Here is a 121,478-nt window from a genome sequence, read left to right as displayed (position 1 = left end):
GGATCCATGAGCTGTGACTTGGAGAACAAGCACACTTCCCACAAGGGAAGATGCAGAGATGATACTCACGGTGCAGAAAACAATCTCATTTGTCTACAAGGATGTGGGGAGACAGAAACGGAAAGCACACAGGTCCGGACATGCGGTGCCTTGAGCAACTATCCACTGGGTGTGGAAAACTCACTGAAGACCCTCACCAGGGTGAGAGTCCTGATCAAGTTAGTCTCTAGACACTCAGCCTGGCAGTTGCCTGATGGGGGGACCAAAAGGGACAGAAACCAGGGGTAGAGAACTAGAGCTTTAGTTCCGATGGGAGTAATGAAGGCCTGATGGAAGGCAGCACCATGGGGACAGAAAAGGAAACAGGTGTGTACAGGGTTATGGAGGGGATCAAACAGAGCCCGGATTTCACTGAATGGGAGGAGATAAGCAGAGAGAAGGACATCAAAATGACTTTGGAAAACTAGAAACCGTAAGACAGAAATGTGTTTTTCAACTAGCAGAAATGATTTTAAGGTGGAATGACAGAAGATGACAGTGGCATTCATAGGCGTATGGACACGAGGAGGAAGAAGAGAGCTGGGGGATGCTTCTCCTTTGTGAAGGTTAACAGGTCATGGAGTTGCCCAGAACACAGTCAAAAATACTTAGGAGAGAGATAAGGATGGAGAGAGAGATATGGGAGTCACCCACACAGGGGTACCAGTGGGGACTGTGGGACACAGCAAAGCATTCTGTAGGGAGGACTAACCTAATGAAGACCTACATTTAAAGAACAGAAGAAACAGGGGCACGTGGGTGGCTCAGTCGGTTAAGTATCTGACTCGGTTTTGGCTCAGGTCATGATCTCATGATTTCGTGAGTTTGAGCCCCACATCAGGCTCTGTGCTGACAGTGCAGAGCCTGCTTGGGATTCTCCCTCTCCTTCTCTCTGCCCCTCTCTCGGATGCTGTCTCTGTCTCTCTCAAAATCAACTTTAAAAAGTTTTTTAAAAAAGAACAGAAGAAACAGAAACAATGGGGGAAAGTAAAAAGAGTAAGTATTTACTGAGTCCTAACCAGATGCTTGTGCTGAGATGCACATACTGTTATCTGTGAAGTATTTTTCCCATTTTATGGATGAGAAAACAGAGTCTCAGGTTAATCCACCAAACAACCCAGATGCCCAGATCAAAAACATGAGAGTCATTCCCTTCAAGTCCATTTCCTTCACCTCTCGTTAATTCCACCTCTGAATCTTCCTTGGCTCTATTCCCTTCTTCAAACTTTACTTTGGGCCTTCAATTCTTCCCAGCTTAGGCAGTAACCTCCTATCTCCAGATCTTCCCACTCATGATCTCACTCACCACCAATCCATCTCCTCTCCTACCACCATCCACTTCTCACCAAGCCTTCAGAAGCTTACAAGGCCCTTGGAAAGATGGCCCCGCTTATCTCTCTCTAGGATCACCTTGAGCCCCTCTGCAAGCACCCCACACTCAAGCCTCACAGACCTACCTGTGGCTCACAGAATCCAGCTACCATTCCATATCTGCACACATTCCCTCTCTCCCAAGACTATCTCCAATTGTTCAAGAGTAATTTAGGCAACATATCCTCAAGTTGATCTTTCCAAGGGCCTGTTTTCTGTGCTTCTCATTGCCCTGGCCATACCCCCATCATAGCACTTATCATACTACAATATTTCATCCATCTGACTGTCTCTCTCACTGTTTTATTAATATATTAACAGCAGTTTGGGAGCAGGGATTTTCTTCTATACACTGGTGTCTAACACTCAACATTTCTTGGTAGAATTAATAAGACAATCAATTCAAACCCAAATCTGATTTTGAGGTCCACATTCCTTTCACCAGACCATAATTTCAGAGAGGAGACAGAGAAATAAGATAGTGTTGGATGAAATGGGGCACCTGGGTGGCTCAGTCGGTTAAGCATCCAACTTTGGCTCAGGTCATGATCTCATGGCTTATGAGCTTGAGCCCCACATCTGGCTTTGTGCTGACAGCTCAGAGCCTGGAGCCTGCTTCAGATTCTGTGTCTCCCTCTCTCCCTGCCTCTCCCCAACTCATGCTCTGTCTCTCTCTCTCTCAAAAATAAATAACCACTAAAATTAAAAAAAAAAAAAAAAGATAGTGTAGGATCACAAAAAGGCAAGAGGTCATCTATGAAAAACCCACAGGGGTTCTTGGGTGTCTCAGTTGGTTAAGTATCCAACTCTTGATTTCAGCTCAAGTCATGATCTCAGTTTGTGAGATTGAGCCCTGTGTGGGGCTCCACGCTCTAACCAGGGAAATCAGGTAAGGAAAAGAAATACCAGTCATCCATATTGGAAAGGAAGAAATAAAACTATTTCTATCCCCAGATGATGTGATCTTACATACAAAAAATATCCTAAGGAATTCAGAAAATACTTATTAGAACATAAAACAAGTTCAGCTAGGTTATAGGACACAAGACCAATATATAAAAACCAGCTATATCTCTATATACTAGCAATGAACAATATGAAGTACAATTAAGCAAATAATCCCATTTGCAATAGCATCAACGAGAAAAAACACTTAGGAATAAATGTAACAAAAGAAGTACAAGACTTGTACGCTGAAATCTATGGAACATCATTGAATGAAAGTAAAGAAGGCCTAAAATTGGAAAGATAGCCATATCAAAGACTAGAAGATTTAATACTGTTAAGATGGCAATATCCCCCAAATTGATATACAGAGTCAACATAATCCCCTTCCAAATCCAGCTGCCTGTTTTGTTTTGTGGTTTTGGGTTTTTTGTTTTTTTGTGTTTTGTTTGTTTTGTGGTTTTTGTTTTTGGTTTTTTTTGCAGAAATTGACAAACTATAAAATTCATGTGGAAATACAAGGGACCCAGAATCACCAAACCAATTTTGACAAAGGAGAACAAAATCAGAAGACCCACATTCCCTGTTTTCAAAAGTTATTACAAAGCTTCAATAATCAAGACTGTTTGGTATTGACATAAGGACAGACATACAGATCATTCAGATGTTTTAGGTCAATGGAACAGAATTGAGAGTCCAGGAAAAAACCTGACGTTAATCATCAGTGGGTCTTTGACAAGGGTGTCAAGACAATTCAATGGCGAAAGAATAGTCTTTTCAGTAAACGAAGCTGGGACAACTGGATGTCCACACGCAAAAGAAGTAACTTGGACTCCTAGCTCACACCATATACAAAAATTGACTTCAAATGGATTATACAACTAAAAGTAAGAGCTAAAACAATAAAACTCTGAAAAGAAACCTTAGGACTAAATCTTCATGACCTTGGCTTAGGCAAAGATATCATACATATGACACCAAAATCAAAAGCAACAAAAGAAAAACTAAGGTGACTTCATCAAAATAAAAACAATTTGTGTTTCAAAGGACACCAGCAAGTGAAAAGATAATTCACAGATTACAAGAAAAAGATTTTCAGATCATATATCTGGTAAGGGACTCGTATCCAGAATATATAAAGAATTCCTACAACTCAACAATAAAAAGACAAATAACCTAATTTTTATATGGGCAAAGGAAACATTTTTCCAGGAAGATATGCAAATGGCCAATAAACACATGAAAACTTACTCAACAGTGTTAGTTATTAGAGAACTGCCCATCAAAACCACAAGACGACACTACTTCAAATCTATGAAGATTACTAAAAGTTTAAATAGGTTGACAGAGGCGCCTGGGTCGTTCAGTTGGTTAACCATCAGACTCTTGATCTCGGCTCAGGTCATGGTCTCACAGTTCATGAGTTCCAGCCCCATGTCAGACTCCACACTGATAGATGGAGCCTGCTTGGGATTCTCTCTCTCCCTCTCTCTGCACCTCCCCTACTTGTGCTCTCTCTCCCTATCTCAAAATAATACACTTTTTTAAATAATAAAAATCAAAAAAAATAAAGTTGCAATTTATAAAAATAAGTACATAAAAATTTTAAAAATCAAAAGTCAGACAATAACAAGTGTCAGGGAAGATGTGGAGAAACTGGAACTTTCACAGACTGCCGGTGGGATTATAAAACGGCATAGCCACTTCGGAAAACAGTTTGGCAGTTCTAAATGTTAAATATAGTCACCATGTGACCCGACAATTCCACACCTAGGAATACACCTGAGAGACCTGAAAACATTCATCCACACAAAACTTGTATGCAAATCTCATAGCCTCATTTTTCACAAGAGCCAACACGGGTAGAGCCCAATGACCATCAGCTGAAGAATCAACAAAATGCAGTGGATGTGCACAGTCCAGTTTAAAAAAATGCAGTGAAGAACTGACACATGAAACAACAAAAATGAGTCTTTGTCTCAATTTTACCTGCAGGATTTTAATTTATGGAGGTTACAGAGTGATGACACAGAAAAGTTAATGCCATTGAAAGAAGATGTTTATTACTTACCATTCTTGAGCGGAGGGCGCACCATATCATGCAAGACCACATAGGGAAGCTCCAGTGTGGGTCTGGGGACAGGAGGAGTAGGAGAAAACAGGAGCCAGAGCTTTTATTGCGTTTTCTGCAGGAAAGGCAAGGCAGGACAGGGTAAATCATTTAGGACTGGCTTGTCTGAATAATTCTGATAGGCTTTGGGAAATAGGGGCTGTCCCTAGCTATCTGGTACCTGGCTCTGGGGTGATTTAGGGCAAAGGAAATAATGGCTTGGTGTGTAAGTGGTTGATAAAGTAGATGGTTGGTTCAGGCTGTGGGTTCTGGCCTGGTTCATTTGCATATGAAAAGTGTGCTCCCGGGTGAGCCCTTTGCTCTCTCTGGGAGAAGCAGTCTCTGCCCGGTCATAGAGACCACAAACATCAGAGCATCAAGAAGACAGAAAATAAAGGGTGCTTGGGTGGCTCAGTTGGTTAAGTGTCCAATTCTTGATTTGGGGTCAGGTCATGATCCCGTGGTTTGTAGGATTGAGCCCCATATTGAACTTGACGCTGTGCGTGGAGCCTGCTTGAAAGTCAGCCTCTCCCTCCCTCCCTCCCTCTCTCTTTCTCTCTCTCTCTCTCTCTCCTAAAAAAAAAAAAAAAAAAAAAAAAAAAAAAAAAAATTCCTTAAGGCTGTGATCCTGGCTGGGGGGGTTGCAGGGTGCTGTTGGCACTGACAATGTGTGAAGATTATGGCACAGTCAGGGACTCATGGTCTAGGAAAAGAGCTACTTAATGATGAAGAATCATGGTTGCTCTAAAATGTTCCAAGCAGCCTATCATACAAAGACCACGGGGAAGGCTATATGGTAGTAGGTTTTTACCGACTGGGTGGGGAAAACAAGCTGTATTAAATTGGGCTGCGCACAGGACATCCCAGTGAGCTCCAGGCAATTTAAGATTAAAAACTGAGTAACAAAATGGGGCTAGACATAAATACTTGGTAGTCAACTGTAGGTTTTAGAGAAATATGAAAAAGTAAGCTTTCTCTAGGAAGTGAAAATGGAACATTTGCTAGGTTCTACCTTCCACTCGCCAGGCACTGCATTAGGGGATTTTTCTAAATGATTAGAAGGTAATTCTGACTTTCCAGAGTTCTGTAGACTGACAAAGACAAGGCTGAAAAACAGAATATGAACAAGAGCCTCCGGACCACAGAAGATGAAACAGTTTTGTCCAGAGAGTTTTCTTGAGATCGAGGATTAGGAGAAAGAGGTGAAATCCAATCGGAGAGAGAAGCGGAGCTCAAAGAAAAGGAGACGGCCAATGGCTTCAAAAGTAAAGGACGGCACTGCCAGATTCAATCAGAAACCAATAGCTGGGGGAATAGTTCCGATACAAATCTAAGATTGGAAGCCCAAAAAGCTAAGAGAGAGAGATGGAAGTTGTCCTCAAATATACCAAGAGAATAAAAGACTTCGGAAGGAAGAAATGTTGCTTTGGAGGGAAGAAATAATCAAGAAAGGAGAACGAGTTTCCTAACAATTCCAGCTATCCAACAATGGAACGGCCTCGCCAGGGAGGGCGCACTCTGCTGCTGGAAGAGAACATTCCCGAGTGCAGGTCCCTAACAGCTGTTTGGAGATAACAACTCGAAGCTGTCGCACTGGGGAGGAGACGGAATGTGCTTTAGGTCTTACCTCCATAATTCAAAGCTGCCCAGGTCAGAGAGGGAACAGCTGTTGGGGGGAAGAAGAGGGAGAGAGAAGTTTGCATGGGGAGTCCATCCATTTGGATTTGGATTTGACTCACTACTCATGGTAGAAGGGATGGTTATGGCAGGGTGTGGAGTGCATGGTTGAGAATCTCAACTGACAGGCCTGCAGAGTTTAAAGACTGGAAACGAGAGGTGGAGGGAAGCTATTCAAAGGCACAGGGATTTACAGTGAAGCTAAGGTATCACGTCCTCTGGGAGACAGAACAGTCCAAGGAGAGAAACTCCAGAGAATCTCCATCTTTCTGTCAAACAGGCTGGGTGGCCATCAGCGGGGGTAGGAGGCTGTGGGCAGGGGCAGGTGGTAGAACGGGAACTCAAAATAACTAGCCGGGAGGGTTTGAAAACACATAAAAAGTAATAATGAAATAAAAATCATATGGCACCTTCTGGGGTTGAAAATTATAGTCGGCAGGGTCTCTGGGACTTTGTCTCCCCCTGCTGAGTCAAGAGGAATGAGCGGCCTGAGATGGGGAAAAGAACTTGACCGTGAAAGGCTGGCTTCTTTTGGTGTGGGCAGAGGGAGGAAAACATAAATGTTGATATGAAAATCTCCCTGTAGATCAGAACCACCACAGTCCCGTAGCACTAAATGAGCTGGGAAGACATGACATGGCTGTGCGAGAACCAAATGGGAGACGGATGTGGGAAGGGGGACCGCTCTGGGTCATTCCTGTGTGCCACCCTTGTGAGTCTTTTCTCGACAAGATTCTTGGGGCGCCTGGGTGTCTCAGCCTGTTGAGCGTGTGACTTCAGCTCAGCTCATGATCTTGTGGTCTGTGAGTTCGAGCCCTGTGTTGGGCTCTGTGCTGAGAGCTGCCTGGAGCCTGCTTCAGATTCTGTGTCTCCTCCTCTATCTGCCCCTCCCCTGCTCATGCTCGCTCTCGCTCTCTCTCAAAAATAAACAACATTGGGGCGCCTGGGTGGCTCAGTCGGTTAAGCGTCCGACTTCAGCTCAGGTCACGATCTCACGTTCCGTGAGTTCGAGCCCCACATCAGGCTCTGGGCTGATGGCTCAGAGCCTGGAGCCTGCTTCCGGTTCTGTGTCTCCCTCTCTCTCTGCCCCTCCCCCGTTCATGCTCTGTCTCTGTCTCAAAATAAATAAACGTTAAAAAAATGTTTTTTAAATAAAATAAAATAAAATAAACGTTAAAAAAAATAAACATTAAAAAAAAAATTTTTTTAAGATTCTTAACTAACCCGTCCCTTTGTCCAGAGGCTGTTTCAGTAGCCTAAGTGATTGCAGGGGTGAGAGGTGTAAGGGTGGGGTGGGGTAGCTTGGGTCTTGATTTAACTTAATTAGGAACCTTTCTTTCCATCTTGACACGGGCTTATTTCTCAAAAGTTCTGCTAAACGACAAATCTGGGTGACAATGCCACACTTACGTTCCCTCCAAGAACTTGTTTATAGAATCACCTTTTACATGGGGGCACCTGGGTGGCTCTGCCCGACCCTTGATTTCAACTCAGGTCATGATCTCAGGGTTGTGGGTTTGAGCCCCGCACCGGGCTCTACACTGACAGCGCGGAGCCTGCTGGAGATGCCCTTCCTCTCTCTCTCTCCAAAAAAAAAAAAAAAAGAAAAATCATCTTTTTCATGAACACAACTGGTGGTGCAATGATGAAACCTATTTCACGACTACAGGGGCCTCTGGGGCAGGGTCTCTGCAGACTCTTCTTTCCTGACGGCTGCTTCACGCCCGCCCCAGCCCCACCCTCCTGGCTCATTATTTTATAACCCCATTAACATATTCGTCCCCTGAAACAAAGGCAACTCATGTATGCTATTCATTAGGTGGTAATTTTAATGGAAACCAACTGCATTACTGTTGGGTTTCTGAAACTTTTCTATGGTGAGGCTAGGAAAATAAACGAAATGCTAAATAAATAAGAGACTGCACACACACACACGCAGAAACTCGGACTACGGTTGCCTGATGTCCCTCTTTAGAGCGTGATGATAACTATTAAACAAGGTGAAGGCCTTTGAAGTCCTTAGATGAAAGGTTTCACGTAAATACGATTATCCCATTAAAAGCCACAGCATTCTGGTCAAACGGGGCAGCCTGTTTGTCAGCACCTTACTGTGACAGAGGGGATTCAAAACAGTGTCAAATGATTTTGCTACTTCTTGAATTTCTGGAGGGGCAAAAAAGACAAAAGACAAAAAGTTACTTCTTTAACAGGAGGGCAATAGCAGGCACTAGAAAGCGGACTACTGGCATCTTAGGGGCCAGCGCCTTGTTCTAGGTTAATTAAGCATTCATTAGAAAGAAAGGTAAGAAGCAGGGATCTTGGTCAAGAGGCAAGAGGCAGACCTGGCTAAGGTGAGTGTGTGAAACCCGTGCACCCAGCGGCCCGGGAAGAGGGAAGAAATTACAACGCAAGAGTCTGTCAGGGTGCAGAACACCCCTGAGCCTCAGAGAAAAGGGCTGAGGAAAAGAGGGAAGAGGTGTTTTTTAGGAAGGGAAACATGGGGCAGAAGGCACCTGCAGAGGGAAGCCGTGGGCTGGAGCAAGGATGACAGCCCGAGGGGTCTGGGCGCAGTGCCGCGCAGCAGGTGTAGGGCCGGAGGCAGCCGTGATGCAAGGGTTGCTCACGCCCCGGGACCCTGGTCCTCGGAAAAGATGGGAGCAGTTACACGATGTAAACACCTTGTAGCCTAGGATAAGATTCACTGGGAGGGGGCTGCATGGCATAATGGGAAGGGCACCAGAGTTAAGTCAAAAGGCCTGGGTTTTTATTTAGTTCTGTTTCTGTCACTTACTGACTACGTGACCCTGGGCAAACCCCTGAATGTCTCCGAGCCTCAGCTCTCGATCTAAGGAACAGAACCACACGTCCTGCCTGCCTCACAACAATGCAGTGGGCATAAAAGGGCGTAGTGAATAATGGGCAGGCACTTTTTAAAGATGTACAGGCATAGGAACTATTATGTCAGGATGATGGGAAGACCACACCCCTGGATGCTCAGGTACGGAATTTTTCAATTATTAGACTCAAGATATATAGGGGTGCCTGGGTGGCTCAGTTGGTTAAGCATCAGACTTCAGCTCAGGTCATGATCTCGCACTTTGTGGGTTCAAGCTCCACATCGGGCTCTGTGCTGACAGCTTGGAGCTTGGAGCCTGCAGACACAGCCTGCCTGTGTCTCCCTCTCTCTCTGCCCTTCCCCCACCCATGCTCTGTCTCTCTCTCTCAAAAAAAAATAAACATTAAGAAAAAGATATATGTACATATGTACATGTGTGTATGGTTATATGCAACATGTATACTTATAACATACATGTTGTTCCCTATAATAACCTATGACACACACATATATAACCACGAACCTATGTTCACATATGTAAACATCATTATCTCATAGTCTGATTTATTCAGATCCATGCTGAAACAGACTTGGTCACCAGAAATGATCAGGGCACTTAAGGAAAAGCAAAAGGAAGGTGATCCGGAATCTAAAAGTGCAAGAGGCCACATGGGAAGGTAAACGGGCTTCCTTGATTAAATGGCTGCTGCATCCCTGGACATGAAGCTGACTCTTTGATGCTCACGATTTAATTGAGGAAATGACAACCAGAAACAACCAGAGAACAAAATTGAGCAGTAAAATCAATCAGCCTGGGGCAGACTCTGTGGCCTATGAACAACAGCTCTGGGAGTCTGAAGAAGAAAAAGAGCACTCGGAGTGGGGTTGTCAGGAAAGGCTCCTCGGAGGCAGGGCACCAGGGGCCGAGCGGGAGGAACAGCACTGGAACAGCAGTGTAAGGAGCAGGACAGTCCAGGCCAAACCACACAGCAGGAACAGAGACAGCAGCTCGAACAGCATGAGATCTGCGCTGCAGCAAGAAGTTCACTGTGCCTGTTGCCTCGGCCCTGACAGGTCTCCCAAAGAGCCTGAGGAGAGGATAACGTGCCGTGCGCCAGCCGGCCTCAGCACCTGGCCGCCTCCTGCAAGAGGTGGACTGTTTCTAAGGCAAAGGGAAGGGCCATTTGCAGGGTCAGGGACCACACTCCGCTCTGCCCACCCTCCACTCTCTCATCTTCCTTCCACCTTTTCCAACACGATCACCATTTACTTAGCACCAACCATTAGGCGTTGGAGAAAAAGAGCAACAATCTCATTGGGGAGTTAGATGTCAAAATAGCTAAGAGAGAAACAGCTAAGCACCAAGTAAGTACTTCTGCTATTCCTAGACAGGGAAAGGGCGACGGTGGATGCTAGGGAGGCTGGCTGAGAAAGGCTGCTGGGACTAGCTGCTGCTGGCCAAGCCTTGAAGGAAAGTTCAGGTTCACAAGGTGGAGAGTTAAAAAGGGGTATTACAGACAAGAGGGTATGAACAACAACAGAAACGCTCATAACACGGCTGAACTATACGCTTAAAATGGTTAAGATAGTAAATGTTAGGTTATGCGTATTTTTTTTTAATTTTTTTTTTACATTTATTTTTGAGAAACAGAGTGAGACAAAGCATGAGCGGGGGAGGGGCAGAGAGAGTAGGAGACACAGAATCTGAAGCAGGCTCCAGGCTCTGAGCAAGCGGTCAGCACAGAGCCTGATGCGGGGCTCGAACCCACGAACTGTGAGATCATGACCTGAGCCGAAGTCGGATGCTCAACCGACTGAGCCACTGAGCTCAACCGACTGAGGCGCCCCAGGTTATGCGTATTTTAATCACAGTTTTTTAAAAACTTAAAACAATTAAAAACAGGTGATTCCTAAAAAAAAAAAAAAAAAGACAATAAGGTATGAAAACACACTGCCATTTGTAGCAAGGGATAAAGCCAACCATCTGACTTTGTAGAAGATTCACATAGAGTGGCAAAGGGAGATTCGGTAAAGAAACAGCTAGAAACTGGACTGTGGAAAACTTCATGCCAGATGGCACTTGATTCTCTACACGAAGGTTTCTAACTTTGTGGTCCAAGGATGGGCTTCAAGTTTTGGCCCATGAACACCCTGTAACAAATCTTCAATGTTCATTCATATGTGCGTTTTGATCTAGACAGAGGGTAATGGCTTTCAGATTCTCAAAAGGGTTTACGACTTAGAAACCTTGGAGTGCGTGGGTGAGTCCGTCAGTTAAGCATCTGACTCGATTTCGGCTCAGGTCAGGATCTCAGAGTTTGTGAGTTCAAGCCCCGCATTGGGCTCTGCACTGACAGCACGGAAGCAGCTTGGGATTCTCTCTCCCACTCTCCCTGCCCTCCCCTGCTTAAGTTCTCTCTCACACACAGTAAATAAATAAACCTTTAACAAGAAAAAAAGGAAACCTTGAAAACCATTCACATAGGCAATTGGCAGAGCGGTGTGGTTGGGACGGGACAGGGAGTTGAAGTTACAGAAGTTGAGTGCATTTCCCTGGAGACTTGCTCTTAACTATACGCCAGATAGTATGCAACAAACCGATGCCACACCCATCTTTAGTGGTTTCTTATTCACTAAGTGCTTAACAGAGCTCTTGGTAGGTAAGAACAGCTCATCAGGGAAAGTTGCTGACACTTATAGAAAAGAAACTAACAGACACTAAACAGAGAAGAGAACCCAGTAAAGGGGATAGGAGGTCAGATGATTCAATACATTAAAATGCTACAGAAGCCAGAGAAAAAATGGCCAGGGGAAGATGAAGTGATTACCAATGTCAAGTACAAGAGAGGAAATAAGAAAGATAAGAAATGAGGAAAAGAGATCTCCATATTTAATGATCTTCAGATGTACGGTGTCTGTAGGTGATGAAATAAGAGGCTGGAGGGTAAGGATATGGTGTCTAAACTGGGGCATTTGGGGACAGCTGGGTGGCTCAGTCGGTTAAGCGTCCAACTTTGGCTCAGGTCATGATCTCACGGTTCATGAGCTTGAGCCCCTCATCGGGCTCTGTGCTGACAGCTCAGAGCCTGGAGCCTGCTTGGGATTCTGTGTCTCCCTCTCTCTCTGTCCCTTCCCCGCTTGCTCTGTCTGTCTCTCTCTGTCAAAAATAAATAAATGTTAAAAAAAAAAAATTAAACTGGGGCACTTGTAGAGAAGGGAGGTACTGTTGATAATTATATCAGAACAACAAGAATCAGAACAACAACAACAACAGCCAGAAAGGCAGCAGATAACCATCCATTAACTCAAAGGGTTTGACTGTGAAAAGAAAAATAGGATAGGAATCAGTAGAACTAGTAGGGATAAGAAAAGGCTTTATCAGTTATTTATCTAGGAGGCAGAGAGGACTTCTGGAGGTTTTTGTTTTGTTTTCTTTAGAGTGAGAGACAGAGAGGGAGCGGGGGACAGGGGCAGTGGGAGACAGAATCTTCAACAGGCTCCATGTTCAGCGGGGAGCCCCACGTGCGGCTCTATCCCACAACCCTGGGATCATGACCTGAGCCAAAACCAAGAGCCGGATGTTCAACTGACTGAGCCCCAGGCATCCCTGGGGCTTCTGGAGGTTTTTAAGGAGAAAGGAAGGAGGAAGCAGATGAGAGCACACTGCAGCCTCCATCCCAGAGTTCATGATGCACACAGAGGGCAGGCACTCAGGCATTTCCTGCATGAACATTTATTGAGCAACTCTGGTCTTCCAGGAAGCAGGAAGGAACAGAATGAGCAGGAGCGGGGAGGAGACTTTCTTCCTTTGAAACTACACAGGAGAGAAGAAAACACAGTATGACTAGGAAGGGCAGGCCAGAATAACCTTCCTCAACCTCGTGAGCATCCGAGACGTAGCTGCCAGAGAAGCCGTCATTTCCAAATGAGCTTTCCCTATGGTCAAGGGAAAGGAAATTAATAAGAAAGTGAAGCTAGCAGTTCGTTAAAGCTGATTCCTATGTAGATGGCCAGAACTAGAATACGGAAATCTATCTATCATGCAATATATCCTTTCGTTCAGAGCCGAGCACTTACCTATTTATAATTTCATTATACGTACAGCTTGGGGGCTACAGCTACAGAGAGGTCAGGGGAACACTCACCCAGCTGAGTTTCAACAGGGTAAGAAAATAATGTTGGTGTCAGGATACAAAGATGCTACCATACTGATAATGCGGACAGAGAGGAAACTCACAGCCAAATGTCAGAAGGAGGTTAAATCATAAAAATGGCATCCGTCTACGGACAACTCTTAAATTACAATCAGGCAACTCATCCAAACTTAGTATAATCTCACACAAAGGGGAAGGGAAAGTGTCCACAGAACGTAACAGAAATGGGGCCATTTCTGGGGCTAGCTGAACACTCTGGCAACACCGTAGGGTCAGTAAATGGTCAACAGCAGGAAATCATAAGGCACGAATCACGTTCTAGAACAAGAAACTCAGAGTATATATTTAAATAACCAGATGGACAGATATTTACTACAAAAGTCAGTTTATTTTCCCTTCCTGTGTTTCATATTGTCCCTTTTTTTGTCAGTAATGAGCAATTAACTGATTGGAAATCTGCTTGATTAAATAACATTAACAAGTCCATAAACACATCACACTTTACAGTATAAAGTAAGAAGCTGAAAAATATTCCCTATCCCAATGTGAATTAGGCAGCCCTCAAAATTGCACATTTTCCCCCTAGTTTGTGTCCATAATTTAAAATATATATATATATATACAGAATGACTTTAGCATATCGGTAATTAGTATAGAATTCACAGCCTTGAAGACATACACACTACAAACTTCTAAAGAATAGATGCCTAGTCCTCAGGCCCTAGTAACCCATTAATATGATTCAAGGTCACATACCTAACACTTACTAGGATTTTTCCTCTAATTCTAGTCTTCTGCTGAGGTAACTCAAGGAACCCGGTCGTGAGAGAGATCAATTCTCTGAAAACAGGGCTAAGGAGATTAGCTTCCTAGTGGATCCTAACGTTCCCAGACAGCAAATCTGGGGTGGAGTACTTCAGTTGTGAGCTACACCTTGGAATGTTCACAACAACGGATGATGTACCTTATGGTCCTTGAAAGGAAGACTGAATACTTCCAGGAATCGAAGTAAATTTTGAATGAAGACAGAAGAGAATGAGCTGACAATAATTTGAAGATATTTCTGCATCCAGAGCTGAATAACTTTAGATCAGATACAGAGTGACCGAGCCAGTCACCATGTAGTGTGATTTTCCCACCACAGTTTAACAAAGGGATTCTTTGTCCAAGGCAGCCTTACGCTTGATCCAGCTTGAGCACTCGACCAGGATTTGATGCTTCAAAGATGAGCCGCTCTCTGCAAACTCATTATCAAAGCAAAATCCAATGATCCTTTCCTATTCATGGAGCCCGTGACTGATACGAACCATGTGCAACTGTCTCATGGTCACTCAACTTTCCGGGCTGGAGAATCCAGTCCAGGTCCAATACAGTACTTAAGGTGAAAAGGATAAATCTCAACAGGCCAAGTAAAGACGCTGGCAGATTCATAGGCCACTCAGTACGTTTATGGAACGACAGCAATAAAATCATCCACGATAATTTGTGTAGTGCAGAAAAACAGCCCAGCCTTCACCAATCGTCAGCGTCACAAGGTGAAAGAGGCTTGCCGATCTGAGGTTTCGTTGGAGCTCTTAAGACAACGCCCAAATAGGGTGAATTAAAAGAGAGAAGAGTCCTGATGCGTCTCCCAGTGTTCTTTTCTCCTGCAGGCACCACTCACTCACTCAGTGAGTGAGCCTGTCGTCTTTGCATAAGATGGCGTATTTCCCTCACTATTAATGGTGAGATAAATAGAATCGTACAACTTGTCTGTGAAGAGAAAAAAGCATTAAATATGCAGTGACAATGTAACGAATTCTGTTAGAGCACCATGTTTTGAACGTAATAACGAATTTGGACAATTACATTCATTATGACTGCGTGCAAAGATAGCTTGATCTTTAATGAATTAAAAAAATGATTCCAAAAATCACAGTTAATATATTTTTTTAAATTTAATGTTACACAGTCTCCAGAAAAAGAACTAATGTACACAAATTAAATGATTTGCCATAGGCAGAGCAAAAAATTGATACTAGAGCTCACTTTCTTTTTTTTTTTTATTTTTATTTTTTTAACGTTTATTTATTTTTGAGACAGAGAGAGACAGAGCATGAACGGGGGAGGGGCTGAGAGAGAGGAGACACGGAATCTGAAACAGGCTCCAGGCTCTGAGCCATCAGCCCAGAGCCTGACGCGGGGCTCGAACTCACGGACCGCGAGATCATGGCCTGGCTGAAGTCGGACGCCCAACCGACTGAGCCACCCAGGCGCCCCTAATTTTTTTTAAGTAAGTAAGTAATCTCTGAACCCAATGTGGGGCTTGAACTCATGACCCCAAGATCAAGAGTCGCATGATCTACTGACAGAGCCAGCCAGGCACCCCTGGAGCTCACTTTAAAACGTGTTTCTTATAATGGATCCAGTTTTCTTTCTAGTACAATTTCTTGTGTGATCACACGGCAGGTTCATAAGGAGATATCTGCCTCTATTTAGCACAGATGTCAGAAGTGGAACACAGGGACACACAGTCCAGTCTTCAGAAGCTAGAAGGCAGTTAGGCAGGAGAAGCATCCTTTGTGACAGCAGAGTACGCAGCCTTGAGGCAGCTCCAGAGAACTCCAGGCTCCTCGGACGAGGCTGGAGGGCCGTGCCTGGACCTGGGGCGATTGAGGTTGTCTCCAATCAGGATGCACTAGATGTAGGAGTGGGATATTAAATGCATCCCCTCCTGGATGAAGCTGTCACCAGACTCTCTCAGGGAGACCTGTCTCGAGCACCATCTCACCAATAATGTAAGAGGTCAGGTCACATGCTTATTCAACAGACAGCAACATTTTAAAACGGTAAGGCCTTATTCTGAATTGGCTATTTCCCAGAAAGTACCCAATTCCAGCCAAGAATGTTCAAGGCACGACAAATATTTTCTCAAGAGATTCTCATCGTTTTAGAACCGACACACCACGGTATTAATTACAGCAATGCTTCGTTTTGAGCCTGATGTTGCTTGGGGTACACTGTAATTTCCTTCAGAATTCCAAATTATATTTAGCAGATAGAGAGTACCCGGAAAGAATACACCGGTTAACAGTTGGTGATACTTTCAATAAGTCTCTCACCATTTTTTTTTTTTTGGAATTATACATGACAATACTCATTAGGCTTAGATCAAGGGCAAACTAAAGACACATTCCCACCTTGAAAGAATGTATCTCATAGACTCATAAAATGTTACTTTTCACCACAGGGTCATTAAAACCCATCAGCAATTTTGCCAGTTTAAGAAGAGATTTAAGTAAATGCTTTGAACTAAATTAGTAAGAAAAACTACAAGTTAAAAAAAAAAAAAAAAAAAGGCACACGCTCACTTACCATGAGAATGAAAAAGTAGAACACCCACATCCATCCCAGGTTGTCCTGGATCAAAGACACTAAATACTACAAGGGAGAAAAAGAAATTACGACATAATCCTTTACAAATTAATCACACGAAGTAGCTGAAAGGTGGATTAAACACAGCTCTTCCAGAAAGGGAGTTAGGATTTGTAGAATGGTTTTCAGTTTCCAAAGCTTTCACGTGTGTGTTCCTACTTAAAGATACCTGGCCTTCATCTTGTAAGCTGGCAGAGTCCAAATACAAAAACTGCAGAGCAGATGACAGGACTTCAGGTTTAGTTGTATTCACTTTGCTACTAAGAGAGGAAAATTAACATCCTCAAGCCATTTCCGTTTAATCATTCTGTCTCCCAGTGAAAGGTACTGTAACTGAAGCTTTCAAAAACAGTTGGTCTTCCAAGCGTACTGTTCATTTTCGATTGTGTTATTGAAGCAGAGGATTTCTGTACAGTTTTAACATTCTACAGCATGTTCTTTGACTTTGACTTTGTTTCAATTGCCGAAAAGGATCCATTCGCGTTTAACCCACCTTCTTTTTCAATTCTGATAAAATGTATGTAACATAAAGTTAGCCATTTTACCCATCATTAAGTGTATGATTCAAAGGCATTGAGTACATTCACAATGTTGGACAACCATCACCACTATCTATTCCCAAAAATTTTCATCGCCCGAAACAGAAAGTCTGCACCCATTAAGCAGTAACTCCCCACCACCCCTTCTCCCCAGTCCCTGGTAACCTCTAATCTACTTTCTATCTCTAAGAATTTGCCTGTCCTAGATATTTCATGTTAGGTGGAATCACACAATATTTGTCCTTTTGTGTCTGGCTTATTCCACTGAGCATACCGTCTTCAAGGTTGCAGCATGTGTCAGAACACCATCCCCTTTTATGGCTGAATAATATTCTCTGGTGTGGACACACCACATTTTATTTATCTAGTCATCAGCTGATCAACATTTGGATTGTTTCCACCTTTTGGCTATTATGAATAATGCTGCAATGAACACTGGTATACAAACGTGTGAGTCCTGTTTTCAGTTCTTTAAGGTATATTCCTAGGAGCGGAACGCTGAGTCACATGGTAATTCCATGTTTCACTATTTGAGGGACCACTAAAGCATCTTCCAGAATGGCTGCACCATTCTACATTCCCACCAGCGATGTCAAAGAGTCCCAGCTTCTCCACATCCTCATAGGTACTTGTTATTTTCTGTTGTTGTTGTCCTTGTTTTAAATTACAGCCATCCTAAAAGGTGTGAAGTGGCATCTCACTGTGTTTTTTATTTGCATTTCCCTAATAACGAAGGATCTTGAGAATCTTCACAAGTGTTTATTGGCCATTTGTACACATTTGTCATAAAGATTTGTCACTATGATTTCTTTTTTTTTTTTAATTTTTTTTAACCTTTATTTTTTTTGAGACAGAGAGAGAGAGAGAGCATGAATGGGGGAGGGTCAGAGAGAGGGAGGCACAGAATCCGAAGCAGGCTCCAGGCTCTGAGCTGTCGGCACAGAGCCTGATGCGGGGCTCGAACTCACAGACCGTGAGATCATGACCTGAGCCGAAGTCGGACGCTCAACCGACTGAGCCACCCAGGCGCCCTATGATTTCTTCTTGAAGAGTTTTTTATTTATTTTAATGTTTGGGAGAGAGAGCTCGTGCACGCACATGCACACGTAAGCAAGGGAGGGGCAGAGAGAGGGAGAGGGAGAGAGAGAGAATACCAAACAGGCTCCATGCTGTCAGCGCAGAACCCACAGCAGGGCTTGATCCACAAACCATGAGATCATAACCTGAGCTGAAATCAAGAGTCAGACCTCAATCAACTGAGTCACCCAGGCACCCCTCTTCTAAGAGTTTTCATGGTTTTAGCTCTTAAAGTTAGGTATTTAATCCATTTTGCATTAATTTTTTGTCTATGCTATAAGGCAAGGGTCCAACTTCATCCTTCTGTGTGTGTGAATATCCAGTTTTCCCAGCACCATTTGGTGAAGAAACCATTCTTTCCCCATTGAATGGTCTTGGTGCCCTTGTCAAAAATCAACCGACCACAGGTGTGAGTTTCACACATGTTCTTCCATCACACACTACCAGAGAAATTCGTAAGCAAACAAATTTAAAAGCCAAACAAGTGAGGGGCGCCTGGGTGGCTCCGTTAAGCATCCGACTTCGGCTCAGGTCACGATCTCACTGCCTGTGAGTTCAAGCCCTGCATCGGCCTCTGTGCTGACAGCTCAGAGCCTGAAGCGTGCTTCAGATTCTATGTCTCCCTCTCTCCCTGCCCCTCCCTGACTTGCACTCTGTGTCTCTCTCTCTCTCACTCTCAAAAACAAACAAACATTAAAAAGCAAAACAAGTGAGTGATTTACCCTAGATTATGAAACTATGAGATCTGGTCGCTCATTAAAGAGCTCAGAGCAGTGCCCCCGTGTCTTTCTGTTACTTTATCTTTCTTTTAAATAGTTTTATTGACGTATAACTTATATAACATAAAGTTCACCCATGCAGCTCAATGGTTTTGAGTATACTTACAGAATTGTGCAACCATTACCATAATCTAATTATAAGCCATTTCTATCACCACCACCACCCCGCCCTCCCCCCCACAAAGAGACCTCGTACCTATCAGGAGTCACTCCTCAGGCCCACCTGCTCCCAGGCAACCACTACTCTCTTTCGCCCATTTTGCATATCTCACATGAATGAAATCATTTACAGTATGTGGTCTTTTGTCACTGGCTTCTTTCACTTAGCATAATATTTTTTAGGTCCATCTACGTAACATCTATCCTCTTTTAAGTGCCAGATACCCTCTTAAAAATACTACTCCATCATAATGAATACACCACATTTTGTTCATCCATTCTTCAGCTGGTGAACATTTGAGTTTTTTCTAATTTTTAGCTGTTAGGAAAAATCCAGCTATGAACATACGTGTACACGGGTTCATGTGGACACGTGTGCTCATTTTTCTTGGGTAGACACCACGATTTAACCTTACTGACCCCTACTGTGTGTTGTAAACACACTAAGCATTGGAGGAAAGGAACAGTTCCTGTTTGCAAGGAATGCAGTCTGGCACAGACAGATAAACCAGGAAGCGGGATGCCCCATGACAAGCACTGTTAGAGGTGAGCACCAAGTGCTATGGAAACTGAGAGGGCAATTTTCTTGTGAAGTCAAGGAAAGGTGGGGAAAGAAAGCTGTTCAGGGTAAGAGAGCTGGGACAAAGCTCATCAAGTTTCTGATATTAAGTCACAGAGTTTGGGATTTCATGCCCCGAGCAATGGGAAATTACTCAAAAATCAACATGGAAGAGGAATGAATAAAGCTAACAATGATTCACTCCTGACCCACTTCCCTGACCACCAAAGTAAACCCAACGCTAACCCACATACACAGTTAGGGATCCAAATACTGGCAAGTGAGGCACCCTACACAAAAATAAGCTCCTTGAAATGCTCATTATAACATGCCTACTTGATTAATGCAGAAAACATCAGTGAGAATGAGAACCTGAAATACAGTAGTGTCAGAAAAGGATGTCCAATACAACCACCCCTGATCGCTTACATGAACACGAAGACCTCTGAACTGGTAGCCAACAGCATTCTTTGGTTTCTATTCCAGAGCACAATCAAGTAAGCAAATTTCTCCTACTTTTTCTTGGATTTTTCTTCCTCTTCAGTCTCATCATCAAATATGCTAATAAGCACATCAATCACATCGATCAGTCGTTCTACAACAACTCAACAGATGCTGGAAGGTCTACTGTGTGCCAGGCACTGTTCTATGTACTGGGGCTACAGCAGAACACAATGCAAAATGCTGCCCTCGTGATGCTTACAACATGGTGGGGGAGTCAGACATTCACAAATAAATATACAAGATACGGCTGACTAGTGATAAGCATCAAGATGGCTTATCTTCCTCAATTCTTGCTCTCTCATTAACCACCAGCAATCTGGCATCGGTGATCTAGCCCCACAGAGCAAGCCAAACAGCAATATTCAGGTCCGATAATGACCTGTCAAAACTAAGAGCGTTTTCGATTCCATTCTCCTTCTCTGGGCTCTCTATACCTATGACCTTACTGACTAACACCTCCCCTTTCCTACACGTCACCCTGCTGACTTCCTGTTTCTTCGACCACTGGGCAGCCTCTGAGATTTTGTCTATATTTTCCTTCCCCATTAAACATCTCATTCACTTCCAAAGTTTCAACTATTTTATCTATGCAGATGATTCTCTGATCCTTATTTTCGCAAAAGCAGCACTCAATGTGCTGGAAAAGTATAACCTAAGAGAGGCATGACTCACAACTGTCCCAGAGAAAAGGTTGAATTTAAGCAAAACAAGATCGATTTGAGTTGTTCTGACTACTTATTGTAGGCCAATCTTAGCCTAGACGATCTCAAGTTTAGAGTGCATCACAATCACCAGGAAGGCTTTTTGAAACGCAGATCTCTATGTTCTAAATCAGCAAGCCTGTGGTAAGCTTAGCGTTCTGTACTTTAATAAATCACCTAGATGATCCTGACCCAAGACTTTAATGAACCGCCCTTTGAGACACAGCCATTGGAAACAGAGAAAATGACTCAGAGCAGCTGCCAGAGTCCACGGCGATTTCTGGTAGGGATCCACGTGAAGAACGTGTGTGTCTGGTAGGAGAGAGGAGGTAGGGTGTGCATGCCAGGTGGGGGATAACGAGAAGCATGTGTCTCAGGGCCCCGCAGACTGCCAAGTCCAGGCTAGGAAGAAAGGAGTAGCAAACTGGGACTGAGAGCTGTCTTATGAGGTGTCAGCTAATTTCCAGACAGGAAGAATCTGGATATTAAAGTGGGAAGAAGAAACTAAAAAACGTAGAAAGACCTTCCATATCAGGTCACATCAGCTGACCTCAGAGGAGATTAGCAACGTAAGGCTTTACGGGAAAGTGTCCTGTAGAGCACTAGAGTGCCACCTACTGCGGCCCGGTGGGCAGATGTAAACTCTTGGACCATTGACAGACTACTCGCCACTCAGTTTCACCCCCTCTCCTGTTCTCTCACCTGGCCCACCGCTGCTCCAATGCTTCCGGTTCCATCAACAATTCCTGTGACGGTCGCCAAAGCCTCACTGCTCCCTTGGATCAGCTCTTGGTGACCCAGGTCCGCAGAAATAGCAGAGCTAATCATATTAGAAGGTCCACCAATAAAAAATCCTGAAGTCATAAACGAAACAGGTTCTCATTAACACACTATTCTTAACACCACTAGAAATCTACTGGACAAGATAAGCTCTTATCCAAACATGTTTTTTAATGTTTGTTTATTTTTGAGAGAGAGAGAGACAGAGTGTAAGCAGGGAAGGGGCAGAAAGAGAGGGAGACACAGAAGCAGGCTCCAGGCTCTGAGCTGTGAGCACAGAGCCTGACGTGGGGCTCGAACTCACGAGCCGTGAGATTATGACCTCACGGTCATATGGAGATTATGAGCCAAAGTCGGATGCTTAACCCACTGAGCCACCCAGGCACTCCTCAACATTTTAATCAATATGCTGAAGAGAAACAGTGAAGGGGGGGGGGGGGGGGGGAGAAGAAACCAGTAAAAATGAACACTCTCCCAGAGAGTGACATCTTCAAACTAGTTGGCATCTGCTTTTCTGAAAGTCCTACTTGAATTATGTGATACGGCAGTGTATTTTCATAAAAGCCAAAGATACAGAAAATACACTAAACATACAGCCTTTCTAATGTTGCAAAGGCTGCGTTCATTAGTAACTAATTACACTCGCTTGTCGACTTCTACGGTAGAGTTGTATCAACTGAGCATTTGACTATCCAAATTCAACCACACGTACTGAAAATAAGAGCGAAGAGAAGCAGCTCCACAAGCGGCGCAGATGGTTCTTCTCAGCCACCGCCCCCCGCAAGGCTGTCTGAGGACTGAGCAGAGGCTGGCCCGTGTGAATCTGTTCGCACGGCTGGAATGAGCTCCATGTGCCTCACGTATCATGAGCAGCTCACTCTCCTGAGTATGATCTAAAGTTTAAAAGTCATTTTTCCATACCATGGCCCTGATTACACTCAACTGTTTCATCTGCTGCTCCAGTGGAGAAACACTGGCCAATTCCAACACTGAAAGCTGGTGAACTGGTTTCTAACGTGCCATCTTCCTAAGTCGCTTCTAGAAGTAACAGGGGAAGCTGAGGCCAATCAAAAAATACTAGAGGGGCACCTGGGTGGCTCCATCGGTTCAGCGTCCAACTTCGGCTCAGATCATGATCTCGCGGTCCTCAAGTTCGAGCCCCGCGTCGGGCTCTGTGCTGACAGCTCAGAGCCTGGAGCCTGCTTCAGATTCTGTCTCCCTCTCTCTGCCCCTCCCCCACTCGTGCTCTCTCTCTCTCTCTCTCTCTCTCTCAATCTCTCTCTGTCAAAAATAAATACACTTAGGGGCGCCTGGGTGGTTCAGTCGGTTGGGCATCCGGCTTTGGCTCAGGTCATGATCTCACGGTCTGTGGGTTCGAGCCCCACGTCGGGCTCTGTGCTGACAGCTCGGAGCCTGGAGCCTGCTTCAGATTCTGTGTCTCCCTCTCTCTCTCTGCCCTACCCCTACTCATGCTCTGTCTCTTTCTGTCTCAAAAATCAAAATAAACATTAAAATTTTTTAAAAATAATAATAAAATAAATAAATAAATAAACTTAAAAAAAATAAAGTAAAAAAAAGTACTAGAAAATCTCTGTCAAAAGGGACTGCTTCTCTAACAACAGGACTGAAGAGGTCACATAAGAGCAGAGAAACAGAATCTGAAGTAGACAGTTTTCCTTTTACCATGTGAGTTCTCCATAACGAAGGGTTAGCATTACTCAAACTGAAAGAGCACAGTTTCCCTCTCTTCTTTTTATTTACAGAGGAGTAGTAATAGTATTACGAAACGGAGCCACGCAACATACCTGTAACCGCCATCAGAAGTGCGTTAATGGACTTATCGTTTGGAGAACCTATGAGGAGGGACACAGAAACAGCGTGCTGATTTTAAGAACGGATTACACGGGCCCGCACCGAACAGCACACAAAGATCTGGATCTCGGTGACCTCACAGATCACTCCCAGAGACAACAAAGGGCTACAAGTCTTTCACCGCCTGCCCCAACTTTTATTTGTAATGTCTGCCACTTGCTGGTGCTCGAGCTAATGAGACTTCTAAAAGCTAAGGAAAAACTCTACTCCCTTCTCAGCAGCATCTTAAGGGACATATACCAAACCTACTAATTACCATCTCTCCTCTTTTGAAACCCTTTCCCTTTTATTGTTTTATTGCCTCTAATGCTGGCCCTCTGGAGCCTACCCTCAAACAAAGCATATACACTCCCAAGCAAGCTTTTAAACAAACCAACAAAGCAGAAGAGATGCCAGTTTCCTCCCCAACACAAATAAAACTACGTGATGATACTTTTACCAGGCATTTACAGGACCATACAAAGGTCTCGGATCAGCCTTTGTAGCCGGTCTCAAGGATCTTCCTGGCGTTGATCGCCGACTCATGGCGAAGGCCTGAGTCCGAAGAGATCAGAAAAATAATTGAATTGCAAGGGAATACTCACGGCTGTATCCAACGAGGGACCCAACTGCCAGAAGCAGGCTCAGAGCTAAAACCGGGGCTCTCTTCTGTAACACGTCAGAGACGAAACCTTGCAAAGTTCCACCTGTGAAGCACAAGGAGCCCATCACAATCAAAATCGTTTATCATGTAGCTCAGTTACCTGAAACTCATTCATCATGTACCCTCTACCTGCTATAGGATCCTGAGACTGGTCCACCCAAAAAGAGGGCTGACTCTCCTAAAAAGCTTCCACCAGAGCTTCCTTTTAGGAAGAATGCCTGACTGTCAATTGCCGTGATGGATGACAGGGACAGGACACCATGAATCAGACAGCAAAATAAGGAAAAATCATCAAAACCACCCACTGTCTCTTGCTGTTCTCCCTTTTCAAACCAGCTGTGAAGGCTTTTCCTAATTCTTCTGCTTTTTATTTAAAAGATACAGGGGTGCCTGGGTGGCTCAGTCAGTTAAGCATCCGACTTCAGCTCAGGTCATGATCTCTCAGTTTGTAACTTTGAGCCCCACGTCGGGCTCTGTGCTAACACCTGGGAGCCTGGAGCCTGCTTCGGATTCTGTGTGTGTGTGTGTGTGTGTGTGTGTGTGTGTGTGTGTGTGTGTCTGCCCCTCCCCCACTTGCGTTCTGTCTCTCTCTCTCTCTCAAGAATAAATAAACATTAAAAAAAATTGTTTTAAGATGATTCATTAGGGGCTCCTGGATGGCTCTGACAGAACCTGCTTGGGATTCTCTCTGTCTCTCCCTCTTTCTCTTGTGCATAGGCCCGCCCTCTGCCCCTCCCCCTGACTCACGCACGTGTGCTCTCTCTCTCTCTCTCTCTCTCTTGCTCTCTCTCTCCCAAAATAAATAAGTATTAAACAAACAAACAAAAAAAGATGATTCATTGAAGACCATGCCTCACAGGCTATTAGTAGCAGCCAATAAATGTTCACTAAAATTAAATGCAGTGATTATGGTCTGGTGATAATGCACAGGCCAGGATCTTTAAAAAGAGGTGATGTGAATCCTTCAAACAACAAGGTCACCTTTAGATACAGCCCCATTTCGAGTTCTAGGGACTATGGGACATCTGGTACATCCTCCTCAGACAGCAGGATCCAGAGGTATGAGCAGGTCTAAAGGTGACAGCCTCACCTTTGGCTCTGTATCTAAGGCTAAGGGCAGACAAGTTCAAGTACAATAACAGGGTATCGCCTGAGGATGCACCGCTCTCACGTGTTCAGGACAGTTTAGCCTTACCACAATTCTAAATCCAAACAGCACAGAAAAGATGTTAGGTTTTGCCACAGCAACAGCAGTAACACCCACTACCACAGTCCGTACCACTGTCTTGTTTTAAAGTTTCTCCCGTACTTGTTTATACTTCCAGCTATAGCAAAAAGTTACCATTAAAATCTGCTGTGTACAATGAAACAGCTGCAAAATGCGCATAGGAATTAATCCCGCTATTATTCCTACCTCTATGGTCTGACAAAATCTACACACTAAGCTAGTATCTCCCCTTCTTTGGTGTGGGTGGTGGGAAAGGTGGTGGGAAATGAACACATTCACATTCTAACTCAGATCCCTGGCATGTGATTAGCTTTAGAGCTCAGATATCACTTACAAGTGTACGAAAGGGTTACACTTAAAGAGATCACGGAGGGAAACATTGCTGTGCTTCCCAACACAAAAGAACTGATCCATAAACAAAGAACGGAGAAACAAGAGCCCTATAAATCACAGGGCTGCCGGGGGCTGGCTCTTCTTTTCTATGGATTCTTTTTTTTTTTTTTTTTTTTTTAAGAGTTTGTGTGTTTACTGATTGGGCACTTTAGGAAAAATGGCTGTGGACTAAGTAATAAAACTTTAAAGGATGTCAGATTTCATAACCCAGTAAAATATTACTAGTGACTAACTCCCTTTACAGAAAAAGATGCATCTGGCCTTACCTATAATTCCTCCAACATCGTACCAAATGGACAGCTTGTCAGCTTCAGCCTCCTTCCATCCAAAGTTGTTACTCAGATAAAAGGGCAACCAGAAGAAGAAGGAGTAATTTACCAACTTCAAGCAGGCATAGGCCAGTGAATACTACAAGAAAAACATGCGACTATCAGTGAGAACAAATAGCACAGCAGGACCACAATTTTTAACATAATTAACAAAGCAAAACCAGACACAGGAGTTTGGGATGAACCCACCTGATTCTAGAATTAAACATTTCTATAGATTCCCTGACTTTGCCTAGTCTCCCTCTTCTCTTTATCCCCATCAGCTTCCAGAAAAGCACATGCAGCAGGCCTTTAAAATAAGAACACATAGGACTATTTCTTGACTGTCCCCAATTTCTTCTCCTTCCAGTTCTCTGGTAGAAGCAAACCAGTGTTTTGAACCTAAAAGGCAGGGCATTTGCTCGTGTTTCTTTATTTAGACAAAGATAAAAAGTATTCATCCCACTATCATTAACCAAAAGCAAAGAAATCCAGGAAGCATCTCGGCTTTTCTTCCAAGCAGCCAAACCTTTCTGGTTCGTCTACTTCCTGCAAAGTTAACGCTATGATCAGTGGAGGGCAATAGGACTACACTCCAGTTTCAAGGTCTAAAAAAAGCATCAACGTTAAAACTATTTTCATATTATGATGTCCAAAGGCTTTATATTCCAGTGGAAAAGAAAAAGTATCTTTGGTGAGTCAGCAATGAAGGAACACGATGGTCATGGGCCTCGTGACTCTACTTGGAGGAATAAAAGATGGCAGCGGGGCTAAGACTCCTATATTCAACACATTATTACCAGGAAATCCTGACATTTAGCATCAAAGGAAAAAGGGGGAGGAGCAGAGAGACCGGACTTCAAAGGGTGTCTGGCTAGTATATTCTTTTCCCTGGAGCTGCCAGTTATTCCCTAGGTATCACTTGTTTTAAAACAGCTTCCCTGGCAGGGCAACAGCCACCCCCTAGAGAGCTAAATCCCAATCATGAGGGCGTTTTGTCCAGACAGCCCGCTGCAGAGACAAAGGAATTAAGTTAACTAGATTTCCTCTGCATCCCTGCCTGTGTCAGGGAACAATCGCTTGTGAAATACAAAGGAATAGAAAAAAAAAAAAAAACACTTACAACAACAGATTTTTAAGTCCTGTCCCCAAAATTAAACTATTACCAGCAAAGCATTTTAATAACTAGTTAAAAATTACTAATCACTAGCATGAGAACAGGCCTAAAGGAACTTGCATTTCTCCTGTATAACATATCATCTTTTGGTGACAGAATTGTGGAAACTCACACTTACATTTTAACTTATAGTTCACTATCTGTTTGCAAATATCGGTCCTCTCGGCTTGGAGGCAGAGGTCAGAGGGAACAAGTATGTATGAGAAAGGACAACCTGCAGGCTCTGAATCTAGCTGAGGGGTTACATTGTAAAGCACCATTAGACAATAAAATAAACAAAACCGGGTGCTTGTTCACAGTACAATAACCCAATGTTCTAGGCCCCGGGGAAGGCTGGTTTACTTTCCATTCCAGAGGGAAGGGGAACAGAGACACAGGATGGGCTGAGGGACTTATCCCAGGCCTCACACAGAGTTAGTGGGTAAGCCGGACACATAACCTAGGCCTCTTAACTTCCACTCCCGTGCTAGAGGGCCCGAAACATCAAGACAGAAAAACTGCAGCAGAAGGGATTTAGTTCAGACGTTAGACGGTTCTCCTGACCGTAAAGGTTTTGGAAACACTGGAATACATTACCAAGAAGTACTGTGGAGTAATGTGCTCTGGACCTTTTAATAAAAGGGCAAACAATTTTGTTCCCGGAATGGTAAGAATATAGGCAAAGAAGGCAGACTGAAATGGACCATTCAAAATCCCCTCTTGGTCTACATATAATTCTATAATACTTCAACAAATCAGAAAGAATGTATTTAAAAACACCAATTTCGGGCACCTGAGTGGCTCAGTTGGTTAAGCTTCCGACTCTTGATTTCGGCTTAGGTCATGATCTCACAGTTTGTGAGACTGAGCCCCATGTCAGGCTCTGCCTGCTTGGGTTTCTCTCTCTCCCTCTCTCTCTCTCTGCTCCTCCTCTGTGCATGCGTGCATGTGCTCCCCCTCTCTCCTGCTCTCATTCAAAATAAATAAACATTAATAAACAAAAACCAAAAAAACATTAATTCTGCCTTCTTACTTGAATGCTAGGTCAGGGTCAGCACACTGGAGCTCACGGGCCAAACCTGTCCACACCCATTTGTTCCATACCATCCAGAGTTTCTTGCTTCCTGGACGTGAGTAGTTGTGGTAGAGCCTGTACAATCCCCCCTCCAAAGTTAAAAACATTTTACTATCTGGCTCTTCGCAGAAAATGTACACCAACCCCTGCATTAGACTGCGGATAAAATTTCAAGTCTAGAAACAAGCCGAGGGTCACTATCCAATATTCCTCTGAACATATACTCCTACGATAAGGTATCAAAAAGAAGCTGAACACTTAAAGATGCTTTATCCTAGGGAGGGTTCACATTCAGGCCATAATATCTCACTGGTGGTAAGGAGATCTGAGGGGCCCTTACCGGTATAACTCCAGGAAGACAACAGGCCTGATAAAAGCTGATTGCCTTGACTTGGGTAATAGTGCTGCCTTCTTGAATGGAATAATTAGGTTCGTACTCATCTTCGTTTTCGGCACCATTAATTAATGGCCTGTGTGAGTCTTCTTCAAAATTTTCTTCTGCCTCAATACCTGGGATACCTGCAACAGTAACAGCCACCATTTATAGAATGCCTTCTAGATGCCCGGCACTGGGCCGAGGGTTCTGCATGTATCATTGCTCGTGGGGTTGGTATTATTTTCATTTCCACATTACAGAAGAAGCAACTAAGGTTCAGAGGCCAAGGTCAGCTGAGGTCGGCTAAGATCACACAGCTAATAAGCCACAAAGCCAGGACTCTGATTCTACTTTACCTGGCTTCAGAGCAATGCTTTTTCAACTACTTCACACTCTCTCTTACATTAAAAAAAAATAAAATAAAGTGTTCACTACACACGCGTAAACTGACATGTCTCTTCAAGAACTCAAAAGACGGACTTGTATATTTATTTGCTTCTGTGGTTTTGCTCGTACATATTCTGTATGTAACCACAGATGAGTATCACACTAAATTACTTTTACGAAGGACAAGAAATGTCTGAAGAAGTGAAATGAGAAACATTCCATGCTAGTTTCCAGTCAGTATTCTCGATTACAAAGCTCATTTGCCAATGAAGAGGTTTCCCTGAATCCGGGAAGGTGAGCCTCGCTCCCCTCCAACGTCCGCAGCTGTGCTGGGAGAGCCACCCACGGGGTCTACTGGACACACAGAGCAACGCCACTCCTTTAAGTCACTGAAAGGGGCTCACAGTTCTCCTAGGGAACAAGAACCTGGCCGTGCAGGCCTCACCCGTAACCGTAAGACGTTCTGAACAGAAAGGCCGCTTCTCCTCACCAATTTCTTCTGGTGACACCAGGAGTCCAAAGAAGATGATGATCCCACCAGCAAACTGCACCGCCGCGGTCACCAGAAAGGCATACTGGAGAAGAGAGGAGAGAGGTGCTTCCTTACCCATCTGGGGGATTCGTTCAAGCACATTCATTAGAAGCACCCATGGGGCAGGTGGGGAGCTGGGCAGGAAGAACAGGGAGACTGGCAAGGAAATGGCCCGTGCCAGGCACAGAGCTGTTTCGCATGTTTTCCCAGGCATCTTCCCCACGAGGCTCAAAGAGCACAATTAAAGTCCCAGGGACACTGAGTGGTACTACAATTGTGAAATCAGGACTGGCTCCCAAATCCTCATTCTTCGCACCACACAGCCTCCCAAGGAGACAGTATCTGCCCCCGCAAACATTCTATCCGGTTGAGGGGATTAAACAATACACCAAACAATAACACGAGGCATCAAGCGGCCGAATAGATGAGAAGGCCCAGTCCTAATAAGAAACACATAGAGAAGGAAACAGCTAACGATGCCGATATAGCAAGACAATGTCTTAAGGAAGAGCTGAAACAGGCAGCTGACGGTCTTTCCCAGCACGACTGAAGCAAAGAGGGCTGGGAACTGGATAGAAAGTCTCCTACATGGTCAAAGCAGATGGCTTGTGCTGAGGGACAGTAGGGAATAAAACTGATAGGAAAAGCTGAGATCAAGATGAAAGAACCTCAAAAGCCAGGCTGCAGAGCTGAATTCTGTTTAATAGAGAATGGAACCTGATGTGGATAGACAGCCTAAATTTCTGGAAAAGACGGTGACACGTTAGCATTTCCAGAAGTCAAACCTGGGAGCAGCACACAGGGTGAACCAAAATTCCCATCTGAAGCAATGAGTATAATCCAGATGCAAATCTAAGAAGCCTAGAATAAAGGTGACTGGGAGTGCATGAAGGACCTCCCATTGACCCTAACTAGACAAAAATTCTTCTGAGACCAAACCTTTGGTGAACTATTTAAAGATTTATTTATTTTTTAGGGGCACCAGAGTGGCTCAGTCGGTTAAGCATCCGACTTCAGCTCAGGTCATGATCTCGCGGTCTGTGAGTTCGAGCCCCGTGTCAGGCTCTGTGCTGACAGCTCAGAGCCTGGAGCCTGCTTCAGATTCTGTGTCTCCCTCTCTCTCTGCCCCTCCCCCACTCACACTCTGTCTCTCTCCAAAATAAATAAACATTTTTTAAAACTTAAAAATTTATCTACTTTTTAAAAGATTAACTTACTTACATTATTTAGGTTTTAAAATACATATACTTTCACATGACCCAAGCAACAAAAAGTAGATTGTATAGTAAAAACTCTCCTTCCCACCTCTTCTCCCATCCACTTACTCCTCATTTTCCCAACATATGACCATTGTTATTTGATTTCTACTTCCCAGAGACTGTTTTAGAAACACAAGCGAATACAAATATATACTCTAACTTTCCCACCATTCTACAAAAATGGCTTCACTCAATACACGCTGTTCTGCACCCTCGCTTTCTTCACTTAACATACCATTGAGAACTTTCCCTATCAGGACGGAGAAAGCTTCCAAATTCTAATTTATGGCCTTCAGCCTTCCGTTGAAGAGGATGTCACAGTTTATTTCCCTACTGGTTCACATTTGTTACCAATTTTTGTTATTACAAACAATGTTGAAATAACCGAATAGAAATATTACCTTGTATATGTGGAAGTATATTCACCTGTGGGATTACTTACTAGAGGTGGAACAGCTCAGTTAGAGCAGCTGTAATTTTGATGGACAGTCTCATAGTGACTCCGGGGGCGGGGGGGGGGGTCAATGCTTGTTTACATTCTCATAAACACAAGATGCTATCAAACTTATGGATTCTTACCAATATAACAAGTAAACAGCATAGTTCCTTTCTTTTTTAGCGTAGTTTTAATTTGCATTTCTCTACCAACTAACACCTACGCTCCATAAAGGCAGAGATTTTTCTCTTTTCTGGCCAGTGCTCTACTCCCTACTGCCTAGGAGCACTTAGACTGTAATACATATTTACTGAATGAATAAGTTACAAATAAAGTGGCATATTTTGTCATATATTTCAAAACAATTTCTATTTCTTTTTCATGAACTACACATTCAAATCCTTTACCCTCCTTTCTATTTGTTGTTGATCTTTTTATTATCAATTTGCAGATACTCTTTACATAGGAGGGAGATTAGTTCTTTATCTGTAACATGAGTTGCAAAGACTTTTCTCCCAATTGATTATATTGTCTTTAGACTTGGGCATTTTTCCCATGAATAATCTCTATGTTTGGATTTATCAAAAGTTTGTCTACTTTTAAGACAAGCCTTGCCCCACCCAAACGTAGCTCTACATAGTTTTAAATAGCCATAGTACTATTTCCTAAAAAACAAAATATATTTATATACTCAAGAAAAAGCTAGAAAGCAATACCTACCTCATAACCATACTGCAGAACAGAAGAAGCTAGGCATGCTCCCAAAATATTGCCCACTGATGCACAGGCACTCCAGAGACCAAAAACAACTCCTCGTCTACGAGAACAGGAGAAAACAGAAAACAATACAATCGGAAGGAATTCTGATGCAGTTCCCATACAAAATGGCCAAAATGGTGGAAGTCCACATTACAAAGATCAACATTCTATCTTAAGATGTTTTTAAAGTACACCCAAATGACAAAACATCATGTTCCTTAAGGCTATTATTAAACTAAAGCTCATTTCGGGGTGCATCCCAAGACACTGTTAAGAGATTTTTGAAAGTAAGCCACAGATTGGGAGGAAATATTTGCCTATCACTGATCCAATAAAAGACTTGCATTTGAAATACAAAGAACTCTCAAAACTCAATAATACAAAACAATCCAGGGGCGTCAGGCTGGCTCAGTCAGTGGAGCATGCAACTCTTGATCTCAAGGTTGTAAGTTGAGTTGGGTGTAGAAATTACTTTAAAAAAAATTTTAAATCCTAAGGGGGAAAAAATCTAATACAACATTAAAGAGTATGAATCTACAATTATCTCAAATAAAAAGTTTTAAAAAAAGAAGCTTCATGCACACAAAAATATGATGCAAGTAAGCACATAAAAAGATACTGGACCCATCAGATATTAGGGAAATGCAAATGAAAACCACAGTGATGTACCACTGCATACCCACTAGAATAGCTGAAAACAAAAAAGGCCACATATACCAAGTGCTGGCAAGAACACACAGCAACTAGAACCCTTACACTCTGCTGGCAGGAATGTAAAATGGTAAAACCACTTTGGAAGAGACTGCCAGTTTCTTAAAAAGGTAAACACACACCTACCACATGACACAGACATTCTACTTTGAGGTATTTATCCAAGGAAAATGAAAGCATATGTTCTTTTAAGGATTTATACACAAATGTTCACAGGGGCTTTGTCTGTAATAACCAAAAACTGAAAACAACCCAAACGTTCAACAACAGCTGAAAAGATAAACAAATGGTGATACAATAGGTTACTACTTGGCTAAAAAAAGGAATGAACTATTGATACACATGATATGAATGAACCTCAGAATAATTACATTGAATGAAAGCAATCAAGAAACTATATACTGTATGATTCTATTTATATAAAATTTTAGAAAATGCAAAGTAATCTAAAGTGACAGAAAGCAGATCAACAGTTGCCTGGAGACAGCAATGGGAGGGAGGGAGAAGGTAGCAGGAGTGGTGGTGGAGAGGACTTTAACAAAACGGCAAGAGGAAACTCTTGGGGGTGATGGAAATGTCCATTTTCTTAACTGTGGTGGTGGTTTTAAGGACGTATGCATGCCAAAACTCATCAAATGGTACATCTTAAATCTGTGCAGCTTATTATATACCTTAATAAAGCCATTAAAAAAAAAAAGAGGTAAACCAAGAATCTAGTGGAAGGGAACCTAGCTACCACAACGGTCCAGGAAAGGGGTGTCTGGGTGGCTCAGTTGGTTAAGCAGCTGACTTCAGCTCAGATCACGCATGCGAGTTCGAATCTTGCATCAGAGTCTCTGCTTTAGCACAGGGCCCACTTCAGATCCTCTGTCCATCCCCACTCCCCTCTCTGCTTCTCCTTCTACCCCCGCACCCGACTCCTACCTGCATGTGTGTGTGTGCGCACACATGCGTGTTCTCTCTCTCTCTCTCTCAAAAATAAACAAACATTTAAAAAATAATAAAACAGGGGCTCCTGGGTGGCTCAGTCGGTTGGGCATCCAACTTCAGCTCAGGTCATGATCTCATGGTTTGTGGGTTCAAGCCCCATGTCGGGCTCTGTACTGACAGCTCAGAGCCTGGAGCCTGCTTCGGATTCTATATCTCCCTCTCTCTCTGCCCCTCCCCAACTCATGCTCTATCTGTCTCTGTGTCTCAAAAATAAATAAATGTTAAAAAATTAAGGGGTGCCTGGGTGGCTCAGCCGGTTAAGCGTCCAACTTCAGCTCAGGTCATGATCTCGCAGTCTATGAGTTCAAGCCCTGCGTCGGGCTCTGTGCTGACAGCTCAGAGCCTGGAGCCTGTTTCAGATTCTGTGTCTCCCTCTCTCCCTGACCCTCCCCTGTTCATGCTCTGTCTCTCTCTGTCTCAAAAATAAATAAACGTTTAAAAAAAAAGTTAAAAAATTTAAAATTAATTAATTAATTAATTAAAATAAAAAATCATAAAACATACAAAATCTAGCAAGAGGGTCCTGGAGGAAAGAGTCAGGTCAGCCTCTGAACAACACTGGCTAACCAAAGACATGATTTTAGAAGAAACCAGTTGAAAAAGAACTGCTTTAAATTGTCATAGTTTTAATGGTACTTTGTGGTGTATTGCTGTGTTTTAGAGGAAACCTCACTGGGCCTTAAGTAGCACATCATCAATTTCACTTACTAGTATTACTTGTTTAAAAACAAATTGTCCAATGTTCAAAAATGAACAATAATGGCTCAAGTTTTTTTTCTTTGTGATTGATCCACAGAAATAATGGAATGGTCAACCTGTCCAGGCACTGCTTTCAAACACCCAGGGTCATCCAATTTATAAAAGCTCAGGTAAGAAGTGCCTGGGTAGCTCAGTCAGTTAAGTGTTCAGACTCTTGATTTTGGCTCAGGTCATGATCTCAAGGTTCATGAGATGAAGTCCACATCAGGCTCTGTGCTAACAGCATAGAGCCTACTTGGGATTCTCTCTCTGCCCCTCCCACACACTTTCTCTCTCTCTCTGTCTCTCTGTCTCTCTCTCTCAAAATAAATAAATAAACATTTTGGAGGGCGCCTGGATGGCTCAGTCAGTTAAGCGTCTGACTCTTGGTTTCAGCTCAAGTCATGATTTCATGGCTTCATGCGTTCAAGCCCCACATCAGGCTCTGTGCAGGCAATGCAGAGCCTGCTTGGGATTCTCTCTCTCCCTTTGTCTCTGCCCCTCTCCCACTTGTGCTGTCTCTCTCAAAATAAATAAATTTAAAAAAAAATTTTTTTTTAAAAAAAATAAAAGCTCAAGTAAGAATAATCTCAAAATGATATGTGTCAAAGTGATTATCTTTGGGGCACCCGGGTCCCGGCTCAGTTACGCATCTGACTCTTGATTTTGGCTCGGGTCTTGATCTCGTAATTCGTGAGATCGAGTCTCCACATCAGCTGCTGGCAGCACAGAGCCTGCTTAGGATTCTCTCCCTCTATTAGCCCCTCTACCCTCCTCTCTCTTTCAAAATAAAAAAATAAACTAAAAAAAAAAAAAGATTATCTTGGGGCACCTGAGTGGCTCAGTCGGTTGAGCATCTGACCTCAGCTCAGGTCATGATCTCACGGTTCGTGGGTCCGAGCCCCTTGTCAGGCTCTGTGCTGACAGCTCAGAGCCTGAGCCTGCTTCGGATTCTGTGTCTCCCTCTCTCTCTCTGCCCCTCCCCTGCTTGCACCCTGTCAGTTTCTCTCAAAAATAAACATTAAAAAAAAAAAAAAAAAGAAAATGTGCTGGGGGATGGGGGGTAGACTGGATGGCTCAGTTGGTTGAGCATCTGACTCTCAATTTCAGCTCAGGTCATGATCCCAGGGTCGTGGGATTGAGCCCCACGTAGAAATCTCCCCATCCCCACTCTCTCAAAAATAAATAAACATTATTTATTTAAGAATAAAAAAAAAACGTGTCTCACGGGGCTAGGCCACCCCTCAAGTCCACACCATTTCCGACACACTCCAATGTGAAACCTCTCAACTATTCTTTCTAAAATAGAGGGAAGGCACGGGAAGGATCAAAAAGATCAAGTTGACTGATGACAGGTGTGAATAATCTGATATTAAAACCACTTAAAAAGAGAAATTAAAGACAAGGGGAGTGGCATACCCCGCTTTCCCAAACCAGTTGCCCATAACCGCAACCACACAGGGCCAACCGGTAGACTGCAGCAGGCCATTCCCAATCCACAGACAGCAGTAGAGGCCCTTGTTGTAGAAATGCAGCCATTCTGTGACAGGGCCAAAGACGAACACCTACGAGGAAGGGAAGAAAAAGGGACACGTGACATCCACACGGACACCTAGAGGACACCTAACTGCCTACCATGCTTATGTTTCTGCGTGAAGAGACACATTCAAGGGTCCCGGGCCTAAGAGACACGCGGCTGACTCTCCAGAGGCTCCTGCTCAGAGCAGCACCGAGCGAGTAAGACAAACACGCCAAACTGCCGCCACTGACGAAAGACGTCAAACAACACAAAGCTCCCTGACGACCACCCCCCGGCTCAACGTGGATCTTCTGCTCTAAAAAGTTCAATCCTCATTGTTCGACCCCATCATACAGCTCTCGTTTTCTCGTCCTCAGGCCCATGTGTGTGGAGGACAACTGTAAGGACCGGGTTTGTGGATATAAGGTCAGTCAGCGCAGGGCCACGCACACCGTGGGGCCCAGGACACGCAAGCATCATTATTACTGCAGCTGTCGAGACAACCGGTGGAAGCTGTGATCGGCTCGGTAAATCAGTAGCGTTCGCCAAGCAACTGCTTTTTGTAGGCATTTTGCTCAAGTGAACATTTTGTCTGCAGTTGAAATTTCTTTGGGGAATATTCTGCATGGGTTAAAAAATGGAATGCACCATACTATATGTTTCCATTCTGGAATAAGCAAAAGTATAAGGAGAGAAAAACGGTCAGTGGTTGCTGACCAGAGGCTGGGGGAGGAGGGAAGAACAGTAGTGACACAACTGGACTCGTTTGTTGAAACTTGGAACCACACACCAAGAAAGGTGAGTTCATGCACATACTTCAATTTTTCAAATAATGTAAAAAAACAAAACAAAATGTACACAGGTTTTAAAATAAGATGTATACGTGGGTAGGCGAGCAGGCTACGAATGAATGAAGTGTTTCAATCTCTCAAGTGGCAGATATCGGAAAATAATCATAAAATAGGGTCTAACTGAAATCCATGCTTTCATTCAACCAATAAAAATTCCTCACTAGGAGCTAAGAAACAAACAAACAAAAAAGATGCATCAAATGTGGATCTTGACCTCTAGAGCACTAAATTAGCTAGGCGTTGTTCCCCAGGCCTCGCACGTAGAAACTCGCAAGAGCCTCCCTATCAGCCCTATGGGGAGGTCTTCAATGAGGCTGAAGCAAGAGCAATGGCAGCTGGGAGATGGCGGAAGAGGAAGTGACAGCCAGGTAGTCCAGGTCTCGGGAAATCTGTGACCTCAACCATCATGCTGCAGACCCCCAGGGAAAGCAAGACTGATACAGGAATCAGCAGCCCAAGCAGCAGACAACGTAAGTGCTACAGCGGGGGAGCCCGGAAGAGGAAGCGATCCCTTTCAGGAACGAAGGAGGTCAGGAGAGTAAGGCACTATGAAAGAGCTGCCATTTAGCCAGTCCCTTGCAGGAGACCCTGAGTTAGACTATGGAGAGCTAACTGAACAGGGAGCCATTGGAGGCAGGAAGAAGAGCGAGAGCAAAGAGAGTGAGGCAGAAAGACACAGGCTGTGTTAGGACCACAGGAAAAATTATGGCCAGATCCAAGTGGTGAAGCGTAGTGGTCAACCCAACTACCAAGGCGGCTCAGGACCAGGTTCTTGAGAGCACTGAATGCCGTGCTATTTATGCTTGGCTATTTATGCTTGGTGAACGAATCAGGGAAGGGGCATGATCCAAATCTCACTTTAAAAAGATTCCCCTAAGTGATGGGGCGCCTGGGTGGCTCAGTCGGTTAAGCGTCTGACTTCGGCTCAGGTCATGATCTTGCAGTTTGTGAGTTCGAGCCCCACGTCGGGCTCTGTGCTGACAGCTCGGAGCCTGGAGCCTGCTTCGGATTCTGTGTCTCCCCCTCTCTCTGCCCCTCCCATCCTCATGCTCTGTCTCTCAATAATAAATAAATGTTAAAAAAAAATAAAAATAAAAAATAAAAAGATTCCCTCAAGTTGAAAAGGCACACAAGGTACTAAAAAAATGGAAGATTAATTCTACTCTCCTGTTCTACGTATAGAAATAGAGAGAGGACTTGGATTCCAAAATACCTGACCAAGATGATAATATTGATGATGTCGATAATGATAACACTAATACCTTTTCAACTTACCACTAGTGCAGAAGAACACATGCCAAACGACAGAACCCATCGCAAATTAAGCCGATCTCCAACAATTCCACTGATGAAAAGGCCCTAAAAATAAAGCATGTTTATTTTACAGCTCTGAGTAATGACACAGCATGAAAAACAGGAAGATACAATGCAATGCAGGTGAGGGAAACAAAACACTGACATGACTCAAAATTAAACTTCGTTCATAAGCCCAGAACTAGCTGTCTCCATCAGTTTCACACATGTTTCGTGAAATGACAGTGGGTTTCTGCACATTACACTGTAAACAAACTCACGTACCCAAATACTACAATCCAGTGTAAACTCTGGTTCTACCACAAGTGGATCCCCATCACTGCCTAAAAAGGAGACTGGAAAACCAAAAACAAAACAAAGCAAAAATGCTAATGAAACAAGCACACAAATATATTTCATTTTCTAGAACAGATTAACTCCTAAGGATCAGCGATGTGCATTCCCACAGGGGTTACACTTAGCCATTTGCATTCTGAAATCAAGATGTGTCACAACGCGTCCTGCACAACAGAAGCTTCTGGGGCACAAGCACTGCCTGCTTAATCTGACCCTTGGGCTTCATGACTTCGCGAGGCAGGGAGTGTAGGGGCACAAAGCCAATAATTAGTTGAAGATAAGTACAAACGTTCTGCCTCCTGCTCTCCTCCCACTGAGCGGCAAGAATCAAAATCCGGTGGTCACGGCCGCAAGGCAGACTAAGGAGCCAAGGGCAATACACTGGGTTTCTTCCATTAATATGAATAAATGTCTTGACTGAAAACCTAAATCCAGGTATAGGTGTTTCTGATACACCGACTGTATCTACACTAGAGAAAACAGACGGTATGTCTCATCATCGACCTGTCACTACTTCAAAAGAAACACCTGGAAGCTTCAGATTCTATGTTCTGTAGCTGCCACTCACACGTCTTATGCTACAGACAGTAAAGGGGGTGAAGAAAATCTCTCAATGTTTCAGATGAGGGAACCAATTTATTCTGTGCTATTCCAAATGCCTACATGATGCCTGAAGTGCCAGAAGGACATGCGGCTCGATATAAAGAAGCATGATCACTGACTGCCCGTGGCCCCTTTATCTCCTAAACCTACTGAATCCTAGTGACAGGTATGATCACAACTCTAGAGAAGAGGAAACTAAAGATCAAAAAAAGGGTTAAATTCCATTTGGAAAACAAATATGACACAGCCAGTTGACTGTGGTAGAGGTGGTCTTTGCACTGGACGATGCTGCTTCTTAACATACACCGTACAGGCTCAGTGACAAGCACTCCAGGGAGTGCTCCACCCACAGGGGTGCTCCACCCACAGGGGGTGCTCCACCTATAGCTGAATGACCATGTTATTGGGATTTCCTACTCAAAATGCCCAGGGTGAAGTTAGGCTAATTGATCCACGATCTGCTCCAACTGTTTCTACTACTACAGGCTTCCTCTTTGAAGAAAAGATATTCCAATAATTGCCCAAAGAAACACTCAGAGATTACTCTGGGACTTTCACTTGGTGTTTCACATCACCTGGATATGTAATCAAAGGCTTTTTTATAACTGGACACATCTGCAAGAGAGGAAATCAGACCCTGGGAGAAAAGCACGGACGGCTCACAGTATGCTCCCCGCGGCCTGAACTCAGCCGCCACCACACAGCTCCCACAACCAGAGATCCCAGCTGCCCGATCCAAGAGGACTACCTTGGACAGAGAATTAGCGCCTGCCATGCTGGTATGGCTTCCAGGACACCACCATCTCTCGGTTCTCCCCCTTTACTGCTGCACCTCTGCCCACGTGCCCATTCTTCACGTCCCCTGCCTCGAGATAACAGAAGCCCCATGGCTCAGTTGTCGCACCTCTTCTTTATCCTCACCTGCTCCTTGGATGATTCCATCCAGTCTCCTAACTGAAAATTATCTAGATGCCAAAGACTCTGAAATCTGTACCCCTAGGCTGACCCTCTACCTTGAACTTGAGACTCACATAATCAAATGTCTACTCTTCATCCTTTGGGCAATAATAGGTATGTCACATGTAACCTATCTAAAAGAGACTGCCCCCAAAGCCTACCCCTCCCACCGTCCTCCACTCTGCTATGATACTTCTACCCTAGAGTTGTTCTCGACACCTCTCTTTCTCTTATATTCCACACGCAACAGGAAAAAGAATTATTGGTTCTACCTTCAGAACACAGGTAAAATCTACCTCTTCCCACCTCTGTTACCCCACCCTGGATCTGAGACATCATCATCCTTCACCTCAAAACCGGAATAGCCTAACCTGTCTCCCTGTTTCTGCCTTTGCCCTTGGTTCAGTCACCCAGGGCAGCAAGTGCACCTGTACAAACACGGGGCAGATCCCAGCACTCGTCTGCACAAAACCTTCCATGGCTCCCATCTCACTCAACGTTAAAGTCAAAGCCCCAACAAAGGGACCAAAGCCCTAAAGGTCTGAGCCCCATACCTTCTCTGGCCTCACTTCCTGTCTCTCTGTTCTAATCACCCAGACCTCATTCACATCGGGTCTTGGCTCAAATACAGCCTCCCACCCGAGGTCTTCCCCAGCCATCCTACCTAAATTACAACTCCCACCCGGGGCTATGTATTCCCCTTTCCCTGCTTTATTCTTCTCCACAGCACCTATCACCTTCACCCATCCTCTTTATTTGCTTATGTACAGCGCCGTGTTACTGTTGGTCCTCCTTAGCTGCCACCCAAGAATGTAAGCTTTATAAAGCTAGGGATTTTTCCTGTGTTGCTCACTGATGAACTCCCACAGACTAGAAGAGTATCTGGCGCATGATAGGTTCTCAGTAAATATTTGTCAGATGGATGAAAAATGAATGAATGGCTGGGTAGATGGATGGGAGGAACACAAAATATAAACTTCAGCAAAACTGAACTCTCCTGGGTCAGGAAATTCTAGAATCCCTTAAACACTTCATAAGTGTGCAGTCATTTCCATATAACATCTTTCCTCAACCTAAAACCCTCAAATTCTAAAACCTACCACAGCATAAGAGAAGAGGAAAATGGTGTCCAGCGTTCCAAGGAAAAGAGTGGCCTCCTCTGCGCTGGGGAACAAATGGTTGCTGCTCCAGATCTACAACAACACAAGAGCCAGGTCAGTCCCCACCGGTACCTGTCAGTCCTTCTCTCTCTCAAAGCACCTGCACCTACGGCCTCTGCCCCCCCTCACAGAGCCCTGGGGAGGTTGCACAGAGGAAATCAGCACTCTGTAGATAAGGAAACACACACGAGAGGGTTTGCAAGGTCAAAGCTATTTGCACAATACGAAAATGTGAGCTGCTTTTTTTCTTCTTTTGCACTGACGGCGCGTATGCAGCAGTGGGTAAAACTCCTCGTGGCTCAGCATGAGTCAAGGCCATTACGCCAGACCCTACTATTAATCGTATATTCTTTATGGCCATGCTCACAGTTAAAAAAACAAAAAAACAAAAACAGGCCGATTTCACTTAAGAATGTCCTTGGTACATGCTAGATGCTCAAATATTTGGCGAGAAGCAAAAAGTATTAAATTTATTAAATCTGGCCCTCAAGTCCGCTTATCTCTAATATTCTGTGTGCCAGTGCTCGGCATCCAGGCACCATGGCTGTCCTGAGGAAGAGCACACGTGCAGCGTGTGAAGTACGAGCCACAATATGGTTTTTTTACTTGGAAGAATGACTGACAGAGGAGCCAGTTATTCAGATTTGGGTATTTGGCAGATATGTCCTCAAAAAAGAACGAAATGATCCTGTCACTTCAAAATCCATTCAAAGTACAAGACAGACAAATGGATCTTAATATAAGTGTACAAAAAGCTAATCGATACAGTTTCAGATTCCACACGGCAACTAACCTTTAAGAAATTGCCACTTGTCAAATTCTGGTGTACTATCAAAGACACATGCCCACAATCAGCTGAAAAAACTCTTAAAGTACTTCTCCCCTTTCCACTGTGTATCTGTGAAAGGCCAAATTCTCTTCGAACAGTGCAAAGGATCAGATGGCAAGAGACTGAATTCAGAAGCAGACTGAAAATCTACTATCTTCTACTAAAGCCACATGTGAGATTTGCAAAAATGTAAATCAATGTCATTCTCCTCATGAAGTGATTTTTTTTTGTCTTGAAAACTCATTTTTTATAAAATGTCATTTACGTTAACACATTATGGGTTTACTTAATTCATTTAAAAAATAACTAAAAAAGAGATGAGGTGGGTTTTTTTCCAATTTCTCAGGTTTTTAAAAAAATTTTTCAATGTTTATTTATTTTTGTGAGATAGAGAAAGAAAGAGAGGGAGACACAGAATCCGAAGCAGGCTCCAGGCTCCGAGCTGTCAGCACAGAGCCCGACACGGGGCTCGAGCTCACAGACTGCGAGATCATGACCTGAGCTGCAGTGGGGTACCTAACTGACTGAGCCACCCAGGCGCCCCTAAATTTCTCAGTTTTAATTTCTAAAACAGTTTTAATTTCTAAAATATCTATAAATGTAAACCCACAAAACCAAAAACTCTTTGGGGTCCTCAACCCAAAAACTGAGAGAACTCCTAGAATAAATGATTTCTGAGATGGGTTGTTACAGGAAAGAAATTCTGACTTTAGAATATTAAAGAGAAAAATCACAATCAGCAATAAAGAAAAAAAATGTTTAACAGAAAGTAAAATCCCCAAATTATAAAAGAATGCATAAAGTGTGATTCTAAAGGATTGGGACTTATTTCTGTGTGGCTTCAGGCATCAGTCTTGCTCCTTTAACAACACCTCACATGCTGTCACGTAGAGAAAAGAGCAGCCCACACAATGATCGATCGGTATTTCCATGCACTAAGTGGGGCCCTAAAGTTCCCCAATTCGAGTCATTTTGCCTCAGGCCACAATCTTCCGCCCTGATGCTCATTAGGACCCAGGACCAAGCCCTGTTGGGCACACATCAATGTGAGCTAGAGACAGTGGCCCCAAACAGCTGCCCCAAGTTTCAGGAGTCCTTCTTTACTCTCTCAAGAGGTCACCAAAACTCCCTGCAGGTGTGGCTTTCACAAGAACGGACAGATTTCAAATAGCTTTCTTTTGCTTTACTACCAGAATTCAGCTGAAATATACTTTTGATGGTCTACTTAACAAGAGGAAAACAAAAAGAAACCAAAAACAAAAACAAAAAACAAAATAGTACTAACAGAAAGATACAGAAAATAGGGTAAGAGAACAAGCCTAGTAAAGAAAGTTCCCTTCAACAACAGAAGTCAGACAGACTTGTCAGAAGGATACATACTAGTGAGAAATGGTCCATGCATACAGAGCAAATCACCCAGTGTTTAATGAAATGACTTGCACACGGTGAAATCCCATGCACTGCAGTGGTGTAGCTGAGCTGGCCTGCATGCACATACAATTAACATGGGAACCCCCGCGCCCCCTCCCCCGGCCTGTATGCATGTCGGGTTTTCTCGTGTTGTGGGGGGGGAGGGGCTGTACTAAGCACCGAGGCACTTCCTGGAAGCATGAAATTGTGTGCGTGGGGGTTTCCTAAGTAAGAATGTTTAGCACAGAGTGAGGGCGAGGCATGGGGTGGGGAACTACTGACAAGAGCTTCCTGAAGTGGTGCACAGAGAATGAGTTAAAGCTGACTTCCGTTCTGGGGTCTGCTCTCTGACCACAGTGAGTGGTATCGCTTTCCGTGAGATTCTGCTGGGGAAGAACAGCTGTGGATGAGCTTGAGCCAGAGTGTTGAGGACACCCTGAATCCCGCTACCCTCTCCTGGACAGCTTAGACTCAATCACACTGCTCTCCTGGAAGGACTGTACTGTCTGGGGAGGTAAGGCTTTTTAATTTAATAGAACAAAATCTTGCTTACAATTTTCAGTCAAGTTATCCTCAAATATTAAATTTAACCATTACCTCCTTGCTATCTCTAAACATAGATTTTATGTTCTGTTCCCTATTTTCAGTGTTCATCCATATCAGTGGGATCCATGATAAATTCTCAGGTGAAGAAACTGTGTGTGCTTAATTCTTTTTGTAAAGCATCTAAGATAGCTATGCATTAAAACGAAAACTATAATAAGTAATTTTTGATGATGCTGTTCAGGACACTTAAATGTTTAACGCTATGTTAGCAAACTATTTTTCAGAATAATTTTACATAAACCCCTGGTTCTTTTTTTTTTTTTTTTTAGTTTATTTATTTTGAGAGAGAGAGAGAGAGCATGAATGAGCAGAGGAGGGGCAGAGAGAGAGAGAGAGAGAAAGAGAGAGAGAGAGAGGGAGGGAGAATCCCAAGCAGGCTCCATGCTGTCAGTGCAAAGCCCGATGCAGGGCACGATCTTATGAACCGTGAGATCATGACCTGAGCTAAAATCAAGAGTCAGATGCTTAACCCACTGAGCCACTCCAGCGCCCCATAAACTTCTGGTTCTAAGAACTCTTCCCACTTCAGACAAGAAAGCAAGTCTCAAATGGAGGCTAGCGCTGACAGTCACAGACACAGAAGCACAGGGAGAGTGAAAAGTACATATCACCCCAGCTGTTCCACTCCCAGCAGCAGGCTTAGAAAAGAAAAGGAAAGAAAAAAAACCCAGACCTTAAAGTGTAAAGAAACGAATGGAAGGTCAGCACTGCTCTCCACGACAGCAGAGACGGAAATACAAAGATCTCCAGGGTAAGTCTGAACGTGACTTCTATATAACCAACCCATCCAAAGTACTTAACCCACAGTTCTGAAAAACCAGAATGGTGAAATCTGTTTTAGCAGCAGAGTAAGTAAATAAATAAACACCTAAGCAGAAAAGTTAATAGAAGTCCCACAAGAGCTAATAATGTTAACATGGTTACTGGCAATAAAGAGTTAACAGAGTAGGCCTGAGACTGTTCTCCTCAAAAACACCTACTTGTGAGGTTGGCCCCTGGCTGGCACCTGAGAACTTGGATTTTGGGAGTGTTCCCATCCTTTCCTACTAAGAGTGGTTCACTGTACCTAAACTGTTTGTACAAACAATGTGGTTTACGCTGAACCTTTCCTCCTAGGCGTCTGGAATTTTTGTACATGTCAGGCACAAGGTGCCTATGTGACCAGTCCCAATAAAAACCCTGGGCACCGAGTCTCTAATAACCTTCCCTGGTAGACAGGTTGTCACAACCTGTTGCTGGAAGAATCACATACATCCTGTACGACCCCACTGATAAAGTCCTCTTGGAAGCTCACACCTGGCTTCCTCCAGAACTCAGCCTATGCTTTTCCCTTTGCTGATTTTGCTCTGTATCCTTTCAGTGTAATAATCCACAGCTATGAATATGACTATAAGCTGAGTCCTGTGAGTCCTCTTGGTGAATCATCAAACCTGGGGGTGGTCTTGGGGGCGGCCAAACTCAGTTACCTAAAAAACAAAGGCAGCCTTAGGCAGCATAACCAGAAACTTAGTGCCGAAATCAAATCCTATTGCTCTGTATATTAATCAGACTGCACCTGCAAAATCACATTCAGCACACAGCACTACTACACTACAGTTCAAGGAACCACGCACGTTGGCCTAAATGAGAGAAACTTAGGAAGAAAGGTCTTCTCTGAATATTCAACAAGCTGTCACGCAGCAGGAATCGACTACTACGAATGGCTCAGAAGAAAACCCGAGATCAAAATTAAACAGCAGAATACTTTTCCTTAATATAAGAAAGAACTTTCTAGAAGTATTAAAGCAGAAGGTGAGTGATCATCTTTCAAAATGACAAAGAAAGCATCTATACTGGTTGAGAGGTTAGAGCACATGACCCCTTCAAGGGCACTCCAAGGTTTGTGACAAGTCATTTGATCGTTTAGATGTACTCAGGGAGCACACAGCACTGTCAAGACTCAGTGTGAAATCTAACCCTCTTTTCCTAACATCTTTCCTTTTAAAAGTTCCTGTTATGGGGCACCTGGGTGGTCAGTCGGTTGAGCGTCCGACTTCAGCTCAGGTCATGATCTCACAGCTCATGAGTTCAAGCTCCACATCCAATTCTGTGCTGACAGCTCAGAGCCTGCAACCTGCTTCAGATTCTGTGTCTCCCTCTCTCTCTCTGCCCCTCCCCTGCTCATGCTCTGTCTCAAAAATAAATAAAAACATTTTAAAAAATTAAAAAAAAATAAGAAGACATGCCAAGAATATTAATATGTATCTACAATTCCACATAAGTAGAACTCAAGGAATGTGGTAAAGAATGCATGGAGTGGGGCACCTGGGTGGCTCAGTCAGTTGAGTGTCTGTCTCTTGGTTTCAGCTCAGGTCATGATCTTGTGGTGCATGAGTTTGAGCCCCGCATCAGGCTCTGTGCCGACAGCTCTGAGCCTGGAGCTCTGAGCCTGGAGCCTGTTTCAGATTCCGCGTCTCCCTCTCTCTCTGCCCCTCCCCCGTTCATGCTCTGTCTCTCTATCTCTCTGTGTCTCTGTCTCTCTCTCTCCTCTCTCTCCCTCTGAAAAATAAACACGAAAACATTAAAATAATGCATGGAGTGGATTTGTATATTGAAATAGGGTATCGTAAAGAACAGCATCTCCATTCCAACTGGTCATCAAAGGATTCACTTGATCCATAATGAATTCAAAGAAGTGGATACATACTCCCTGACTTCTAGACTCTTAAGCAAGATACAAACAAATGAAACAATCACAAGGTACCTAAATACTGAGACATTAAACTATGTAACACACCATACACAGTTCAGATGGGGGGGGGGGGGGGGAGGAATTAGTGGAAGCTAGGAAAAAATTTGATAGAAAAAGTGGCATTTTAGGGGCGCCTGGCTGGCTCAGTTGGTGGAGCATGCGACTTTTGGACTCTGGGTTGCAAGTTCAAGTCCCACGTTGGGTGCAGAGATTACCTAAAAAAGAAGAAAAAGTGGCATTTTATCTTGCCACAGAGGAAAAAGCCAGATTTAGATGGGAAGGAAAAAAGAGAAAGAGCCTAAAAAAGAACATAAGCAAAATCTCAAAGGCAGAAATGAGTACAGGTGCTTGTGAAACTCAATTAAAAAACAGTCTCACCAGAACTGTGTCACTTCAAAACGGTGAGAAAGCAGCTGGATAGAACGGTAAGTAAAACAGGTCTGAGTCAGGGCAAGCTAAGAATCAGGCAGAATAGTTTGGATTTTATGCCATAGGAAACAGCCATTTTTCAGAGTCCTAAGCAGATAAATGAAACAAACTAGAAGAATTTCAGAGGAATTTAGGGGTGGGCATGGCTCGCTTCCTGAACCCGTCCTAGCACTTTGTTCCACTTACCTCTACAGGCAATCTAATGGACTTGTTAAAAGCACTTGGGGTCCACTGCTTAGAGATACTGACTTTGACATTGCTAAAAGTTTTTCTTGATGCGTGGAGCAACGAATAACTGCAAAAGAGAAAAGAAATACACCTGAATGAATAGCAAAGAAAATGGCATTCAATAAAAACCCATTTGTTTTATTCAATTTTAGAATTCTTCTCTTAAAAAAAAAAAAAAGTTTTGCTTTATCAACTGAAACAGTCTGCCAAGCAAAAGAAAAACTTAACTGGGGGTGCCTGGGTGGCTCAGTCGGTTGAGCATCTGACTTCAGCTCAGGTCATGATCTCACAGTTCTCACAGTGAGTTTGAACCCTGCATTGGGCTCTGTGCTCTCCGTCCAGAGCCTGGAGCCTGCTTCGGACTCTCTGTCTGCCTCTCTCTCTGCCCCTCCCCCACTCACACTCTGTTTCTCAAAAAATGAATAAATGTTAAAAAAAATTTTTTTTTTTTTTTTAAAGAAAAACTTAACTAGTCTTCTTATATAAGCCCCTGTGTTCACTCCTAACTTATCCCTCCACCTAGAAGACAGATACGTGATTGATCCCAACCGACTTTAAATCATGGAGGCAGTTCTGTAAAGAGTTTTAAGTCTTTAGCAACCACTGGCCCCTTGTTGTTGTACTAGCCACTCGGTAGCTTTCTCTTGAGTCCTGTCTTTTCCTCATATTGATGCCTCCTCTCATCCCCAACAAACGGCTATCCCTAAAAAAAGCATCCAAAACTACCTATCAACTGTTACACAATTAGAGAACCATTTCCTAGTTCTGCCTTAAAACAACCAAACAAACCTATCACATCATTTGTGGTGCCTTCAATAAAGATTAACCAAAGAAAATCTACCCAGAAGAAATCATCAAAACAGCTGAGCCACAGGGTTATAAGTAACATGGCTCCTAAAACCAAACAGCCTGGTTTATATCATCTATGGACCACTAAAGAGAGCCACTGAGGGCCACAGAATCACAGATACTGATGATTCCTTGGTCACGCTCCTTACAATTGTCTCATACAATTTTTACTTTACTTCTCAAGGATGCACAGGGCATATCCTGAACACGTGCATCCTGTGTTCTGAAGCTCCTGGTTTTAGTAAAGAAAGAATTTCATGTTGAACCACAGTTTCTCAACCGTGGCACTACTGACATTTTGGGCCCTGAAAATTCTCCGTTGTGGGAGGCCAGCCTGTGCACCGTAGGGTCTGTAGCAGCATCCCTGGTCCCTATCCACTCCAAGTGGCACCCCTTCCCCCAGTGTGACAACCAAAACTGCCAAACATTTTGGCCAAATATGGGCAAACATTGCCCACGGGGCTACCAAAAAGTACAACAGAAAGAATAACTAGCCAGTTCATAAGCCCATGCCAACTCGGGCATTCAACACTTGCCATGCAGTAAGTACCTCTTCCAAACAAACAAACAAACAAACAACCAAACCAAAACACAGAAGAGAACAGTTTTAGCAATCCATCCACATACCTGAAGAAGGTGAGCAAGAACACAACAACGTGATGATGGCTGAATCGGGAGAACAGAGTTCCTCTTTGAAAAATATTTGGCCAGGCCATAGTCTTCCTGATCTTCCTTCTGACCTCTGACCTCAAAGTTTGGACAGTAAATTATTTACATCATTTCTTCTTTCTGGAAAGACAAAACGCATTATCAACATTACTTAAAATAGGCAGTTAATCTAAAAACTGAATTATGTAGACTTATAACCAGTCAGCATATTATCAGGCCTTGAAAAAAATCACATGGGCTAGCTGACACCAGAAAACTAGATTGATAACTATGTTTTATAACAAGTCCTTAAAAAGAAAAATCCTTGACAAAAGATTGCATACTAACAGAAAGAACTCTCATACAAACTGGTAAGAAAATCACTAATTCAAGGCCAGCTGGCTGGCTCAGTTGGAAGAAGGTGTGACTCTTGATCTCAGGGTTGTGAGTACTTAAATAAAATCGCAGGGCTGCCTGGGTGGCTCAGAAGGTTAAGTGTCCGACTCGATTCTGGCTCAGGGCTTGACCTCACAGTCATGAGATCAAGCCCCAAGTCAGGCTCAGCATGGAGCCTGATGCTTACTTGGGATATTCTCTCCGCCACCCCCCCCCCTTAAAAGAATAAACTTTAAAATAAAACAAAATCTTAAAGAAAAGAAAATCACTAATTCTGACAGAAAAATGAGGAAAGGAAATGAATAGACAACTCAGAAGAAATGAAATGTCTATTTAATTTATCAAATAAAAGCTCCAATTGGTCAGCAATACAAGAAATATTAATTAAGGCAAGAAAACGCTTATATAGTTAAAAAAGATTGTGCTCAATGTAGTTCAAGGTCTAATGACTCCTAAACTCTCATATACTGCTGATGGAGGTAAAATGTAGTATTACAGAAGACAATCTGGCCATAGTCATTAAGAGCTTTGACACAAAAATTCTATTTCCGGGGCACCTGGGTGGCTCAGTCGGTTGAGCAGCCAACTTCGGCCTGGGTCATGATCCCACAGTTCGTAAGTTAGAGCCCGGCGTCAGGCTCTGTGCTGACAGCTCGGAGCCTGGAGCCTGCTTTGCATTCTGTGTCTCCCTCTCTCTCTGCTCCTCCCCTGCTCACATGCTGTCTCTCAAAAATAAAGATTAAAAAAAAAAAAATTCTATTTCCAGGGACCTATCCCTAAAGAAACACAAGATGCATTCAGCTCTATTAACAAAGGTAGCTTTCACAGTATGTCAAAGAAGCTTTTTTATGTTAAAGAAACGAACTTTGTGTCAGTCATAAGGAAATGGGTAAAGAGGCAGGGCCACTCCCATGCCCTCTGTCTCCACCGCTTTCTCTCACTTCTCCTTGGTTCTCTCTGAAAGCCGCATCCATGCTCTAATACCCAAGAATTAAGCACAGAGTAAGCATCTAAAATTTAATGTCTCCACTTATAAGTCTGCAGAGACAACCTGAATATGCAATTAAAAGAGGAATGATTAAATAAACTATGGTATATCCATATAGCTGAATATTTTATAATCATCTGACATGAAGAATTAAGGCTTTTTAGCGACATGAGAAAGTGGCAAGTGAAAAAAGGAAGAAATGGGGTGCCTGGCTGGCTCAGTCAGTAAAGCGTATGACTCTTGATCTTGGGGTGGTGAGTTCAAGTCCACGTTAGGCATAGATGACTTACAAAAAAAAAAAGTAAGATATGACTTATAAATATCAACTCAACTCTATGTTTACATAATATTTACAAATAAATAGGGAATACACTAGCTCTCTCTGTGTAGTAGGATTATGGGTAATTTTAATTTTCTAAATGCTTTCCTAAAAAATCTACAATAAAAGTATATATTACTTTTATAAGCAGAAGGGAAAAACATCCACAGCATTGGTAAAGTCTTGTAATTCACTTGCTTATTAAGAAAAAATAAAGTTAAATTAACAAAATGACCTGTATGCTACATGTACTGCAATAGCTGAGGTAGGAGACAAACTCAAGAGCTCCCAATACGGAAATTAGCAAGTCACAGGGCTTTGCTTTCAAGGCTGTGTGCCTTGTAACTTCTATTAGACTCATGTTTTCACCAGCCACCGTTTAGGAGAGGTAGCCAAACCGTAAATGCTGACAGACCCACCAATTGGCCATTCCTGAAACTTTTGGATAAAAGGTACAAAGGTGAGGTGGTTAGACATTATAGTGTTTGACTTACTGGCTATAAGCCTCTGGACACGTCAATCTCTATGAATCGCATGTGGCAGTCTATAAAATGTCCTGTCTCTTTTGAGAGTTATAAGACTAAAATAAACAATGAATGTAAGTAAGGTATTATCAAGATAATTATTTTCGCCACTGATCTGCCCAGGATTAATCAAGCCCACAGCAGAATGTAGCTAATTTCATTTAATCTTTCTCCCTGAAAAATGTTCACAAAATAATGAGCCGAGTAGGATTTTAAAATTCCACTTACAAAACGTAATAAACTTTCTGTCTGTAATTCCAGAAAGTTACAAACCCGAGAGCTATTAGTGTTACTGCTAAATTTACCTCCATCCCCTAAATTAAACACGAAACCCAGTGGAACTCAAAGCTTTGTGTAAATTGTAGCTCTTTGAACTGAACGCATACTTTCACACCTCAAAACAGTATGCTGATAAGAGTTATGAAATTCAGTAATTTATCAGGTAAAATAATTCCAAAAATGTATGCTCCAACAGATTGAGATTACATTGCTTTGGCAATAATGGTTGTGTATTTCAAGGCTCTGCAGTTACATTAATAACTTTACATGACTACTGAGCTGTTTGAGACCATCTGGATTTCATTTCTAATAAACCACCTTTTCCTTAGTTCCGTGACATGAGAGAAAAAGCTTAATAAGTACATCAGGAAAATAGTTTTAGGTAATCACCTGCTGCTGGCAGGATGCCATTTAAAATGAATACTATTATAACATCTGGTCCCAAGTAATTACAATAATTAATAATAATGATACCTTGCACTTATATTCTCTACATCACAGAAGCGATTTCTAATCATCTGTGAACTCTGTGACCCTGGGAAAGTGCTGAGAGTTTTTGCCACGTCTGACTCCATCAAGCCCATTCTACTTTCTCAAGACCATTTTCTTTACTGCTCTGAATACAGACTGAACAAATGTCGAACATTTTCCAAGTGTATGTGAATGCTGTCATAATTAATAAAACCAAAATTCATTTAAGTACTTCTAAATTCAAAGCAGTTTATCATTTAGCATTTTCTCAATGGATACTGAATATACAACTATCACATGAGAACAAGAATTAGCTTTTAAAAACAAAACTTACTAAAAATAAGATCCCTGCCATCAAAAAGGGTCCAGAATCACTGAGCCATGCTCACTCCTTTTCAAAACGAGTTCATAATCATGAACTCATCTGATTTGTGATGAAGCTTTTTTGAGCCCCAGAAGATCACGCATACAAGGTATTTTCCAGAATGAGACACTCTGCATTGTGTGATCAACGCTGAATAAAAGACATGGAACGTGTCCAGATGGAAGGTAATCTCCCCCTTATAAAACAATGCCTTGGACTATAAAGCGTTCCAAAACTGTTACTTTCTATAGATGTTCAGAGCCCATTTCAACCCCACAGCAGTAAGAGTTCAGGCTGTCCTGTACCAGGAATGCTGTGGGAGACACGGACTACAAAGCGGAAGGGGGAAGGCTGGCAGGACAGATGGCCCGCGGAAAGCACCTCGGCCCCCACGGCCACGTCCTCTGACCCAGGCCTCACCCTGCCCCAATCAGCTTCTCTGAGCTCATGCCGGGGGCTCTACTGCCCGCTGCCCCTGTCACCTACGGACCTCCCGGCACTCTGCTGTCACTACAGACAGCGCTTGCCCCGCTTGTCTTCTGCCACTGCTTCGGTCTCCGTGCAATATCCTGGTGGCTCATCTATCACTCCCCAGTCCTCTTCACCACCCATCTTTTCCTCTATAAAACCCCACAATTTTATAGAGGTTTTCCACAATAAAAACCCCATCCAGTAACTACATCACCTCCCCCAGGCAGATTTCAAACACGCAACTTTCTTCCCTTCCAGAAAACTCCTTGCTCTCCTACTTCCCACTCACCAGTCATTTTACCTCACCAAAGCTCCCAATTCAGTCACCTCACCATTTTCCCATCATCCGTTACCCTCCTCTTGTCCTCAGTTCCTTCTTCACTAACTTAGAATCTATCCAACTCCCTTATGGGCCTTTTTGCCTTGCCTCTGTCCACCTACCCTGTACCCAGGCGGCTGCAGTTTGCCGGAGAAAAATCACACAGGCGGGCTGATTTCACTTTTTAGATTCAAAACCACAAACCTCAAAGGGCATGCAACACTGCCCAGCATGACTACACTTCCCTAATGATTCTGCTCTCTCAACCTCTAAGACAATTCCACACTTCTCTCGTTAAAGCTCCAGCACCCCTCTCTCTCAACCAGCGCGACGGCTTTCTGGCGACGCCCAGAACAATGGCTCTAACTCGGACCCTCCAGAGTTCCCGACAGTCCAGACAACTGTCCAATTGATATGCCTCAGGTACCTGAAGCAAGATGCTTCACCTCCTCCCTCAAAACTGATTCCTCCCCCAGGACCCCCCGCCTCATAAATGATAGTACCATTCCCCCAAGTTGCCCAAGGTAACCAGGACTTATCCTTCATTTTTCCTTTTCTCTCTCTCAGCTTCCACAACCAAACCATCACTAATTACCTCCAAAATACATCCCAAAGTATTCCTCCTCTCTCCATCCCCACTGCCACCACCAAGATTAGCCACCCATCCCCCACCAAGCCTACCCCTAAAGCCTTCTGCAGGGTTTCACCATTTCTATGTCTACCCTGCCCCCAACTCATTCTACACACATCGGCCAGAAATATATCTTAAGACATAAACCAGCTCCCACCCTCTGCTTAAAACACACTGATAGCTTCCCAAGACTCAGATAAAAATACAAAACAATTTGCCATGCCCTTCAAAGCCTGAATACCCCAGTCCTCTGTAGTAAAATGGGAAGGTTAAGGGGAGGAGAGCAGTGAACTGGACAGCTGTGGTTTGCAAAAGGAGGCTAAGGATAAAGGAGGTGACTGCCTGAGCAATGCCTTTTGAGAGAGTGGGTGTTTCTTTTTTAACTGTTTTATTGATTGTCAATAGGTCATGGATGCATAAGGCAGAAAATTCAAAAGACATCGAAGGGGTACCATAGAGTGAGGTCTCCCTCTCTGATCTCATCACCCCGTGCCCTTACAGGTTTCTTTGCATCCCTGCAGAATACATGCCTGTGCATCCACTCCAGGCATAGCTCCTCACTCACACATACACAAAGGAGCATACGACACACTATTCTGCACCGTTTTCTTTTCTTCACTTATCAGAGGTGGGAGATCTGCCCCTATCTGCACCTACAGGGTCACCACATTCCAATCTCCCACCGGACATCTGGGTGGTTCCCCATCCTTTGCCACCACGAAGCTAGCCACACTTCGACACAGCAAGGAGCTAGCCCATTTCCTTCCTCCCCACCCTCGCCAGTGCCACACCTCCACACTCGCTACAACGTCCCCACACCGAATTCTTTTCTTGTCCCTGAGCCCTTCCTTGCTTAGGGTCTTTGCATTTGCTGTTCCGCTGCCTGAAATGCTTTTCTGCTGGTTCTTTGCGAATGGTTTGCTCTTTCCTTTTCTTGGCTCATCCTCAAATCATCTCCCTCAGTGGTGTGCCCTGATCGCCCCGTCTACAATGGCCGGGGCCGTTACTCAGTTACCTGTCTCCTCTCTGTCTCTGCTTCTTCCTTTCATAGCATTGTTCCCAATCAAATTATCTGGTTTAACGGTTTACATGTGTGTTGTTCGGCTGTAAGCTCCACAAAAGAACGGCCTCATCTGTCTTCAGTCCATGGCTACATCTCTGGCACCTAGTAGAGCATTTAGAATGATCCATAAAGATTTTGTGCACGAATGAATTCTTTGCCCATAACCAACACCGAATACTCTCAAAGCACCAGGCGCTGTGCTAGGTACTTGCCTTGCATTACTGTATTTAGTTCTCACATCTTATAAATAAGAAAACAGATTTTATAAAGTAGGATCTCTTAACAGAGGAAGCGAGCACTCAAACCCAGACCTGACCCTAGTCTCTATGCTATACTATATAAGAAAAAAGGCTAAAATATCTGAAGTTGGGTAAAACACAGCAATTAGAAATAATCTCACCTTAAGCTCAGAAGTATAAATCCTGAATGGGGAAAAAAAAAACCCACCTGTTAGTAATAGTGGTTACACTATTACTATACTCAAATGAGAAGGACATTAGATGGGCAATTACTTCACTCTTCAGACTTCAGTTTTTACATTTGCAAAGTAAAAAGATGGTGTGTACTAAAACAGAAAAAGGTAGCTGGAAGAGTAATGAATGCATAGCTGAGTTCGATTATTTTGACAGTATTGTGTATGTTGTAATTTAGCACCTCAATGTTTGACACAAGTAACTTTTTCATCCCACATCATCCCATTTGAAGCCATTTATCTGTACCACACGAATCCTTTCACTCAAAACTCAAGCCTTCTGTAATTTTTGTCTCTTCTTAAATTGTTTCATTACCACAGATGTAAAGTACCTAGCACTTACCTGTAAAATTCTCTTGTCTTATTCCAGGCTTCCTAAAACTACATTCTTCCTACCCATTTTAAATATATTCCAAAGACAACTAGTTTTCAAGATAAAAACCTTTCCCTCTCGGTGTGCCTGGCTGGCATGTGACTCTTGATCTTGGGGTCTGGGGTCGAGTTCCACATTGAGGGGTAGATTGTACTTAAAACAAAACAAAAACAAAAAAAACAAACAACAACAACAAAAACAACTTTCCTTCTCCTAAACAAGACTCATATTCCAGTTAATGGTTACTGCTGCGACATTTCATTTTATCAGTGGACAAAACAGAACCTTCGATAATACACTTGATTCTGACATCTAGAAAGAAACAACACATTGCACCGACTTTAATTTTATAAAATTACTGTTTCAGGGTCATTTTCTAATGAAAATGAAAGGCCGAGGTGCCTGGGTGGCTCAGTCCATTAAGCGTCCGACTTCAGCTCAGGTCATGATCACACAGTTCATGAGTTTGAGCTCCGCATAGGGCTCTCCACTGTCTGCAAGGAGCCTGCTTCGGATCCTCCATCTTGCTCTCTCTGACCCTCGTCTGCGTTCTCTCTCTCTCTCTCAAAAACAAAAACATTTTTTTTTTAAAAAAGGAAACGAAAGGTCAACAGAAGAATTATGTTCTTTGAAACCACATGTGACCCACAAAAAGGCGTTAAAGTTGGAGCTGGAACCATAGATCCTCCACTTAATTAACTTCTCTGAGCCTCAATTTTCCTCATTTAAGAATTAAATTAGGGGGCGCCTGGGTGGCTCAGTCAGTTAAGCATCCGGCTTTTGGTTTCAGCTCAGATCATGACCTCATGATTCATGAGTTCAAGCCCCGCATCCGGCTCTGAGCGGACGGTGTGGAGCCTGCTTGGGATTCTCTCTCCTCTCTCTCTGCCCCTCCTCCACTTGTGTTCTCTCTCTCTCAAAATAAATAAACTTAAAAAAAGAAAAGAATTAAATGAGATAATTTTAGAGAGTTCCTAATATAGGAACATCCAACAAATGGCAAAGAAATAATTCAGCACCAAGACACTGAAGAAAGGCGGCAATTGGGATTCAGATTTCACTCACCCCAGGAACATACTCTTCTCCCTACAAGCATTCAGTCACAAGTTACCATGAGATCATCTACAATCTTATACTTCAGGAAACGCCAAAAGCCCTGTAGCCACGTTCCCATTATCCCCTGTCAAAAGTGAGAATAAGCAGACCACATTCTGCAAATAAGAATCCTGAGAGAATGACGAATACGCAATGTGACCAAATTCCTTGACTGAGGCCACAGCAGTTAGCAGCATACAAAACCCAGCTATTCCACTAAGACCCTCCCTCTTTGGCCTCGGTGCATCTTTTCCAAAAGCCTGCCTTCCTTCGCACCCTACCTGGAAAGCATCCCTTCACCCGGTCTAAACTGCGGCCCTTTTCCGGGACAAGAGCCCTCGTGGCGCGCGGCCGGGCCCTACTCCCCGCGGGGGCCCTCCCGGGTCCTCCCGCTCTCCTGCCGCTGGGGTCCTCGCCGGCCCCGCCCGGCCCCGCACTCCCGAGACCGAGGAGCCGGGCCCGGGCCGGAGGGGAGCGGCGGCCCGCCGGGCCCTCGGCGCCACACCCACCGGCCGCCCCCACCCGCACCCGCACCCGCACCTCCGCATCGCGCTCCCGTCCCCTGGAAGCCCCTCGGACCACCCTCGCGGGCGGCGCCCGCACACCTCGCCCGGAGCCGGGCGCCGGCCCCTCCTCGGTCGCGCCCCAGGCGCCGCGGCTCGCGCACCCGAGACCGCGCCGTCGTCGCCGCGCTGCGGCCCACTGACCCGCTCGCTCCGCTCCGCTGCCCGCAGCCCGTCGTCCCCGCCGCCACCTCACCCGCGCCCCGGCAGCCAGGGTTTCCGGACGCTCACGTGACCCGCCCCTCCCGGGGGCATGCTGGGAGTTGTAGTCCGACCGCGCCGCTTCACCGGCGAGTCGCCTAGGTGACAGCGGAAGGGAGAGGGAATGCGGGGGCCTCGGTGAACCTGGCTGTTGGGCTGGCGGACGGATGACGGCCAGGAGTGTCAGCTGGAAAAAGACAGTGAGAGATAATATATAATGATCTGGGCAGAATTGCTATATAGGGCATCTTTTTTTTCCAGAAAAGCTTTATTCTGTTCTTTGTTTTTATAGAAAGTGACATGCTGCTAAGTTTGCTACTGACCAGGCATCAGGGCGTAAGCTTTAGACTTTTATTTAAATTAATTAAACGCAGTGACCCATGCAGGCAGGGCCATTAATCTGCCTCTGCCATTCACCTTCTGCACTCCACCCCACCCACCCAAACAAGTAAATGAGTGTTAAGATCCTGACAGCCTCAAACTAAAATTAAAGGCCTTAAAAGGAGGCAGGACTTGGAAGTGGAACCTTCTAGTCTCCTGGGCTCTTTCACCTGTTGGGGGAATATAATTTTTTTTAATCTCCCAACCAAGAAAATTTCTCTACAAAGATAGAGAAAGAAAAGTTTTACTGTTGGATAAACATTAAACCAGAATGTGATGCTCATCATGATCTAACAGATTGCAAAGACAGAAAGGAATCTCCCGCATATACAGCCAAGCAGATACAGCCCCTTACATGCATGTTCTCAAATAAGCAATCACTAGCCCTCAACTGAGAAGACCGGGACAGGAGCTTTTGTCACGTATAGTTGGTCCGAACTTTATCATGGCAACTGGGGAGACTGCCTGAATTGGCTTATCCAAAGGAGAAACAGACTTCTCATACCTCTAGGACAAGAGATAGTGTTGCAAATTGGAGCAAGACGCCCACAGAAGTTAGGCTTTTAGCCTCCCAGAAACTAGGAAACTGGAGGACTATCGCCCTGGATGTTTGTATTTCAAGATGGCTCCCGGGTCCTGGAAAGTTTCCTGATATGAGGCTAGCAAGAGGTTATTTAGCCATTATGAATGGCTATACATCTATTTGAAAAGGGCAAAGGGCAGGGTGGAGGTGGGAGTTCTTATTTCCAAGGGAGACTTAAACCTCTTATTTTTAACTTGTATTTTCCTTTACAACAAGGCAGTTGTAGTTCTGTTCCCAGTCATCTGAGAGTGTGGCTGGGAAAATGTGATATCAGGGTGAGCAAAAACAAATTGCCCCAACATTTCACTTTTATTTTTAAAAATATTTTGTGGAGGGGCTCCTGGCTGGCTCAGTTGGTGGAGTGTTCAACTCTTGATCCCGGGGTTGTGAGTTCGAGCCCTACGTTGGGTGTAGAGATTACTTAAAAATAAAATCTTGGAGCGCCTGGGTGACTCAGTTGGTTAAGTGACTGACTTTGGCTCAGGTCATGATCTCACAGTTTGTGGGTTCGAGCCCTGCATCACATTCTGTGCTGACAGCTCAGAGCTTGGAGCCTGTTTCACAGGCTGTTTCTTTAAAAAAAAAAGTCACGGGACTTTCCTTTTCCGTCCTCCTGCCTCGCTGGCCTGGTGGGAGCTGTGGTTCCGTCCCCAGGTGTCCCCAGGACACCTGTGACAGTTTCACAGGCTGTTTCTTTAAAAAAAAAGAAACACATTTTACGTCAGCCCAGCACACACACGCATGTATTCAACTGGTCCATACATTGCACAAAACAGTACTTAGCCTGACCGCATGACTGCACGAGACATATTCTGAAATTTTGTCCTAGGCTCCTCTGTGAAAGTGCTGGGTGCAATCCACAAAAATTGATTTCGTGACTCATTAATAGGTCTCAGCCCCCAGTTTGAAAACACTACACCAGTTTAAATATTTTATCAATCTGGATGTTTCCGTTTGGCACAGTGTAGCTTAACTGCCCACGCCTTGCATTCTGCATCGTGGAGAAAATCTAGCGCCTAAGATCTGAGGGACAGTGACATTTCCAGACACTGTGAGGGGAAAAAAGTGAGGAAAACTCACCTCAGCTTTCTGCTTCTACTGCCAGCAGGAGACTGATAAACTCTAGGTTTTTCTCAGACCTAGAAATTAACCTTTGTTCTGTGGTGGATTTTTTGAGGGAGAGGAAACAAATGTTTGTTTGTTTCAGCTCTTTCTTCCCATGCAAATTCAAAGTTGTTTTGGTTTTTTAATCTTTTTGGACCACCTTCTTTCTCTCAATTGCCCCTCAGAAAGTTATTCAAGTCCACAAAACAATCAAATGACTCAAGATCCAGGTCCCTATTCTCCTTGACATTGCCGTCCTCTCCCCCGGCCGCCCCCCGCCCCCCGCCCCCGGCAAAACAAGGGACCCAAGGGAAGGTGGGGGGCGAGGGCTGCAAAAGAGAAGGGGAGTGGAAAGAAGGAACGGGGGCGGCTGAACAGGTCGTGGCTGAGTGAACCGGCTCGTCCTTCCCGTTTGGCTTTGCTAGGTGACTGGGTGACGGAGGTTGGCCGGGAAGGCTGACTTTGCGCGGGGTGTGCTGGCCGGCGCCTCGCCTTTGCCTTTGCGCTTTGTACCCAACGGCGCGCGCGAGCGGCCGCGCTCAGGTGCGGTGGGAGGGTCTGCGCTCTCCTTTCACTTTCTCCGGTCGCCAAAGCGGACACCTGGGGACGGAACCACAGCTCCCACCAGGCCAGCGAGGCAGGAGGACGGAAAAGGAAAGCTCGGAGAAGAAGTGAACATTACCTGCTAGCAGAGGTGAGAGAGCGAGCCAGGTAAGCAACAGGTGGACCAGGAAGGTGAGGGTTACAGGATGCGGGATGAAGGGCACCGGCGGGGGCGGGGGGCACCGCTCTTTCCTCCTTGCGGCGCCGCAGGCTTGGGTGAAGAGGGCTTCTGTGGAAACCCTGAGGACTTACTTGGGCAAGGGGGCCGTGGAAGCAAGATTCCAGCTCGAGTGCCAGGGATATGACACCGGAAGTAGAAGGGCCTCATTTGAAAAGCCAGAAGGAACAAAGAAAGGGGTTTCATCGTGGCTTTTGTCTGCTGGATCATTTAGCCATAGGTGACTTCAGAGGTGTCCAAGAGAGGTATGGGATCCTTCTTCATCCATTTAAAGCTCAGAGTTTTCCCAGGCAGGTGATGAATCTGTGTGCTTTTCAGTTTCTGTGATGATACAGACTTGTCCTTTTCGGGCTTTCGAGAAAACCCGAAACTAAAACGGGAAGAAATGGAGAAGGGTGCTATAAGGCAGGAACAGTCTGCAGCCAGTCAAATCTGATCGCCAAATGCTATCAGGTTTCGTGTATTTTTACGACACGCTGGAGGAGGAGGACACCCAACACAGCACCATGTGAAGCACAGTTGAAAGGCCCAGGGATATTTGCCTTGAGGGGATGTGCTTGCTGCTTCAAATATCTGACGGGCTGTCATGTGGAATAGGAATCTGCCAAGTCCGGGCACAGCACGAGGGTCAACAGATGGAAACTCCAGAGAGATAGAATTCAACCCCATGTAAGTTAGAGCTGGGCATGCCAAATGGGCTTTTTCAGGAAGCAGTGAGTTCCTGGGGATCAAAGATATTAAAGCAGAGGTGAATACTGAAGCAGAAATGCTGAAGTGGGAATCAAGTTTCAGGTGAGGGATTGTGTTGATCAGCACTTCCCAAACCAGATGGTCATCAGAATCACCTGGGGAGTGTTTGCCTGTGCGTGTGTGTGTGTGTGTGTGTGTGTGCGTGCACACATGTGTGCAGGTGTTTAACTATATTTAGCAGATCTGGGATGGTCTCCAGGAATATATATTTTTAATTATCCCCTCCAGATAGTAATGCCATAATCAATTAGGGAGCCACTGTCATTAGAAACTTTATTTTTTCCAGTCTATCGTAAAATATGCTCTAAACACTTGAAAACCATAGTTTTCATTTGGGTTTTTTTTTTTTTTTAGTTTATTTATTAAATAATCTCTTACTCCAACATAGGGCTTGAACTCACGACCCTGAGATCAAGAGTTGTGGGCTCTACCAACTGCGCCAGCCAGGTGCCCTGCATAGTTCTCATTTTGAAATAGTCTCAAAGTCTTAATTTCCTGGTCAAGGAAACCAGAAGAAAAGGCCATGTCACTCTTCCCCAAACTGACTTCCTGTCAGATCTTGTCTGCCCTTGTTGCTGGTTGCCTGGACGTTGAGTCTTCCATAGCTGGGAGTTTTGCTCCCCATGCAAAGTGGAGATAGGATGACATCTAGGCATGTCCTCCAGCTGATGAGGGGCAGGTAGAGCACTCCCGTAGGCATCTCCTCTGCCATCCTCCTGCTCTGGGCACTTGATGGAGTGTGAGGCACTTCGCCTCAGTGACTAAGATTTCAGTCGGTCCTGTCAGCTGAGAGTGTTGCTTATGTGCTGGGCCCAACAGACAATGGCAGTTAAATCTCTACATTCTAAAGTAATGTCAACCCACCGAGGGCAGGTGTGGGCTTGTGGGGATAGCTCCCTTGTACCTGACCAGTAATTAATGTCCTTCTCCCACAAGAATGCTAGTGGCACGAAAGCAAGAACCTCCCTTTCTCTTGTCCCGTCCTGCATCCCGAGTCCCCGGCTCCTGACCGAACAGTGCCTAGCTCACTAAAGAGAGACTGAATTCCTGCTTTTCTTCCTAGGTCCGTTCTAGGTGGCAACAGCCATGCAATTCTCCAGCTCATCCAGGGCAGCAGATGAGAATTTTGACTATTTGTTCAAGATTATCCTCATTGGGGATTCCAATGTGGGGAAGACGTGTGTGGTGCAGCATTTCAAATCTGGGGTCTACACGGAGACGCAGCAGAACACGATTGGGGTGGATTTCACTGTGCGCTCCCTTGAGATTGATGGCAAGAAAGTGAAGGTCAGAAGGGCACCTCTTTTAGCTAGAGTTCCTAACACTGAAACACATGCCTGAGGAATGAAAGACTTAAATATAAAACATGAAATCATAAGAGTACCAGAAAAAAACCACATCGGAATATTTATTATTGTGGAATGGGGAAATCAACCTTTTTTTTTCCTTAGAGAGGGAGAGCACGTATGAGCAGGGGAGAGGGGCAGAGGGAAAGAGAGATAATCATAAGCAGGCTCCACACTGAGCATAGAGCCCAATGCAGGGCTCGATCCCATGACCCTGGGATCATGACGTGAGCCGAAACCAAGACTCTGACCCTCAAACGACTGAGCCACCCAAGCGCCCTGGAAATCAACCCTTTAAGACAAGAACCCAGAACTCATGAAGGAAAAGACTGCTTAATCAGAAATATCCAAAGGACAAATTTATACATCTCTATGTAATGATATAAAGGTCAAATTGCTGAGTGTGGAATCAGTTTAAGATTCTCTCTCTCTCTCCTTTTGCCCCTCCCCACACTCTCTCTCTAAAATAAAACATTTTTTTAAATAGTAAAAATAAAGGCCAAATTTCTACATCCACAAAAATACCATAAACAAGAGATGCATAACAAACTGGAAAGAAATATTTGCAAATATGGGACTGACAAAGGGCTAATTTCCTTCATGTGAAAACAGAGTCCCAATAAATATCTAAGAAAAAGACCGACAACTAAATATAAAAAGTAGGCAATCCACAGACTGGACACAAATGCCATTTCATAAATTCAGTAAGAACTAGCTTGGAAATTCCTTACTCATAATTTAAAAAGTGAAAATTAGAATAACAGTGAGATATTACCTTTTGCCCATTTGGTTAGAAAAGATCAGAGAGTGTTGGTGACAATGTAAAGCATGATCTTGTTTGGGATCTTGATTAAACAAAAACAGTAAAAAGACATTTTGGAGACAATCAGGAAAATTGTAATGTGGTCAGGTATCAGATAATACCAAAGGGTTATTGAAGAGTTGACCAGCAGCGATTGTGGCGTTGTGCTCGCATAAGAAAATGTCCACTTTTTTAAATGTTTAATTATTTGTGTGTATGTGTGTGTCTGTGTGTGTGTGTGTGTGTGTGTGTGTGAGTGTGTGACACAGAGAGAGAGAGAGAAAGAAAGGGAGAGAAAATGAGGGGGGAGGGAGGGGTAGAGGAAGAGGGAGACAGAGAATCCCAAGCAGGTTCCATGCTGTTGGCACAGAGCCCTACGCAGGGCCCGAACTCATGAAACGTGACGTCATGACCTGAGCTGAAATCAAGAGTCAGACGCTTAACTGACTGAACCACCCAGGCACCCTGAAAATGTCCACTTTTGACACAAATGAAATGACATGAAGTCTGGGATTCACATTAAAAGAATACCACAAAGAAATCAATGGAAGGAGCTAGATGGAGCAAGAATGGTGAGATCTTGATAATTATTGAGTGTGGATGATGGCTATATGAAGGTTCCTTGTTTTATTCTCTCTAGTTTGGGGTATGTTTGCAAACTTTCTTTTAAAAAAACCATTTTATAAGGGTGCCTGGCTGGCTCAGTCAGTAAAGCATGTGACGCTTGATCTCAGGGTCATGAGTTCAAGCCCCACATTGGGTGTAGAGCTTACTTAATGAAAAAAAAAATTAATTAAATAATATATTTTCTAAATAGTGTGAGTGAACAAACAGGTACACCCAGACACTGAGAGGGTATACCCAATGGGTGCCCCTGCTTGGGAGGATAATCGCAAAGGTATTATTATAAGGATACTCTTAAATGTAAACAGCTGAGTGGTCCTTTAAAATCAGAACAGTTTGGTGTGCCTGGATGGCTCAGTCAGTTAGGCGTCCAGCTCTTGATTTCGGCTCAGGTTCATGAGTTCGAGAGCACAGAGCCTCCTTGGGATTCTCTCTCTTCTTCTCTCTCTGCCTCTCCCCTGCTCACTTTCTTTTAAAATAAATAAACTTTTTTAAAAAATAAATAAAATCTGGGGCGCCTGAGTGGCTCAGTCAGTTAAGCGTCTGACTTCAGCTCAGGTCATGATCTCACAGTTTGTGAGTTCGAGCCCCACGTCGGGCTCTGTGCTGACAGCTCGGAGCCTGGAGCCTGTTTCAGATTCTAGGTCTCCTCCTCTCTCTGCCCCTCCCCTGCTCATGCTCTGTGTCTCTCTGTCTCTCAATAATAAATAAACGTTAAAAATTTAAAAATAAATAAATAAATAAATAAATAAAATCAGACCAGTTCAGCCAGTGCCATCACCTTGAGTGATATCACCGGGCAGTTTCAAAAGATAAACTCCAAAATCTAGAGGAAGGGAAAACAGAGGTGAAAAGGTCAAGAACACGAAACCCAAAATATTGGATCCACCTCTCGGATTGAGCGTCCCGTAGATGGTGACTCCCAAACCCGAAAGCGCATCCAAAATGCTCTGGGAGTGAACGGAAACACTGATTCCTAGGCCCCAGACACCAGACCTACCGAATTTGAATATCTCGAAGTGAGACCCAGAAAACTCCCTTGTTCAGACAACTCAGGTGAACAAGTTCCCATAAAGCATGAGAGCTCCTGATGTGGACCCCCTTCTCTGCCCTCCTCCAGATGCAAGTGTGGGACACAGCAGGCCAGGAGCGCTTCCGGACCATCACGCAAAGCTACTACCGCAGCGCCCACGCGGCCATCATCGCCTATGACCTCACCCGACGCTCCACCTTTGAGTCTGTTCCTCACTGGATCCACGAGATAGAAAAATATGGCGCGGCGAACTTGGTCATTATGCTGATTGGTATGCTGTTTTCAAAGCATTTAGCTTTTCGTTCCTGGCCCCCTCTCCTGATGCTCAGCTTTTTGGGTGTTTCTGATGGGAATGGCACATGAAATCATAAGAATGCCGGTGGTGGAAGGACCTTGGAGTGTTTGGCCCGGAAATTCCCATCAGATTCACCCGAGAATGGGGTGAATGAGGTTGGCGGGATGGGATGTGAATTTGCTAATAATACAGATTCCAAGGCCCCCACCCTAGAGTGTCTCATTCTGGAGACCTGGGATGGGGCCCCGGCTTCTAGAGAAGCCATACCCTTCATACCGATTTGATGCGAACGTGTGTAGACCACACAGAAAATACTCTATAGTCTGAGGTTCATAATAGCAGATGGCTCCAGATCCCCAAGGAAGCCACTCAGATGCACGTGACTGACTGCACCCAGGAATAACTCCTTACAGCTGCTAAGATCCTAACACATCCTAGGAACAAACCTCCATCAGAATTAACAGGGATACAAGGGGCAGACCAGACTCCCAGCTTAGGAATGGCCACTCCTACAACATCCCTTGGTGAGAGCCACCAAGGGGCTCTCGTATCTTTCTTCTAGAAGCAGAGCTGTGCCCTGACCTTAAACCTCACTAGCAGGTGCTTGGGTGGCTCAGTTGGTTAAGTGAACGACTTCGGCTCGGGTCATGATCTTACGGTTCATGGGTTCAAGCCCTGCTGTGCCAAAAGCTCAGAACCTGAAGCCTGCTTCAGATTCTCTCCCTCTCTCTCTGCCCCTCCCCCAATCATGTTCTATCTCTGTCTCTCTCTCTCTCAAAAATGAATAAATGTTAAAAAAAAAAAAAAAGAGGTGAGCTGAGATCAAGAGTCAGACCCTTAACTGACTAGGCCACCCAGGTGCCCCTAGACATTCTTAATTTCAATATATTTCAATCCATCAATCTTTTCCTTAATGATTGTTTCCTTGTATCCTATTTAGGAAATCCCCTAATCAAAGTCATCAAGATATTCTGTCTTTTGAAATAAGTTGTCTGTCTGCCTTCCTTCCTTTCTTCCTTCTTCTCTTTCTCTTTCAACTTATTGTGGCTTTTACATTTAGATCTAATGTAACATCATTAGATCTAACCAACATCAGAACTGATGTTGGTCTATTTGTTGGTATGGACCACAAATTTGTAATTTTTCATGTACAGATCCAATTGCCCCAGTGCTATTTACTAAAAAAGGCAGCCTTTCCCACTGCTCTGTGATACCATCTTTCTGTAAAGGGTGCATATATCAGTGCACCCTTGTTTTTGAGCTTTTTATTCCACTCTATTGATCTATTTCACGCATGCTCTTGTGGGGCAAAGTACCTTAGACATTACAGTGGCTTGTGGCCCTCCAAAGGGCTAGATATACCATGTATCTGTGGTACTAAATTTTCATGGGATCTATATACAAATGTTCATAACAGCTCTATTCATAATTAACCAAAAACTAGAATCTACTCCATTTCTTCAAATGGGTGGATGGTTAAACTCTGGTCCATTTATACCATGAACTGTCACTCTGCAGTAAAAGGGATAAATTACCAATACATCCTTGGATGGAACTCAAGGGAATTATGCTGAGTGGAAAAAAAGGCAATCTCTAAAGGTGATATCTCTAAAGCCACCCTGGGGCACCTGGGTGGCTCAGTCGGTTGGGCGTCCGACTTCAGCTCAGGTCATGATCTCACAGCTCGTGAGTTTGAGCCCCGCATCAGGCACTATGCCAACAACTCAGAGCCTGGAGCCTGTTTCAGATTCTGTGTCTCCCTCTCTCTCTGCCCCTCCCCTGCTCATGCTCTGTCTCTCTCTGTCTCAAAAATAAATAAAAACATCAAAAAAATCTTTTGTTTTAAAAATAAAGGTGATATCCTGTATGATGTCGTGTATATAATAGTCCTGAAATAACAAAATTGTAGAGATGGAAAACAGATCAGTGGTTACCAGGGGTTGGGGGTTAGCTGTGATGGGAGGTTATAAAGTGGTGGCATGAAGGAGCACTTTGTGTGATGGAACCACTCTGTTATCTTGGCTGCGGTGGTGGATATATGTGGTGAAATTGCCTGTAATTATACATGCACGTGCACAAAGGAGGGTACCATGTAACTGGTGAAATCTGAGTAAGCTCTGTGGGTTGCACCAATGTTAACTTCCTGATTTTGAGGTTGTGCTACAGTTACGCAAGAGGTTACCCATGGGGAAACTGGGTGAAAGGTACGCTGGACCTCCCTGAAGGACCTCCTTCAACAGGCTGCAAGTCTAAGTGCACCTGGGTGGCTCAGTCGGTTAACGTCAGACTCTGGAGCTCTACACTTACATCGCGATCTCACCGTTTGTGAGATTGAGCCCCAACTTGGGCCCCGGGCTGACAGCATGGAGCCTGCTTGGGATTCTCTGTCTCCCTCTCTCTCTGCCCCTCCCCTGCATTCTCTCTCTCAAAATAAGTAAACATTAAAAAAGAAAGAAACAAACAAACCAGGGGCACCTGCGTGACTCAGTCACTTAAGCCTCAGACTTTGGCTCAGGTCATGATCTAGCAGTTCATGAGTTCAGGCCCTGCATCACTCTCTGTGCTGACAGCTCAGAGCCTGGAGCCTGCTTCAGATACTGTGTCTCCCTCTCTCTCTGACCCTCCCTTGCTCACATCCTGGCTCTCTCTCAAAAATAAATAAACATTAAAAAAATTAAAAACAAACAAACCAATCTGTGAGCCTATAATTGTTTCAAAATTAAAAGTTTTAGGGGCTCCCGGGTAGCTTAAGTGCCTGACTTTGGCCCAGGTCATGATCTCATGGTTCGTGAGTTCCAGTCCTGCATCCAGCTCTGTGCTGACAGCTCAGAGCCTGGTGCCTGCTTCAGATTCTGTGTCTCCCTCTCTCTCTGCCCCTCCCCACTTGTGCTCTGAGTCTCTCTCTCTCTCTCTCTCTCTCTCTCAAAAATGAATAAACATTAAAAAAAAATTAAAGGTGTAAAGGCTTTCATGGTGGGGAGGGGTAATTACGAGAAGAAAGGGTCTAAAAAGGCTCCTTTATGGGAAAAAAACAGGTTGAAAAACATTAATCTAGCCTGTCTTAATTACGGTAGCTTTGTAAGAAATCCTGATGTCTGGTAGAACAAATCCTTTAGGAAGACGATTTTACCTTGTGATTCCTGCCTCAGAGAAATCAAAGTCCACTGACTGGATGAATATAGGGGTTGAAGTAGAGAAGCCAAAGAGATGGGTCACTCTTCCTTCTGTGAGCAGTCCCGGGCCATGCTTGCAAAACCCCTCACTGAACTCTCTGGGGTAATAGGGAATGTTCTACATCCAGAGGGGAAGGGTGGTTACAGAGCATATACGTTTGTCAAAACTCATGAACTGCACAGTTAAAGTCTGCATCTTGTTGTATGTAAGTTATAGCCAAATCCCGCATTATTCATTCCACGCCTTCAATCCAGCAAATCCTAATTCACAATCTCCTCAGCTAGACCAGGGCCATCCAACAGCACCCAACACTTTGTGGTCTGGAAAAGAGAGTGGAAAGAGAACCAAGATTTGGGGCACCTGGGTGACTCAGTGGGTTAAGATCGGCTCGGCTCACGATCTTATGGTTTGTGAGTTTGAGCCCTGCATTGGGATTGCTGCTGTCAGCGCAGAGTGAGCTTCAGATCCTCTGTTCCCCCCTCTGCCCCCCCAACTCTCTCTCTCTCTCTCTCTCTCAAAAATAAATAAACATTAAAAAAAAAAAAAGGAGGGGCACCTGGGTGGCTCAGTCGATTAAGCGTCCGACTTCGGCTCAGGTCATGATCTCACGGTCCGTGAGTTTGAGCCCCGCGTCAGGCTCTGTGCTGACAGCTCAGAGCCTGGAGCCTGTTTCAGATTCTGTGTCTCCCTGTCTCTCTGACCCTCCCCTGTTCATGCTGTCTCTCCTTGTCTCAAAAATAAATATTTTTTAAAAAAAAGGAAAAAAGATTTGGAGGAAGAAGAGAGAAGACTGAGGACTCCCTCTGGCACAGTCTTTACCTTGTTTAGACTTTGAAGGAAAGACAGCCCCTCCTGAGAGCACACAGCCTTCATCTGTCCCTGCCAATAAACACAACCCTCCAGCCCCTTTCTCACAGCTCCTGAAGATCTTGACAGTGAATGAAGACAGCGGCTCTTTCCATACATTGATGGTTTCATTTTCAGTAAATCTGCCCACAATTGCTGTCTATGAATGTATGCACGCGTGCATATTGCCGAACTAAATGTTTCTCTTAAGGTTCATTAAAACACACGCGCGCGCCCGCAAACACACACACACACAACGGATTCAGTCCCTCAATGGAATATTTATTTATCTCTCTCACCCCCAGGGAACAAGTGTGACATGTGGGAAAAACGGCATGTCCTGTTTGAAGATGCCTGCACGCTGGCTGAGAAACACGGCCTCCTTGCTGTTCTGGAAACATCTGCTAAAGAGTCTAAGAACATAGACGAGGTCTTCGTGCTGATGGCCAGGGAGCTGATTGCCCGCAACAGCCTGCACTTGCTTGGTGAGAGCCCCCTGAACAACCTGGCCATGGGTTCCAGGCCGGTTCTTATGGCCCAGGGGCCGAAGGAGAAGACCCACTGCATGTGCTGAATATGCCCTCGAGGCCAGCTGCACACACCGGACGCCTGATGTCAGAAACCAAAGTTGGCCGGATATCCTGTTGTCGGCCCAGAGCATCTCAGACCAAAGCACAGACTTGCCTCTGGCCCTAACCCCACCCCCTGGATGGGGAGCACCATTGCCTTGATTCACACCTGAGGCCAGAACTGCGGACTCTGAGGAAGAGGACACCACTGTTTCTTTGGATCCCGCCTAGGGCTTAAGGCACAGGGGTAGGAGGACAAGATCTGCTTTTTCAGCCTTCCATTTTCTGTCTCCCCAACCCTTCAACGGCTTTCTACTGAATTCTGCTTCTCACTCAAAGAAGAGGGTAGTGAAGGAAAGAGGAAAGGAGGCATATCAAGAGGGGGGAGGATGTTTAAAACATACCAGGGCAGTTTATAGCAGCTCTGGCAAGGGAGGATGGAAAAAAAACCCTGCAGTGATAAACCAGAATGCTGCTGACATTCACATCTCAGGTCTTTACCTTGGGGGGCGAAGCCTTTGACAGAAAGACCATCAACACTGTTTTGCCGAATGGTCAAGTGCCATGTGATGGAGACAGAATGGGATCTCACTTTATCCTAGTTAGATTGCTTTGACCACCCTCCTAGAATGCGGGAGATGCCTACAGTTTCCTTTCTAAAATACCACATTACCTGCTGGATAAAAACTCACTTCTGAATTGCAATTAAATGGGTTCATAGATGAATTTCAAGACAAAAGTGACCTCACTGTGTGGCCCCTGTGCATGCCCCGGACCCTCCAACACCTGTGAGAAATATACGCCGTTTTTTCGAAGTCCCCTGATGGTTGTTGCTGAGGCAATCATAATGATATTGTAATCATAAGAACCACAGGGCTGGTCCAGCTACCACGTGGCTCTGAACAAGGAAAGGTCTGTGGTGGCTCACCTTGGCACTAATCACAGGCCGAGACCAACAAAGAACAGATAGCCACTATCCGGGTACTGGGTACTGGAGATGTGGCTAATCTGAATTTGAGATGATCTCTACGTATGAAATACACACCAGATTTTGAAGACTTAGTACTAAAAGAGTATAAAATATCTCATAACAATTTTATATGATTATATTTTGAAATGATATTTTAGATATACTAGGTTAAATAAGTATATTATTAATGTTTCACTTTTTTTTAAGTGTCTGACTTCAGCTCAGGTCATGATCTTGCAGTTCATGAGTTTGAGCCCCGCGTAGAGCTCTATGCTGTCAGTGCAGAGCCCGCTTCAGATCCTCTGCCCACCCCTCCCCTCTCACATTCTCTCTTTCTCTCTCTCTCAAAAATAAGCAAACATTAAGAAAAAAATAAATGTGGCTACTAGAAAAATTTAAATTACGTTAAGTGGCTCACACCATACATCAATTGGACAGTACAATAAAGCAATGCTTCTCAAAGTGTAGTTGACCAACCAGACATAGGAGAGGAGCCAGGGGATGGCTGTTACAGATTCCTGAGGCACATGACTGACTTGTGGAATCGGAATCTGTTCAGGAATCCACATTCACCCAAGCTTGCTGGCTGATTCCCATGCTGAAAGTTTCGAACTGCTACTTTACAGAGGTTGGTGGGGGGGGGGGGGGGGGAGGGTTAGGAGGAAGATCATAGAGAATTAATCACATTTTAATTCATTTCAATATATATTTGTTGCTGAAAAAAACCACCCACCTTTAGGAAACATGAAGGAAATCTAGTTAAATGCCAGAGAGAATAAATGCATCCACACAGATTCACCTGTCTCATCTGTGTTTTATTGTTCTAAGTGAAGGGGTAGGCACAGCAGAATCTCAGGACTAGATCTGTACCAAGCCACTGCATGGTTTTGCGAGGAGGCAAGAAACAGTCGTTAAGAAAGGTGAAGAAAACTGAGTAGATCAGGGGAGGGAGTGAGCAAAGACGCAAGAGGCTGAGCATGAAGTCGCACACAAACTTCCCATTTCCCTGCCTGTCAATCTCACTACTCTCACGACCTCATCAGCTTCTCGGGCTATGCGCTCTGGGGATTATATGGAATGAAAATATTCCGACCGACATGGTGCACATGTGAGAACAAAGCCACCTGAACACCAGCGACCTGTAATTAGCCAGCCCGGGCTTCGGTCGAAATTATAGTGCTTCAAACAGAAACCCCCCAGTCCACTTGAAAGGGACTTGGAAGGGTGACGGGAGTGGAGCAGCGTCACTGAACGTGGGTGTGCGAAGGTCTGCTCTGAAGAGACGCACAGGCTTTTCTGGAGCGCGGCCCGGCGTCCTAACTGGCACGACGAGGCCAGTGCAGGCAGGTTCCCCTGCACAGCCGTGGTCACAGAGGGTTGTGTGGCACTGAATCCTGGTGTTTTTCTCACGTCTCCCAAACCATACAGTTAGTAATAAGTGAGTTATGTGAAACCAGGTTCTAAAAGGGACATTTCGGAAGAATGAAAGGATTACAAATGTCTCCATATGTTGTCTGCCAATGTTAAGTACATTTCCCTATGTGAAGAAACCTTTCAGTTAATATTTCATTGTTCATAGATGGCTCCTGACTCTCTTCCCCATTCTGTTACTGAAAAGGTCCATTAGTTATAAGAGGAATATTACTATAATAGCATTAATAATAGCAAACACATATAGCAGTTACTATGTGCCCAGCGCTGCACCATACTGACTCAGTGAATCCTGTCTACTATCTTTTGAAGTGGGTGCTATTTATTCCTTTTTTTTTTTTCAAGTTTTTATTTTTGAGACAGAGCCCAAGCAAGGGAGGAGCAGAGAGAGAGGGAGACACAGAATTGGAAGCAGGCTCCAGGCTCTGAGCTGTCAGTAGAAAGCCTGACGCAGAGCCCAAACTCACAAGAGATCACGACCTGAGCCGAAGTCGGTTGCCTGACTGAGCCAATAGGCGCCCCTAATTCTTATTTTAAAATGAGGGTATGAAACAGAGAGAGATTAAGTTCACACAGCTTATAAGTGGCAGAGCCATGACTCAAACACAATCTGGTTCCAGAGCCCACTCTTAGCATTAGGCTCTACTCCCTCCCAGATAATGACCAGTATCAGATTTGGCTGTCATATTAACCTGTCATCATCCTGCGTGAGCACACACGCACGCACGCACGCGCGCGCGCACACACACACACACACACACACACAGAAATACGCTCATCCCAAGATATACTCTCAAATGTATATTTCAGGGGCACCTGGATGGCTCAGGTCATGATCTTGCAGTTTGTGGGTTTGAGCCCCGCGTCAAGCTCTGTGCTGACAGCTCAGAGCCTGGAGCTGCTTCAGTTTGTGTCTCCCTGTCTCTCTGTCCCTCCTCCGCTCATGCTCTCACTCTCAAAAATAAACACTAAGAACAATTTTTTTAATGTACACTTCAATATCCTTCCAAGTCAAGTCATGTAGCTTTCTCTGTACAAGAAGCTGGAGGCTAGAAGGAGGCAGTGGGGGAGGGGGCAGGGGTGGAGAAAGGTGGCTGGTTGGGTGGGTTAGGCTCGGCCTATCTAACCACATAACCAATTATGTAGGAGCAGGGCCTGAGTTATGCCAGCTCCAGCCTGAGTCCACCTCTTCTTGAACAGGGATGATGTGGAAACTCCACCTTGCTTGTATGCAAGGTCATTTGGGTGACCCAAGGCCAACTAGGCTGAGTCCTACCTCAGCACAAGGGTTAGATTGCGGGCATGGAGAAGCAAGCACACATCAACGCTCCCTGCCTGTTGTCTGATGGAGAAGAGGCTCTGGGGACTCATATCATCAAAGACAAGATTAGTGCTTGCTTCAGTTTTTCATATTTTAAAAATTATGCATTTTGAGAGGGCGTGAGGGGCAGATAGGAGAGGATCTAAAGCAGGCTGTGTTGACAGCAGAGGGCTTGACGCGGGACTCAAACTCATGAACCGTTAAGATCATGACCTGAGCCAAAGTTGGATGCTTAACCAACTGAACCACCCAGGCACTGCTCTAATGCAGTATTTTTATCTTTTAATGTGTGTGTGTGTGAGAGAGACAGACAGACAGACAGACAGAGAGATAGAGACAGAGAGAGGGGAAGAGAGAGGGAGACAGAATTTAAAGCATGCTCCAGGCTCTGAGCTGTCAGCAGAGCCTGACGCACGGCTCCAACCCATAAAACATGAAATCACGACATCAGACACCTAACGGACTGAGCCACCCAGGTGTCCCTCCAATGTAGCATTTTTAATATTTTTTCTGTAGGCTGCATGTTGAAGAAAAATTTTAAATTACAGAAAATCTTAAGAATATCAAAAGTACCTGGGATCCCATGCAGAAGGACTTTCTCAGCACGATCTTGTACATATTTTCTTTTCTATACGTTTACTCTGTAACATTTCAACATTCACAGGATGTAGCTGTTACTCAAGTAACCCCTCAAGGAGTGTATTCTGGCCTGGCCATTTACAAATATTAACCTGGCACTCGCTTCCGCTTTGGGGGGGGGGGGGGGCGGTTAATATTGTCAACTGGAAGAGGCTGGGCCACAGAATGTGTCTGCATCCTGGCTGTGCTTCAGATGGGCCACAGTACCTGCTAAACATGAAGATTACCAGGCCCCCCCTGAACTGTATTTCAGTAGGTCTGGACTAGCTTGTACTTTGTACTTTCCGAAACTCTCAAGGCACTAGAGGATTCTCACAAGCCCATTCATAAACGGGGCATCAAAGTCTAGAAACAATCGGTTGTTCCTACAGCTCCCCAAGCACCCAAAGTCTTAGTGGTCAGTGACAAGATTTAAAGCAGATACCCAAGTGCCAAACCCACTGTCCTCTTGAAGCTTTACTACTACTCAGGGGATGTTTACCATGAGCTCAATTTAAGGGTTACTTTATATACTTTATTCTAGGGAACATGGAAGTTTAAAAAGTTCAGAATTTCCCAATATAAAAGAATTCAGTATTTAGCTTGGAACAAAGCTTACGTATTCAAGGTTAGAGAATGTCGCATGGTTAATGGCTTCAAAAACTGATGGAGAGGAACGTATCAGCTCAGGGTAGGGGGGAAGCAATACCAGGCTGGCTGAAGTGATGTGGGGAAAGGTCCTGGAGGCTTCAGGACCTCAACAGGCCCGGTCACAGAAAAGATAGCAGAGGGACACAAGGGGGCCGAGAGTGAGGAGGCAGAAGGCAGGAGCAGGCCCAGTGTTTAGGGTGCAGAACAGAGTTTGTTGGAATGTCACGGGCACATGTGAGGCATTTTTAAGAGCCCAGAATGAAAAAGTTGATGGAGTTGATCCTGCCTCCAGAGACAGCAAAAAGTTCCTAAGGATTTTGAAAAGGGGAATTTTATGATTGTGTTGATAAATCCAGGGTAATAAGGGGTTGAGTCAAATTTGTGGAAAGGCTGGTGGTGTCTTAGGAACTGAGGCAAAGGGGAGAGGGGTATCCCAGAGAAGGTTCAGGCAAACAGCTAGATATCAGCTAGTACCTGATGAAAGGCAGGACAGAGGGAAAAAGATCAAGTCTGAAGACCGGGTCACTACTACTGCTTTGGTGAGTCACTACTACTGCTTTGGTGAGGACACTGGTGCCCACAGCTATTGGCCTTCTCACCCCTGAGCTTCTTCAGTAGCCCAACTTCCTTTAGTGCCAAGAACTGTCGTGGTTAACTTTTGTCTCCCTAGCACTGGACTTACCTATGAAAGTTGCTTCACATGTTTGTTAGCAGGCTGAATTCTGAGTAGGGGTGAAGGAGGATGGAGAAAGGCAAGGAGTGGGCCTTAAGGAATGCCCATGACTCGGAGGAGGAAAGAGGAGGAGCCAGGACGTGAAAGTCAGAACCAGGATGATGAACTATGGCTGCTCAAGGAGCCGTCTGCATGGTCTTCCTGGTCCGTGGCCAAGTGAGTGTAGAAATTGACCATTTAGAAACTTTTCTATCATTCTGGGATTGCCACAACATCCAACTCTATGTTTGCTGAGTTCAATGACAACTTTGGGATTGTACTTTGAAGGGCGTTTTTCATTTCATTTTGTAACAACTCATTTTTATTATTGTATCACAAAGGTATTAGCCCACAATGGACCAGAAACATGGAAAAATAAAAAGACAACTAGTCCTTTACCAGTAATACTTTGAGAAGCATTGATGTTAAGTAACATTAAAGATTGGGGAAAATAAGGGCGTCTGCCTAGCTCAGTTGGTAGAGCCTGTGACTCTTGATTTTAGGGTTTTGAGTTCAAGCCCCAGGTTGGGCATAGAGATTACTTAAAAATAAAAGGTAAGATTGGGGAAGAAGCCAAAGAAATGGAGAAAAGGTTCCCACGATTCCTGAATTTGGCAGGACCACCATCAGTGACCTTTGGCAATGCACTTTTGGTGGAGTGACTGTGGTACAGTCCCATCCCTAAGGAAAGAAAATAACCTCAAGGCAACTCCTGCTTACAGGAGTAAGAGACAACATCCCTCACGACCTTATGACATGAAACCACTTAATCAGACATGTTTGTGTTACCATGTATGGGACAAAGAAGCAAAAAATACATAAAACAACAAGCCACGTGGTGTTCAGGGCTCAGTTCTCTGGGTACAAACCCAACTGAGCATGTGCCGGCAGGATAAAGTTGCTTCCTGGAAAGAAAAGCCTCAGTGTCGCGACTCTGTGCGAGAATCCCGCTACGCGATGATGACGACGACGTCCAGTGCAGGAGAGACAGTCTGAGTCTGGCCTCAAATCAGAAGGACTAAGTTTGGGGGCGCTTGGGTGGCTCACTCCATTAAGCATCTGACTTCGGCCCAGGTCATGATCTCACAGTTCATGAGTTTGAGCCCCAGCTCAAAGCCTGGAGCCTGCTTCTGATTCTCTGTCTCCTTCTCTCTCTCTGCTCCTCCCCCACTTGCACTCGGTCTCAAAAATGAGTGAACATTTAAAAAAAAAAAAAAAAAAAAAGGACTAAGTTTGAAGCCTACTTCTCAGCTTATCCACTGCGAAACCACAGGCAAATGACTTTTCCTTTCCTCGCTCATAAACCAGCGACCCACTTACCTCTGATTGCTACAAGCATTAATAATAATGCCTAATTGAAGGGCTAAGTACAGGTCCCGATACACTGTGTTCGTCACTAAAAGCATATTTTTTTAAAAAACCACATAAGTAGAGATCACTTGTTCAAGAACTTTCTTTGTGGAAAAGGAGAAAAATAATTGGTGTTTAGAAACAAGCAAAGGCTTCCTCTATACCAGCAACACTACTTGTAAGTATTTAGACTCCAGAGTGTCAGGGATTGTGAGACGGTACTGTTAGTAATAATGAAAACCTAAAAAATACTCTTCAAAGGGGGTTGTTAAAATAAATTCTACACAACTTTTCTTTACTTTTTAAGTAAACTACACCAAGCATGGGGCTGGAAATTCGTGACCCTGAGACCAAGACCTGAGTCGAGATCAAGAGTCTGAGCCACTCAGGCACCCTGGTAAATATATGTATTTTAAAGTTTACTTGTATTGAGAGAGACAGAGACAGCACATGTCGGGGAGGGACAGAGAAGGTGAGAGAGAAGGCCAAACAGGCTATGTGATGCCAGTGCAGAACCCTGATGTAAGGCTCAAACCCACAAGGCCACGGGATCATGACCTGGGTAGGATTCTTAACCGACTGAGACACCCGGGCGTCCCTATTTATTTTAAAGTTTATTTATTTTGAGAGAGAAAGTGCAAGCAGGAGACGGGCAGAGAGAGAGAGACAGAATCCCAAGTGGGCTCTGTGCTGTCAGCAAAAAGCCCTACCTACATAGGGCTCAAACCCCTGAACTGTGAGATCATGACCTGAGTTGGATGCTTAATCAAATGAGCCATCAACCTATTACAAGCCCTATCTATCTAGATATTTTTAAGTAAGCTTCACATCCAGTGTGGAGTGCAACGCAGGGTGTTTGAACGCTCAACTGACCGAGCCACCCAGGCGCTCCTATAATCAGCAGGGTTTAAACGAAGAATATACTCTATAACAATTTATTGGATCACCTGGGTGGTTCAGTAGGTAAAGCATCAGACTTCAGTTCAGGTCATGATCTCACAGTTCAGGGGTTTGAGCCCTACGTCGCGTTCTGTGCTGACCGCTCGAGCCTGGAGCCTGCTTTGGATTCTATTGTCTCCCCCCCCCCCCCGCCCCTTCCCCACTTGCATTGTCTGTCTGTCTCCCAAAAATAAACACTAAAAAAAAAAACAAAAAAAGAAATGGGTCAAGATTAAAGATTTTCTCATAGGTGGTCTCCAGGTGTGATAGGAGGAGGCCATCAACAGTCAGCACTGACAGGGAGGGGAAGAGAAATGGAATGGGACGTGGCATATGCATGGCCCCAAGCAGTATGTACTTGTACCAAAGATGATAAAGGGCTGGCATTGGGAGCAAAAGGAGGCAGTGCTAGAAATGGTGAGTCTACAAGATGCTATAACTCACAGATTAGGATGAACCAGAGAAAAACCAGAGAAACAACAGGTTCGTTAAGGATCCTTTAGAATGTAAATGTCAGGAGGGAATGATCTCCAATTTGTTCCTTCTCATATCCCAAGTACCTAAAGAAAAGTTAGGACTCAAAATTTGATGAATCAAGGTTAAGGGTTGTAAGTACAATATATTTAACATTGTTGGAACAGTAGGAGAAATTTATTCATCAATCATCACTGTAAAATACCCAGATAGGGGCGCCTGGGTGGCTCAAGTCAGTTGAGCGACTGACTTGGGCTCAGGTCATTATCTCACACGTGGGTTCGAGCCCTGCCATCAGGCTCTGTGCTGACAGCTTGGAGCCTGGAGCCTGCTCCGGATTCTCTGTCTCCCTCTCTCTGACCCTCCCTGTCTCCCACTGTCTCTCTCAAAAATGAATAAACATTAAAAATAATAATAACAGGGGCACCTGGCCTGGGTGGCTGAGTCGGTTAAGCGTCCCACTTCAGCTCAGGTCATGATCTTGCGGTTTGAGTTCGAGCCCCGCGTCGGGCTCTGTTGCTGACAGCTCGGAGCCTGGAGCCTGCTTCAGATTCTGTGTTTCCTTCTCTCTCTGCCCCTCCCAGGCTCATGCTCCGTCTCGGTCTCAAAAATAAATAAAACATTAAAAAAATAGTAATAACAAATAAAATAAAATACCCCGATAATTATACTGTGTTTATACAGGAGAAAATTTTTTTTCAGTTTTGATTTAATATTTTTGACAGAGAGATCACACAAGTAGAGGAGGGGCAGAGAGAGAGGGAGACACAGAATCTGAAGTAGCCTCCAGGCTCTGAGCTGTAGGCACAGAGCCCGATGCAGGGCTTGAACTAACTGAGATCACATGAGCCAAAGTCAGACATTTAGCCAACTGAACCACCCAGGCACCCCTAAGTAGGCCCCATGCCTAGTGTGGAGCTCAGAGTGGGGCTTAAACTCACTCTTGATCCTGAGATCAAGAAGACCTGAGCTGAGATCAAGAGTTGGAGGCTTAACTGAGCCAAACAGGTGGTCCTAGGAGAAAATGTTAACTGTTGTTACTTAGGGTCATGTCCGTAACTATTCTCAAATGGACTGGCAGGGTCACAAGAGACAGAGAGTGAAAAACCATACATGGCAAGCATTAATAAATGGTTATTCTAACGTTCAGCACACTATCCTTGCAGTTTGAAATTTCTGAACAAAAAAGGGGCTAGGGAACTAATAGGTGAGAATTACACACACGTGCACACACACACACACAATTAGATTGAGCCATATAACATTATTAAACGCTTTCGACCTACAAAAACAAAGAGCATCTGGCCAGATCACACATTTTAAGAGCTGTTCTAATTGCACGTGTCCTCTCAAATGCAACTATTCCCCTAATGCAACAGAAATGTGTTGACTGAACACTTACAAGGTTCAGTACCAGAATAGCTGCTTTACCATTAGAATACTCAAAGATATAAATTAGACTAAGGAGAAGACTAGATCTTTCAAGTTGCAGGCTTGGTTTACTAATCGCTAACTTGCTTGGCTACTGGTAATTGAATACTAGAATACAGTAAAAATGCTTTCTTTGTGGCTCCTTAAATAGTCTCCTTGATATACTCCCTTAGTCTGCAGGGTCTACAGTTCCATAAGCTTGTAGTCAGCTGGAAATTATTCCAAAGGTTAAATCCCACTACATTTTTTGGCCAGTGAGAAGTTTGCTTACAGATTTTCCTGAGGCAGTTTAAAAAGTAAATTCACAAAAAACAAAGAGTCCAATAGTGAAGACAGAATAAGCCTGGTAAGTTGCTTTCCCAGTGGTAGGCGGGGCCAAGAGCCACCTCCTGCCTGTTGTATTTGACTTACACTTCAGTCAAGCTCTAATGCACCCACACGTGGCACCTGGACAGGCTAGCCTGGCATCACGCACTCCAAAACTGGCTGCAGTTCATCCAGATCCCCAACCCTCCCCTTCCCTTGATTAGCACAGTGAAGTTTGAGAAGCACTATGGTTTCCAGGGCAGGTCAGGATAGGTCACAATTTACTAAAATACTCAAACTTACAAAGAATGTCTTATGTATGAAGGCAATCCAGCTTTATCCCTGTTACTGACACTTGCAGTGACATACTTTTCTATTCTAAAGGGAAAAGTTGTTATTGTTGATCAGTAAACTGGGCATATCCTAGAGGCCATCAAATGCCACTAATGGGAGTGTCCAATAAAAGCTGTTCTCTTCTTGCCTGCCTCAGGGCTTTGGCACAGGTCTTTCTGAAGGGTGTCCTTTCTCCCCTTTAGCTCTCAGCTCAAAGGAGCTTTCCCAGGGCACCTGACTCAGTTTGTTGAAGTGACTTCAGCTCAGGCCATGATCTCACGGTTCCTGGGTTCGACCCCCTCATCAGGCTCTGTGCTGATTGTGCAGAGCCCGGAACCTGCTTTGGATTCTGTGTCTCCCTCTCTCTCTGCCCCTCCCCCGCTTGCACTCTCTCTCTCAAAAAGTAAATAAGCATCACCCCCCCCCAAAAAAGCAACAAAGAAACGTTTCCCTGGCCTGTTGAAAGCTCTTTTAATCTACACCTTCATAGTATAATAATTTGTCATTACCAAAAATGATCACTGTTGAACCACCGAAGTACACCTAAAACTAGTTAACTATACTCAAAAAAAATTTTTTAAACCTAAAATAAAAACACCCAAGAAACCACAGCCACTACCTGCCAAATGTCCTAAATATCAATGTACGTTCAAGCAAAAAACTTTTTACAAATTCATTGAATTTATTGAGAAGCATAAACATTTGGTTCAAATGACACTGAGCAGATCACTTGAACCTAAAAATACTTTTGTTTAGGTACTACATGGTTTATTTCTTCCATGCGCTGCTAAGGGAGGTGTGTTCAAACCTGGTCAGTCTTGGTGAGGATCTTTGTTATTTCTTGTCAGCCACAGATCTTCTGTCACTTAATAAAGTGCTGCCTCGTTAAAGTGATTGACTGCAGAGCACTTCTTCCACCTAAAATGGAAGCCTGTTTAGTTTGTGAAAGTCCTAGACACTGAAAAATCTTAAAACACGACCACTGGAGGAGACCCCATAGTGTGTCAATCACTTCAGATATAACAAAAATTTCTCTTCCTTTGCTCAAGCCCACTGAAACCCTCAGAAACGGCTTCTAGCGTTTGAAGGATATTTAAAAACTCACCTTCTGCTCTCCTATTTATAGCAACTAGTTAATTTTAATTTTTTTTTTTTAGTGAGCTCTATACCCAATGTGGGGGTTCAAACAAACACGTATGACCCGAGATCCAGAGTCACAAAATATACAAACTGAGCCACCGAGGCACCCCACAATTTAAAGTCTTCTGGCATACAGGTTACCATAGTCTCCTTCTTTAAAAAAGTAGATATTTTCATTATTAACATGTATTATCAAAGGGTAGGCAAAAAAGTACAGTTTGTAATAAAGCTTTTTCTCCTAATACCTGTATACCAAGTACCAATTTTAAATCATAGAATAAAGTTTGTGTTGGTTCACTGATACACTTTATTACTTGCTCCTGTATTTTAGGCATTTTGGTTTATTTTTGAGAAAGAAAGGGCATAAGCAGGGGAGGGGCAGAGAGAATCTCAAGCAGGCTCCACGGTGAGTACAAAGCCCAAACTCATGAAATCAGTCAAATGCTTAACCGACGGAGCCACCCAGTGACCCCTTATTTTACTTTTGGATTGCCTTGAATAAAAGTGCCCCAAATAGTTGCTAAAATAATTGAATATTTTAAACATCAAAAGGCCCTCAGTTTTCTGTATGACAGTTCCTTAAACAGATGGTTTCAAACAGGCTGTTACGTTGGGATAACAAAAAGACTCAAAATCTCATTGGCTTTTCACCCTGAAGGTTTGTTTATTTTGCGGTCACATTATAGGCCCCTCAGAGATCAGCTGAGTGTCCTGCTCTGTGTGACCCAGGCTGGTGAACAGCCGCGTTCGATTAGAAGAATGAGGTCAATGGTGGACTGGCCCTTTGCTCACCTTTCATCAGCCTAAGAAAAGTCGGGCTTTGCAGCTGCCCTAAGCATCCAGAAGGCATAGACTTAGAAACACCATCAATATCCTACACCTCCCCTCTCTCCCTCAACTCTTGGGTTGTATTTACTTCACTTATTCTCCCAACCCCCCCCCTTTTTTTTTTTAAATAAGAATCTGTGGATGTCCCACTCATTGTGCTGTGATGGCATGACAAGAGGTTGAAACAGTAGTTCTGTGCAAATGAGAAAGTTGAGGGGTTTCTATGGTCACTGTTGGTTCCCCAACTCTTTTTGTAAGAGGCAGGCACACTGAAAGAGCTCGTGCTCAGTGCACAGAACAGGACAAGAACATGTTATGGACTGACTGATACACAAGCTTCCACTGCCTTTCCCAAGACCTGAAAGGAGCTGCTCCAAACATAAATGTACCTCAACTCGAGAAGCAAGCCACACTCACCGCCTGCAAAGACCATCTCCCCAGTGCAGACACAGATATGCCAACAGGACAACCACCAATGAACCTCTTCCTCCTTTCCAGACACCAGAAAGCAGAGGCTTTCAAAAGAGTCTCTCTTCCCCACTCAGACCCCCAACGGTTCTACCTTGCCTCTGAGGCTCTCCAGCATCACTCTGGAGGTGCGTGTGATCCCCAGCAGCTGGAAGCACAATGTCAACACTTCTGGAAGGAAGCAATGGATAAGAGAGCTTACAGAAACAGACTACTCACGGACCTATAGCTGTTACTATGACTACAGTAAGTCACCGTATCCACCATTCCTACAGGTGGAAACATTCTCAGTGGCACAAATTCCTGACATAGATATTTAAACCAAGCAACAGTATTTTTACAAATAAGCAATGCAAAAAGGTCACTGCAGAATGGTTTTTATTAATAAAAAGTAGGACAGCATCATCAGGGAGAAAAATACCCTTTCAAAATAGATGGCATGTTGTGACCTACCTGTTATTTGAGGGTACACGAAGCAGGTTCAGCTACAGGCGCGCAGCAGCAAACTGGCAGGGCCTGTGGCCGCCAAAGAGGGCCTGAGTCTCAGCCTTGCAAATTCTAAAATACAGAATCATTGGAGGATCCCAGCTAGTAAGGTCCTCTCTGTATCTCTCAAAGCATTCACAGCAGGCTAGATGTTTTAGGGAAAGTGGTCACTTTCCTCCACAGAGAGGTGACTAATTGAAGAAGTGATCAGAGTCCATGAAAGAAACAAATGTTATGCTTTGACATCTGCACCAAAACTGCTCAGTACACGAAACAGAAAGCCAACTGGTTTTTTTTTTTAATTGTTTTATTTGGGAAAAGTGCTTCTTACAAAAGGGCAGCTGCAAAATACAGACACCTCTGCAACAGTTACTTGTTTTCTCTTAAAGTGAAAGAATGGGCGGGACCCAAGGAATCACAGCAGTGGATGGACCAATGAGGAGCATCTCCAAGTTATCTCCGAAACTAGAGCAACACAACTCAAAGCTAAAATTTCCAATCAAGAAATTCTTGTAAGAACTGAACTTTAGCCTGTCTCGTGGATTACCAGCCCTGCCCCCGTTTAGTGGGAAAGCGTGACTTACTCCTGCGCACCAATTACTCCACTACAAGAAACGTGTCAGAATATTAAGTTTTGAATCACATCTGTCTGCCTGCAAAGCTCAGAGATGGAAGGAGGCAAATACTTCCAAAAACAAACACAAAAACCCAACAATGAAACCTGAAACAAGGACAAAGGTTTGTCCAAAAGTGCCTGGCCTGGAAAGGCGAGGAGACCGTAAAACATTAAATACAACTGTGTATCCGAGCCCGGGGTTGAATGTGTGGGACAACCAGGCGCACTGCTCTATTTACAGCTACCAAGACATGCTTTGTCCTTTACCATCTATTGGCCACACTAGGCTGAAACCACTAAACCAAGTCTTTCCACTAAGGCTAAGAACACTGTGTCTATGCAGGGAGAAGCTTATCGCACGCTCACACTCGTGCACACCAAGTCCAGCAGCCCCTGGGAGTCCACTTCCGGCTCTGCATTTCTTTTACGCGCTGTATCTTTTTGTATGTGTTCTTTCACAATCTGCCTATCGTGCTACACGGTAAAATCTCAACACATTCGCACCTGGTTCTGGTTACCCCGTAATTATTACTTGTGTGCAATTAAACAAGAGACCAAAACCACAGAACAAGGGCACAGGTGGGGAGTACAGGGTAGGGAACAGATAGATGTAAAAACACAGATGTGCAGATTTCACCAGAAGCCTCAAGCATCCACCTTGTGAGTCTGCAGCAGGCTACTTGCCACAGTCCAGACCCTTCACCTGTCACCCCTATTCTTGGACCCGAAAGCGGGGCCCGCGCTGTTACGTTTGAACCCGGGGTCCTCAAAGTAGAGTGTGGAAAAGTCCGTAAACGCTACCCTAGAACCGTGTGAATCTGGCGGGAAACAGATGGCGCAACTAACCTACTCTGACAGTTAAATCCATGTTACGAAAAAAAACTAGCTTTAAGATTTATTTTTGTAACTTCTGGAAACAGAGGAGACAACACACTCCTTGAGGGAAGGTGAGGGGACGAGAAGACAGGCCCTGGGTAAAAGGACCACGACAGCACCTGGATTGGATAGGCCTGCCTAGGACAGAAACACGGGCACTGCCACACCACCACGGGGACGGCTCCTGGCTGAGGCTCGGCAGACCAGTGCGCCACGCAAAGCTGCTATAGATCCAAGTCATAAAAATCTTCCAGCTCATCATGAAACAAGTCCCACTCGTCTTCAGAGTCTGTCAGGTCGTCGTCCCCACCTGCGGCCAAAAGCATAAGCAACATCTCGCCCAGCTCAAAGGTGACAACCTCCTCTTCGTCGTTGTCAAATGGGTTGCTGTTCTCTCTTTCCTCAATGAGCTCCCAGAAGTGGTTCCTTCGTTGGGCCTGTAAAAAACAAGGCCATGATAGGGAGGGCACTGTCGAGTAGCATCTTCTATCCTGGTGTTTCTAAGGCAAACCATCCAGCACACCAGAGGGCATGACGAACAGACTTCTCATTTAGGGTTTCGACTTTACCAATTCCTACCCTCTGGTTACTTGATGCAAACCGTTTAGGCTAGAGCTCTGGGCACTCTGTATCTTTTCCTCTCCTATCCCTCCCCATTTCCTGAGGTGGCTCTCTCCTCCTCTCATCCTCCAGTCTCACTCCCAGACCTGTGCGGTAATCTTCCCCTACCCCAATCTGTGCAGGACTCAACGGATAGCGTGGAATTTCCCCTCCTTTAAAAAAACAGCGAGAGTTACCCGGTATCTGCTTGATGTTCCCACTTTCTGTCTCTGTGGCTCCTCTCTACGGCCATCAGGGTACGCATGCTTGTAAAAACAGTTCCCTCCAAATGGGCAGCTCCCACGTCCTTCATCAAAATACCTGCACGCCTTGTTGCTGGAAAGGAAAATATCGCAACCCTTATTCACAGTGGATTTCAGGTCTGTATTTGACTATCATCCGGTATTTCGTTAAACAGGTAGGGATAGAACCAGCATGTTCGTTCACAGCCCTCCCCAAGGTGTGTTCTTAACATGTGTGCACGAATGCATGAAACACTAACTAGAAACAGACACTCTGTTCAAGTCTATGCTGTTTGTAACAGCTCCAGTACCGCAGATCCAGCAGAGAGAAAATCTTCTAGAAGCCCACACACAAGCACACAGAACAACTAGAACATGGACGCAGAAGAAGGCAGAACCCCACTCATGGGGTTTCAGCAATCAGCAGTATAGACTTCGTTATAACACAGTCCCTTGGCATGCACCCCAAGGACTGTGTTATAGCCAGGTACACAACGGGGAAGTGTAATCAGGGGCGACACAAGAAACTGTACTGGGAAGTCAAAGAAAGGGTAGGAAGGAGGTAGGAGTATATAATGCAGCACTGTTCTTTTCAAAGTGAACCCAAGCCATGTTGGGATCTTAGCCTGAGAAAAGGCTGCAGTGCTCATACCTCATTGCCTCTTTGTATTTCTGAATGAGTTTCTGCTTCTCTTCTTTCTCCTCCACCCAGTACTCACTTGGAATGACAAAGTTAGATGTGATCCGGCATTCTGGGCAGGACCTGGGAAACAATGAACAGGCTGCAATGCATATCCCCCTTTACAGGCCCACTCTTCAAGGACACACCCTGATGTGTCACCTCCATACTTAAAGACTTAACTGAAAGGCAAGTGGGCATTTCCTGAAAGGGTTCCACACACTGTCACACAACTGACCATTTCCTCTGAGGCAAGACAAACTCCTTCATAAATTCAATTCAATGGCTAGCCAATTCACTCAAAAAAATAATGATAATAATAACAACAACTTCGGTTAAAAAATAAAAACAAAAAAATAAAAAAACAAAACAAAACAAAAAAAAAAAACCAACCAAAGAAGACATTTCACACGGACTCCTTTTTCTTTCGTTTAAATAGATTTATTTCTTGTAACTTTGCTCTGTTTAGATTATGTAGTCTTTGTTCAGTTATGAGAACAATCTTTAAAGGATGGTGGATTATTGGCTAGCTTAATGGATGGAATAGTAAAGTGGAAAATGTAAAACGTCAGGAAACATACATTCAGAGCTAGATAAGTTTGTTCGCTGAGCCTAAACTGGCTAATCCATTAAACACAATCTCCTCAGAAAAAGCACGAAGAATCTACTGACTGATACACAGGGTTTCCTCGTTCAAATGAAAAGTAGACCTATACCAACTAACCTAGAAGCTAGCGGAAAATACAAAGGAGAAGTCCCAATTAGAATACCCCAGTTTCAAGATAAAATGCATGCATTTAAGTGCGGTCCATCTGGTTGAAAGTTGGCACAAGATACTAAATTCTTCCCCAAAATAGAAAGCACAAACGGAGATTGGGGAGGAGTCTCACTTTATGATCTTGCTCTCAAATTGCTTAGCACTCCTCCACTTGCGAATACACTTGAGACAGTAAGTGTGGCTGCAGTTGGAGAGAATCCCAAAGCGGCGCTCGCTGGGGCTGGCTTTCTCATAGACCACCTCCATGCAGACCCCGCAGACCATGTCCTTGCTGCGCTGGACAGCGAACGAGAGCTCCATGTCCTTCTCATGGGCCTCGATGCAGGACTAGAGACAGTAGAGAGAGAAGTGTGATCAAGTCACTGAACAACGAAGACTTCCACTGATAGCTCGAGACTGGTGTTCAGAGAAATCAATAGTCACCCAAAAAAGAGGTTCCCAATTGGACAGCGAAAGCAGCTTTGTTCACAAGCAAATACAGTAACCTTTTGGGTCTTTACATCATTACAAAGTCAAACTAGAAGAATGCAACTTGAAGAACGGCGGGGGGGGGGGGGCAGGGAGGAGAGGTGTCACCCAGTTTTCTTTACCCTCTGCGTTATGATCCATGTTGGAGACGGTTTTTCATACTGTTTATTGATCTCATTAAGGATGATGGAAATTAATATTTATTAGGGGACAACTATGTGCCAGGTACCTAATTTTCACATTAAAGGAAAAACCAGCTTTATTGAGGTATACTTCACATACCATTTTAATTCATTCTTTCAAAGGGTGCAGTTTAGTTATGTAACCATCCCCACAATCAATAGGAGAATGTGTCCGTTACCCCAAGAAAAACCCCACTCCCACAGCAGTCACTCAATCCCCCTGAAACCAGCCTCCCAGTCCTAGGCAACTAGTAATCTTTGGCTATGCTTATCCCGGGGTGTATCATATAAATGTGTCCTTTAGGGACTGGCTTGGTCAGTTATCTACACTGTGGAAGGCTATCTGCGTGTAGAGATTACCTAAATAAACTTAAAAAAAAAAAAATTACACTACTCTGAACATTCATGTACAGATTTGTGTACATGTCCCACCCTTTGTTTTAAGGGAGGTGTAACTGACATTTATTACACTACACATACTTTTTCATTTTATAAGAAACATGTTAATTGTAGGAAATACAAAAGAGCAACCAAAAAGTCACCCATAAATCCACATAACCACATTTTAGTATATTCTATCTTTCTGAAACCTCTTTTTAAACAATCTTCAGAAAGACATTACAAAAAGAGACAAAACAAAAAAAGACGCTACTATCCCCAAAACATACCTGAACGATTTATTTAACTTGCCTAATTCACACAACCAACATGCTGCGAAGGTAGGATTCAAACTATGTCTATCCCACATCATGCTTTACCCAACAACCAAATTAATTTTTATTAAACAGAAATGATAACGATTGGAGGCAAAATCTGCTCCAATAAACAAGATTCATAATGCAATGTTTTCTCAACAAAAAATTTATGCTGCAATGGGCTTAAAACCGTAGCCTGCAATCTGCACCCTTTGGGTTTGAAAGGTAAAGCGGTGCCATCACCGTGGAGAATGCCTGGCAGTGGTTTCCTATGACCCAGCAATGCTACTCTCCAAGAGACTGCCAAGGGGGAAACAATCCAAGTGTCCACTCAAATGATGACTGGAAAGATAAAATGTGGTACAGCTATGCAGTGACTTGTTATTCAGCCAGAAGGAATGAAGTACTGATAGACGTATAGGATTTCATTCAGAAGCAATCCCCACAACAGGGAAATCCAGAGAGACAGAAAGTAGATCAGTTATTTATTGTCAGGAGCTGGACGAAGGGCAGGATGGAGTAATAGAGCTAAGGGGCATGAAGTGTCTTTTGGGGATGATGAAAATGTCCTAAAATCACAATCATGGTAATGGTTACACAACTATGTTGATAGACTTAAAAACAATGAGACAATCTTAGAAGAGTAAATTCTATGGAATGTGAATCTCGGAAAAACTGTTGGTATTTAAAAAAAAAAAAGAGGGTGCCTGGCTGGTTCAGTTGAAGAGCATGTGTCTCTTGATCTCAGGGTCATGAGTTCAAGCCCCACATTGAGTACAGACAGCACTTTAAATAAACACTTTTAAAGAAAATGAAAACATTTAAAAAGAAAGAGCCCATGGTCTGAATTCTGAAAGGATGATTTTGTGATAAGGTATTCAGAGCCCAAGAGACAAAACCACTGAATTCACCAAGCGTTTCCGAAATTAACAATGCTTGTGAAAGGGGACATCCCATCTCACACCTATTAGCACATGGCCCCGCGGACTTACTTTTATATGTTGTGATCTCTGGGCAGCGTCCATGGGGTGGAGAACCTGCAGCCCACACATGTCACAGGAGTCTCCGTGGAGATACACACAGTTCTCCCCGTACCGGCACTCTCCCACGGCGGCATACGGGCAAAGCTGCTTCTTTGTTTCAGCCACGGTTTGCTCCTTCTCACATTCTTCCTTGGTCACCGAGCCCTGCGGGGGTGCTTCAGTGCAGGAAGGGGCCGCTGAAAATGTGTAAGAGGGCAGTAAAGGTCCAAAATGGGTAAGGGGGAAATACGAACTATAAGGTAGTAACTGAGAACCTAACTGAAAAGAAAAAATGAGAACTTCAATTAAAGGCCAAACAGTCTATGTAATCCCTTTACTCCTGAAACAAATCTTTCTAATGCTGGTATTTCCATGAATGGGCTTATGTAAAAGAAAACAAAACTTTTTAGGCACCTCATCTACAATGGCACTGATTAAAGCAAAGAGGCAAAAGAAGCTTCAGTTTTTCAAAACACTCTATATTCACTACTATTGGGATCAAAGTTTCTTTCACTCCATAGGTAAATCTTAGGTAATCCAATTTAGTGTATTAAGATTAGGTTAAGGGGCGCCTGGGTGTCTCAGTTGGTTAAGCATCCGTTAAGCATCTGGCTTCGGCTCATGATCTCAGTTTGTGGGTTTGGGCCCCATGTCGGGCTCTGTGCTGACAGCTTGGAGCTTGGAGCCTGGAGCCTGCTTTGGATTCTGTGTCTCCTCCTCTCTCTGCCCCTCCCCTGCTCATGCTCTGTCTCTCAATAATAAATAAACGTTAAAAAAATTTTCTTTTTTTACAGATTAGGTTAAACATGAAGAGTGGAAGTAGAAGGCTGTGAAACCCACCTAAAGGACGGACTACTGTCTAGTGCCCTACGTTTTCAGTCTTCTAAATACTCACTACGGCCACAGTAGGGCTGGCCAGGAACAAACTCAATGGCATTCACCCAGTCTTCTGAACCTGCTCCTACACTTGCAAAGTTTGAATTTCGTGAGTCGGCTTCGCCCGTATTCATTTCAACAACTGGTCCAACTACCGATGAGAGACTTGAGGAAGCAGCAAGGGATGATTTTGCAGTCAGATCTGCCACAGTCACTTCTTCCTGTTTCAGTGGCTTGCTATGTTCATATCTAAAAGAAAAATTTAAAGTCAGCAGTCACTGTCTTGCCAGCAGCCCCAAATGGGGTATGTTATTTCCTGATCCTATCTTTGGGTTCTTGTCAAACTACGGTACCGATGAATCAGCTGGGAAATTGTTAAAAGGCAGATACCTAATTTCTTAGTCTGGAGCAGAGCCCAGGATTCTCCAGGTCTACCAAGGCCCCACACTGCTAGCCCAAGGACTACACTGTGAGGAGCAAGGTCATAGACCAGGGGTCAAGCAAACACTAAAGGGTCAAACACGGGGTGCCTGGGTGGCTCAGTCGGTTAAGCGTCCGACTTCGGCTCAGGTCCGTGAGTTTGAGCCCCGCGTCGGGCTGTGTGCTGACAGCTCAGAGCCTGGAGCCTGCTTCACATTCTGTGTCTCCCTCTCTTTCTCTGCCCCTTCCCTGCTCATGCTCTGTCTGTCTCAAAACTAAATAAACATTAAAAAAAAAAATTTTTTTTAATAAAAAAAAAAGGGTCAAACACATACTTTGTGCTTTGCAGGTCATACTGTCACTGCCATAACTATTACTATTAAACTCTGTGATTATACTTCAAAGGCCACCATAGGTGTTACTTAAGTGACTGTACATGGGTACATACTATACATGTGTGTATTCCAGTAAAACTTCATTTATCGAAAGAGCTTTTGGCCACGTTTGGCCTACACACCAGAGTTTACCCACCCTGTCACAGACCACCCACTACCCCTTAGATTCTACTCCAATGGGGGCGGGGGTCCTGCAGTTTCCATGGCAACTATGCTAAAGACCCCGGGCAGCCAAAACAATGCTAGGGTGCCTGGGTGACTTAGGGAGGGGTTGAACCTCCCACTCTTTTGGCTCAGGTTAGGATCCCAGGGTCACAGGATCAACATGGGGCTCCACTCTTGTCACTGAGCATGGAGCCTGCTTGAGATCCTCTCTCTCCTTCTGCCCCTCCCATTTTTATACACACATACCCTCTCTCTCTCAATAAATAAAATTATTAAAGAAAAAATGCAAGGGTGACAAATTCAACAAGCAGAAACATGGAACATTTTACCAACACACACATTAAAATGTTCACACTATTAAACGGAAGAGAATAGTATTTTCGTACATTTTTTAAGCTTATTTATTTTGAGAGCATGTAAGCAGGGGAGGGGCACAGACAGGATCCCTGGCAGGCTCCACACTGTTAGCAGAGACCCAACATGGGGCTTGATTCCAAGAAGCATGAATGAGATCATAATGAGCTGAAATCAAGAGTTGGACAGTCAACCAACTGAGCCACCCAGGCACCCCCCGGAAAAGTAACTTTTTAAATCAAATCTGCCTATTTAGGCAAAGCTATGCCCTTAGTGCAGAATAGATCTATATAAAATGTGACTCTGAAGCAAAGATTTGTGAGTAAGCACTAGGAGAGATCAAGTACAAATAAACAGCAAGACTCTCATTTTGAAAGGCAAAAAATATGGTTCGGTGAAGCATGGACTTTAGGAACAGGGATCAGTCTCAGACCCTCAGACCAAATTCAACCAGAGTTAAAAGTGGCTTTGACATTTTTATGTTTAAATGGTATATATTCCTTTGATTCTAAAACACATTTACAACATTTAAATTATCTATTTATTTTTAAAAGTGAGCTCTATGCCCAACGTGGGACCTCAACTCACAACTTGAGATCAAGAATCACACGCTCCACCAACTGAGCCAGCCGGGCACCCACTGACATTTGTTGATTATTACTTTTTCATTCTTTTTGGGGGAGCAACTAGAATTGCAATCCAGGAGACACAGATTCAGGTAGCAACCTGACTTGTGTTCCTGGTTTCACCATTTTAAATTGGTTGGAAAAAAAGATCACTTTAGGACACATGAAAATTATATGGAACTAAAATTTTAGCATCCCAAATAAAGTTTCATGGGAACACAATCACATCCAGCAGCTTATGTATTATCTATGGCTGCTTTTGTATGACAAGAAACCACGTGGCCTGCGTAGCCAAAAATTTATTTTCTGGCCCCATACAGAAAAAATCTGCCAAGTCCTGCTTAAAAGGACTCTCGGATCTACTGGATTCAGAGCCCAGGACAATGTCTTCGTTATAATTAAGTTAATTCTTTAATGGATTATCACAGAATCAGTGACCTTACAGTCAAAGTGTTAAGTGAAGAAATAATGCTGAGACAACACTGAAACTAATATTGAGCTTTTCTTTCACATCTTGCAAAGAATACTTTGATATAGGATCAATTTCTATGTAAGGAAGTTTAATCAATTTTCCTTCCAGCTCTAACTAAGAGAAGATAAACATTTTTCCCTCCAGTTGGCTACTTCCCGCCTCCAATCATTCCAAAGTCTGGTATCTGTCTTTAAATATTTTAAAACTTAGGGGCGCCTGGGTGGCTCAGTTGGGTGAGCGTCAGACTTTGGCTCACGATCTCGTGGTTCATGAGAGCCCCGCATCGGGCTGTGTGCTGACAGCTCAGAGCCTGGAGCCTGCTTCAGATTCTTTGTCTCCCTCTCTCTATATGGCCCTTCCCCTCTCAAGCTCGGTCTCTCTCTCTCTCTCTCTCAAAAATAAACAAACATTAAAAAAAATTTTTTTTAATAAATATTTAAAAATTTTTTTTAATATTTTTGAGAGACAGAGACAGAGTACAAGCGGGGAAGGAGCAGAGAGAGACAGAATGTGAATCAGGCTCCAGGCTCTGAGCTATTAGCACAGAGCCTGATGTGGGGCTCAAACTCATGAACAGAGCCTTGAGATCATAACCTGAGCCAATGTCCAGCACTTAACCGACTAAGCCACCCAGTCACCCATCTTTAAATATTTTAATTTATGGGACTCAGTGGGTCTATAGGGCAAGGGCCTACATAGCAAAGGTTGTCACCTGTCAACCAAGGTTCTCCACTGGTGTCCAGAAACAAGGAGGGAAGGTCGCCTGGCTGGCTCAGTTGGAAGAACATGCAACTCCTCATATCAGGGTTGTGAGTTTGAGCCCCTCGTTGGGCAGAGGTAACTTAAATAAAACTTACACAACAACAAAAAAAAAAGACAAAGGAAACGAGGGAGTTCTTTTAAATTTTTCTTTTTTACATTTATTTATTTTTGAGACAGAGAGAGACAGAGCATGAACAGGGGAGGGGCAGAGAGGGGGGGGGGGGGGGGGACACAGAATCGGAAGCAGGCTCCAGGCTCTGAGCCATCAGCCCAGAGCCTGACGCGGGGCTCGAACTCACGGACGGCGAGATCGTGACCTGAGCTGAAGTCGGACACTTAACCGACTGAGCCATCCAGGCGCCCCAGGAAATGAGGGAGTTCTAATAGCATTCAGCAGGTGGGGGCAAAGGATACTAGACTTCCTGCCATGTGTACCACCAGCTCTGGGCAAGAACGGCCTCACTTCATAACAGTGTCACCACTAGCAAACACTGATGCAGTAATTTTTCTGAACTGTTGGAACTAGGACTTTTATCTTTCATTATAAACTACTCCCTCTGTGAGGAGTTCAATTAATTGAAACCTCTGGGCATTGGCCAAGTTATATTTAAAAAATCCCTATACCATAAGAGCGAAAGTTTAAATCATCCAGGTGTAATTTTAACAAGAAAATAAGCAGTCTTGGAACAAGCACCTCTGTAACATTCCTTCTTTAGCTAGTCTAGAATCAGTCTTTTAATGATCACCTAACCTATTAGGGGTGCCTGGGTGGCTCAGTTGGTTAAGCGACTCTTGATTCGGGCTCAGGTCACGGTTTGTGGTTTGTGAGGCTAAACCCTGAGGCAGGCTCTGCCCTGTCACTGTGGAGTCTGTTTGGGATTCTCTCTTTCCCTCTTTCTCTGCCCCTCCCCCACCAGGACTCTAAACAAACCAAAAAAAAAAAAAAAAAAAAGATTGCCTAGACCAGTCTATCTGTCCCAAACAATTACCACCGAAGCCTTCCTTTCAGGCAGGCTATTAATACACAGGTTTCCCTAAGTCCTTTCACTTTATCCAAAGGGCTCTAAATCGAGCTCAAATCAGGACTATTCCCCAGAGAGGGAGCTGCACATTTCCTATAAAGTAAACTTATTAGGTGACTCACATCTGCCTAAATGTCAGAGCCTCACCAAAACAAGGGCTCACTCCCTGGCCTTCAACCTCCGTCTACCACAAGGAAACTCACGGACTACGGGAATGTGCTGAAGATGGACTTCTATACGCTTTCTACTTAGTCCCAAAGGAGAACACGAAATGCCACTGGGGCTGCCAAAGCTACCTGAAAAATAAGCTGATGATTGACACAGAGCCCAGGCCTTAGCTTAGATTTCTTCAGTTTAACCTTTTTTTCATTCATTCCACCTATATGACCCAATCAGGTGAGTGCCTCTACTGGAATAAGAGGATCATCCGTTAACTAGCCATACTTCCCCTCCTCCTGTCACACAGCAAGCACACTCTCCAGGACGTCTCTGGACTCATCTCCTCTTAACATTTCCTCTCTCCCTGGACAGAGTTTACAAGGATCCTCAACAGACTGGCTAGGCAAAGAACCCAGCTCCCCTACAATTAATCAGCCTAGAACACCTGCAGAGACCAGCCCATGAAAAAATCTTTAGTATGATAGGGCTCTAGACAACCCCCCCTTTCATACTGTGACTAAAAAGGATAAATAAACCTGGGGGGGGGGGTATTTTTTGGAGTAGAGTGTCACTGTCATTTGTCCCCATCTCCAGTAATACTGAAAGGAAAAAAAAAATCAGCAAAGAGTAAAATGATTGACTTAAACTCAGATACCAAGAGGTTCCACTTCTGAGCTTCTAGTCATATGAAAAAAAACTTTGTCCTTAGTAACTTCCTAGTAAAATGCATGTGGGATGACCTAACATTAATATCCCACCCATCAGTAATTCAGTCTTTTGAACTCTTTAGCATTTGAACACAAGAGTTGACATAATCCTTTTCTGAAAGAATGCTAAAATTGGCTGACATTCCCAAAATGTCTCACCTACTGTGATGGTTTAAAATATGTCCAGAATTCTTTGCCACTACTCCTTTCAAAAGGTGGAGCCCAATCACTCTCCCCTTGAACGTGCGCTGGGACTTGCTGACTTGTTTATAATAAAACAGAATATAGTGGAAGGGAGTGTGGGACTTCTGAGACCAGGTCATAAAAGGCATTGTGGCTTTGTCCTTGCTGGCTCTCTTGAATCACTGGCTCTGGGGAAAAGATAGCTACCAAGTATGTGGACGCTGAGCAGCCCCAGGGAGAGGTCCGTGTGGTGCGAACTGAGGTCTCACCGATAGTGAGTGAGCGAGCCACCCTAGAAGTGATCCTCCAACCCCAAGACTTCAGATAATGCCAGTTCTGCCAGAAATCTTGACTGCAATCTTGGGGGTCTCAGAGCTAGAACCACTCAGCTAAGCCATGCCCAGATTCTGACCCCCAGAAACTATGAGACAATGTCTATTATTTCTAAACTGCTGAATCTCCCAGTAATTTGTAATAAACAGGTAACTAAAACACGTGTTTTCTGCTCAATTGCAATTTCAGATTATGGTACCAATTCAAAGACAGATTATTGGAATTATGTGTCTTACTCTTATCTTTTCTCCCAATCTCTCCCAATCCACCCCTGAACAAAACTGATCTGTAGAGTTCTTACCTGCAGCGGTCTCCGTAAATACAGTATCCTCGCTGAAAATACTTGCACACTACACCATACGGACTGTCAGAGAGGTCATGCGAGTAGCGACAGTTATCTCCTTCCTTACAAACCCCATGCATGAAATACCTGTGAGAAAAAGAACCACAAAATTGGATTTAAAAAGTCTAGAACCAGGGGCACCTGGGTGGCTCAGCTGGTTAAGTGTCCGACGTCAACTCAGGTCATGATCTCACAGCTCATTGGTTAGAGCCTGCGTCCCGTCCCGACTCTGCGCTGAACCTGAAGCCTGCTTTGGATTGTGTGTGTCTCCCTCCCTCTCTCTCTCTGCCCCTCTCCTGCTGGTGCTCAGTCTCTCAAAAATACATAAACGTTAAAAAATAAGTGAAAAGTCTAGAGCCAGCACTAAAAGAATTCTTAGCCAATGTATCAGTAATATACTAGTGCTGCATGGCAGCAATATATTCTATTACATGTGAAATGAACACAGAACACGTAGAATTAGACCGTATGACAAGATTATCCATTATGGTACCACAGGAAGGCTGCCTATGCATATGTGCACCAATTCAGATTTAAACTTTGAGGTTGGTATTCATCTGACCACTGTTCTCATTTTACAGTCCTGAGGAGGTAGCTTCTTGTTTTCCACTAACTTTAGCCAATAATAGCAGCTCTATCTGTAAAAAAGTCAAAGATAAAGAATCAAGAAGCAATGCAGACCACAACGGGTCAGACTACTGTACTTCAAGAGACCATTTTAATTCTTTCAAATCCACATGTGAAAATAAAAACCAATTTTGCCACAGAGTTAAAGGGCAATCACGATGTCCTATGGTTAGTATGTTGTTCCTGTGCCTTAAAGAGTTACATGTGTATCTAACCAGCAGCTTCCAAACACCAAGTATCACAGTCGGAATTACTAGGACTTATTTCGTAAGGGAATCCGGACTAGGCAGCACCAGCACCACCTGGGAATTTGCTAGAAATGCAAACATTGAGACCTCACTGCCTATCTACTAAATCAGAATCTGGGGATGTCCGTATTTCTCTAAGTGTAACTTATGTGGATTAGGTAAGTGATATGGGCCTTATTTTTATAGATAACCCTAATCATGTCAAGTGAGTAGAACCACCACCACCACCACCACCGTCCATCTTCCCACCACTGACTTCCGTCAGGGTTTTTGTTTTTTGTTTTTAATTCTTTGGTCCAGGGGACCTGGGTGGCTCAGTTGATTAAGGGTACTTAGGATTGGGTCCTGATCTCAGTTTGTGGGTTCAAGCGCTGCATCAGGCTCTGTGCTGACAGCTTGGAGCCTAGAGCCTACTTGGGATTCTGTGTCTCCCTCCCCCTCTCTCTCTGTTCCTCTCCCACCTGCGCTATCTCTCAAAAATGAATAAACATTCTTTAAAAATATAAATTCTTTGGTCCTTCCTTTAATGGTCTCTTTCTCTTGAGCAGAGTAATGAAGATTTAATTTTGGCAGGCCACAACTCCCCCAAATATGCATCTATGTACAGCTGGCAGAATAAGAAAAAAGTGCCTATTTCATGGGTGTAAATATGGCTGGTCTTGCAAATGACATCACTATATCCAAGACTGTCACAGTTATCTACAGCTGGTAGGTACAGTAACAGAAAGTACAAGCCCCTTGCCCACATTTTTTAATGGTATGTAAAAAAATATTCAGATTTACCTAAGGAACTCTGAAGAAGTTCCTTCAATTGAACTGTCCCCAAATTCGAATGCGAATAGTTCTATTCAGGGATGACCTGCAAGTGAACCTTCTATGTGACAGCAGGTAAGATGGCAAGAATGTAACATGTTGGTGGAGACAGTTAAAAAAGATCAAGATCCTGAAGTGCTATGACTGCAGTCCATTAAAAAAATATAAAAATATAATTGGAAGTCAAATTATAACTATAACCTAACTTCAACTGTTACTAGGTTTGCCATAATCTAACTCAGGTCTGAACTTATGCTCAACTACAGGGCAACTAAACTAGTTCTATCAGTAGATAATTTCTGACTGCATAAATGAAGACATCAACATTACACACACCCCCAACACCTAAACAAGCCAATGATAATTACATTGTAATCACCACTACAGTATAATTATGCCTCAAAGTATTATATATCAAGTATCCAGTTGCTAATAGGTTATCCATTTGAAACAGTGTCCATGCCTGAATACAGTTGTTTACTGTCTCATCCCTGGTAGGAACTTTTGCTTTTTAAACACAAGACAAAGGTGTCTGAATACAGTTGTTTACTGTCTCATCCCTGGTGGGAACTTTTGCTTTTTAAAGCAAAGGTGTCTATACCTTTGATATTTCTTCGGGATCAATCTTAAGTCAGAGATACACAGACCATTTATTGATTCAGTTTTAAGGCTTGATAAACCCTCTAGAGATTTCCAGCTGGGAAGGTAGCACCTAAATCTCAGGCACAATACTTCATTTAGGTTTGTTTTTAAATCCTATTTGCCAAGTTTTCATTCATTCAACTGCTGTACTTGGGTTTATGACCCTCTTCACTATGTCAGATTTCATCTTCCACCACTCCCTGCCTGACCATAACCTGGGTTCTTAAACCAGTTGCTTCATTTAAGGAGATCAACTTCCGGGGCGCCTGGGTGGCTCTGTCGGTTAAGCGTCGACTTCGGCTCAGGTCTGATCTCACTGTTCGGGGGTTCAAGCCCCGCATCGGGCTCTGTGCTGGCAGCTCAGAGCCTGGAGCCTGCTTCGGATTCTATGTCTCCCTCCCTCTCTGAGGCTTATACTCTGTGTGTGTCTCTCTCTCAGAAATAAATAAAAACATTAAAAAAAAAAGATCAACTTCCTAAAACCTGCAACTTAACATTCAGTAGGACACTTCATTAGCACCTTTGTAAAACATACACCGCTATTTACTTGCTGACATCCATGAAGGGTAGAAACTCTTGAAAAATCCACAAGGATAGTGAAAACTCAACTCAAAAAGATGGAGCCAGCCAGGCACTCCCCATCAGAAGTGGGAGACTCACTTCCAGCTTTGTCGCTTGCTAGTGATGTCATCTTAGTCTCACCAATCTTTATATTTTAGAACTTGAAAAAAAGGGCAGGATGTGTGAGTGAAGTCACTGCATTAGGCCTTTGTTGCTACTCTGGCTCCCTTACGCCTGGGCCTTCCACAGCTTCACTCTGCCCACACTCAGACCGCATTTGGGGACTGTACTGGTTTCTTCCCTTGCCTGATGGGAGGTGTACGTGAACAGATCAGTTCAGAAAGAAGGCAAGACAGCTAGATGTCATGCCACAAGAAGATCTGAAGTTAACCGGAGTAATCGAGCCAGAAAACAAAGGAACAACCTTTTCGGGAACTATTCCTGCAGAAAGCTATACCATGTGTGGTGCAACAGGAGGACTGAGAAAAAGAACTACCCAGCAAGAAGTTCCTGTGGTCCAGAACTAGCAACACCGAAGGAATTCAAGCAGACGCAAAATCACCGGATACTGCAGAATCAACAGAAACACTAGAACACAAGTCCTAATCAGTTACTGCCAAATACTAAGCGTTAATTTACATGGTGTTTACTACGTACTGTCTGGGTTTTTGGGGTTTTTTTCTTGTCTTTTGTCCCTCAGTGGTGTGAACAGTATTGGTACACCCAAAATTATATATCATCCTCACAGTGAAACCCCTCCTTGCCAACTAATTTCTAAGAGATCATGACATAACAGAAGTTACAACAGAAAAGTGGAGAAGGGCAAGCTTCTCCCAAGAATTTCTCCCCAAAACAAAACCAAAATAAATGCTTTTTATTTTTAAATGCCACCACCAAAAAGCCACCATCCAAATTCACCTTGATGTCATTGCCCAGACTAAGCCTCCTTTGGTAAAAGGCTGGGCCACATGGTTTCTAAGGTTCCTTCCACCTTGAAGATTCTGGGACTCCAGGCAGACATTGTCCAGGAATAAAAACAAACATAATCGACTAGATTCTACCCACTGCTGTATCTTTTGGAAATCTAAGCATGTTTGCCAAAATATGTTACAAAAACCACAATATTAGCTTGTGAGGGTACAAGAGAAACAATACCCTCAAAGCATGTCTAGCACTGTAACAACCTACCTGTGGATTTACAGAAATTACTGAATGAGAATTTGGCATTTACCACTTAACTGGCTGACATTCCTTACTGGGATATTTAGTTTTTGATGAGTGCATGTATGCTGTTTCTCAAACTGGACTGTAAATTCTTGGTGGTTAAGGACCATGGATTTCTTTTTTATGTCCTACAATACCTATACAAACAATACTTACATATTTAATAAAAACTGTAGAAGACACCTAGGTGTCATGCAAATCGTAATGCCAGTAACAAATTAATTTCTTAATGAGCTGTGTGACTTTTTCAATGTCACCCCTTCAAAGCAAAACCACATAGGTTGCAAGTAATAAATTTCACTATCAGCACTTGCATAGACTTTCTGGAGTAAGTTCCTTTATTTAAGCTATACCTACACTCAAAAAAGCAAAAAACCTTTTAAAAAATAGAAATGAAGAAACACTTGTATTTTTTGTTACATTATTTCAACTGCCAAACAGTTATATCTACCACTGCAGAAGCACTCTAATCAAGCAGTGTCTTAAATTCAAAATTACAGCTTGCCAAATTACCATCTATTCTTTTAAGTATTATTTTAATCCCACACTCAAAGAAGCTAAAACCAATAGCCTACTTCATAATATTCCTCCAATAAAAAATATGAAAAATGGCCAGGTGGGGGCAGCATAATACAGTTCCTCAGAAAAGGTATATGTAGTTCGGTTTTTCTTAAGCTGCAGAAATAAAAGTGAGATAGGATTCCGAGAAATATATTAAGAAACAAGTGTCTGTCAACTGGAAAGGGAGAAACAAACTGTAAGAGGATTATGCCCTAAGAAAAGTCTTAGTCAAATTGCTAGACACAAGGAAATAAGCAAAAACACTAAAAATACGGCACTATCGTGAATTCAAGGGAGACTTAGCTTTCAAACAGAATAAAGATATTTATAATACAGTGCATCTCTACATTCCCTTGAACATCTAGCATTATCTCTCACTGTAAGCACTAATGCTTATTTAACGAATAACTGACAAAGGAGTCTCCCAAAACAATGTCTTTGCAAACTTACAAGTTCATTCTTTTTTTTTTTCTAGTTCATTCTTTTTTTAAATGAAAGCAAAGGAATCCTCAAGCACGTGAGTGAAGTGGGTAATTTTACGTGTGGGTTTACCAGCATCAACAAGCTGTTACCAAGTACAGATAATGACAAATGAAACAGGGTCCGTACTCTAAGAAAGCTCCAAGTCTACAATAAATGACATATTTGACATAGTCCTATCCCAAGAAAAAAGGTTTTTTTAAAAACAGGATATCATATTGGTACATGGAACAACTGAAAATAATGTCAAATATTAAAATTAAGACGCACCAACTAACCTATACTTTTAGATCACTTTCTCCAAGTTACATACAGGTTTACACAGACAAAAACGAGTACATCTAAGCTTGTATCTTTCACACAATGCCTTTTCAAAATACTAGACTACTGAGCTATGCAAATTTTTTAAATAACATATACTGGTTCCTGGGCAAAAAATTCCCACCAGTCCAGGGACAATCTAGAATACTGCATTCACTCAAAGATCCTAAAGGCAGACAGCAAAGAGGAATGATTAGTCTGGTAAGCTATGTTGAATTGATTATGTGCCGGTGAGGAACCAGAAAGAACAGGGAAAATGTCTAACAGCAGGGAAAGTGAAGTGAAAAAGTGACCATGAATTCTGTGCACTGCTGTAAAGGTGGGTTCAAGTTACAGCTACAAGATAAAAATGAGGGGGAGTATGGTAATTTCTGGTTGGTGATGGGTATTCAAAGCTAGACTATATTGAGACTGGAGATAAGTAAAATCAAAGCATTGTATAGAATTCTCAAAAGAACCCACATATTCAAAACGTTTTCAGCATATAGAGGTAGACTGGGACTGCAGAGGGAAGGGCTAAAAGTTCAGGAATATAAAAGTTACACTAGCTATTTTTAAAAGATCCAACTACCAAGTTTAAATCAAGTGCAGCATTGTGGAGGAAAAAAAAAATGGTAAACACACTCAAACAACCGGTTCCATGAATAGGAACTTTAAAATTCTCATTCTTTAAGATACTGCACTTGACTCCATTCTTACCCTATACAAATGAGAAGCTTCCTAAAATAGCTTTTGTTTTTCCATTCCGTTGCGGAAAACAAACTTTATTTATTAAGCTTATTCTTCATGCCTTATATGTGTATTACAGAAGAACGCTTCAATATCGCTGTTAACACCAGGACAGTGAATTCTGCGTGTTAAGACTATTCTTACGTATCGTATGGAAATTATCCCACGCGGGTTCAAATTGGCGTTCCAGGTTGATTTAGAGAAAGGAAAAGCTTCTGGGCGCTAGTGATCACTTCTAAAAAAACCCAAGTATAACACCCATTTAAATGCACTCGTATGTACAGCGCGATCATTTTTTACATGCGTACACTCAACGTATCTGTAACCGCCATCCACTAATTTTTTTTTTTCCACATCCTTGCATCCGATACACCAAACCAAAACAAAACTGCTCTGCTCCGGGAGCGACAAGCTCTTTGATTCCCCTTCAAAAGTAAGAAGGGTGGATTTCAAGAGAAAACATTTCGCCGCGGGAGGGGAATGGCAGCACGTACAATTTCAGGCGGAGGAGAGGATCCGAGCCAGGCACTCGGTACTAAGACAAAGCTCAGAACCGCCAACCTCAATAAACATACAAGGAAATAACAAAAGCTACTTCTCGGGTGCGGCGGAGGGCGGGGGCGGAGACGCGAGCGGACGTTACCAACGGATGACAAGGCGCCGGGGGCCCGGCAGCCAGCGGACAGCCAGGCCACCTCGCCGGTGAACGCGGCTGCGCTCCCCGGCCCCACAGAGCCGCGGGGAGGCGGGCTCCAGGCAAGAACACCCACCCCTTCCCGAACCTGCGGAGGTGCAGGCAGGGGATGCGGCATCCCGCGACAATGCACAGGGGGGAGGAGTCAGCCCACCTTTCCCTCAGCGCGGCGCGCCGCTCGGCTGGCGCAGGGAGGGGCGGGGAGAGCGGCGGGCGGTGCGGCGGCCCCGCAGCGGCGCTGCGCGCGCTCGGGCCGCGGCGGCCGGCGGGGGTTGACGCAGCGCGGGCGGGGAGGCCGCGGCGGCCAAACGCCGCTCTTTTCCTTCCTTTCTTCGCCCGCCCCCGGCAGACCGCCCGCCCCTTCCTCCGTGCCCTCTCCGCTGCCTCGGCCCCCCTCCATCCCGGCACCCGGCGCCAGGCTGCGCAGCGTCTCACCTGCAGGTGACCTGTTTAGTCCAGCCGCCGCTGCAGCCGTCGCTGCTGCCTCCCCCTCCCCCCGCCCCCGGGGACGGGGAGGTGACTGTGGGGATAGGGGTGGGGGAGGCCGCTGCCACCGCCGCCGCTGCCGCTCCTGCTCCTGATGTTGTGGCTGTTGTTCCGGGAGCTGCAGCCTCCGCCATTACTGTTTATCCCACACAGCAGTGGCACCGGAACTTCCGGGATCACATAGTTCCGGTCCGGCGGCCGGAGGAGAAGGCGGCGAGGCAAGGGGAGGGGAGGGGAAGGAGACTGGGGCGCCCGCTCGCTCCCCTCGGCCCTTCGTCGCGTCTCCCGAGCGCTCCAGCCGCTCGAACTGCGGGCCGGAGCCGCAGCGCCCGCGGCCCGCCCCCAGCATCCTCTGATTGGCGGACGAGAGAGCTCCGCCCGCGGGGGCGGGGCGAGGGCCGGGCTCCGCCAGGTGGGCCCGCCCTCACTGTCCCCCCACCCCCCCCACCCTCGAGACTCCACATCTAGGGAACTGAAGTGCAGGTTTCAAGCATGTAGACCCAGGAGTACTTCCCTAGTGGAAGCTGATGCTGTGTTGAGAGGGAATTGGGATTTGGATTGGAATCCAGAATTTCCCATTTGCTGGCTCTACCAATTATTGGCTGAACGAACTTGGGGCTAGATACCCATTCTCTCTTAAGCCTCAGTTTCCTCATCTCTCAAATGGCGATGCTAGCAGGCCCTCCCTCACAGGGTTGCTGTGAGGATTAGGCACTGAGCTTAGTGCCTTGTACATAGTAAACACTTAATCTTCTCTATGCCTCCGATCAGGGTGTGATCTGAGCCCAAGATACTAGCATAGTAGACAAGCAAAGATTGTGGACTCAGCTTGTCTCCCTGATCTCCTGGTCTCCCCCATTCCTAGCTATGTGCCTTTGAGCAAGTTAATTTACCTCAGTGCTCCTGCTTTCTCGATCTGTAATTAGTTAATGAAATGAGACAATGACTTTCAAAGAATAAAAATGGCACCTAACACAGGTGGTTGCAAAAATTAAATGAGAGTCCATGGAAAATCCTTGGCATTATTCTTTCACACTATAGTTAACAGATGACAAATAACAAAAGGTGTCTGGAATTTCCCAGCTTCTCACAGCCATTTGTGAAACTATGACAATTAAAATGCATATAATCCTATTTCCCCATCAATGTCCACTCTCCTCTCAGATGCTGCATATTAAATCCTGAGTTTCCAAGCCCTCGATTTGCTTTTCTTCAGTCTACCTTAAGAAAGTGAAAATCCACCCCACTGGCAACCAGACCACAGTGTACCTAACAGACACAAATAAGAACAGTGACAGAGCCAACAGAAAACAATGTTTCTCCCAAGGCCTCAGCATGGCTGCAGACAATCCCCCCCCCTTTTTTTTTGGTAACAGCTTTCTTAACAAATGTCTTTGCATCCCACCCACTTCATTGCTCCCTCCCCTCCAAACTCCCCAAAGATCTTGGAGACACCCAGTTCCTAAACTGCCCCACCTATGACAGTACCCAATCCGGAACTGGTTCCTCTTTTGCTAGTCTCTCCCCAAGCCAGCTCCAACCCAGTAAGAGGCCCCTCCCTACCACCCTTCCAAGATGCCCATTTCTTGGCTGCGTGGTCTCCCCTGCTGTAGCCAGGATCATAAATTTGAGTTTGTTGGACTATAGACGTATTCCTGATAGTCTTTTTGAGTTTTATCATTGTTTTTTAAAAAGGGAAGTGGGGGAGGGGCACCAGGCTGGCTCAGTAGAGCATGTGTCTCTTTGATCTAGAAGTTCTATGTTTGAGACCAATGTCAGGATGTAGAGATTACTTTAAAGGGGGGGATGGGCAGAAATGAGCACTTTATGTTACTGTGACGTCCCTTAGCATAAAAAGGTTTAAGTTAATGTGAAAGCATTCTTCTGTTTTAGGGAAATCCTCTTGTGTATTAAGGATTCTTTGTCTTCATATTGCTGCCATCACCTGGAAAGCATTGGCACCCAGCTCAGAGCCCTTAGTGGAATCATAGGCGATCATAAAAGGTATGAGCCTCAATGCCACACCTGGAAAGGCCATGGGCAAGAACTTCAGAAATAATCCAGACTCAGTCCTAAAATGGGGGGAGGATGGGACCCAGGGCTGCCCCCAAGATCACATGTGCCATCCAAGCTGAGTTCTGAATTTCTGATCTTCCTGCTCAACCCTGCAGCCAGAATGATGGATAGCATCAGTTTCTGCTCAAAGTCCTCCAAGTAGGGTTTCAATCAGGGTAAGTCCTTGGCAATGAATGAAAGAATTCTCTCATGTTATAAAAATTACTATGCCTTGGCTCACCATCCATACCAATAGGAATAATGATGTTTTGTGTTATGGGGAAATGAACTTAGAGTCCTCTCTGTTTTAGATTACTGGGAGAAAAGTTCAGCACAAGGGCAACCCTTGCATTTCTTCACTCAAGAAATACTGATTAGTGAGTGGCTCTCCTGTACCAAATAGCCAGCTTATTGTAGGAGAAAGGGCCTCCAGTGTGGTGTGATGGGAGAGCACCAAGAACCTTCTCAGATACCAAGGTCCAGAGGGTGATGACCCCAGGCTGGGGAGGATGCTCACGGGAGCATACACGTTATTACCCACCTCCAATGACTGGGCATTGGGCCAGTTTAAGAACACTTGGCAGGAATATGTGGGTAGCCCAATCAGTTAAGTGACTTGGGCCCAGATCATGATCTCACTGTGAGTTCGTGTCCTGCATCAGCCTGTGCTGACCGCCTGGAGCCTGCTTTGGATTCTGTCTCACCCTCGCCCCCCCAAACCCTGTCTCTTCTTTGCTCCTGCTGTCTCTGTCTCTCTCAAAAATAAACATGAAAGAAAGAAAGAAACAAAGAAAGAAAGCAAGAAAGAAAAAAAAGAACACTTGGCAGGCACAGGGAAGGAGAGAAGGGAAGAGTCCCAAGAAAGGACATGGTGGGCATCTCCATTACAATTTTGCACAAAGCTATTGTCATTTCTTGAGCATAGTGATCATATTTATTAAAACAAAAATGTGGGGCGCCTGGGTGGCTTGGTCGGTTAAGCGTCCGACTTCGGCTCGGGTCATGATCTCATGGTCCGTGAGTTCAAGCCCCGCGTCGGGCTCTGTGTTGACAGCTCAGAGCCTGGAGCCTGTTTCAGATTCTGTGTCTCCCTCTCTCTCTGCCCCTCCCCTGTTCATGCTCTGTCTCTGTCTCAAAAATAAATAAACGTTAAAACAAACAAACAAACAAACAAAAAAATGTTACCCAGCTTGACAAGGAGGGTACACAGTTAACTGGTCAGGAGAACAGGAAGATTAAAGTCAGGCCGGAGCAGAAAACCCAGGTGACAAAGGAATCACGAGAGAACATAGTAGCTGTGTGACATCGGGCAAGTTACTGCCTCAAGTTTCCTCACTGGTGAAATACTTTTCCTTATAAGTATCCAATCTGTTAATATATGTTCACAGGACAGTAGCTGGCCTTCATAAGTGCTAAATATTTGCTACCGTTTCCATTGACGTTTTTAGGATATGGAAATAGGTTTTTCAAATTTAGCATATTTAAAAGTAGAGTATGCCCAGTTATATCTGAATTTCATTTTTAAAAACTGGGGGGTGAGCGCCTCAGTGGCTATGTTAGCTGGGTGTCTGACACTTGACTTCAGTTCAGGTCATGATCCATGATCTCAAGGTTCGTGGGCTCTGCATTGGGCTCTGCACTAGCAGGCAGAGTTCTGCTTGGGATTCTCTCTGCCCCTCCTATGCACTCTCTCTCAGAATCAAGTGAACTTTAAAAAAAAAAAAAAAAAAGAGCTGGGGTGCCTGGGTGGCTCAGTCAGTTGAGTGTCAGACTTCAGCTTGGGTCATGATCTTGCGGTCTGTGAGTTTGAGCCCTGCATCGGGCTCTGGGCTGACAGCTCAGAGCCTGGAGCCTGCTTTGCATTCTGTGTGTCCCTCTCTCTCTGCCCCTCCCCTGCTCATGCTCTGTCTCTCTCTGTCTCAAAAATAAATAAAAACATTTAAAAAAATTAAAAGAAAAAAAGAGCTTAAAATATTCTTAAGTAAGCTCTATGCCCAAATGGAGCTTGAACTCACAACCCCCAGACCAAGAGTTGCATGCCCTGCTGACTGAGCCAGTCGTGCTCCGGTAAATCTGAATTTCAGATAAATAAATTGGTTTCTCATGTAAGTATATCCCAAATATTGCATGGTATATGCTTATACTTAAATGATTCACTGTCAGGGCACCTGGGTGGCTCAGTCACTTAAGCAGCGGACTTCAGCTCGGCTCATGCCCCGCATTGGGCTCTGTGCAGACAGCTCAGAGGCTGGAGCCTGCTTCAGATTCTAGGTCTCCCTCTTGCTCTGCCCCTCCCCCACTTGCACTCTGTCTCTCTCACAAACATTAAACAAATGTTTCACCGTCTAAACTTCTAGTGTAACTAGTCCTCCTATACTTTACCTGACACGGTTTTCAAAGTGATGTGGGCAGTCGGGGTCTGAGGACCCAAGGAGGGGGGGCCCACGGGAGTAGCCAGGAATGTCCTTGGCTTCACAGGATGGAAATCAAACGTGAGCTAGCAGAAAGTGAAAGCGGAGTTTACTGTGGACAAGATTTACTGTAGACAAGTTTATTGTACACAAGATATGTAGAGACATACGGACAGAATGCCCGGGAGACTAGGAAAGGAAAGGAGCAGGAGTCTCGGCTTTACTTGGGGTCCAGGGTTTTTACTGGCAGTTGTGGTCTGATGCACGTGTCCTCTTGCCCGGGAACTGGTCAGAACAAGGACAGGGTCCTTTATTAGTCACTGAATCCCTGGAGCCAGGGGTCTTGGGGTCAAGATGTGTGGGGTCGGTGGTCTTGGAGAATGTTTGAGGTCCCCAGCCTCCTCCGATGTTATCCAAAGATTTCATTATCTCTGCGTCTCTTACAAGGAGGGCATCTGCCATTTGCAGTACAGGGTATTGTAGAGTGGGGTGGGGGAACAAGCCCTAGCAAGAATAGAAGCTGGAAAAGGAGCAAAGGGGGGGGGAAAAGAAAACCACGTGGGTTTTTTTTCCCCCATGGGGTCTCTTTAGTTTCCCTGTCTCAAGGCCTTTTTCACCTACCATATCCCACTTCCAGCCTCACAGCAGGCTTTTGCAACCGGGCAAGCACAGATTACTTTGTCCCTTTGAATCTGACAAGGTAGAGACAGGCAGTGACACCATGCAGGATTACACAGCCCTTGAAGCTACAGTGAGCAGAGTTTAGGAATTTGAGCTTGTAGTCTCGTGCTCCCTCCCCTGCAGGTGCTGGAAATCAGGTCCTGCTTTAAGGGAGCTTTTCATTTAAAAGGGAGACCAGACATGCAGTCCAGACACAATCAATCGTACTTGTCCCCCTGTGTTGAGGGCCACAAAATAGGAGTTAAGATAAGCCTGTCATCCTGCCATGACATCTTGGCCTGGGAGCTGTGAACAAGTTTAGTTGTACTCTGACACAAACTTTGAAAATGTTAACCTGGCAGTAATCACAGTTAACAAGGGTGCCTGTGTGGCTCAGTCGGATTCTGGGCCTCCCTCTGCCCCTCCCTTTGCTCACATGGTCTCTCTCCCAAAAATAAACATTAAAAAATTTTTTTAATTAATAAAACTAAGCAACAAAAAAATTCAAGTAACGATTTCAGTAATAATTTAGTCACTGTACGGTTCATATTCTCAGAGGTCAGCGGTTTCCTGCCTTTTTAAATACCCTCTCCCACAATTTATAAACTATTTTGTAATTAATGCTGTGTCAATTTTTGGTTTGCATAAAAGTTGTAAACAACGAAGCCACATGACTCAAATATTTGTAAAAGTAGAAAAAGACAGGGCAAAGAGAATCTTTGGCCAAATTCTACAAATTCTACTCAGCCTCCCCTGAACTTCTCAACTAGGTCTCAGTTTTGGACTCTCACATTCATTTCTGCATTGATGGCCTAATTGCAAATTTTTTTTTAACGTTTATTTATTTGAGAGACAGAGCATGAACCCCCGTTCATGCAGGGGCAGAGAGAGGAGACACAGAATCGGAAGCATCTGAGCCATCAGCCCAGAGCCCGACACGGGGCTTGAACTCACGGACCGTGAGATCGTGACCTGAGCTGGAGTCTGATGCTTAACCGACTGAGCCACCCAGGCGCCCCTTGATGGCCTAATTTTAGCAAGAATCCTGCCAAATTGGTTTAGCCAGAACCCTCCACCCTCCGTATCTGATCAGGCTCAGGACTTCAACCACCTCCATCTTGACCTCAAGACTAATTTCCTACTAATTTCTTACAGACTAAATCCTCCTTTCCAGCTGATTTCTTAACTGAAGCAAAGGACCCTGCGGGGCAAAGCATCCCCTGCTGGGAACTGAAACTACCTCCTCAAGCAATTGAGAACTACCAGGAGCCAGCAAGACCCCACCCACGATTGACCTCCCCTGAGACAGGGAGGGACCGGACCAGTACCCACCCACCTATGTCCCACTTCCCTTGTATAAACCTGGAAGTAGGGCGCCTGGCTGGATCAGTGGGTAGAGCATGCAACTCTTGACCTCAGGTTTGTGGGTTCAAGACCCACACTTGGGCACAGTGCCTACTTGAACGAACAACCTGGAAGTATTTTCAGCACTTCTTTGGAGACTTGAGATGTCCCCTGTCTTGTGGTGTTGGCCTTACAGAAATACATTCCTTATTTTATTTTTCACATTTATTTTTGAGACAGAAAGTGCGAGCGGGAGAGGGCCAGAAAGAGGGAGACAGGGAGATCTGAAGCAGGCTCCATGCAGTGAGTGCAGAGCCTGACACAGGGCTTGAACTCATGAACCTAGAGATCATGGCCTGAGCCGAAATCAAGAGTTGGCCACTTAGCCAACTGAGCCACCCAGGTGTCCCTCCCCCTGATTTTTCTTCAATGTTTATTCATTGAGAGCACACAGGTGAGTGGGGTAGGGGCAGAAGGCGACAGAGGGTCCGAAATGGGCTTTGTGCTGACAGCAGGAAACCTGATGTGGGGCTCAAACTCCTGAACCATGAGACCATAACCTGACCTTTAGTCGGACACTTAACCGACTGAACCATCCAGGTGCCCCAATTTCTTAGTTTCACCACTGATACGGTTTAAAGTAGGGCTCAGATCCATTGGCCAAGAAATTCTTGAGATGTGTTCAGTGCAGAAAGGTGTTTCTGTTAAAGCAGAGGGACGGGACCCGGGAGGGGGGAGAACAGGACCCGGGCAGGAGGGGGTGGGTAGAAAAAGCCTCACTGGGATAGTGAGGAGCAATGAATTATATACTTTGGAGTTGGGGGAGGTAAAGACAAAGGAAACTTCCAAAAGGATTTTCATATGCTGAATAAGACTCACAGGATCCCGGGGGCCGGGCTGTCAACCTAGGGTGGTTTTTCCCTCTAGGAAAGCCTTCTCTGCCTTTGGGTTCTGTCACTGGGAGGTGGGCGAACCTGGTCTGTCTGGGGCCCTGAGAGCCAGCTGCACCGTGTGCTGCCTCAAAGGTGGTCACCTTGGCTTGCCTTCAGCAAGAGTCCGGGTAGGTCGGTTTAGCCAAAGCGCCCCTTATACCTGATGTGGTTTCCACCTACCTACCCCCCACCTGCTCGCATTTTGCTCCTTTGCGGTAAATTGCCAGCTGCTCCAGCCGTACTCGAAGTGGAACCCAATCTCGCCCCCACCGTGGCAGTCCCTATGCCCACCAGGATGGCTCCCCTTTAAACAGAAGTCAACCTTGCCATGCTTTTTGTTTCGCAAGTGCCATTGCACCGTTCTTCCTTAACGGAATGTTATTTTTCTTCAACGGGTATAAAAATGTCACCAGCTAGACCCCAAGACCCGGCCTTTACCGCCCACCTGCTAGTACTCACAAACCTTCGTCTTACGTTTTTCCCTAAGCTCTTCATTCCGACTTTTCCCTTAACACAGGCAAACGAAACCCGAACCCCACCTCCCCCCCCGCAGGAGGTGGCAAGGACCCGGACAAAAACCTCCCACCCAGACCGTTTGAGCCAAACCTGACTCGCGCCTGCGCAGACGGACCTTGGAGTGACCTCTGGAAAGACCTACAATCACCTCTACCTCGCTATTAATACTAAAATCAGAGCCCAGGGAGGAGCCTCGGGCTCATTTGCATAACAACGTATGTGTAGGCGTGTTTCCTTAAGGCGGATGCGCGACCCTCGTGGCTGCCTCTCCTTAGTACGACAAGCCTTCCTATCTAAATATTCATCCTAACCCTAAGCCAAAGGAACCTATTCACCTCTCCAGGAGCCCCAACTTTGGAAGCCATCCCCCATGATCTCCTTTGCTGAAATACAAGTTTTCTTTGTGCAACAACTCAACCCAGTGTCGTTTCTGAGTCACCAAGGAGTGAGCTGAACTCATGGGACTCCCATTCCATTCTCCGGGCCTCGCAGCTCCTTCCCCCTCCACAGCCAACTACTGCTTTTCATTAATTTGTATATCCTTCAGAGCTATCTTACGCATATTCAAATAAATGCCTAGGTTTTTCCTCCTCTTGTAAATAAAAGTAGTGACAGGCTATACGCCCCCCTCCTCTCCCCACCTAAACAGCAGTATATTCGGAGTTCTTTCCCTATTAGAACCTAAAGGAAACCATTCTTTTTTATAATACTTGCATAGCTCTGCTATGTGGATGTATCCCATCGTTTCTATGGCCCATTCCCTTATTAGGAATAACTGGTGCGTTCTCAGTCTCTTAGCATAATAAACAGTGCTTGAATTCATCACGTTTTATGTAGATTTTGTAAATGGGAGATTAGGTCTGTTGGATAAACTACTACTGGCATTGCCACGTCATAGAGTATGGGCATTAGCCAGATTTTATGAAAACGTCCCCCATGCAGGTTGTTCCCATATACAGTCCTGATGGGGGGAACTAAGGCAAGTGAGAAGTTGTTATTTCCTTACTGCCTACAGCCCCTTGACAAGTCCTTAAAGCAGTGATCTTCCTCTGGAGAGAAAAGACAATCTTAGCCCGACTCCCTGTAAGTCTACCTGAACATATCAGAATTCCTTTGGAAACTTCCTTTACCTCTAGCCCATGATAGATGTTTGGCAATCGTACTCCAAACTTAGGGCTCCCTGATATACATCTGAAGGGTCTCTTGACTGAGGTTTTACTAAACAGTAATAAATGACCTTTTCCTAACAGCGAGCCCCTCAAGGTCCTGGAAACCTTGTTTCCAAAATTCCTCAGAGACTTAATACCAACCTGAATGTATGTAATCAGTCCCCCATCACACCCCCAGTGCAGCTCTTTCTGCCCGTACATCCTGTCCCCATGCTTCAAGAAAACCACCATTTTGTAGCAAAGAAATAAAGTTTAAAAAAAAAAAAGCCACCATTTTGCACCAAAATTGTGTCAAGAATTCTTTCTTGGCTGTCGGCCCCGAACCCCAATACTTCAAACCACATCAGTCCCACCATCAACATATACCCAACTATTTGCAAACACCCTCACCAATCCCACAAGCCACCAAATTTTTGGCAATTTGCCAGTCTGATAGGGAAAAATAACACTTCAATGTAGTTTTTTTCTTTTTTAAGATTTTAAGCCATCTCTACACCCAATGTGAGCGTCAAACTCACAATCCCAAGATCAAGAGTCACACACTCTGACTGAGCCAGCCTGACCCCCCTGTTGTCCAATTTTTAAAACCCCCGTATTTTTATTTTCAGCATCAAACATTTTGGAGGGACCCTCCGACCTCCATCTGCACCCAATGCTTGGAGCTCTTTCTCCTCGGCATTTAGGTCAATGCCTGGCTCAGATTAGGAGCTCAAAATATTTATCCAAGAAAACACATGGATAGATAAACCAATGAAGGATGTGGGCATGGGGCAAATTTAGATTTGTAGGACATTACCTCGGCTCCAAGTTTTCCTTCCAGCTTTGATGGGACAGAAACTGAAGTTTTAGGAAAAGGAAACCTACACGTAACTCAGCACCTCTTTAAAGGGCCATCAGCCCTCTCACTCCTAAAAGCCTTCGTGCTGACCAACCAGAGTTCGTTGCCGGAGGGCATTCTCTTAGGGAGGGACAAAAGTGCTAATAGGCTTCCAACTTCCTTTCTTGCTTTTGCTACTGGTTCGAGCTGAAAACAATGGATAAATCTCCAAAAGAACGGAACCGGCCAGGTGCCCCTGCGAGTAGGAAAAAGATAAGCCTGATTCTAGAAAAGCGCTCCTAGTAACTATTTAAAATACCAAGACATTATAGTGAGAAAAATCTTGTCTGCTTTCTTTGCTTTCTTGGTTTTTTGTGTGCGAGGTGTGGGGGTGGGGAAGCGGTTAGAAGTTGCAGATGAAACAATGCCTAAGGCCTGCGACCTCAGAGGGCTGCCTGATTGCCATGGAAATTACCCATTTCAGACTTCTTGAGTCCCCACTGAGCAGTAGTTGCTGAGGAGTTCCCCAGTCCTATTTGGCTAAAATGCCGGATTTTGTCTTCTGTCTTTTTAAGAAAAAGCCTCTTCCAGACACAGCCTAAAGGCACCACAGTCTTAGGAGATGTTGGCATCAGTGAATGCATTCATTTATTCATTCACTTAGATGGGCTCATCAGGGAGGTCTAAGATGATATTTGAACAGAGACCTAAAGGATGAGAAAGGGTAAGCTATGTAAAAATCTATAGGTCACAGGGATCACAGGGTGCAGAAGCTTTGGGGGGGGGGGGGGCCTTGGCTGATGTGATCTGGGAACTGCTGAGGGCGGCGGCTGGAGCCCAGTGAACCATGCTGTGTGGTCAGAGATGATGAGAGAGCATAAGGCAAGCTGATACCCCGCAAACACCACCCCCACCCCCGCGCCCCCCGTTGGGATGGGATATGTGTGACATTCCTCGGGCACTCCTGGCTGCCCAAGAACAAAGGAAAGAGGAAAACAAAGGGTTAACTGATAGCGATCGCAGTCGGGCAGGACCCGAGCCTCCTACAGTTTACAAAGGTCTTAGTAAAAGACAAGAAAAAGGCAATCTTATCAATAGCCTAATCTCCAAAAACCTATAGACTCCGTTTCCTGGAGCTCCAACATTACCCTCCCCTCCCTAGTGATGTGGGAGACAAAGGCAGAAGGACGTGGCAGGTAAAATTAAATCTCCTTATCACCTGCAGCCCATTGACAAATGCTTGGGGCAGGCCCAGTAAAACATTCTTCCAGGAACTCCCTACTGTCTTCGTGTTAATGCTTTGCTAGAGAAAAAATGGCCTTAGCTTAACAATACCTTGGCCTCCAGTATCTCAGGAGTCCTCTTTAGCATAAGAAAGTCTTTCCGGAGGCCTTCCTTCTGCCTTTACCTCCCCCAATTCCATAGTTTGTAGCCAGCCACTCCTCAGAACCCGAGTGTTGCTCTTTCTGCCCACGGGTCCTGTCCCCTTGCTTTAGTAAAATCACCTTTTTGCACCACAGACGTCTCAAGAATTCCGGAGCCATTAGCCCTGGACCCACACCACCCCAAAACCACGTGAAGAGACAGGACAGGCTGCCTAGAAAGCAATGGGGGCAAATAGTGGGCATTAGTGCCCTGGGAGCACGTTCCTCCCAACACCTCAGGTCACAGAGAAGTCACATACTTCTGTGGCCTGGGCACAGGGGTGCACCAGCTCCTGGCTCTGGGGGGGGGGGGGGTCCCAAACAGACCAGACTTGGCCCTGGCCGCTGACAAAATCCAAAGGCAGGGAGACCAGTGATGATGACACAAGAAAGGATTTTATTTCAGGGAGGCCGACACCAGGAAGATAGCAGTGTCTCAAAGATGTCTCCAAAGCGCTGAAAATACTTCCAGGTTTGTGTAAGGAAAAAAAAAACGGGACAAAGGCTGGTGGGTACCTGAAGGTGGGTCATACAGGTGCGGGCCGTCCCTGTCTTGGGGGAGGTCGATCGATCATGGGTGGGGTGTTGCTGGCTCAGGGCAGTTCTTACCGCTTGAGGGAGTGGTTTGGGTTCTCAGCAGGGGATGCTTTGCCCGCAGGGTCCTTTGCCTGAGTTAGAGATAAACTGGAAAGAACTTAATCAGTAAGAAAGTATAGACAGGTCAAAACGGAGGTGGTTGAGGGGCACCTGGGTGTCTCAGTTGGTTCTAGATTTCGGCTCAGATCATGATCTCACGGTTCGTGGGTCGGGATTCTCTGCTTGGGATTCTCTGTCTCCCTCTCTCTCTCTGTCCTTTCCCTGCTCTCTCTGAAAATGGATAAATAAACTTAAAAAAAAAAAGTCACACAACAAGCAAGAGACAACAATGGGTAAGTTAATGAACCGAACTCAGTCCATGAGTGTGCCCCTGAGGTGAGGGCTCTGTCTGGTTCAGGTGAACTCTTGGTGCTCACTGCATATTGGGTTCAAGCAGTGGAGAATCAGGATCACTACTGTGCTTAGAGGTCAATGGGACAGAGCCTGAGGTGGCAGCTACCTTCGCAAGACGTGAAAGGGTCGGTGTCTGGGGAGCCTGAGAGTTTGTGGCAGAAATCCTCCCTTCTTAAAGGAGTTTGCTGAGTCTTTAGGCTTCCGGACCCCTTCTGGTTCCAGTGGTTATCAGTTCTCAGTTCTTCTAGGCTCTCTTGGTTTTGCTGGTTATCAGTTCTGGATGCCGCCAGTATGTTCTGGTTCTAACGATATCTATTCTCAGCTCATCACCCTTGGCTGCCTTCCAGATTCATTAGGTCACTGCTTGGCATGAGTCACTGCTTGACATGAGTAACTCCACCTTGCTCTCTACAGGGCAACACAGACCCTTTTTCACTGTTGGATAATCACAGATGCAGAGTGTCTGTTCAGCTTCCTGTCTGCTTCTGCTCTTGGCTTCATACTTATCAGGGAATTTTAATCTGAAGGATTACAGCCATGCATTCTGGTTTTGGTAGTTATTATGAAGGAAGAAAAAAAACTTTTCCTCGACACTGTTAGATTCAGTAGCTGGGGCTTGTGAATTAAGTTGACAAAAAAGCCTTAATAGGAGAAAAGGATTTATTTCACAGGCATAAGAGGAGACAACAAAAGAAGTAGCTGGCTCTTTAAACGGTTAAAGTTAAAGGCTTATATATTTAGTAGGGAAAAGGCAAGGGGGAGAAAAGGCTTCTTTGGGAAAAACCAATAGGCTTCTTTAGGAAAGACAAATGGGTTTTAGGAACAGATGAGAGATAAGAAAGTTTGTGATAATGTTTGTCTATACAGTTATGCATAGTTTTTCTATTGGGCCATAAAGGGGATTTGTGGTAGCCTCATTTCCCAGACTTTGTTGCTTTTAGTCAGTAAAAGAGACCCTGAAAGGCTTTTTTCCTTCATGTGTTGAATCTCAAATGTCTTCAATCTTAAAATAATCTTCTTATCAACTCTGAGGTTCTGAGTGGGTCCCCACATCATCAACATATATCTCATAGCATCTTGTGCCTGTGGTCCCAAAACTAAAAAATGCATATGTAATTGATGGATGACACCAAGCTCTCGGATAAGAAAGCTGGGCAGAGAATGCTTGCATTCACATGTCCTAATGGGGCTGGGATCAGAGCTGCCCCCCTGTCTCCACCAGCAAGGCCCAGAAGCTGCCCATGCCTTCCCCACCCCCCTCTCTCCGCACAACATCCCTGGGCCCGAGTCCTGGTCTTTTCACTGCTAAAATCCACCTCCCGTTGGCCCACTTCCTTCACCGCCACCGCCGCTACCCTAAGCCGAGGCACTGCTGCTTCTCGCTGGCCCATTTCAGTGGTCTCACAATTGGTCTGTGGGCATACACTCTCACCCTTTCCATCCCGTGGCCTCCCCTGAAGCCAGTGATCTTCCACACCTAAAGATGCTTATGTCAGGGGCGCCTGCCTGGCTCAGTCGGAGCGTCCAGCTCTCTTTCTCCAGGTTGTGAGTTTGAGCCCACGTTGGGTGTAGAGATTGTTAACAAATAAAATCTCGAAAAAGAAAATAAAGATGCTTATGTCGTTCTCTTGCTTAAAATGTTTTATAGTTTCAAGTTACTTTTAGAGTAAAAATTGGGGGGGGCACCTGGGTGGCTCAGTCAGTTGAGCATCCGGCTTTGGCTCAGGTCGTGATCTCGTGGTTCATGGGTTCGAGCCCCCTGCATTGGGCTCTGTGCTGACAGCTCAGAGCCTTTGTCTCCTTCTGTCTCTGACCATCCCCCACTCACACTCTGTCTCTCTCTCTTTCTCTCAAAAATAAAATTTAAAAATTTTAGAATAAAAATTTTTATTAATATGATCTATAGAGCCTTGTTTGGACTGAATTGTAGCCCCTCCCCAATTCATATATTGAAGCCCTCACCCTCAGGACTGTGACTGTATTTGGAGAAAAAGCCTTTATTTATTTATTTATTTTTTATTTATTTATTTTTTTTAACATTTATTTATTTTTGAGACAGAGAGAGACAGAGCACAAGTTGGGGAGGGGCAGAGAGAGAGGGAGACACAGAAACAGAAGCAGGCTCCAGGGTCTGAGCTGGCAGCACAGAGCCCCATACAGGGCTCGAACTCACAGACTGAGAGATCATGACCTGAGCTGAAGTCGGACGTTTAACCGACTGAGCCACCCAGGTGCCCCTGGAGAAAAAGCCTTTAAAGAGGTAATTAAGGTTAAACGAGGTCATTGGGGTGACCCCTAATCCAGTGTGACTGGTCTCCTTACCAGAAGAGGAGCTTAGGACACAGACATGCACAGGGGAAAGACTTTGCAAAGATCCAGAGAAAAGACAGCCATCTTCAAGCCAAGCCAAGGAGAGAGGCCTCAGAAGAAACCAACCCTGGGACTTCTGCTTCCGGAGCTGTGAGACAAGAAATTTCTACGAAGTTACCTAGTGGCAGTGCTAGCAAACTCACACAGCTGCTACTTACCCCTCCAGATCCAGGTCTCCACATATCTCCCTTTCCTCTGTTTCTAGAACTTGCTTTGCTCCCTCCCACCAGGTGGCTTTTCCAAGCCATTTCCAACCTTCTTTCCTTTGCCCATTCCTACTACAGAAGCCAAATACATACTGGCTTTCTCAGCATCGCTTGGAGCAAAGGACAGCTGTGTGGTCAGCTCTGACCAATGCACTATGAGAGCAGGCTGCCGGAGGCTTCTGGGAAAGGTCTCCTGGATTTCGTTCCCAATCGGGCCTCCTGCTTCCTGCCGTTGAAAACCATCTTGACCTCTGGAGTTGGGCTGATAAAAGGGCAAGCCTGAAAACAAGACGTAAATGCATGAAGAAGCAAAGCGGAGGACAGAAAGAGCCTGGCTTCTCAAAGACAGTGTGGAGTGGGGTTCCTGGGTGGCTCAGTCAGCTGAGAGTCCGACTTTGGCTCCGGTCATGATCTCACGTTTTATGAGTTCGAGCCCGGCAGAGGGCTCACTGCTGTCATCACAGAGCCCGTTTCGGATACTCCATCCCCCTCCGTCTCTCTACCCCTTTCTCCCGCTTGTGCTCTCTCTCTCAAAAATAAATAAAGCATACATACATACATACATAAAGATGGTGTGGAGTAACTGGACCAGTGCCCACAGCCCCCACCCCCATACTTCTTGTGTGAAAAAAGAAACTCCATTGGTTTAAGCCACCAGCTGTCCGATTTTGTGTTTCTTGGAGCCAGAAGCCCTTCCAACCAATATATGATTCAAGGCTTTGCACGTGCTAGTCCCTCTTTCTAAAACGCTGTTTCCTGTTCTCTTCAACCTTCAGATCTCAGACGAGTGCCACTTTCTTGGGGACACATTCTCTGGACTCCTAGCCAAGTCCAACCCCTGTGATCTACTCTCACACTCCCCATCCTCCATAACGCCTCTCATGTTTGCTTGTACGTGATTGTCTTTCTTACCCCCTCCATAAGCTCTGGAGATCAGGAACCATATCTATATTTGTTTACTGTTGCGGTTCCAATGTCCATCACACTCCACACGTGTAGAATGAATGACTGAATGAACTAACGTCAAGCAGGCCCAATGTCAAAGGCATGCATTCATTCCAACTAGAGTAGTGTTTGGCACATCACTGCAGTTCCATAAATACACGTCTAATGAGTAAACGAATGGATGGGGGGGGGGGGCAAAGATGAAAAGAAAAAGCACTTGTCTTAGAGGAGCTTGGAACGGAAGAGGCGAAGCAGGTCCCAAAGCAGAGCACTTTGCTGGGGAATGCACAGAGGTAGAGCCGTCTGTAAGGAGCCGGCAGAACTCAGAGAAGCAGCCTTTAAGTTGGGCTGATTAGGAGAGAGGGTAGTAGCAGGGAAGGTGCAACAGGAAGTGGGTTTTAAGTGAGCTGAGCCAGCGCATGTGGCCTCGCTGCAGACGTGGAAGCCGGGGCACCGAGCTGAGGGACAGGACGGTGCCACAGGGAAGCCGGGAGCAGCTCTGTGCTCATGGTTGGAGCATCGAGTCCTGGGTAGGAAAGAGCAGCTTGCGACGCGCGGGAGGTGGGGGTGGGGGTGGCGGGAGGACTTGGACTTGGTCCTGCCTGTAAGGGGGAGCCCTGGAAGGTTTGGGGCAGGTGCCTGGCATGCTTGGTCAGATCACATTCTAGCAATGGAAGGAAGATAGCTCTGGGTCCTGAGTCCTGCCAGCCTTGCCCTTGTTATCAACCCTCCTCACCGGGATGTGTCCAAGTGCAGGCAAGGTTTCTACACACAGGTTGTTCTGAAAAACATATCAACCTTGTTAACTGAGTCAAGTAAACAGCTTATGACCATTCACCTGGGACTTTGGCACCTGCGCTGTAGACTCACCACCCTGAGCCAGGCCATACTACTGGGTGTCTTGATTTTGTTTCCATATATATATATTTTAAGTTTATGTATTTATTTGGGAGAGAGAGAGAGAGAGAGAGAGAGAATCCCAAGCAGGCTCTGTGCTGAGAGTGCAGAGCCTGAGGTGAGGCTTGAACCCATGAACCTCGAGATCATGACCTGAGCCAAAACCAAGAGCCAGATGCTCAACTGACTGAGCCACCCAGGTGCCCCAATACTGGCTGTCTTTAAAATCCATGGGGACCCTGCTGACCTCTTTCCACACCCTCATCCTCAGTGGCCTTCCCCTTCCTTTCCCTCCCTCCTTCCCTTCCCTTCCCTTCCTTTTCCTTCCTTCTTTCCTTCCTTCCTTCCTTCCTTCCTTCCTTCCTTCCTTCCTGAGATCTCGAGGTTTGTGAGTTTGAGCCCAGTGTTGGGGTCTGTGCCTTCAACTCAGAGCCTGGCACCTGTTTTGGATTCCGTGTCTCCCTCTCTTTCTGCCCCTCCCCGGCTCACACTTTGTGTGTGTGTGTCTCTCTCTCTCTCAAAAATAAATAAACATAAATTAAAAAAAAATTTTTAAGGTAATCTCTCCACCCAACATGGAGCTCAAAATTACAAGAGATCAAGAGAGAGAAATCACAAAATTACAAGAGATCAAGAGATCAAGAGTCACACGCTCCATGGACTGAGCCAGCCAGGCGCTCCTAGAAAATGTTTTAAGATGAATGGATTTAGGAGCACACGGTGTACAGATAAGGCACATGTGGTGGAGTGTGTGTTCTCTGCAAAGCCCTGCATGAACCAGAGTTGCACCAGGGGCCCCGTGTGCCCATCAGGAAGGCAGACATCCCTGGGAGAGAGAGCGGTGCAGCTGGCTACCAGATAGGGAGGTGTGTGAGCTGTAAATAGCTGTTAGGAAGAGCTGGGGCGCATCCTGACTTTAAGATCAACTCAGCTCTTAGCTGCCCGGGCTAAAGTTCACTCGGGCTAAAGTTCACTCTTCACCCCCCAGCTGTCCTTGACACCATCAGCCAAGGCCCCATGATCCTGCCCTGACCAGTCTTGTAGGTCACACTTCCTGGGTGTGGCTGCAGGTGCTCCAGGAATCCGTCAAGTCTGGGGTCAGAAGGGACCTCTTCTCCTATTTTACAGA

General features: G+C 44.7%; 3 protein-coding genes across 14 annotated transcripts; 1 reads left to right on the top strand and 2 right to left on the bottom strand.

Annotated features, from left to right (window-relative positions):
- Positions 1 to 4,424: 4,424 nt before the first annotated feature.
- SLC37A3 (solute carrier family 37 member 3) lies at positions 4,425 to 57,649 on the bottom strand. 8 transcript variants are annotated; one of them, XM_027075594.2, is made up of 16 exons: positions 57,450 to 57,649; positions 54,755 to 54,904; positions 48,957 to 49,118; positions 47,439 to 47,547; positions 41,188 to 41,280; positions 38,153 to 38,236; positions 35,927 to 36,072; positions 32,030 to 32,126; positions 29,573 to 29,657; positions 28,660 to 28,838; positions 26,047 to 26,188; positions 24,101 to 24,202; positions 23,450 to 23,497; positions 21,567 to 21,718; positions 16,487 to 16,552; positions 15,392 to 15,809 (listed from the first exon to the last, which is right to left on the bottom strand). In XM_027075594.2, exons 3-16 carry the CDS (start codon positions 49,043 to 49,045, stop codon positions 15,672 to 15,674), a joined length of 1,530 nt encoding a protein of 509 aa, XP_026931395.1. In that variant the 5' UTR covers positions 49,046 to 49,118; positions 54,755 to 54,904; positions 57,450 to 57,649; the 3' UTR covers positions 15,392 to 15,671. The 8 variants fall into 8 exon arrangements, with proteins under 8 accessions (XP_053073980.1, XP_026931400.1, XP_026931395.1 ...); XM_053218003.1 differs by lacking the exon at positions 57,450 to 57,649 and adding an exon at positions 57,410 to 57,424; XM_027075599.2 differs by lacking the exons at positions 15,392 to 15,809; positions 54,755 to 54,904 and adding an exon at positions 13,501 to 14,884 and having other exon boundaries at positions 57,450 to 57,629.
- A 2,307-nt stretch (positions 57,650 to 59,956) lies between these two features.
- On the top strand, positions 59,957 to 70,609 carry RAB19 (RAB19, member RAS oncogene family). 5 transcript variants are annotated; one of them, XM_053218000.1, is made up of 5 exons: positions 59,957 to 60,268; positions 60,674 to 61,024; positions 62,169 to 62,392; positions 64,998 to 65,181; positions 69,531 to 70,609. In XM_053218000.1, exons 3-5 carry the CDS (start codon positions 62,192 to 62,194, stop codon positions 69,797 to 69,799), a joined length of 654 nt encoding a protein of 217 aa, XP_053073975.1. In that variant the 5' UTR covers positions 59,957 to 60,268; positions 60,674 to 61,024; positions 62,169 to 62,191; the 3' UTR covers positions 69,800 to 70,609. The 5 variants fall into 5 exon arrangements, with proteins under 5 accessions (XP_053073975.1, XP_053073976.1, XP_026931404.1 ...); XM_053218001.1 differs by having other exon boundaries at positions 59,957 to 60,285; positions 60,809 to 61,024; XM_053218002.1 differs by lacking the exon at positions 59,957 to 60,268 and adding an exon at positions 61,494 to 61,552 and having other exon boundaries at positions 60,695 to 61,024.
- Positions 70,610 to 84,751: 14,142 nt separating this feature from the next.
- Positions 84,752 to 103,936, bottom strand: MKRN1 (makorin ring finger protein 1). The gene is made up of 8 exons (XM_027075604.2): positions 103,563 to 103,936; positions 96,186 to 96,314; positions 90,306 to 90,535; positions 89,381 to 89,607; positions 87,156 to 87,370; positions 86,239 to 86,349; positions 85,542 to 85,680; positions 84,752 to 85,181 (listed from the first exon to the last, which is right to left on the bottom strand). Exons 1-8 carry the CDS (start codon positions 103,745 to 103,747, stop codon positions 84,969 to 84,971), a joined length of 1,449 nt encoding a protein of 482 aa, XP_026931405.1. The 5' UTR covers positions 103,748 to 103,936; the 3' UTR covers positions 84,752 to 84,968.
- Positions 103,937 to 121,478: the final 17,542 nt, after the last annotated feature.

Source organism: Acinonyx jubatus, chromosome A2 (genome assembly GCF_027475565.1).
Source record: "Acinonyx jubatus isolate Ajub_Pintada_27869175 chromosome A2, VMU_Ajub_asm_v1.0, whole genome shotgun sequence".
Taxonomy (NCBI): Eukaryota; Metazoa; Chordata; class Mammalia; order Carnivora; family Felidae; genus Acinonyx; species Acinonyx jubatus.
This window is presented reverse-complemented; position numbering and strand designations above follow the sequence as displayed.

What these genes read in the sequence shown, in the direction of transcription:
- SLC37A3 (XM_027075596.2), bottom strand. Translation starts at nt 49,045, where the DNA reads ATGGCCTGGCCAAATATTTTTCAAAGAGGAACTCTGTTCTCCCGATTC. An exon ending in TCCTCTTCTCTTATGCTGTG is followed by an intron (nt 38,237 to 41,187) that starts GTAGGTTTTAGA and finishes CTTTATTTTTAG; the next exon opens with GGCCTTTTCATCAGTGGAAT. An exon ending in ACTTCTGATGGCGGTTACAG is followed by an intron (nt 21,719 to 23,449) that starts GTATGTTGCGTG and finishes TTATGACTTCAG; the next exon opens with GATTTTTTATTGGTGGACCT.
- RAB19 (XM_027075603.2), top strand. Translation starts at nt 62,192, where the DNA reads ATGCAATTCTCCAGCTCATCCAGGGCAGCAGATGAGAATTTTGACTAT. An exon ending in TTGATGGCAAGAAAGTGAAG is followed by an intron (nt 62,393 to 64,997) that starts GTCAGAAGGGCA and finishes GCCCTCCTCCAG; the next exon opens with ATGCAAGTGTGGGACACAGC. An exon ending in CTTGGTCATTATGCTGATTG is followed by an intron (nt 65,182 to 69,530) that starts GTATGCTGTTTT and finishes TCTCACCCCCAG; the next exon opens with GGAACAAGTGTGACATGTGG.
- MKRN1 (XM_027075604.2), bottom strand. Translation starts at nt 103,747, where the DNA reads ATGGCGGAGGCTGCAGCTCCCGGAACAACAGCCACAACATCAGGAGCA. An exon ending in ATTTACGGAGACCGCTGCAG is followed by an intron (nt 90,536 to 96,185) that starts GTAAGAACTCTA and finishes TTTTTCTTTTAG; the next exon opens with ATATGAACATAGCAAGCCAC. An exon ending in CCAGCCCTACTGTGGCCGTA is followed by an intron (nt 89,608 to 90,305) that starts GTGAGTATTTAG and finishes ACACATTTTCAG; the next exon opens with CGGCCCCTTCCTGCACTGAA.